General features: G+C 43.1%; 4 protein-coding genes, 1 long non-coding RNA gene and 1 pseudogene across 12 annotated transcripts; 4 read left to right on the top strand and 2 right to left on the bottom strand.

Annotated features, from left to right (window-relative positions):
* The first annotated feature begins 21,854 nt into the window (after nucleotides 1-21,854).
* On the top strand, nucleotides 21,855-37,665 carry mfsd2ab (MFSD2 lysolipid transporter A, lysophospholipid b). The gene is made up of 14 exons (XM_030741476.1): nucleotides 21,855-22,098; nucleotides 24,902-25,024; nucleotides 26,056-26,180; nucleotides 30,102-30,225; nucleotides 31,739-31,817; nucleotides 31,907-32,082; nucleotides 32,196-32,286; nucleotides 32,679-32,797; nucleotides 32,939-33,022; nucleotides 34,650-34,733; nucleotides 34,872-34,984; nucleotides 35,087-35,230; nucleotides 35,527-35,703; nucleotides 35,788-37,665. Exons 1-14 carry the CDS (start codon nucleotides 22,009-22,011, stop codon nucleotides 35,840-35,842), a joined length of 1,584 nt encoding a protein of 527 aa, XP_030597336.1. The 5' UTR covers nucleotides 21,855-22,008; the 3' UTR covers nucleotides 35,843-37,665.
* Nucleotides 37,666-56,443: 18,778 nt separating this feature from the next.
* LOC115788295 (SOSS complex subunit C pseudogene) lies at nucleotides 56,444-58,103 on the top strand (annotated as a pseudogene).
* Nucleotides 58,104-59,653: 1,550 nt separating this feature from the next.
* Nucleotides 59,654-64,514, top strand: LOC115788612 (leucine-rich repeat extensin-like protein 5). 2 transcript variants are annotated; one of them, XM_030741716.1, is made up of 3 exons: nucleotides 59,654-59,736; nucleotides 60,035-60,153; nucleotides 61,443-64,514. In XM_030741716.1, exon 3 carries the CDS (start codon nucleotides 62,475-62,477, stop codon nucleotides 63,849-63,851), a length of 1,377 nt encoding a protein of 458 aa, XP_030597576.1. In that variant the 5' UTR covers nucleotides 59,654-59,736; nucleotides 60,035-60,153; nucleotides 61,443-62,474; the 3' UTR covers nucleotides 63,852-64,514. The 2 variants fall into 2 exon arrangements, with proteins under 2 accessions (XP_030597576.1, XP_030597577.1); XM_030741717.1 differs by lacking the exons at nucleotides 59,654-59,736; nucleotides 60,035-60,153 and adding an exon at nucleotides 60,280-60,346.
* A 9,551-nt stretch (nucleotides 64,515-74,065) lies between these two features.
* LOC115788361 (uncharacterized) lies at nucleotides 74,066-83,713 on the bottom strand. The gene is made up of 3 exons (XR_004020581.1): nucleotides 83,468-83,713; nucleotides 80,643-81,380; nucleotides 74,066-74,595 (listed from the first exon to the last, which is right to left on the bottom strand). It is a non-coding gene; the product is annotated as an uncharacterized LOC115788361 (long non-coding RNA).
* Nucleotides 83,714-85,269: 1,556 nt separating this feature from the next.
* yars1 (tyrosyl-tRNA synthetase 1) lies at nucleotides 85,270-90,792 on the top strand. 2 transcript variants are annotated; one of them, XM_030740778.1, is made up of 14 exons: nucleotides 85,270-85,394; nucleotides 85,969-86,042; nucleotides 86,128-86,274; nucleotides 86,374-86,549; nucleotides 86,669-86,798; nucleotides 86,933-87,013; nucleotides 88,402-88,494; nucleotides 88,606-88,741; nucleotides 88,843-88,928; nucleotides 89,017-89,152; nucleotides 89,250-89,362; nucleotides 89,448-89,641; nucleotides 89,739-89,880; nucleotides 89,998-90,792. In XM_030740778.1, exons 2-14 carry the CDS (start codon nucleotides 85,986-85,988, stop codon nucleotides 90,106-90,108), a joined length of 1,602 nt encoding a protein of 533 aa, XP_030596638.1. In that variant the 5' UTR covers nucleotides 85,270-85,394; nucleotides 85,969-85,985; the 3' UTR covers nucleotides 90,109-90,792. The 2 variants fall into 2 exon arrangements, with proteins under 2 accessions (XP_030596638.1, XP_030596637.1); XM_030740777.1 differs by having other exon boundaries at nucleotides 89,247-89,362.
* Nucleotides 90,793-92,226: 1,434 nt separating this feature from the next.
* On the bottom strand, nucleotides 92,227-133,124 carry nhsl3 (NHS like 3). 6 transcript variants are annotated; one of them, XM_030740772.1, is made up of 10 exons: nucleotides 132,998-133,124; nucleotides 132,025-132,421; nucleotides 98,910-99,068; nucleotides 98,713-98,765; nucleotides 98,464-98,602; nucleotides 97,052-97,159; nucleotides 96,789-96,952; nucleotides 96,486-96,677; nucleotides 92,901-96,342; nucleotides 92,227-92,463 (listed from the first exon to the last, which is right to left on the bottom strand). In XM_030740772.1, exons 2-10 carry the CDS (start codon nucleotides 132,254-132,256, stop codon nucleotides 92,423-92,425), a joined length of 4,530 nt encoding a protein of 1,509 aa, XP_030596632.1. In that variant the 5' UTR covers nucleotides 132,257-132,421; nucleotides 132,998-133,124; the 3' UTR covers nucleotides 92,227-92,422. The 6 variants fall into 6 exon arrangements, with proteins under 6 accessions (XP_030596632.1, XP_030596630.1, XP_030596636.1 ...); XM_030740770.1 differs by having other exon boundaries at nucleotides 132,025-132,486; nucleotides 132,998-133,110; XM_030740776.1 differs by having other exon boundaries at nucleotides 96,486-96,674; nucleotides 132,025-132,486; nucleotides 132,998-133,110.
* Between the last annotated feature and the right edge of the window lie 10,523 nt (nucleotides 133,125-143,647).

The raw sequence follows: 143,647 nt of genomic DNA, 5'->3' as shown, positions 1-143,647 counted from the left end.
CATAAACTGAATAAAATATATCCAGACTATATATACCACTATCTGTTCACATGGATCTAATTTTTATAACAAAAATTATAAAGTATATATATATATATATATATATATATATATATATAGATAGATATATATATATATATTTTTTTTTTTTTTTTTTTAAGCCAATAAAATACATTTCTAGCCTTTGTGATCTAGTGGTTCCTCGATAGTTGTATCTATAGCAGTGTAGTATCGGCACATAAAAATGTGTGGGTGAGGTGTGCGCTCTGCTGAATGCTCTTCTAATTTTTAAATGACTTCAAATCTGAAAGAATTATTTGTTTAAACTAGATCATTTCTAATGGTAATTTATTCAGACTCTCTGTTTTATTTGGAGGTTGCGATTAAACCTTTTCATTTCTCATGTTTAGTCCGGACTGAACTGATTTACTCTTCTTCAAGCTCAGCATCACAGAGACTGTGATTCCACAAATACTCAGTAGGTGGGAGCAAAGTGACAAAAATGTAGCATGCGAGAAAAAACTTCACCCCGTCAGCCTATACTGTGTTTCTATGTACCGCGTTAAGCTGATTTGAAGCAGTACCTAACAACTTTAGGTGAGTGTAAGGAGCTTTTACATTCACATGCTCATAAAATCTGTAGTGTTGCTACAAAGGCGACAAGAGGGATTTTTGTCCGGATTTATTGAACCTCTCCGGGCTACCAGGAAGTTAGAAAAACAAATAAATGCTAATCCCATTTGAGTCATACAGTCTCCAATTCTGCTACCAGCCCTGGTGAATGTATCCATTGCTAGTTATTATAACATTTTATAGACATGCAATATCTTTTGCCATTTTAATCCAATAACTGTGCTCACTCCCACTCACTCTCTCTGCCTCTAACTGATGTCCCGTCCTTGGCAGACGCCTAAGAAACAGTTCTAGAGAAGATAATGTGGCCTTAGAGAGCAGCAAGTAATGGCTGAAATATCTCTGGAGTGATTAGAGAAATAATGGCTAATGAGTTTTATAATGCTTTACTACTGGAGATAAGAAATACAGCGGTGTGTTCAAGACCTTTTCGGACATTAACCTGTTTACATCCACCGGGTCATTGGTGACCCATGTAGGGTTTTGGGTCATGTAAACACACACCTCTTTTTTTTTCTTTTAATCATTTTTTCCATCCAAATAGAGATTTCAACAGAAAACCCAGTTATAGCAAAATATATGACACTTCATCTGAAAGGTAACATCTTCAGCTTTCTGACTATGAGCGTGCTGAGCATGTAGCTTAAACCCTAACCCTACTTGGGGCCCCCATAACTTGATAGATGTTAACAGGTGGCATGTGGCAAACCTACATAAATGAACTTGTAACTTATAATTTTTGTTTTTTGTGCTAATGCGCTTTAGCCACATAAATGAGAGAAGCAGCACAGAGGTCACAGGTCAAATTGCCTGGCAACGAACTTTGACTTTGACAGTTCCCTTTGACTGTCCTTGTCTATTTTTCCCCAGGGACAGTGAGCCAGAAGTGCCAGTGTAGCGGTGCACCACACACACGCTCGCTCCCGTCCAGAAAGAGAGACACGCACATGTCATAGTTTCCATTCTAAACATAAATAAACTCTGAGGTCCTGAGAGCACAGCTATACCCAGTAAGCTCTATGAAATCTATTATGAAACCCTAGCGGTTCTTGTTTGCTTAGTGTACAGACTCACATGACGATGAGAGTTTCTGAATATTTTTATGCTGTGCTTTTCCCTGGCTAACACTGCACATTATCTGATGGATCATCAGACATGTCCGAGCTTCTTATTCACCTCTAAATCAATGTGTCAGGTGACAGTGACCGATACCATACCGATGGCCACTCTCTGCCCCTGAATGAGTCTAGTATTTGAGTCAAAATGACCTTCTGCAACCTGAGGTTACCTCTGGATAAATCATTAAACATACCACTGTGACTGTCCACGTGGCACATGATCTAATATTTGTATGGGAAAGGCAAAAACAACCAATGACTTGGTGTGTGCTGTCATCAAACTAGTATTTATAGATGTAATTGCTTACTTCTATTCCCTCGGATGACTGTAACAAAAAAATCAAAATAATAATACAATGCCTGTAAACTTTTACTTTAGGAGGAATGCTTGAACATTAAATCTCACACCCATGCAGCTAGACTTTGGCCTAAAGCTTCTTGAGTGTATCTGTGTTTATGAGTACTTACTGTATAACCTTTGAGTGCACAAGAGCAGTGTTAGTTTCTCTGCACATGAATGAATGCAGTACTTACAGAAATCTTGAGCCAGCCCCCATTTCTTTATATTTTGTTTGGAAAATGGGAAATAGGTTCAGTGATTTAATGACATTTAATGATCCGTTGTGTATTTTTTCCATGTTAGTTATGCTTTTCTGCACTGGCAGTGTGTTTGGGATCAGTGTCATGCTGAAAAATGAAGCTGTTGTTGTTTTTGTGACAGGCTGCTAGCAACAAGATTCTAAAAATTATTTGGTTCTTTGCCATATTGTCTGTTATGTGTTAACACAACACTGGTTGATCCCTTGAGTAAGGTGCCTTTTTATTTGCAAATTTATAAGTCAGTCTTAAGTGGTTTAACAACAACACAAAGTCAGCAAGGACTGGACTGAAAATGAGTGAAAAAGCAGCCAATGTCCAAAGACAAACTCAAGTCTGACCCCTTTTGCACTGTACTGTAGCTACGTCACAAGACTAGCTGAAGGGTTCCTAGTCGATGGCGCACCGACTGAGTGACTGTGCTGTTATGGTTACAGCAGGAAACTGTAAATTTAGAAACTTTTTACTTTCCTGACAGTCCTCTCTGAATATCTTTGCCATATCATAGAAATACATTGGAAATGGTTTTATTACTGAGACATAAAAACCATATCTGCAAACAACTTTACAAACAATCTGATTTTAAGTTTGATCTGATTTGTAAATTGTGACATTTATTTATACTAAAAGTGTAATGAGCTCAGCTGATGAGCACAGTTACATAGCAATGCATCAGCAAAAAGGCAAAGTTAATAATTTGCCTACCAAATATCTACAGTTATTGTGGGTTTCCCTCCATGTTTGTGCTGCTGTTTCTGTTCTCGTTCTATTTTTATTACTGAGCCGGCTGCGGCACGTCTTTGTGCCGTGCAGGTGAGTTTGCTTCATCTGTTGACATTGTCTTCCTGGCTTTCTCACAGTTCTCCTCTTTGCTTTCTTCCCTCTTGGAGGTGCTTGGAAATCCCTGGAGCGTCTCTGATAACCAACATATTCATCAAGATACTCCGAGCAGACGCAGCACTGCTGACACTAAAAACACAACCTGTGTTACAGATATCTTCTGATGTGAGTTTTTATTATTACTTTTTTGTATTTTATAACATTTTGATCCAGTCTTCCTTCCTTGAGAATGATATGTGTCTTGCTGTGCGTAAAACATGAACTCCCCAGCTCGTGGATGACCTTGATCTTTATTCAAGCTTTGACTCAACTCTGAACTTTTCTCTGGCTCATTCAGTTTGTGCTGCATTATTTTGTGTGAGTACAGTATGTGAGAGTTCAACAGGGAAAGGTTTCTCCTTCCCAGCTTATATTCCCCCTTTTTTACGCCACTTAAATGGCTTTAAGAAGTACAAATTCAGCATGTTAGCATGGCATCATATGATCAGTGAGTGGATTATACTAGTAAAACATTATGTAGTTCTTAAGAACACACTCACTTCACTATAAAATTCCCAGATCAGAAACAAAAGCAACTTATAGCACTGAACTAGCCTGCTCCATGGTGGGCTAATCAGCAAGTTCCAATTTGCATTTCAAAGACTTCCCGGCAGATAATTTCCAAAGAAAGGTCCATTTAGTACGTTTTCAGAAACATAAATTCAGTTTTCTCACTATGTGGCTGATGATGAAAAGTCACTTATTTCTCTTTACAAAATCCATTTTCAGTGTAGCTAAAGACTGGTTACAAACTCGGGCACTTTCCCAGCCTCTCTGTGAATGAGGGCACTTTGACCAAAGTGTAACCCAGCTGGAGAAATGGGTAAAAATAAGAAATAATTTGTAAATAATTTGTCTAATTGTGTAATTGTTATTTTGTTTCCATTTTATTGTTATACACATATAGTAAGCAAAGAATTTGTTTTGGTTGTTCCTGCTGTGTTTAGCAGGAGTTTTTATTTTGAAGGTCTACAGGAAGTTCTACGTGTGTAAATTGCTTCATTTACAGCTACAAATAAAGCTGTTAAAGCTGTCTGTAAGTCAGGACTGTTGAAGAAGCTTATCAGTTACTGCCAGAATAGTGAGATGAATGTTAGACACAACTGCCAAAGTCAATGGGAGTCACAAGTTAATTAATGGTGTTCCATGGGTCTCGGTCAGGTCTTTTATTGAGCCATGAGCTCAGTGAAGATGGTCCAGTGATTCCACAAGTTGGCGAACTTCCCAGCGGGAACTCCAGGATCCAGATCTGCAGAACCAGTGAGAGAGCAAATGATTTATCTGTCACCCCAACAGTGAACAAAGTAAAGGAACGCACTCGAGACGCTCGTGAATTAAATGGATCATCTCCTCGTTCAGTCTGTTCTGACCTAACTGACCTTGACTCTGCTTAACTCAGAGGAAAAAAAGTTTGGAAAATAAGGTTTCAACCTGACCAAATACCTTTTAAAGGGACAATTCTGAAAATTAAGGAATATGGAAGGGTTTTTTTTTTTTATTGTTATTTTTTTTTTTGTAAAAGGCCCAGGTTGTAATTTCTGTTGTGTTGTTACCTCATGATATATTAACTAAATTGCAGTTAACTGAACTTGTGTGTTGTGATCATTTGCATTCATACTCTGCTCCTCCTGAACCTAGAACGAGGTGTCCTTACACAGGAGTGGGTTCCAAAAGCTGTTACACACCAAGGCCAAGGTCTCTGTCCCTCTGTAGCTCAACTTTGGTCATTGTTGGGTTGTCTGCATAGCTCTGCATCTCGTTGCCTGCAGGACCTTCTGGTATAGGGTCGGTTTGCTGTGAAGGTCTTGCGGAGGCAGCTGTATGCTGGGAAATGAGAACACTATACTGTGCCCTAAAGCAATACCTGACTGTTTCCTGAATATCAAGGCAAAGAGTCAAAGAGGTACTTTATTTAAATGCTTGACAGGCTGTGTGACTTTGAAAATAAATGTAAATTAGCTTACAGGTTGACAAGCTTTTATTAAATTTGTCGTGTCCCCGAGGCCTTCCCGGTGTTATAGTGGCAAAAAAACTGCACATTATGGCCCCGTGTATTTTTACAAAGGATAAACTCACAGGCGTGCAGCGGGAGAAGCTGCTGATACACTGTGAGGCAGAATAATAATAAGAAAGTGCACATCTGTGAATTCAGGGTCAAATATTTGTTTTGCTGTCAACTCCTGTTTGGATTTGAAATGATATAAGCATTGATCACAGATATTTTCTGTGTCAGTCATGCACAGAAAATATCTTTTGTCTTTTTTAGCACATGGTGATAAATAAAAAACAAACTCAAGACTGAGTGTAGCTGTAGACGCCCTGTGCAAAACCAAGGAGCACTGAATAACCCGAATTTCACAAATTAAATGTTCAGATCATTTTTAACTGGATTCACATTTGGCAGACAGCAATGCCTCTTGGTCATTCTGAACTATTTTAAATGAGTGTTTTTGCATGCAAGTGCGCCACATCATTATAGCCTCTCTGTGAGTAATTTGGTTGAAAGTTGCCTGATATCCAAAGCCTAAATAAAATAGCGTGATTTAAGAATTTTTCAACATCATTACTATCGCAGAGGTTTGGCACAAAACAAGATAATTCAAGGTTTACTGAATGTGCCTGAAATGTAACAGTGCCGTGCGCATTAACCAAAACTTGTTTCTCCGCTGGGGAGTTTAATGGGATCTGTTTGTGGACAGAAGCTATTCCTCTACGGTGTAGCTGATGACTCCTCCCTCCAAACCTGCAGCAGAAGTAGAGAAGGTCTGTTGGCCATACCCACAAACAAACAGGTCACAATTAAGATGCTTTTTGTCTAAGTGGACACTGGGCTTCAGAATACCTAGACAAGGCCAGTGATATCACCATGACCTGTGCAGTCTTGCAGTACATTGCCACCCTGAGAAACTGCCCAGAATGAGACCTTTACAACAATCCTTATTTTAGTTGCCACTTGCAGTTTCTATTTTGCTTCCCCTGGACTCCGTGAGCTTAAAAGTTCGCATAACCTCCGTTCTTCAAGGTACAATCAAAATATAGCTATTTTTTTTGTTTTTTCAGGACAATGTGGACTATCACATCTATCACACAAGAGGAAAAATGAAGCAAAGAACCTCACTGAAATCAACCACAAGAGTAACAAGATTTGTATCTCGAATCCCAAAGGCAGAGCATCAGGATAGGAGTGCAAATAGGAGCATGCACTGTGGATTTGTCCCCGAGGGTCACTCTGTTAATGCTGATGTAACCCATGTTAAAATGACATAAAAAGAATAAACAGTTGATTAAAAGTCTGCAGACAGAAAATAACGTCACTGCCCCTTTAAGGAACTAGCGTTACAGACGCAGCACCTGAGTGACGCTGCAGTACACAGACCGGAGGGAGAGAGCAGAGGAGGAGTCGGAGAGAAGAGCGGGGATTAATTAACAGGAAAAAGTTAATATTATGGTGAAAAAAACATAATCTACTTGGTCGGGAACTGACAGGGATTTTATGAGAACTAAGCTACATCGGGTTTTGGTCAGGTTTTTGCTTGGTTGGAAGCTCGGTCGGAGCGAGGATTGGTTTGCCGTGTGCGGCGTGCCACATTCACAGACGGGATTCAAGATGGCGAGCCAGACCCAGACCTTCAATTCATCTTCTCCATCGCATTAGGGAGGGATTCTCCTGCGTGTGGTAATTCGCTGCCGGAGCGGTAGGAATATCAGGAACTAGTTCGAAACTGAACTGGACCAGAACTTGAGAACTGATTGATTATTATCCTTTTTGGACTGAGGTCAAACTGAAGCTTTTCACTGAACTGAGTACCTGAATTTACATTTTGACTTGAACTTGAATTTAAAGTGCCATACTTTGATTTTCATATGTTTATGTGTCGAATGTGATTTGAATAGTTTGTGGTCCACTTTGATTTAATTGTGTTTGAAGGTATTTTCTTACCTCTAAAAGAAAGGAGATTGAGTTAACTCAGGAAGAAAAATAGGAATCTTAAAATAGATGCAACCTAGGAAAAAAAGACTGGTTTAACTAACTCAAATTAGTCTTATTGAAATAAGCTAGGTAAACTAAAGAGCAAAAAGAAAGAGTGACATACTCTTTATTTTTTTTTCCTTTTCAATTATATTTGCCTCCTTATTAAGAACCTGCAGGGTAATTTTTGTTTTATGTATTGTATCTTATGTGTGTGTTTTTGCATTCAGTAAATTGCCGGCCTGTTCCACTTAAAGCAGCGGTCTCTGGGGTGTTTTCTTGCTCCCCCTCCTTAGAGCCTAGAACTGGTCCAGTGGCGCAGTTAGCGGTGTGACACCGGTGCTACAAACGTGGCGAGCCAGCCAGGAGTGGCTTAAAGCATTTAAACTAGAAACCAGAGACCGTATAATATTGTTATCAGAAAAAAAAAAAGAAAAAAATGGATGTCGTTCAAACCAGTAGTGTAAAAATCCCTAACTCAGTCATAGTTAGCGGCATGACCGATACAGAAACTGATGACGAACTAAGTGACTTCTGAAAAATATGGTTCCGTTCAAAGAGTAATCCCAGTGGATCTCACTGAACCAGATTCAGCCAAACAGGTTATCGTAGAGTATGTGTGTGGTACAGCTGTGCAATCTCTCTTACTCATTGCCATACAGGCTTAACAGTAAGACTAAGACTGACGTCACCTACCACATCAGAGCCCTAGCTAATGTTTACACACCTGTAGCTAGCAAGACGGCTACACAGACTTACCTTTCAGAGTTAAAGGACATTGCAAAACAGACTGGTAAAGACTTTGCAGCTGTCCTCAGAGAGGAGCTCTCCCTCATCAGTGAGACTGTTGATCTAGATCACTCAGAGTCCCAAGATGAAGATGCAGAGCAGAACTCACCTGATACCCCAGAGCAACATGCTCCCGAAAATGCTGCGCAGGTAAGCTCCCTGCCCAGTATGCCCCACAGCAGCATGTTCAACATCATTGGTCCCCACCGTCGACATCATCTAAGGAAAAGACATGCCTGCTCTGAAACTTCTGACGTCAATCCACCTGACCTACAAAAAGTAGTTGTTGAGCACATAGTGAGAAATGAAGACTCTGCTGCAGGTGCACACTTCCTTGAGACTCAGACCCTTCTCTGGGCTGTCCCACGTCCCAACAGTGAAGTGGATTATGAGACATGGCGCTCCAATGTGGAACTTCTTCTTAAAGACACAACACAGTCTGATATTTACAAGTCACGAAAGCTTCTTGAAAGTCTTTATCACCCGCCATTGATATGTGAAGCACCTGACACCTGATTCTCCTCTTAGTGTGTACTTAGAGATCTTAGACTCTGCTTTCAGCACAGTCGAAGATGGAGACGACCTCTTTGCAAAGTATCTCAACACAATGCAGGATAATGGTGAGAAACCCTCAGCTTATCTACAACGGCTGCAGGTGATGCTGAGCACCACCCTCAGAAGGGGAGGTGTAACTGCAAGCGACCTTGACCGGCATCTTCTTAGGCAGTTTGTCAGGGGCTGCTGGGATAACATCTTGATAGCTGAACTCCAGCTAGAACAGAAGAAGCAGGATCCACCTACCTTTGCTGAACTTCTCCTGTTACTCCGCACAGCAGAAAATAAACGTTCTTCCAAAGCTTCACGCATGAAACAGCACTTCAATGTTTCAAAGCCAAGAGTGTTCTCATTATCAAGGTGTTTATGTGCAGGGTGAAGAAGACTGCAGCTCATCTCAGCCAGCTCCTGATCACAGGTCTGAAATCCAAGACTTAAAGAAACAAATAGCTGATCTACAGTCCCAGCTCACACGTATCACACAGAAAGACAGTAGAAAAGCTAAATCAGCTACCAGACCACTAGCTCCCCCAACAGCTAACACACATTCCCCACCTATCACTCACACATCTCAAAGGCTGCAGCCCCACAGCCGAGATGCAAACAACAGCACAAGCAATAGACCAAGGCCCTGGTATTGCTTTAGATGTGGAGAGGATGGGCACATTAAGCCTCAGTGTGAAAGTGAGCCAAACCCATCTCTTGTGGCTGAGAAGAGGAAGCTGCTAAAGAAAAGCAGTTAGCATGGGACAGTCAACATGGCACTTCAAAGCCTGATCCTTTAAACTAGACCCAGTTCCGGTTGTGGGACAAACGGGGACTGGAGCACAGGCAAAGTGTCCCAGAAAGGAGTTTTACAGAGCCCATGTGTACTCTCACACACAAAGACAGTCAGTGACTTTGCCAAAAGGTCTGATTGGAGCCAAGTGTATATTTTGTATACTGTATATTTTGTATACAAGTGTATATTTTGTATACTGTATACACTGTATATTTTGTAATTTGTAATTTTGTAATATTGTGCTATAGTTATAGCTCTAATATCTCTGTATATTGCAATTTGTATACTTGTATATGATAGTTTTTATACTTATTTGTTTTTTTTTCTGTAAGCACGAAGTACCGCAGCAATTTCCTAATGCTGTGAACCTGTTCACCCATATGGCAATAAAAACCTTCTGATTCTGATTCTGATTCTGATTTGAAGTGCACCGCACAAGTGACCATAGCTGACAAAGACTGTAGTTGCTTGTTGGATTCAGGATCCCAAGTAACAACGATCCCCAACTCTTTCTATCTAGAGAACCTGTCTCACTTGCCTCTCAATTCCTTGAACGACTTGCTTGAAGTGGAAGGAGCCAACGGTCAAAGCGTCCCTTACCTTGGCTATGTTGAGGCCACCATCAGATTCCCAAAGAGCTTGCTTGGAGTCGACATCGAGGTACCTACGCTGGTCTTGGTTGTACCTGACATGCGCTCCACATTGTCATCAGTGCTTATAGGCACAAATACTTTGGATGTTCTCTATGAAAAGTATGCAGAGATCGCACCTCAGAACTTTGAGTCTCTTCCTTATGGCTACAAAGTCATCTTAAAGACCCTTGAAATCCGGAAAAGACAGTCTGTTGATTCCAGCCTGGGAGTGGTGAGGCTTCATAGTAGGGACTCGAGACCATTTCAGCTGGACAGACTAAGGTCCTTCAAGGATCAGTGAGCTGCACAACATCTGGTGTTGGAAAGTGGGTGATGGTGGAGTCACCAAAGTCATCGTCCCTACCTGGTGGCATCCTGGTGACAGATAGCCTGGTAAGTCTACCACCAAAGCCCTCACGCTGCATACCAGTCATACTCAGAAATGAGTCACAGCATGACGTCACCCTGCCCCCAAAAGCTGTGATAGCAGAGATACACGCTGTCAAGAGTGTTCAACCTGTCAAGACTCCTGACTCAGACTCTCCTACAAAATCTGACAAAAAACCAAATCTCGACTTTGACTTTACTGATTCTCCTGTACCCAACGAGTGGAAGGAGAGGATAAAAGAGAAGTTGAATTCCATGCCAGAGGTGTTGCAATGCACGAGCTTGACTTTGGCCGCACTGACAAAACCAAACACCATATAACTCTCGGTGACGAGACACCATCAAACACAGGCCAAGACCTATACATCCGCAGGACATAGAAGCTGTGCGTACCCATCTCCAGCAACTCCTCGATGCAGAAGTCATCCGTGAATCAGAGTCACCTTTCTCCTCGCCGATCGTAGTCGTCAGGAAAAGGAATGGCGATGTTAGACTCTGCATAGATTACAGAAAATTGAATGCACAACGGTAAAGGATTCATATGCCTTACCTAATCTGGAAGAGTCCTTCTCAGCATTGACCGGGTCCAGGTGGTTCTCGGTGCTCGATCTCAAATCGGGCTTCTATCAAATAGAGATGGAGGAGGCAGACAAACACAAAACCGCATTCGTCTGCCCTCTAGGATTCTTCGAGTTCAACAGAATGCCTCAGGGGATAACCAACGCCCCTAGCACGTTCCAGAGACTCATGGAGCGTTGTATGGGAGAGTTGAACTTGAAGCAAGTCCTAGTTTTTCTGGATGACCTCATCTTCTCCTCTACATTGGAGGAGCACGAGGAGAGGTTGATGCACGTGCTCAACCGATTGAAAGAGTTTGGCTTGAAACTGTCACCAGGGAAATGCAAGTTCTACCAAACTTCTGTAAAGTACCTCGGGCACATTGGTCTCAAAAGGGCATTGAGACCGATCCTGACAAATTAGCAGCACTAAAAACCTGGCCAAAACCAAAACTTGAAGGAGCTAAGAATCTTCCTGGGTTTCTGCGGTTACTTACCGCCGGTTCATTAAAGACTATTCTAAGATCGTGAAGCCACTTAACGAGCTCACTGCTGGCTATCACCACTAAGAAAGCACGCTAAAACCACAGTGAACCCTGAGAAGTATTTCAATCCAAAGGACGTTCTTTGGTGACAGATGGACACCTGCTTGCCAAACAGCGTTCGACACTATAATCGAAAAGCTGACAACCGCACCCATTCTCGGGTTTGCTGACCCTAAGCTCTCCTACATTTTTACATACAGATGCAAGCACGTCGGGCCTCGGTGCTGCTCTCTACCAGAGCAACAGGGACAGAAGCGCGTCATTGCTTATGCGAGCCGAGGTCTGTCGAGGTGTGAGTCCAGGTATCCCGCTCACAAATTAGAATTTCTCGCCCTTAAATGGGCCAGTAACAGAGAAATTCCAGGATTACCTGTACGGAAACACATTCCTTGCTGTCACAGATAGCAATCCCATTAACATACATTCTTACCTCAGCTAAGCTCGACGCCACGAGCTACAGATGGTTGGCCGCTCTGTCAACGTTCGATTTCCAGCTACAGTACAGAGCCGGTAAGCAGAACCAGGACGCGGACGGACTGTCCAGACGTCCTCACGGCAGAGTACCTGATGACACATCATCACAAAAAGAGTTGGAGAGAATACAACAATTCACAAAAAGACACTTGTCAGAGGCTGATTATGCACACCTGAATGAAAGCACCATCAAAGCCATCTGTGAGAAGCATTTGGTCCATGAAGTAATCAACAATCACCCTGGGGAAACATCACCCAGCACCGCCTTGGTTGTGTCACTTGCCCACCACCCAAAGGCTCTCCCTCAAAGCTTTGAAGAGGAGGATCAGCTTGGTGGCTTACCTGTCATTCCACCATTAGCACCAGCTGAACTAAGAGACAAACAAATGCTGATCCCTGCATTGGTGAAGTCATCAGGCAAGTGGAGTCAGGAGAGAAACCTCCACCCTCCTTGAGGAAAGAACTTCCTGAGCTTGGTCTCTATTGAGGGAGTGGAACAAACTGGAGGTCTCAAATGGTGTTTTGTATCGCAGGCGACAAGAGGGTGCTCAGACTCACTACCAGCTTGTACTCCCTGAAGCCCTGAGATCCGTAGTCCTCGAGAGCCTCCACGACGACATGGGCCATATGGGCACAGAGCGCACGCTAGATCTTGTCCGGAAGCGATTCTATTGGCCCAAATGTCAACTGAGGTGGAAAATAAAGTCAGAACCTGCAACCGTTGCATACGACGTAAGACCATGCCCGAAAAAGCGGCACCACTCATCAACATCGTGGCTACAAGACCACTTGAACTCGTGTGCATGGATTTTCTCAGTGTGGAGCCGGACTCAAGTAACACAAAAGACATTTTGGTCATTACCGACTATTTTACGAAATATGCAGTGGCAGTCCCCACCCCAAATCAGAAAGCCAGGACAGTGGCCAAGACCCTGTGGGACCACTTTTTCGTTCATTATGGCATTCCTGAAAGACTCCACAGTGACCAAGGTCCTGACTTTGAGTCTCAAACAATAAAAGAACTGTGTGAGCTCATTGGCACTCAAAGATAAGAACCACGCCTTACCATCCGAGAGGGAACCCTGTAGAACGCTTCAACAGGACCCTGCTCAACATGTTGGGCACCCTTGAAAACCAGAAGAAGAGTCACTGGCGTGAGTATGTCAGGCCGTTAGTACACGCTTATAATTGTACTAAGAACGAGACAACCGGCTTTACCCCCTACGAGTTAATGTTCGGGCGTCAGCCGAGACTGCCAGTTGACCTAGCCTTTGGTCTACCAGTCAATCATCAGCCAGGCTCTCACTCGCAATATGTCCGCAACCTGAAATCTCAACTTGAAGACAGTTACAGAGTAGCAACTGAGAATGCTAAAAAGACAGCCAATCGCAACAAAGCAAGGTTTGACAAGCATGTTGTTGACTCCACCTTGAAAGAAGGCGACAGAGTCTTGGTTCGAAATGTCCGTCTCAGAGGCAAGCACAAGTTAGCTGACAGGTGGGAGTCCGATGTGTATGTTGTCCTGAGACAGTCCGGAGACATCCCAGTGTATGTTGTGAAACCTGAGACAAGAGATGGTCCACAAAGAACTCTTCATCGTGACCTCCTGCTGCCATGTGGTTTCCTTCCTGCGACCCCGGTCGAAAGCGAAACTAACCCACCAAAGCAGTAAGGCGACCAAGAACTCGACAACATTCTAAAAATGACACATCAAATGGAGCTGATGGGGATGAATCCCAATCTGATTCTGAGGGATATCACTATCACAGAAACCTAAGAGTGGAAACACTAGGTTTCAACCTGACTTCAGAATCTACGAAATACTTACCTGAAAGGAATGAACCGGAACCTGACCTTGACTGCTGTTGAGCAAGATCCTTCAGACGTAGCCAAAGCTTTCCCTGAAGATCCTCCAGTAGAAACTTATGATTTAGGCTTACCTGATACTGAAGAGAAAGACCTACCTGATCCTGAAGAGAGAAACTCAATCGCTGAACAGGAAATTGGAAGCCTACCTGAGAAAGACCTGGATAATGTCCATCCTTCTACTCAACCTGCTCAGGAGAGCAAGGAAAAACACAAGTGATCTGGGTCAAACGGACAACCAAAATGAAAGTAACTGTTCGGGAAGACCTGTCAGAGACAGAAAACCGACTAAAAGACTGACTTATCCTGAGCTAGGAAACCCGTTGGTTACAATAGTTCAGTCCTTATTTCAAACCTTGAGTGATGTGTTTACAGATTCTCTTGAAGAACCTAGCTTTCCAAAAACTCCTAGAGTTATGACAGTATAAATTCAAAATGCACAGGGACGTGCATTAGGTAAAGAGGGGAGGATGTAACCCATGTTAAAATCTGACATAAAAAGAATAAACAGTTGATTAAAAGTCTGCAGACAGAAAATAACGTCACTGCCCCTTTAAGGAACTAGCGTTACAGACGCAGCACCTGAGTGACGCTGCAGTACACAGACCGGAGGGAGAGAGCAGAGGAGGAGTCGGAGAGAAGAGCGGTGATTAATTAACAGGAAAAAGTTAATATTATGGTGAAAAAAACATAATCTACTTGGTCGGGAACTGACAGGGATTTTATGAGAACTAAGCTACATCGGGTTTGGTCAGGTTTTTGCTTGGTTGGAAGCTCGGTCGGAGCGAGGATTGGTTTGCCGTGTGCGGCGTGCACATTCACAGACGGGATTCAAGATGGCGAGCCAGACCCAGACCTTCAATTCATCTTCTCCATCGCATTAGGGAGGGATTCTCCTGCGTGTGGTAATTCGCTGCCGGAGCGGTAGGAATATCAGGAACTAGTTCGAACTGAACTGACCAGAACTGAGAACTGATTGAATTATTATCCTTTTTGGACTGAGTCAAACTGAAGCTTTTCACTGAACTGAGTACCTGAATTTACATTTTGACTTGAACTTGAATTTAAAGTGCCATACTTTGATTTTCATATGTTTATGTGTCTGAATGTGATTTGAATAGTTGTGGTCCACTTTGATTTAATTGTGTTTGAAGGTATTTTTCTTACCTCTAAAAGAAAGGAGATTGAGTTAACTCAGGAAGAAAAATAGGAATCTTAAAATAGATGCAACCTAGGAAAAAAAAGACTGGTTTAACTAACTCAAATTAGTCTTATGAAATAAGCTAGGTAAACTAAAGAGCAAAAAGAAAGAGTGACATACTCTTTATTTTTTTTTTCCTTTTCAATTATATTTGCCTCCTTATTAAGAACCTGCAGGGTAATTTTTGTTTTATGTATTGTATCTTATGTGTGTGTTTTTGCATTCAGTAAATTGCCGGCCTGTTCCACTTAAAGCAGCGGTCTCTGGTGGTGTTATTCTTGCTCCCCACTCCTTAGAGCCTAGAACTGGTCCAGTGGCGCAGTTAGCGGTGTGACACCGGTGCTACACTGAGTTCTGCTGTAACATCGTAGGCCATCTGAGGGAGACCATTCAGTGCTAATGTCATGTGCCATCGTGGCAACTATGCACCAACTTTTGCCAGCTCACAGCCGACTGAGAACAAGTTTGTTAACATAATAACATAATCGTCCTCCCTGCTGGACCTACATACCAGATTTATCTCATAACTACTTTGTTTCCTTCCCATCCATCTATCTCCATCTAGATCCAGAGCTGACCTTGAAGGGGACAGTGGCCAGATGTAGATCAGAATGCGTAACTGTTCTGGGCAACATTGTTCAAGCCAGGTTTGGATGAATGCGGGCAAGACTGGAGATGGGCAGGCAGATGTACTGCCAACATGAACACAGTGACATCACCAAACTGGGTTAAATGTCATGTTGTCATTAAGACCAGTCCGTCCTGATAACAGCGAGGGGAGTTCAATGTTCTGTTGCTGTGAGCCACACCATCAAGAAAAATGGACTTTGAAACAGTCACCTGTTTGTATACATGTGTTGTTGTGTCTGCATCAGAAATCGAGGCCACAGCAGAGGCTTTAACTCACTTGACTGTGAACTTAATTGTATGGATTGAATTTTGACAGATAAGAGAAAAGGAAGGTCATTAAGTGACAGTGAATTAGAATAGGGTGACCGGAACTGATAAGATTATTAGTGCAAATAACTTCATGTGTGCATCTATTTCAGTTAATATAGTAAATTAGTATCATCACCGTGTCAAACTAAAGGCCATCACCACCCCTCCTCCACCGCGCTCAACAGCTGGTAGGAGGTGTTTGTGCAGATATGCTCTGTTTTGGTTTTCTTCAAATGCGGTGCTGTGCATTCTGACCAAACAGCTCCATTTGGTCTCGTTCATCCAAAGGACATTGTTCCAAAAGTCTTGTTTGTTTGTTTGTTTTGTTTATTTTTGCAGTTTCTCTGAGCACTGCAGGGTCTGATCTTGGGGTAAATTTGCTGAAAGATTGGCAGCTTGAATATTTTCGACTTATGAATAATCTTTCTCACTGTAGAATGACTGACTTCAAATTGTTTGGAAATGGTTTTATGTCTCTTTTCAGACTGATGAGCAGCAACAATAACTTCTTTAAGGTCATTGTGTTAACACACACACCTGAATTCTTCAGACCTCTAAACTGACAAATCATCTGCTTTTATACAGCACATGATAGTCAGCTTTATCTATCCATGAAGTCAGATAACACACACCAATTAGTTAAACTGCAGGAGGCCAGATACCAAATACTTACTCTGGATGGCATTACCTTGGCCTCCAGTAACACTGTGAGGACTCTTGGGGTCATTTTTGACCAGGATATGAAAATATATGCTATTCCTTCTAATAATACTGCTTAAGGGAAGAATGTATACTGTAAATAGAACCCTGTGGAGCTCCTTGATTAACCTTAGTGTGGGAAGAAGACGTGAACAAATTGGAGTCTATTAGATAGATATGGTTCAAACTACTGCAGTGCAGTACCTTTAATACAGCATGCTCTGATATCAGTAATAAAACGTTCTGGTCAGCAGTATCAAAAGCTGCACTGAGGTCTAGCAGGACAAGCACAGCGATGAGTCCACTGTCAGAGGTCATAAGAAGATCTTTTGTAACCTTCACTAATGCTGTTTCTGTACTGTGATGAATTCTGAAACCTGACTGAAACTCTTCACATAATCCTCTGCAGATGATCAGTTAGCTGTTAGCTGTACAACTACTCTTTCAAGAATTTAGGAATTTTTGAGATAAAAGGAAAGTTGGAGATTAATGTGATTTGTGATTTTCTATAAAATGCCATTTACTAGTGGTTTTCATTTAGATTTTAACCTTTTTTCAAGCTGTTTTCTCTTTAAATGTTGCCTATAAAAATGGTAAAAATGTTCAAGTAAAATAAAAAGTAACAATAAACCCTAGCCCTAACCCTTCATGGAAATACAGAAAAACTGATCATTTTGAATTTAAAAAAGTTGTTTCGGAAGTTTCAAAAATAAATCTTTGCATCTTTTGAATTTATGTTTGTTGTTTTGTGTCCAAAAATAGTAAAAAAAAAAAAAAAGGAATAATGCACCTTTTCTATTTTATAATGAAAAAATAACACTTGCTTGTCAAAAACAAACATTGTGTTACTGTCATGATCCTGGGTGGTTGGCCCAGTGTGCCTTATGTTTCTTTGAGTTGTGTTTTGACTTATGAATTAGGATTTTAGGTAATCATGGTTTTCTGTTATCTGTGTGTTATATTTAAATTTCTGTTTTAGGTTTCCTCTGTGTCAGTCTGTGTATGATATGTTTGGTTAGTTCCTGTTTTATTGTGACAATCTTGTGTTCCCTGTACTTACTGTTTAGTTTTGCTTCCCCTTGTCTTGTCTCTGAAATTACGTTCAGCTGTGATCCCACCTGTTGTCACTCCCCTCATTACCAAGTGTGTGTACAGTATATATTGTCTGTGTTCTGGGTGTGTGTTTATGTCTTTGTTTCATGCTGCGTGCTTTATGTTTCATGCCAAGCCAAGTCATGTTAGGTTACGGTTTGTTTTGAGTTAAAGTTTGTGCTGCTCGCTCCTGTCCTTTGTTCACTTCAGTTAATAGAGCTTAAATTTGAAGTGATGCGTTTGCCTTTGGTGTCCTGCTTTGGGGGTCCTCCGCCTTGCCTGCCACAGCAGTATATGACAGTTACATTGTGTAACTAGCTAAGACAGCTGGGTCAAGTGATGCTTTTTAAGTAACGGTTTAATTACTGCCACCTTAAAGGCCTTTGGTAAGTAGCCAATTAATAAAGATTGATTGATCATGTTTAAGATTGAAGCATGAATTAAAGGTAGGACTTTTTGAGTAGTCTTGTTGGAAGGAAGGAGGAAGTAACTACTGAATTTAACCCAGAAAGATCAATTGCAGAGAGAGAGTTTAAATAAATATGAGCAGTATTGAAAGTAGCAGGCTACACATGTTCATTTTTCCAGTTCTCTGTAGTGTCCATTTCTATTATCCAAGTTCAGATATCTCAGTAATGATAGAACATGTCAATTGAACCTCCATGGAGTTTTGCATCAAAACAAATAAGGACAGTAAACACAGGAATGTTCTCAGGTACAGGAGGCAGCTTTTAATGCAAGTCCCTACAGGCAGAGCATGTAATCCACTTTCATAGGTAGGCATCCCCTTTTTGCCTTTAAGGATTGCTGATCACAATCACAAAAATATGCTTACTGAGAACTACCAATTGTAAGCTCACTTGGCCCAAAATATTGACAATGGATTAAAACTTATTTTGAAAGGGAACAACCTCTTCCCATTTAATCAGTATTTAACTCCCCTGCATGGGAGATATACCAAACTCCCGGACACACAGCACGTGACAGCTCCCCCTTCCCTGACTACTCCCCTCATTCACGTGCTCATCTCTCTCTGTGCGAGTAGACTCTCCTTCCTCCTAAGTTTCCATCACACCTGTAGCTACGCATGTCCTGCTGTTTGGTCGACGCACACAAAGTTCAGCCTCTGCATAGCGATGCAATTTGATTTTCATACACACTGTTTGGCAACAAACACGTGTAGCCATGTTCTCTCCTCACGCGCACATTGCACAACACACAATACATATGGCCTGATATTTACTACTCCAACTGAGCTTGGTGCTCCAAGCATTCATACAGCTGCCTTTAAGTACAGTACAAAGTGTACACTTTCCCTCACACACAACAGTACATTTGCGAACATGTGCCAACCTACTTTGGCCCGTGCCAATGTCTTGATCAAGCTTTTCCAGTGTAACTCTGTCTCTGCTTGCACTCACTGAACCAAGACTACAAACAAAGCACCCCAAGCAAAAACCAAGCATCTGTTTCTTTTACTCTCTTGACGTACATGTAACCACTCTGGATGCTTTTCAGCAGTTGTGCTAAAAGAAATGGGACAAGTAAGGTGAGCCATGTGAAAGTGCTTGTTGCATTACGGATAGGTCTCTTAGGATATGAAATGCAGAGCACACCCTTTGTCTCACTGCGCCAAAATACAATACAATGTACTTTGTTATCAGGTTGTCGTTTGCCTCAGCTCCACATTAAGAGGGGTGCATTTAAGTTTGTGCCAGGCTAAAATGCTGAAATAACTGGCATAAAAGTTACACATTGTGATTCAGATGATTGAAATATAATAAGTGTGTGAAAGAATGTTCAAAGCAAAGAGAAGATGCAGTTGCACAGGAAAAGAAGTCCATTATTTTCATTTGTAAGAGGAAATCACTATTTCCATTTTATGGAGCTGCCCAGTTACACAATGTTTTGCAATAAATTAGCAGCTCTTTGCAAAAGAGTCATTGCATCAGAGCTTGATATTGAAATGAAGTTAAGGGGAACAGTATTTTGATACCAAACAATTATTTTTCCATTTATACAGTACAAATGGAAAGGCTTGCTAAAGCACTGATGCATTTTCTCTTCTTTTCCGGAAGCACGACATATACATTTACCAACAAAACCTCCGCTGAGCCATAAAGTCTTATCTAATCTGCAGCATGTTGACACGTATTGATTTGCCCACACCATTACAAATTCTCATTTCGTGTCCAAACGGTCTAAACTTGACTGTACACATGGCAAGATCAGGGTTCGCCCACCAGAGGATCAATCACGCAGTGGGAGAGTCTCCTTTTAAAGGGTGTGTGTATGTGCATGTAAACAAATATTGCATAGTGCGGAGATAAAGCTGTATTGCTTGAGCTAGGGAAGAGGGCAGGGTGTGTGTGTGTGTGTGTGTGTGTGTGTGTGTGTGTGTGTGTGTGTGCGTGCAAAACCACATTCAGACATTGCAAATGTATATATACATCTTCAAAAATCCAGTGGTTCCTGCTAGATACATAGATGAGTATTCAAACTAGTGGCGGTGTGTGTGTGTGTGTGTGTAGCATATGTATATTGCAGGCTTCATGGAATGTATGCTCAGCTAAACTCGGAACATATACAGGAATGCAACCACAGCAGAAAACACTTTGCAAATACAGACCTGAGAATCTGAAACCATCTCAAGCAGTAAGCAAGCGATCTGCAGTTAACCACAAAATGAACCTTTTTGTGTCTGTGTGTGTGTGTTCTACCACACACGATGCATCTCGTGTATGCTTCTATTTAGCAGCGAGGAGATATGAGTTCCTATATTTAAAGATGTTCAACACGGTGGCTTTGAACCGTCTTCACTGATGGACAGCACAGAGGAAGGTGGGCACTTTGCGAGAGACGATGACCGACTTCCCAAAACTGATTTGCCCAAACACACAACGTCTGCAAAAGAAGTGAAGTGTCTGTAAATGAAGGAACGACACAGCTTCACTGTAAGTGCACTGTGTAGGCTAAATGTAGTGCACTACATACCACCTGCAAGTATTTTCAAAAGAAATGCTGATTTTTCTACAACTTAAGCCTTGAGTGCACATTCACTTTGCAAAAGTAGATACAACAAGACTATTAATAGCCCAGCACTTTCATTTTTTTTTATCCAAATACAAAGAAAAGGTGATTCTCATTTCAAACAAGTATAAATAAAGACCAGTGCATACAGAAATACTTACACTTCTCTTGGCTCTTCATGTCGTCCAAAACGGTGGATACTTCTGAATTCACATGATCGGCAAGGCAAATTTGTGTCATTTACATATGTAACAGATACCCATGTATTTATCAGCACATGAAATTAGGCCTATTGATCACTGGGGAACCCATTTAAGCCAGGGACATCCCAAGACTGCACAAATGAAATAATCATGATTAAAAAAAAACAGTATTAAAAGGAAAGTCACACTTATCTTACAGTAGCCTACTAATCAGAATGGCAGTGGCTCAATCCCCAGCTCTATGTCAAATAAGTGAACCCTAAAAATCGCTCTGTGTGCTCAGCTGGAGCAGAAAAGCACCATATAAGTGCGGGTCAGTGTACCGCTTGGAAACACACTATACATTCAAACTGATAAAGAGGTTTAAAATGCTGGGAAAAAAAAATATCCAGGCAATTTTATTATATGATGAGAAACTATTGGTGCAAATATACATAGCTGGAAAGGTAAACATACTTTTCAACATCACAAGATATTTAGTTTAAATTTTTATACATACTTAATTAGGTAACTGTTATTTTTTTTTCTGGATGCTAAATCTCTTGCATTTTTTTTGTCTCTTTTTCACAAATTGAAAATAAAATACCTTGAAGTAATCAAAAAAAAAAAAAAATTCCACCCGGTTTATTTTTTAGTTACTGAAGGTAATCCCCCCAAATTCCCTGAACAGAAACAGTGTGCGCGCACAGCAGCGATCATTCAGGGCTTGATTGTAAATGTAAACACGCTTTAATTAAAATAATAATTAAAAAAAAAAACATTTTCAGAGGAATATGCCCAGATTAAATCAGATGCGTTAAAGAAGTCAAGGAAACAACGTGACACGCCCAAGGGGCGGGCTGTAGTGTGGGGTGAATGGTGCGCGTTAGAGGGGCGGGTATATCTAAAAATTACATCCAGCGCCACCGCCACATCTCATCTGTTCTCATTCAGATTACGCACCACTGGACGGTATTTCTTTAAAGTAACCGGGGAGAGTCGTTTGCTTGTTTATTTAGTTATTATTATTATTTATTATTTTTTTCTGAGCCAAATTCAACCAAGGAAGAAATTATTCTGCCATGGCAAAGGGAGAGGGAGCTGAACAATACTCCAACGCCAGTTTGTTGAATAAACCAGGCAGCGCGGATGGCATCCAGCTCGCTAAGAAGGTGAGTCCTCGCCTTTTATTCAAAAATGCAGCTTCAGGGACGGTTTCGGTTTTTTCGGTTCGGAAATAGAAAGGGCCAGGCTTTGATGGGACTGCATCCTGACCTTTTGAATGAATGGACTAAACCGGCGACTTAACACATTAAGGGTGAGTCATGTTAGCCCACCAAGGTGCGCGCCATTCATTGCGAAATTAAATCAGTGGACCAACATTTGTCTCATGAACTCGAAAACTATATAAACGCCCAATTTAACCAAATATAATTATTGTCCTTCAGGGAGCCCTCTCACTGCCTTCTGAGGCCATATGAGGACGCATTCCTAACATACAGAATTAAACCATAAACCGGCTTTGGAGAGCCACACTTACATAAATGAGTTTAAGTTTGCGTGTGTGGACGGCAACATTTGAGATTTCGTCTGCTCTCATTTCGCCCACGTCATGTATCTAAATAGTTCATGGCTTATCAGTGACTCCAGTCCTGGTCTCGTTTGACTGATTTTTGACTGTGCTCCCTAAAGTAGCCATAAGCCTGTGCGCTCCCATATGTGTCTTTAATTAAAGCCATGAATTTCATTTTTACAGTCACACTGAGAATGTGGATCTCTCTCTTTTTCCCAAAACGTCGCACACTATCGTAAGCTATCACAGCATGATTTATCTTATCTTTCCTATTAGTTTATAGCCATTCAAGATACAGAAAGTGTGCTGTGCTGCCTTTGCTAGGCTCTGTTAAAGCCCCTCCGCATCCACCTCAGCAGAGTCACTTGTCCCGATTGTAAGGAAGAAAAGCTCAAACGGGGGGAAAACGGTCTTTCTGAGCCTGAAATAATACAACACAATGATTTGCATTGTAGTAGCAAAAATGAGGTAGCTTGTATCAGCTTGTAAATTAACTCTCACAGTATAGATGCTATATAATTTCTCACTGCTTTGGTTTTCATGTGGGCTTTATTCCCCAAAAGGCAAATCGGTTGCTAAAGAAATTTCCCATTATTTTCCCCGAGAACACTGAACGCAACAGGGATCACCCACCAAGGCGACGTGTCAGATACAGCTGCTGCAGGCAGAGGATCGCCTCCTAAAATCCACTAGAAAACGAGTTTTGTCTCATTTCTGTGTCTGCTTCCTTTAAACTGTTCACACGACAGGGAGTGACACGTGGACCAAGAACCAGGACATGCGTCCCACCTACGCACATCACGCATGTACAGTAGTAACATATCATTAGTGGGTACCCCCGATGACAAAAGGTGTGGCCCTGGAAGTATTAGTAGGGGGGGCTAGACACAGCTGGGCTCTTCTCTTTTTGCAGGAGACAGCGGTCTGTGTGTGGGCACTGACAGAGTTAAGATGCAGAGTGTCGACCTGTTTTTAAACACACTGCCTGAAACTCCTGCAGAGGTGTGTGACATGAGTGCACTGTCACGTTAACACATTCCCATGACAGTTACATGCCAGTGTTTGTCCAGTCACTGCGCTGCATGCAGGTACTGTAGAGTGGGTGCAGGGGAGTTATGTAAGGTGAGAGTTTGATGCTTGAGATTTTGCATTTGCTACCATGGACACCAGAGAGTCCAACTACTGTAACTGCAGCTGTTAAGTTTGTGCAGCTCCCGTGGTGCTGGCTTCTCTTATCACTGAGTGTTTTACCCAAACAAAAACAGAGTTGGGTGGTTTCTTTTCTTTGCTTGTAACCACAGCAATGCTTTGTTCCATGTCCATTTCTTCATCCATATGAGGAGTAGTGAAACATGCCTGAAGGTCATTTTAAGCAGATTACACCTTGAAATAGGTTTTCTGCATTACTTGAGGGTATCAGTAGGAGCCATTTCTCATTCAGCACCAGTGATTTTTCTTTCTTTTTTTTTTTTTAAATGAGGGCAGACCAGGCAGCAGCAAATGCAAGCTTTTGATTGGTCTGGGGAAGGGTGTGTTTTCCCTTCTGTTTGGGCAGCAGTGGTCAGAGCCATGGTCAAACTGGCAGCCATTCTTTAGGGTATTAAGCCACCTCAAACTGCCAAGGTGCTGTCGCCCTGGCTTTTGGGGTGAATGACACCACAGTGTTGTCATGTCCTGGCACCTATCGCTGGATTTGTGTTGCTATTAGAAGATCTGTTTGGAGTCTGTCTGTCGAGGAAATGATCACATCTTCAGTGGAGAATCTCATGTTGAATAAGCACTTGTTACAGAACCAATGGGTTTCTTGTTTCCCGGTGGCTGTCCCCGACTTCTGCCATACACGCTCCACCGTGGTTAGCTTTTTGCCAGCTGAACTCTCGAGTCCTTGAGACTCTGCCGATTAAGAATTTAGGCCACATTCCTCGTGGGGCTGTGAAAAATGTTTTATTGTCTTAATGGGGCTGGTGAGAAAGAATCAAGGCTGCAGATTAAAAGTCTTCAGACAGAAATTGAGAAAGTTGCCTATTTATAAGCTTTGGTGTGGGGGGTGGGGGGCCGTCTAATTGTATGTCGGTTTATTGCAGTCACTCTGTTAGGATTAAGCTGCTGTCGTCAACTCTGGGGAAGTGACCTCTTCCATAATTACAAGGACTTGGCCCTGCTGAAGTCCAAAAAGTTTTCAGTCAGCTGCAAATGCCTGAGGGCAGTTTATCCAAAACCTGGCTACTGTTGAGTGCAGTTATTGCCTTTAATTAGGCGTGGTCCTTACAAAAGACTAGCAAGTTTCCAGCCCGCTCTTAGGTGCGCCTTTAGTATAAAATAGCCTTATCTTTTATGATTAATGCATTTGAGCGTTCTGAAGCTAACAGCATTCTTCTTTTCTTTTTATTATCCACCTCCAGCATGAGCAGAACAAGTTATCAGTCTGCAGCAAGATATGTTATGCCATCGGCGGAGCTCCCTACCAGATCACAGGATGTGCCCTGGGCTTCTTTTTGCAGATCTATCTACTGGATGTAGCCCAGGTGAGTAGGTTGAAATTGCTTCCAAACTCCAGAGAGATAAATGTAGCCACCTGGCTTGCTGTCTTTACCCCTGCAAGGTATAAGTCACCATCAGTGATAAGTACCCTGACTCTATGCTATCAGAATATGTGAAATTTGATTATTAGAAAATCAATTAAAAAAAAAAAATCTGCTTTTAACACACACACCAAAAACTATTTAACTGTTTTCCAAAAAAGAAGCCTAACCCTTTATGTCGCCAAAACATTAAGGGTTAGGGTTAATGTTAACGTTCACGAGGTGCACAGTCTATACTCTGTGGTGTCCTACCCGACCACAGTACGTGTGAAAGCGGTATTCCTGAACCTTTAAGCACTGCTATTATAATACAGGACTCTGCATAGGCCAGAGCAGAGTTTTGGAAAAGGTTTCTGTTTAGTTTCCATTATTGACTCCATGATGTGGCTCCAGTGTATTAAGAGGCTTACAGGAGCATGTTCTGAAAATCTTTGGGAGGGGTACAGTGGTAGTACAATGAGGGGGGGGGCTCACATTAATGGGCTCTGACAGTAATCTGATGGTGAAGGCCATCATAGCGTGATAGTCACAGGCTTCCCAGGGTTCAGCTTTGTTCGCCTTCCAAGGCTCTTGATTAAGAGTCGATTGGGTGACAGTGTGGTGCAGATTATATATTTAGGAGTCAAACATTCACCATCCCAGTCAAAGTTGTCCCCTCTGTCAACATCCAAGTGACACCTAATTTGTGTTAAAGATTACCCACTCACTGCTGAATATGTCTGTAGGTTCTCAGTCATCTAGGTCACGCTAGTCTCTCACTGCTGACTTTAAAAAAAGCCAATATCGAAACTTTTTCCCACTGTAATATGTAATTTAATGATCATTTTTTTTACAGCTTCATTGCTACTGTTTATACGACCATAGGTTATACTTTAGATGTTTAACTTATAAAGTATATTAGTGTGCTTTCTGTCCTGTTACAGGTGTACAACAGCTGTATTGACATCTCTAATCGTTATCTTGTGCTTTCACAGCTGGATCCCTTCTATGCTTCCATTATCTTGTTTGTCGGCCGAGCTTGGGACGCTGTGACAGACCCCACTGTGGGCTTCCTGGTCTCTCGAAGCCCGTGGACGCGTTTTGGACGCATGCTGCCCTGGTAGGTCTCACTCCCACCTAAAGTCATGGTGCTACGTATTCTGTTTGATTTATTTTATGTGACAAATAGACTTTTCTTCCTTACTGGGGCCTCTGCCAAACTACTTCCTTTACGTTGCTGATAAAGCTGTGTTACGCAGTTCAAACACTTGCTGTATATTTGCTGTTGGAACATGTGATAGGGGGTCTCCCATCGGCTCCGTGGAAGTTTTCCAAATGTGTGTCGTCATTGTTTTGTTTTGTTTTTTTTTTTTTGGGGGGGGGGGGGGGGGGGGGGGTGTTTGTTCTCTACTTTTGAAAAGCCAGGGACATCCTTCACGAGGGGTTACTATGAGTCATGCTGAGGCAATTACTGCTGTACTACTTCCTCATTGCCCGCACATGTGGATGTGTCCATTCAAACTCCCTCCCCCACCTCTCAGTCACCTCCTCCTATGTAGATTAACATACTGAAAAATATATTTAGGTGAAATGGGCCAGGCTGACTACTGAAGCCAAACCACTAAAGATGCCACACCAGGTTTTTTTAATTTGTTTATTTTAACTAAACAAATATGAGGGCTTCCTGCCGGAGTTAGTCTTGGACATACCCCACATCCCAGCATTTGGCACAGCACTGACAAATATTACTCCTGTCTGTTACAGGAACACACAAACTGTCTTTCAAAAGCAAATCCTGCTCAGAGACTTCTGTCTCTGGTTATTTGACAAAATTCTTAAATGCATAGAAAAAAAAATCAGTACTTGCTTTTAGATTTAAAGTCAGCTTGCATTTGTGTGTGTGTGTGTGTGTGTGTAGGAGGCCTGTGAAGCTTTCCTGAAAAGACTTGCTGACCCCTTTTCTTTTTAGATTAGAAACCCCCCTCCCCCACATCGTTCTTTCTCTGGGGATCCTACACAGGGTTATCTCCCTGTTCTAAGTCTGATGACTTTTAAACTGTGGTCCCTGAACTGTCACAAACCTGCAAACCATCTCGGACCGTTTCAGAGGGGATGTAATTCACACCGCTGAGAGACTGACTAGGGTTTTAGCGGAGCTGCTAGTTATAGAACTGTCAGCACAGAAGATGTTTTAGAGCTACTGTCCCTTCAGTACATGCAGTACTTCATAGTGTGATGAGGTAGAAAAAAAGCCAGTGCAGGTAAAGGGTGACAGAGAGGGAGAACATGACGAGGGAAGATGTCTGAGAGCAAAGGCATCTATATAATGACCACCGCAGGGAGGTGCAAGGTTTGTGCTGCACCTGCACATTTACTCCCTTGCGTGCTTGATTAAATGTATGATTTCCCAAGCTGGCTACAAATGAGCATTGGGTAGGAAGCGGCACAAGTGTTAGAAGGTCACCTGACAGACCACTAGACAAGATTTGTCTAGAGGAGGTAAAAGTCAGGTAACCTTGTAGAAGGATCATTAAGAGTCTCCCACATGAAGGACCTGTCGGTTAGTTGTGGGCTTCCTCGTGTAGGTCTCCCACGGTGCTCAAGTCCGCTGCCACCTGGGCTTCTTGTTGCCCCCATGGGTCACCCTGTACCTCTTAATTAATTTTCTTTTTCAAATGAATTATATTTAAATTTCAATGAAATCCCCTGTAAAAAGGGGGTGGCTTGAAACCTCAAATAATAGTTGTGACTATGATTTTTAGCTGTAATGGTGCAACCCTACATGCGGGGGTGCATACCACAGATACACCTGTGTGATTAATACAGTGCCATACTGTTGGGAAATGAGTTCACAGAAATGAGAATGATGAATACTAGTGATGAATGTCTAGTGATGTAATTGTTAAAGGGATTCCTGTAAAGGAGTGGTTATCCGTAGATGATGTGTAAATGATGTTGGTGTGTTAATATTTATTTTGCCATAGATGTACAAAAAAAAAAAAAAAATCTGCCTTTCAGGCACACTTTTCTTTGCTTAAGAAGCAAATGTGCAAGAGGTTCTTTCTCATTACTGTAATTACTGCCAGGATGCTGATGTCTGAATCTCAAAAGTGGGTCACAGGATGTTGCCTGTGTTAGTGAAAGAAGGGGTGAAGGAAAACAAAAACACCAACCTCCACTTCTTGTCAGAAATGGGGCGTAGGCAGTTGGTTGTAGTAGGGCGGAGGAATGGTTGGTATGTTCAGTTATATTATGGCACAGCTGAGACACGAGGTGCAGGAAGCTGCAGAGGCAGTCTTAAATGCTGTGTTCAGCCAGTGGGGGGAGGGTGACTGGAACGACGCGAGCTTCTCATTGGTCAGCCCACAACACACCACTTGCCTCAGCCAATGACTGCTCAGCTTTCAGCTACTCCGGGCCTGTAGTACATTTGAAGTGCCCCTGAGGTATCCAGGAGGTTACTGGAGTTCAAGTTCCAGCAAAATGAGTTTTTTTAATTTAACTACAACTGCAAAAGTGAAAGTGACAGACTGAGGGTTTCCTCTTCTCTGATGTCACTGTCAACTTCTCCAGCAAGATATAATGTGAACTGCCACTGATTCAGTGACTTTTTCTTTTCTTTTTTTTTTTCAGACTTTCCCGTAAAGCGTGATTTTTTTTATTTAATCTATTTCTGACTTATTTCACCACAAACCACAAAGTCAAAGCTTCAGCAACAGACTGTCTAGCTTCTTCTTTTATCCCTGCCGAAAGACACAAAATGGGAAGATACTGTGTCACACTCACACACAGAAGCTCTTAAGATAGGTTTTCACTCTTACTACACTGTTAATAGACTTCGAGCTCTCACCTGCTGAGTTAATTTGCTGAGAAAGTAGATAAAGCTTTCTCTTGTCAGTGCAGCTTTGTCAGAAGACATTTAAATATGACTCCAGGATGGCTGCCAGGTCAGTACTTGTATGGCCCAGTGGGCCTCTGGAGTTCTGCAAGGATGGTGCAAATCTTTATTCGGGCCTGCAGACAGTGACAGTGAAAATAAAACCCCCACTCTGATTAGCATTTACAGTTGCTGTTAAGCTTGTTTCCTTACTGAAGCCACATTGACTTGTTTCACTATGTTTTTATGTCATCTCTAGCTAATTGCAACGGAAAAGCGCATTCCTGAGTGTACTGTCATCTGTGGATGATCATCTGTTCTAACTTGCCCACCCTACTGTACACTCCCACAGTGTACACTTAATCACATCACATGGGCGAGAGAACACACTGCACGCCGCTCCGCCTGACTTTTCTCCCTTTAAAACTCTCGCTGCGACGTATGATTATGAAGGGCTTGACTTGATCAGCGGCGAGTCCCAGCACCACGGAGAGAAGTCAAGCCTGCTTTTGTTGTTAGACCACTCTGACGCACGCGTGACTTCACATCCTGTCTGATAGGGCTTCAACTGTTCTTGTAGACAGTAAATGGACTGGCATGATGCCACCAACAGCGTCATATTCCATGAAGCACACTTTTGCTTCAGAGGCGTGACTGCAGGCGCAACCTCACATCCCACTGGGCAGTAGCTATCTGACCATAGGAAAGGGGTGATCAGAGGGGAAGGAAGGGGCTAAAGGAATTTCACTCATGCAGGATTTCTACATTTTGTTTCCTTCTTTGTTAAAGTGAGAGAATGTTGGACACAGTTGTGAAATCGATGAAAGACGACAGGTTTGATGTTGTTTAGCAACATTCCCAGTCGTTCATCCTCTAATAACCCTCAGATCAGGCGTTACCTGAAGCTCAACCTCTTTATTTACCTGTCACCTCCACAAACACGTGATATTTTTCAGGAGATCCTTAACTCAAGCACAGAACTGCTGAGGATCAGTTGGTACTCCTAAAAAGCCTCGAGCTATGACGCAATGAGAGAGCCCTACCTTTCCTAAGACCTGATAACTTTACAAAATGAGAGATGTTCCACAGTTGAATCTATCACGTTTTCATCCACTGACGTTGTTCCTGTTCCCTCTCCCCTCTCTCCCCTTATCTCATCTCCAGGATTGTACTGTCAACCCCTCTGGCTGTGCTTTCCTATTTCCTCATATGGTATGTTCCTCCCTTTGAGAATGGCAAAGTCGTCTGGTACCTTTTCTTCTACTGCCTCTTCCAGAGCCTTCAGACTGTGAGTATCACATGTGTACGCATGAAAATACCCACCATAGTAACCATTTACTGTCCTCAAAGTATGACCACTTTGGAAGGAAAGAATGTTCTCTGTATTTCCTTCTTCCATTTTATCTCATTATTATATTCAGAGTTTTCAACTCTTCTGTTGTCATCATATCTAACTTCATTAGAAGTTTGATATATTTTGATTTGTTTGAAAGAAAAGCAGACAGACTGGCTATGGTAACTTTTTGCACAGATTAAACTAGGGCTGCAGTTCTCGATTATTTTAGTGATCACGTAATCTATCAGTTATTACACTTATTAACTGAGCAATCGGATAAGAAATACTTTTGTCTTATTAATGAACAACAGTATATATTTGAGAGAGAAAAAAACGGGTCTTTTAAAATAAACTTCTCATTGGTTATTGTTTTAGAAATTGCAGCGTTTTAATAGTTTAACTGCATACAACATCTGCCAAAAGAACTAAACCCTTTCATTGTGTTTACATGCCGTATTAACATATTTTTTTTATACAGTAATGTCAAATAAAATAAGGTATACAAAGAACCTAATGCTTTTATTTTTAGATTGTAAAATATGAATACAATTTAATTAATAAAATGATGTATTTATATTCATCTAAATCTGCAAAGTAATATTACCAAAGCCTTTAGATAAATATGGTCTAATACACCCCAGGCCCCCCTTTATACTCACTCACCGCCATTTTAAACATCGTGTCAGACTAAGTTAACACTTAATATGCACATTTTTTTTGTAACTTCTGTAGCTTTACTATAGTTTTTTTTTTCTTTTTGTGTAACACAAACGGCTGTGGATGGGAGCAGCTGGAAAGTCAGCTTTTCTTCCTGTGGGAGCTTGTTGTTCAGGTGGTTTAATGAAGGGCTCCGCCCGCTCTTTCCTAGTAATGGTTTTAATTGTGATCACAGGAACAAGCGCTGCTGTTTTGGGTGACAGAGAAAAGAAAAAATTCTCAGTAACGGCTCCGCCTCCTTGCTCCTCGCCGCGTGCGTGTAGACAGACTGTCTCCATGTTAATCTGTGACATCATCATAGATGCTGTCGTTGTGTTATCAGTCTTTGTGCCACAATATTTTTTATTTGTGCATGCTCCTAGATAAGTTTCTTCTGCAGGTCTGTTTTTAGTTGCAAATGTGGGTGAAACGCTCGCACTTACATGGCGAACTCTGTGGAGTTAATCGAAGCAATAAATTTGCATCTATGAGTTTTTGTAATTGAGTTGTTTTGAGTTAGTCGATGAGTCGTTGCAGCTGCAGATTAAACACAGGAGGTATGAATGTGTTAAATAAAGTTAAGGTGAGTTGTGAGACTGACTGTTACCCATGGACAGAGTTTCCTGTCTTTGTGCCATGAGCGTGGGGTCTGTCTTCTGCATTTAAACATGTTTCCTAAAGTGTTGATCACGTTCTTTTATTGATTTGTCTTCAGGACTGGAAAGAAAAAAAAAAAACCTCACTTTTTTACTGTGATTTTTCCTTTCAGTGCTTCCATGTGCCATACTCGGCCCTCACCATGTTCATCAGCTCAGAGCAGAAAGAGAGAGACTCTGCGACTGCCTACAGTGAGTATCAGCATGTTAAGGTGCTCTCCTCTAAATCTCCTGGCATGTCGTGTTGATCTCTTTATGATTCCTCTGTGTCTTCTCATCAGGGATGACGGTGGAGGTTTTGGGAACTGTGCTCGGTACGGCTATCCAGGGGCAGATCGTCGGCATGGCGAATGCTCCCTGCGTACCAGGGCCCGTCGATATCCGGGAAGACCGGAGCAACATCTCGGTGTCTCTTGGACATAATGAGTCTGAACCCGTCATCTCCCTGAATGACACGGTAAACAGACGTATTTATTGGCTGGCAAACTAATGACTTCTAATCTAAGAGGTAATGATGGTGGATTGCAAAATCTTTGGAGTACTAATTGCATATTTGTTCCTTCTGTGCAGAGAGTGGCCTACATGATCGCATCGGGCGTGATCTGCTTGATTTACATCATCTGTGCCGTTGTTTTATTCTTTGGTGTGAGAGAACAAAAAGGTGAGTCTTTATCTGCCAACCATCCTTCTTATTATTAATTGACTTTTTTTTTTTTTCTTGAAAGGCAAAATTATTAAAAAGCCTGGGGAAAAAAATCTTAAACCCTCAGTTAGTAAAGTTCAGATTCCTGATTGGCTGCAGATGAACACATCTTTCATGTGACTGAGCTGTTATCCAGCTCGAGCTGTATGATTATGGTATAATTATGGGCTGACAGGCTGAGAAATGGAGCACACAGGCTTCGGTTAAAGTTGAAGCCTTTGTGACCAGCCGTGAATAAGATGTTCGTCCATTTCGGGGTAACAGGCAGCTGCTCGTTAAAACCCAGAAACGAGACATCAAAACGTTTGAGAATGTAATCCCGTGTCTTTGTTCATGTTTTCTTCTTTCAGAGTCTTCTCGTCCCAGGTCTGAGCCCATGTCCTTCTTTCAAGGGATTAAGCTGGTGATGGGGTATGGACCATATGCCAAACTGGTCATGGGCTTCCTCTTTACTTCACTAGGTTTCATGGTGCGTACAGACCCACACTCACTTCAGGCTGTTTAGTCTCTCACATGTTTGTGCTCCCAGCCAGAGTTTTCTTGGCCCCGAGGGTGTGTGTTTGTCTTTTTAGGCAGTACACTGAGTGACTCTCTGTGTTTCATCCTGCAGCTCCTGGAGGGAAACTTTGCCCTTTTCTGCAGCTACACACTGGGTTTCAGAAACGACTTCCAGAATATTCTGCTGGTCATCATGGTGAGTACAGACACACAAAAGGAGACAGAGAAAGGTGGTGTATTGTATCTGACACACACAGATAGAGGAAACCTTGAACAGTACATTTGTGTGGAATAAGTTAAGCCATTAGCGTCAAAGTGCGAACAAAAGCCTTCCCTCGTAAATAGTCCCCAACTACAAAATCCACTTTGTACTTGGTTAGAAAGCAAGGCTCCTGGTTGGCCATTTCCATGATGTGTGTCCACTCTGGTGGCTCGGCCTGAATGCCATCCCGTTCCCACAGACAGTGAAGGAGCCACAATTGCTTCCACTTTCAAGTCCCTTTTATATAAATCTGTAGAAGACGGGTGGGAGTTTTCATATCAAAGAATCACTCGGGCCTCAGATCCTGACAGGTATTAGAACCTAATTAATCCACAGGTGTGCCAAACTCATGCACAGCACAACTGTACAGGGTGAGAAAGTGCAGGTTAGTGAGGGTAAAGAGATTAGATGCGTTGAGCCTTTACTTCATGGAAAGGATTATGGCGCCAATAATCAGTATATGTATTCACTGAAATGATGCAGCGGTTTTCAGAATTTTATTTTGGGTTTTTTTTTTTTTTTTTAGAGAAACCACCCCTTAATCAACACTGAGGAACGATAAGCTGTGATGCTGTGTCAGGCTAATCTCATACCTTATTAGAATAATGATAAGATAAACGGGCATTGTAAAAGCACATGTGCCTCATACTGGTTGTCGGTTAGTGTAAAGGTCAAATGTAATGAAAAGCTCTGTGTTTGTGTGTGTGTGTGTGTGTGTGTGTGTGTGTGGCAGGAGGGGGAGTCCATTTAATAACAACAAAACAAAAAGAGCCTTGTGTGTGCGTCTTGTTAATGTGAGGCACCTTGTGCAAAGTATGCTGTGAAGTACATTGTTCCCTGTGCTTAGATGCACAGCAAATGCAGTCATTTTAAAGGATTTTATACGAGAATGTTGTGGTGCTCAGTTTCTTACAGCATGTATGAGGTCAGTGGTGCGAAACGTGCTTTAAAGTCAGTTTAGAAGATCGAAGCTGATCTGTGATATTGATATTTGATTTCTGAGGAAAGGGCTGGTGAGGCTCATCGGGCTAAAGGTGGTGAAGGTGGGAGTGAAGTGTTTGCAGCTGGTTCTATTTAAAGTACGCCTGTAAACAGAAGTGAAACCATATGAAAGAGCTTCGAAAGCCACGAGTGACTGTGCCGAGAGACCGAAGCGACCTATATTCGTAAGAAAAGGCGGGAAGATACTGTCGCGCGATGGCTGTGTGTTTTCTCCACCTTAGTCAAACAAGCACAGGTCGGCGGCTGCACTGATCTGAGAGCAGCCTCTGCTTTCCTGTAGAGTCGACTGTGTTGAGCTCAAGTTTGCTTTGGTAGAGCGTGGCTTTCGTTTATCTCTGTTTGGCAGATGTGAGAAGTCAAAGTGCTTCTTCGTCTGACACGTGCTCCTCATCTGTTATGTTACAGAGACACCACACACACACACACACACACACACACAGTAACTTTGAATAAAGGAGGCTTTTGTGGAATTTACAGTAATTTATTTGATTTATTCTGGTAAAAGCAGCTGATTAACCACACTTATTTGTTTTTTTTTGTTTTTTTTTCCCTCTTTCAGCTCTCTGCGACTCTGGCCATCCCCTTCTGGCAGTGGTTTCTGACTCGTTTTGGGAAGAAGACAGCGGTTTATGTTGGCACTTTGGTAAGTCCCTGAAGTCATCTCGAAATTCTACACAAACAATGACAGGAATGAGGTGTTTTTGCTTTCTTAGGAAAACTGCTGCAGTGTCATTAAGAGACTTGTTTTCGGATTTAAATCTCTCACTGCTGTTATTTCCAGGCCGTGATTCCTTTCATGATCCTGGTGGTGTGTCTGAAGAGTAACCTGATTGTCACCTACATCTGCTCCTTTGCTGCTGGCGTTGGAGTGGCTGCAGCCTTCCTGCTACCCTGGTATGATGCCAGCCAGCTGATTCATATTTTGCTTGCTTTTTAAAAATTATTTTTATTATCAATGCACATAAATGACCAAGCCTCACATTTTGTTTTTTTCAGGTCTATGCTGCCCGACGTCGTCGATGACTTCCAAGTGCAAAACCCTGACTTCACCGGCCACGAAGCTCTCTTCTATTCCTTCTACGTCTTCTTCACCAAGTTTGCTTCTGGCGTCTCTCTCGGCATCTCTACTCTTAGTTTAGAGTAAGGACTCACACAAAACTTACTACAGCGTACATATTTTAAAGCATTTGCAGCTCCTCTCTAGGGTTTTTTTTTTTTTTTAAACCGGTGCACTGGGTCAAAGCCAAATTTCTCAGCACCCAAAAATCCCACATCAAAGCAAAGAACTCCTTTTACTTTCATTAGATTAGAGTGAGGCTGTAGAGTTCCTGTAGGTGCATACATCACATGACTGACTACAGCAGAGTTTTGGTCAGTAATTTGTTACTTTTCCTATCTCTGTTGTACTAACAACTAATTATCTTTCGTTCTTTTAGCTTTGCAGGTTACATCAGTCGAGGCTGCTCTCAACCTCAGGAAGTGGACTTAACATTGAAGCTTTTGGTTTCAGCCGCGCCCATAGCTCTAATGCTAATCGGCATGTCCATAATGTACTCTTATCCGATCAACGAGAAGAAGAGACAAGCTAACCGCAAATTCCTACAAGACCTGAGGTGAGTGTGCTGACCCGAACACTTTGTCTTTTGTGTGTGTGCTGCGAGGCAAACCTCTAACCGAAGCCTCTTGTCTGCCCACAGGGACAACGAGGCGGATTCAGAAACGGACTCAGCAGAACTAGCCAACGTGGTCTAGCAGACCAGTCGGACGGACCAATCGGGTAACAACTGGCATTTTTGCACCAGACGGGACCAACGGATCCGGGCCTGTCGGATCACGTGGACACTGCCTTGTCCAGCCGTGCTGCTACCACCACCGCTGCTGCTGTTCCTGTTCCAAAAGTACTTGATTCACTGAAGTGTCATTGCTTCAGCCACCCTGAGGCCTTTTCTAAAGACAAATACCCTACCATCTGTTTTTGTGAAGGTTTCCTGACACCCTCTTCTTTTTGTTCCGTTAGATCTAAAAAAAAAAAAAAGCCTTACTTTTTTTTAAGTACTGTAGAAAGATCCTTTTTAAAATGTTTTTTAAAGGTTGGTCTTTCTCTGTTGAAATCACACAAAAACCATGAAATGTGTTAGGCGCATGTTTTTGTCAGCATTAATGGTGCTACCTGCTCTAGCTGAGCAGTTTCCATCCACGTACAGCCTCGAGCACTGCGCCGTAAACCGCTTCTGAGACGCGAGCGCTCGTCACGGGGGAACTTGAACAGCGACACTGCCTTAATTTGTTCCCCCCGTTTCGGGGTTTCAGAAAAAGGTTTTTAATGAATTGCCATTTTACATTTTCTCTTTATAGTTTTACATTTTCTCTTCATGGTTTTACACTTTCTCTTCATGGTTTACAGCCAGCCTTTCATCTTATTCCCATCCCACTGGCTTATTGTGTAAGAGGTATAAATGATGGGATGTTGGAACTTGTGGCCGAACAGCAACCGCGGTGCTCTAAAGGGCTTCTAATGGTTCTCCACCATAATACTGAAACACTACAAGCATTAGAGCAGTTAGCTTGCAAACTGTGACATCTGTTTATCCAGCACTTGCATTATTTAACTCTATTTATAGGACAGCTACTGAAGACAGGAAAAGCCTCTTTTCTCTCTGTGCTTTAATTTTAAGTGACTACAGGCACTTCTAATTTAGTGATATCATTATTTAAATATTTAATTAGTTTTCATCTTTACTTTTTTTTTTTTTTTTTTCCCCAAATTCCTGTTTTCTGGAAAGTTGTGCTTCTTGCATTATTTAACTCTATTTAAGTCCTGTAAAGATTTTGCCAACTGGTAGTTTGGGCAGAAGCCAAATTTTAATACAGTCACCATCTCTGCTGTCTTTGCTTTATATGCATTTATAAAAAGGGAAGCACATCGTTTTGGAGACGGAAAAAAAAAAAACGGATGATGGGAAGTGGATTTGTTGTCGATGGCTGTTTTTATATGTTTATTTGTATATATGTGTTTATTGAACGAGCTTTGTGATCAGTCCCCGTCATCATGAGGATTGTTTCATATCTGTTGATATGGAAATGTGTCATATGTTATACATAATGTTACATCTTTGATATTTGATTCTGACAACTGAGTTGCCAATGAAACAAAACTGTTTTTCATTCATAGTTTTTCTTTCTCTGCATCTCTTGTAGATAATAATGTACATCCTTAAACTAACCCTGTAGTAACTGTACATCCTGTAAATGTCATTTTAATTTGTCGGTGTAATTTCTTTTATGGACCCGTCAGTGATCTTCCTCGTGACTCTGAGGCTGTAGCCAAATGTGTGAGCTTTAATCCCCACAGGGACACATAGACGCCTTGTGTACACGCCTCCTGTGTATATGTATAAATTGTATGTAAATTTGTACATATCTTTGTTATATTTGTGGCTGTAAGTGGAATGAACTCCTGTACACTGTGCTGTAACTATTTAAGTTAATTACTGTGATCTTGGAAAAAGATGTTGATAAATACTAATTCATAAATGCACTGTGGAATAAAAGGTATAAACACTTATTTGCTTTAAGCCCAGTGTCAGAGCAGTATTTATGCCTCCTCATATCAGTCAGAAATAAACAACTTCTTGTCCACCCACACATCCTGTGCAAATGAGTGAGATTCAGAGATTCATTGCTGATAGGCCTGGAAGTCTTCCTCTCATGGAGCATGGGCATGCTCCTGATGAAGGCAACAGGGAGCTCCTGGGCAGTAATTAGAGCGGGGGTGTCCAAACTTGCGGGCCGCTTCCGGCCACGCCCACTTCCGGTCAGCGAATTGACGTCAAAACTAACATACAATTTGGCCCTTTCAGTTACCTTTTTGACATTTTGCTTGCGGAATGTTAAAAAGTCTGTTGAAATCATATGAGAGATGAGATGAGTTTTGTTTTAAAACAAAATTTTGAGCAATTCGAGGGCCGGAAGCGGCCCGCGGGCCGCAAGTTTGGACACCCCTGAATTAGAGATTTGGGACGTAACATCCCAGAGATTCTCAGTTGGGTTCAGGTGTGGAGAACATGAGGGCCAGTCAGTGGAATTAATGTCAATGGGTATATCAATCAGGAAATGCTTGAAAAAGTGCGAATAGTCAACAACAATCTACATTACTTAAACTAGAACACCTTTTTCTGTCTAAAAATCAGCTCAATGGCGTTCACATATACAAACACAATCCAGCAGCACCATCTAGTGGTTACACAGGTCAGTAGCAGGACCGACATGTAACATGTCACCTCCACAAAGCTACCAACTCTGCACACCACACAAACATAAATGCACGATTTTTTTTTTAAAGTTAATTTGAGACGTCATCACTATTGAGACACAAGCTAACTTGCTATTTTTGGGGAATTTGTTGACAATTAGAAAAGCTGCCATTTAATAATTGTCAATAAATTAAAAGCTAGAGTAACAACAATGTTCAAGAAATTTCTATTTTTGTTATGTAATTTTGAATATCCAAAATAAATGGCAACTTGTAAAGATATTATTTTGGATGCCTCCAGCTAGAGGATAATGCAGATATCTTTGGAACAACATTTTAGAGATTTCAAAATGCAATTTCTACAGTAATGTGATTGTGTGCATTTTTAATTACAATTCTGTGTAAGAGGTCTGCTCTTATAGATTTTTTGTTTTATGCGGTTGGACCATCTGCTCATTTTAGAGACTAATTTCACCACAGTTTAAATATCATTTTAGACCTATAAGCATTTACAAAGCCACTGCGCTCCAGTTACATGTGAATATTAAAAGGGGACGTGATGCTACACCAGAAGTACAAGTGGCATTAGTAGAATCATATTAGCACCAATAGTACAATGGTGTATCAATGCGTATGTAGAAGGGTACTATAAAGGAGAAATCCTGTGTGTTTAATGTAGCTTGCTACTGTAAATGTGGATGATTTATTTGTTTTATTCTCATTGTTCTTGTTCATATACCTGTAATTATTGTAGGGTCTTTACATTACAATTATAAAGTGCCTTGAGGCAACTGTTTGTTGGGATTTGGTGCTATGTAAATAAAACTGAATTGAATTGAAGACCTTTCACGTCAGCGCTGTAAGCACGGAGTTTGTAGTGTGTCTTTACTGTTATGTGGCGTCATCCTGTGGGGGTGGCTGTAGCTCAGTAGGTAGAGCAGGTCACCTACTGATCGGAAGGTCAGCGGTTCGATTCCTGGCTACTCCAGGCTACATGCCAATGTATCCTTGGGCAAGATACTTAACCCCAAGTTGCTCTCCGACCGTCCTGTCGGAGTATGAATGTGTGTGAATGCTAGTTAATTAAAAGCACTTAGCTTAGTATAAACATGGAAGTGCTTGTATGAATGTGAGTGCATGGGTAAATGTAAACATGTTGTGTAAGCGCTTTGAGTGCTCTGACTGAGTAGAAAAGCGCTATATAAGAGCTAGTCCATTTACCATCCTACCTGCTTGTTTGTCCCTCTGTTAGGAACAAGCAGCAGGTAGGTGGAGTTAACCAGAGTTAACCAGAGCATCCACAGGAAAGCATGCATCCAAAATGAAAGCATGCAATAGGAGCAGTCATATAGTCATTACCTGCTTGCTGCTCATTGATTTGTGTTATCTGGGTGATTCATGGTAAATGAAAGAACACACAGTATAAACTTTGGTTGTTGCATTGCAGTCTATTTGATTTTTTTAATGACAGTTAGAAGCTGGGTAAAATAGAATACATTGTGACAAAAGCACGCTTTGTAAATTTATTTTGGGGTGTTTTTCTGGAATCTGCAGTGATGAATTATAGAGTTGGCACAGAGAATCATTTGCAGCTAGTCTGCTGTAGAAAAAGCATAATGACTTTCTTAGCTGAGGGTGTAGGAGAAATAGAAAACTCCACCTTTTTCAAGATGGCAGGAATAACTATAACTTCCCTTCTGGATACTGTGACTACAGAACCCCAGCAGGTCATCAAAGAGCACATCTTTGTCATAAACCCTAAACTCCAGGCGGTCACCAGACACGGCTCTAGAATAGGACAGCTCTTCAGTCCACGATGGGTTTGGGTTGTTCTCGTTGACTCTAGTTTTCACATATGAAGAGCCACAGGACATCTCAACATATCCATCTGCGCTACTGTTCTGGTCAGGGCGAAGACCTCTGGCATACAGGTTTTTCACCCTCAGGCCACAATGGGCCACATTGAGACTGCACAAGACCAGCAGTAGGAGAGGAAGGATGGAGGCCATGATTTCACAGGACACTGTGGAAGAGGAAAAACAGCAAGCTTATGTCTCATGGCAGTGTTTGTAAGTTTGTTTTTTTTTAATTATGAAATAGTAGATGATGTGTCTACACACTAACAGACTGTGGTAGTGCAGAGATGGTTCTCAGTGATTTTGTCTGATAACACCTGTAGCCAGTTTAAGTGACAGCAAGAGGACCTATAGTAGTAGTTGTACCAGTAATAATGGAAGTACTACCACTACTAGTATCAGTATCAGTATTAGCAGCATGAGCTGTTATAGCAGTAGCAATTGTGCTGTAAAGAAGGCAGATTCAGAGCAGCAGTGATCTAAGAACAAGATCCATTTTGAAGAAATGAAAAATGTCCAAAACGAGATGTGAAGGCTTACCTGTGTTGAGACACTTTGCTTCTGCACTCCTTGTCTGATGCTCCTTGTTTTTATAGACCAGCAGAGCCCATATCAGTTTGACAAAATAAATAAATGCAATATTTGTTAATGCACAGCCTGCTGCAGTCTCAGCTTGAGGCAGCGGACAAACAAAGTTTGACCTTCAGCAACTGGAGTGAGCAAAAATGCTCATCTGCAGTGCTGGTTATTTTATACATGCTAGAATGAAGAAGGATCAGCCATGTAGTTATGATATACTGCTCATTAAATTACTCTGTCTACTTTCCTTTTCAGTCTGTATTTGTTGCTGAGTTCATGTTTGTATGTACTGTAGATGCAATTCATGGGCCCATCTGAAATGGGCATTGCAAATTAATGAATTTATAAATACTGTGGTGCATGGCATAGTTCACAGTGGATACTTTTGCCTCTTTTCCCTTTCAAAATAAACTTTTAACAATGAGCTTCATAGACCTCCAGCAATATGCTTAACATAAAAGATAAAAACATAAAGGTTATGTAGGTCTACAATACCTTAAGGCAGTAAAACCAACAAAACAAAGTTACAAAGAAAAAATACACACATTTGTCCTTCTGTCACTTCTTTCCTACCTGTAAGCTCTGGTATAGGCAAACTTTATAATACCTATACCAATAATAAAATAAAGAAAGAATCTGAAAATTGAAAAAAAAAAAAGATTAGCAAGAGGATCCTCTTGGCAAACTGTGGCTGGCTCAACACAGCATGCAGACTATAATTCTGTTTTCTTAAGCTTCTGGACAGGACAGGTTTTTAAAAAGAAGAAGAAGAAATAAATAAATAATATACAAGTTAAACACACGCACACATGTATACACTATATTGCTAAAAGTATTCATTCATCCTAAACTTGCATATGAACTCGACTGACATCCCACTCTTAATCCATAAGGTTTATACTCACTCATCCATGTCTTTATGGACCTTACTTTGTGCACCGGTGTGCAGTCATGTTGGAACAGGAAGGGACCATCCCCAAACTGTTCCCACAAAGTCAGGAGCATGAAATTGTCCAAAATGTCTTGGAATGCTGAAGCATTAAGATTTCCATAATCTCCCCTCCACCACTTGGCACAATGCAGTCAGACAAGTACTGTTCTCCTGACAATCACCAAACCCAGACTTTTCCATCAGATTGCCAGATGGAGAAGCCCTTGGGTCCAGTGGCGGTGTGCTTTACACCACTGCATCCAACACTTTGCATTGAACTTGGTCATGTAAGACTTGGATGCAGCTGCTGGGCCATGGAAACCCATTCCATGAAGCTCTCTACGCACTGTTTTTGAGCTCATCTGAAGGCCACATGAAGTTTGGAGGTCTGTAGCGACTGACTCTGCAGAAAGTTGGTGACCTTTGAATTAATTTAAGGAATTTAAAGGTAATTCTATGTTGGGCTCAAGGCAGTGAAATGACTTCAATACTGGGGTAATATGTTCAAATTTCCACATACCTGTAAGGACTGCTGTATTCAAGAATGACTTGAAATTGTCTTACTGGTAATTTGGTTAATCCTGCAAATAGATTGTCTAAAGTGTCTAACCTGGTTGATATGAATGCATGAGCCAATTTCTCAGTCCATTTGAGATAAAGATTTTCTATTTTTTGATGTATTTCTTTAAGTGACAGAAAGCAGTTTTGGTGACGTTGTTAACATGATTATAAACTGAGATCACTGTCCAAAATGATGCCAAGGTTTCTGACATGCTCACTGTGTTTCAGAGAAGGGTTGACATCAGCAGCAAATGCCATCAGTACAGCTCATTAGTATGTGAACAGGGCTTAGATCATCAGAGGAAAGCGATAAGTACAGCTGTGTATCATCTGCATAAGAATGGTAGGACATATGATTCTCTATGATCTTACCAAGCAGGAGCATGTAAAGGTTAAAGAGTAATGGACCAAAGACAGACACTTGATGAAGCCCTCATTGAATTTTTACTTCTACAGATCTAAAAATATTAAGTGAAACAGAAACTTTTGTCCTCTAGATTTGATGAGAACCGATCAAGAACCCGACCTGATGATCGACAGTGTTGAAGGCAGCAGTGAAATCGAGCTGAACTGAGGCTGAAACGCTGAGTCACTGTTGATCTTCAGGTCACTGTTGACTTTGATAAAAGTTGTTTCTGTTCTGTGATTGGTTCTGAAACCTGAGTGGTATCTATTTTGAACACGGTGAGTTTAAAGGTATTCATGGGGTTGTTTACAAACAAGTTGTTCAGATGTTGTGCTGAGCAAAGAAAGATTAGAAATAGATCTATAATATCATATAGGGAGGTGTATAGCATGCAGGTGCTGTAAAGTCTACAATATCTAGTGAGAAGATCTTTTTAATATGAAAACTTCTAACTTTTCCTGAATTGATCAGATAAGAGACATGCATTTCTTGAAGTCATGTCTAAAGTATAGACACTTAAACTGAGTTTAAAAAATAGGGAAAAAAACCAAACTTTTTTGAAGTAAAAATATAGGAAATTGAAATTAAAATGACTTTTAAGAAAGTTAGACTTCACAGGCTTAGTGGTCTGCAGAGAGCTGTTTATAATATTTAGTCAGTGATTTATAAAGCAATGAAATAAAGATTTGAACAGTTTGATAGGAATGAGATAGAGTAAAGAAAGACTTTAACTGATGAATAATTTCTTCCAGATTGGAAGAATTTACAAGTGAGAATGTAGGCATTGAGCTTGTGGAGGTAATTTGATCAGAATATGAGGCAGTGCTAGATAAATTAAGACATTAGAAATGATCGTCAGCATCATTTTATTTTTAGCAATGGAAAGAAATAAGTGTAACGTGAAGGATGCTGTGTCTACTGTGATGAACACACAAATTATTATCAGTCTGCTATTGATTCACTGCTCCCCACATGTAATGTATACCTTAAAAAGTTGCTCCAGTTGTATTTAGTGGTCCATATTTCTGATAAATATACAGTTAACAAGAGATCAGTAATACCGTCAAATAAACTTTTCCTCTAACTGCTGTGGAAATGTTCCACTGATCGACAGGTGAGACTCATGCAGATGATGTTTCTCACACACTCACTCCAAATGTCGCCCATCTCATGTTGCGATACCCTGATAATGGGTGAATATACTGATATCAGCTGATAGGACACACTGTACTGATAAAACAGGGTCAGGAGCATGGCAGAAAACGATTACAAAAAGCTGAAAAAAATGGGTCAAATCTGCAACAGGTTAAAGGAGGGCTTACCAAATTGTGTTCTTATGCTGATGAATGTAATTCAGCTGTTTTTCCAGCTTTTGTTCTGCCACCGTTCCTGTTGAGTTTTTTTTTTTACAGTACAAACTTTACACATCGTACATCTATGGTTACTTCACTTAATTATTACTAATTTATTTTAGTTGAAATTATTTCTATTGTGCTGCTAAAATCTCTGCAGAAGTGAAAAAAGTGCATTCATGGATAGAGTGATCCATACAGTGGACACAACCTCTCAAACAATAAAATAAATAACAAATACTGTAACAGTTTATTGTACCATAGTTACTGTTGGAGGCTAACCCATCACTGCACATTGGTTGGATTTCTTTTAGAAACATGAGACATATTCTTGAAAGCTTGAAAAGGATTACACAACCCAATGAGCTGGTTTACTGGTTGCATTGTATCGCGCAATAACCATATTTTTGTACCACTTTTTAAACTGCTGGGATATTGCTTCAGTTCACAGCTTCACTCTGCAGAAAAAGATGCAAAAATGTCTCAGTGTCATACCGATGCAGGGATGTTCTAAGTTTAATTCCCTTCTTAAATTGTATCACCCATCACTTAATATCACTTAATAATTTTAGAATACTTTTAGAAAGTAGATTGTTTATTGCTTTATGTGTGATGTGGCAGAAGTGATTTTAATGTTTTGTAGGTTTAATAAATATTTGTAAATATTTAATATTTTTTATAATAAATATTTGTATCGCATGCTTTTATTGTTTGGTTTTTACTTCCTGCCACATCCATCAGGGGAATGGCCAACACCTGCTGGGGCATTTTTATAAAGACTGGAGGAGCAAGCAGAGGAGAAAGCAGCAACACGGGGCTGCAGAGAGGACACACTGGGAAACAGAAAAAGAATGGACTCAAACCAAAGGAAAGAGGAGAACCGGCAGAGGTGACACCCCGATGGCCATGGGAGAAAGCAACAATGGACTTCCTAAGTGTGGCAAAGAAAATAAAAACAAACTGATTGTTGCAATTACCATAGGGAGGTGGAGACTGTACAAAGGGGATTTTCTGAGTTTGCCGTGTTTTTAATGTTTTAGTTTTTTAATAAATGGCATGCTTTTCACCTACTCATTGGTTGCCTTTTTTAAGCTGCTGTCTGCCTGATTTGCTTGAACCGTTCCCCCCCCCTGCACATAACACATACATAACTCATGCAGGATGAAAATCAACCAGATCAGTGAATATTTTTGATTTTAAGAATAGCAGGATAATGATGATAGTAAGCATTAAGTATTGCTCCAAACCTCTGCACAGTAATTCAAATATAGTAAGTAGTGTAGCTTTGCTTAGGTGTTTTTTGGAATCTTGTAAGGTGCTCATAATGAACACAGTACGAGATGTTTTTCTTTTTTTAACCTATCTATCCTACTGTATCTCTTTCTGTTTTCCTGCGAAAGGTAGCGCTGGTAAAACAGCTGCATGACCTCGGACACCTGTCTCCCCTGTTGTTCTGTTGTTTGTATTTATTGGATGGGTGTTCTGTTAACTGTAATTTCCCCAATGTGTGAAAAATTAAGATATTCATTCATTTAAAATCAATAAAATCCAGTAGTTCCTTTAGATTCCCCCATAACAAAAAAATCATCTGCATCTGCAAATAATTATATACATTTATATAAATAATAAATAGCTTGACCTAGTACAAAAGCCTGGGGGACGTCACATGCAATGCCCAAGAATGATGATTAATATTCTCCAGACTTCACAAATTGTTTTGTGTCAATTAAATAATTTTTCACCCAGTGCAATACCCCCACCCACCCCCACCCCGCCAATCCCATATCTTTCCAGTTTATACTATTATGTAATTTCCTGATTTGATTCAATTAATGCCAGTGATGTTGAGCTGTTTGATTTGAATGTATATAGACTGTTGCGGAGTAATTTATGCTTTATAGTCTTTATAGGATTTCAGAGAATTGTGGTGGTAGAGAAACAAACCTGTAATTTGTGAAGTGGTGTTTATCCCCAGTTTTATGCAGCGGCAAAATTTTAGCTATTTTCATTTAGTTTGGAACTTTACTGAGCTAAAATAAACTGCAGATATATGCAAGTGGTTCTGAGATCCCTTCCATGACTTTAACAATTTTCATGTGAATATTGTTCCAATCAGCTGATGTTGTGTATTTACATGTATTTATAATGTCGATTATTTCATTTACTCCACTCCACTGTACGGAACATTACGTCTGCAGATGGCATCGGCGTAGGAATATATTCTGCCAGATTTGGTCCAACGCTTACAAAATAATTATTAAAGTGATTGACCACTTCAGCATTACTGGTCTTTATGATATAATTATCAATAAAATATTGAGGATAACTATTTTTAATAATACTATTTATTATATCCCATATTCCCTTAATGTTGTTTTTGTTATTGTTTAATATTTTACTGTAGCACTCTTTTTTACATACCTGTATAATATTGGTAAACTTATTTTTGAATTTTTCATGTCCTGTCCCTTTTGTTTTATGAATTCCCTGTACAGTGTTTTTTTTTTACATGCATTTTGTAAAGCCTTTGTAATCCATGGCAAATCTGTATATTTTTGCTTTCTGTTATACTTTATTGCACAATTTTTTATCATACAATGCCATGAATATTCTTAAAAATGTGTCATATGCATTGCCAGTATCAATTTCTTTGTATATATTATCCCAGTTCTGAATTAATAGGTCATTCTTAAATGCATTCACGGTTTCCTCTGTCCTCACATGTCTCTATCTTAATTGTTACTCTGGCTGATTTCTCTTGTAGTTGATGTCATAAACTGCAAAAACTGGTAGGTGGTCAGTGATGTCATTGATTGTTAGTCAATTAACTGTGTTGTTTTCAATGTAATTAGTGCAAATGTTGTCAATTAAGGGGGCACAATGAGGTGTAGTTCTGCTTGGTCTGGTGATTTAAAAAAAAAAAAAAGATAAAAATAACTTCGATTTAATTTTAAGATCATTTCTTCTATCCAGCCATTAAATACTTGAATGCTGGAGCCTGGGGCTCTAAATAGACAGCTGATTATTACATTTTTCATTCTTTCTTTACAAATTTCAGTTGTTATACATTCTAATATGTTATCAACTACAATTTTCAAAATTTCCACCTACTTTCCATCTATTTACACAGTTAACTTTATATCCATCCAATTCAAAGTCCATTCCATTAACCTATGATTTGGATATGGCAGTAACTTTTAAACATTTTGGGTATGTTCTTTAAAAAGTAGTATCTTTCCTTGAGGCAACTGTTTGCTGGGATTTGGTGCTATGTAAATAAAACTGAATTGAACTGAAGACCTTTCACGTCAGCGCTGTAAGCACGGAGTTTGTAGTGTGTCTTTACTGTTATGTGGCGTCATCCTACCTGCTTGTTTGTCCCTGTGTTAGGAACAAGCAGCAGGTAGGTGGAGTTAACCAGAGTTAACCAGAGCATCCACAGGAGCAACTGGTCAGACTCCCAGGAGCATCTAAGAGAAGGCTGTCTCAGTTTTTTCTCACAACACGTTGTTTTAGGTTTGACACTGTATAAATTGATTCATACAGCTGCTGACACACTGACTAAAATTTCTCACAAAGTTAATTATGGCTTTTATTTCCTTAAAAAAAAAGTTGGGCAAAATGAAAGCATGCAATAGGAGCAGTCATATAGTCATTACCTGCTTGCTGCTCATTGATTTGTGTTATCTGGGTGATTCATGGTAAATGAAAGAACACACAGTATAAACTTTGGTTGTTGCATTGCAGTTTATTTGATTTTTTTAATGACAGTTAGAAGCTGGGTAAAATAGAATACATTGTGACAAAAGCACGCTTTGTAAATTTATTTTGGGGTGTTTTTCTGGAATCTGCAGTGATGAATTATAGAGTTGGCACAGAGAATCATTTGCAGCTAGTCTGCTGTAGAAAAAGCATAATGACTTTCTTAGCTGAGGGTGTAGGAGAAATAGAAAACTCCACCTTTTTCAAGATGGCAGGAATAACTATAACTTCCCTTCTGGATACTGTGACTACAGAACCCCAGCAGGTCATCAAAGAGCACATCTTTGTCATAAACCCTAAACTCCAGGCGGTCACCAGACACGGCTCTAGAATAGGACAGCTCTTCAGTCCACGATGGGTTTGGGTTGTTCTCGTTGACTCTAGTTTTCACATATGAAGAGCCACAGGACATCTCAACATATCCATCTGCGCTACTGTTCTGGTCAGGGCGAAGACCTCTGGCATACAGGTTTTTCACCCTCAGGCCACAATGGGCCACATTGAGACTGCACAAGACCAGCAGTAGGAGAGGAAGGATGGAGGCCATGATTTCACAGGACACTGTGGAAGAGGAAAAACAGCAAGCTTATGTCTCATGGCAGTGTTTGTAAGTTTGTTTTTTTTTTAATTATGAAATAGTAGATGATGTGTCTACACACTAACAGACTGTGGTAGTGCAGAGATGGTTCTCAGTGATTTTGTCTGATAACACCTGTAGCCAGTTTAAGTGACAGCAAGAGGACCTATAATAGTAGTTGTACCAGTAATAATGGAAGTACTACCACTACCACTACTAGTATCAGTATCAGTATTAGCAGCATGAGCTGTTATAGCAGTAGCAATTGTGCTGTAAAGAAGGCAGATTCAGAGCAGCAGTGATCTAAGAACAAGATCCATTTTGAAGAAATGAAAAATGTCCAAAACGAGATGTGAAGGCTTACCTGTGTTGAGACACTTTGCTTCTGCACTCCTTGTCTGATGCTCCTTGTTTTTATAGACCAGCAGAGCCCATATCAGTTTGACAAAATAAATAAATGCAATATTTGTTAATGCACAGCCTGCTGCAGTCTCAGCTTGAGGCAGCGGACAAACAAAGTTTGACCTTCAGCAACTGGAGTGAGCAAAAAATGCTCATCTGCAGTGCTGGTTATTTTATACATGCTAGAATGAAGAAGGATCAGCCATGTAGTTATGATATGCTGCTCATTAAATTACTCTGTCTACTTTCCTTTTCAGTCTGTATTTGTTGCTGAGTTCATGTTTGTATGTACTGTAGATGCAATTCATGGGCCCATCTGAAATGGGCATTGCAAATTAATGAATTTATAAATACTGTGGTGCATGGCATAGTTCACAGTGGATACTTTTGCCTCTTTTCCCTTTCAAAATAAACTTTTAACAATGAGCTTCATAGACCTCCAGCAATATGCTTAACATAAAAGATAAAAACATAAAGGTTATGTAGGTCTACAATACCTTAAGGCAGTAAAACCAACAAAACAAAGTTACAAAGAAAAAATACACACATTTGTCCTTCTGTCACTTCTTTCCTACCTGTAAGCTCTGGTATAGGCAAACTTTATAATACCTATACCAATAATAAAATAAAGAAAGAATCTGAAAATTGAAAAAAAAAAAGATTAGCAAGAGGATCCTCTTGGCAAACTGTGGCTGGCTCAACACAGCATGCAGACTATAATTCTGTTTTCTTAAGCTTCTGGACAGGACAGGTTTTTAAAAAGAAGAAGAAGAAATAAATAAATAATATACAAGTTAAACACACGCACACATGTATACACTATATTGCTAAAAGTATTCATTCATCCTAAACTTGCATATGAACTCGACTGACATCCCACTCTTAATCCATAAGGTTTATACTCACTCATCCATGTCTTTATGGACCTTACTTTGTGCACCGGTGTGCAGTCATGTTGGAACAGGAAGGGACCATCCCCAAACTGTTCCCACAAAGTCAGGAGCATGAAATTGTCCAAAATGTCTTGGAATGCTGAAGCATTAAGATTTCCATAATCTCCCCTCCACCACTTGGCACAATGCAGTCAGACAAGTACTGTTCTCCTGACAATCACCAAACCCAGACTTTTCCATCAGATTGCCAGATGGAGAAGCCCTTGGGTCCAGTGGCGGTGTGCTTTACACCACTGCATCCAACACTTTGCATTGAACTTGGTCATGTAAGACTTGGATGCAGCTGCTGGGCCATGGAAACCCATTCCATGAAGCTCTCTACGCACTGTTTTTGAGCTCATCTGAAGGCCACATGAAGTTTGGAGGTCTGTAGCGACTGACTCTGCAGAAAGTTGGTGACCTTTGAATTAATTTAAGGAATTTAAAGGTAATTCTATGTTGGGCTCAAGGCAGTGAAATGACTTCAATACTGGGGTAATATGTTCAAATTTCCACATACCTGTAAGGACTGCTGTATTCAAGAATGACTTGAAATTGTCTTACTGGTAATTTGGTTAATCCTGCAAATAGATTGTCTAAAGTGTCTAACCTGGTTGATATGAATGCATGAGCCAATTTCTCAGTCCATTTGAGATAAAGATTTTCTATTTTTTGATGTATTTCTTTAAGTGACAGAAAGCAGTTTTGGTGACGTTGTTAACATGATTATAAACTGAGATCACTGTCCAAAATGATGCCAAGGTTTCTGACATGCTCACTGTGTTTCAGAGAAGGGTTGACATCAGCAGCAAATGCCATCAGTACAGCTCATTAGTATGTGAACAGGGCTTAGATCATCAGAGGAAAGTGATAAGTACAGCTGTGTATCATCTGCATAAGAATGGTAGGACATATGATTCTCTATGATCTTACCAAGCAGGAGCATGTAAAGGTTAAAGAGTAATGGACCAAAGACAGACACTTGATGAAGCCCTCATTGAATTTTTACTTCTACAGATCTAAAAATATTAAGTGAAACAGAAACTTTTGTCCTCTAGATTTGATGAGAACCGATCAAGAACCCGACCTGATGATCGACAGTGTCGAAGGCAGCAGTGAAATCGAGCTGAACTGAGGCTGAAACGCTGAGTCACTGTTGATCTTCAGGTCACTGTTGACTTTAATAAAAGTTGTTTCTGTTCTGTGATTGGTTCTGAAACCTGAGTGGTATCTATTTTGAACACGGTGAGTTTAAAGGTATTCATGGGGTTGTTTACAAACAAGTTGTTCAGATGTTGTGCTGAGCAAAGAAAGATTAGAAATAGATCTATAATATCATATAGGGAGGTGTATAGCATGCAGGTGCTGTAAAGTCTACAATATCTAGTGAGAAGATCTTTTTAATATGAAAACTTCTAACTTTTCCTGAATTGATCAGATAAGAGACATGCATTTCTTGAAGTCATTTCTAAAGTATAGACACTTAAACTGAGTTTAAAAAATAGGCGGAAAAAAACAAACTTTTTTGAAGTAAAAATATAGGAAATTGAAATTAAAATGACTTTTAAGAAAGTTAGACTTCACAGGCTTAGTGGTCTGCAGAGAGCTGTTTATAATATTTAGTCAGTGATTTATAAAGCAATGAAATAAAGATTTGAACAGTTTGATAGGAATGAGATAGAGTAAAGAAAGACTTTAACTGATGAATAATTTCTTCCAGATTGGAAGAATTTACAAGTGAGAATGTAGGCATTGAGCTTGTGGAGGTAATTTGATCAGAATATGAGGCAGTGCTAGATAAATTAAGACATTAGAAATGATCTTCAGCATCATTTTATTTTTAGCAATGGAAAGAAATTAGTGTAACGTGAAGGATGCTGTGTCTACTGTGATGAACACACAAATTATTATCAGTCTGCTATTGATTCACTGCTCCCCACATGTAATGTATACCTTAAAAAGTTGCTCCAGTTGTATTTAGTGGTCCATATTTCTGATAAATATACAGTTAACAAGAGATCAGTAATACCGTCAAATAAACTTTTCCTCTAACTGCTGTGGAAATGTTCCACTGATCGACAGGTGAGACTCATGCAGATGATGTTTCTCACACACTCACTCCAAATGTCGCCCATCTCATGTTGCGATACCCTGATAATGGGTGAATATACTGATATCAGCTGATAGGACACACTGTACTGATAAAACAGGGTCAGGAGCATGGCAGAAAACAAAAAGCTGAAAAAAATGGGTCAAATCTGCAACAGGTTAAAGGAGGGCTTACCAAATTGTGTTCTTATGCTGATGAATGTAATTCAGCTGTTTTTCCAGCTTTTGTTCTGCCACCGTTCCTGTTGAGTTTTTTTTTTACAGTACAAACTTTACACATCGTACATCTATGGTTACTTCACTAATTTATTACTAATTTATTTTAGTTGAAATTATTTCTATTGTGCTGCTAAAATCTCTGCAGAAGTGAAAAAAGTGCATTCATGGATAGAGTGATCCATACAGTGGACACAACCTCTCAAACAATAAAATAAATAACAAATACTGTAACAGTTTATTGTACCATAGTTACTGTTGGAGGCTAACCCATCACTGCACATTGGTTGGATTTCTTTTAGAAACATGAGACATATTCTTGAAAGCTTGAAAAGGATTACACAACCCAATGAGCTGGTTTACTGGTTGCATTGTATCGCGCAATAACCATATTTTTGTACCACTTTTTAAACTGCTGGGATATTGCTTCAGTTCACAGCTTCACTCTGCAGAAAAAGATGCAAAAATGTCTCAGTGTCATACCGATGCAGGGATGTTCTAAGTTTAATTTCCTTCTTAAATTGTATCACCCATCACCTAATATCACTTAATAATTTTAGAATACTTTTAGAAAGTAGATTGTTTATTGCTTTATGTGTGATGTGGCAGAAGTGATTTTAATGTTTTGTAGGTTTAATAAATATTTGTAAATATTTAATATTTTTTATAATAAATATTTGTATTGCATGCTTTTATTGTTTGGTTTTTACTTCCTGCCACATCCATCAGGGGAATGGGCAACACCTGCTGGGGCATTTTTATAAAGACTGGAGGAGCAAGCAGAGGAGAAAGCAGCAACACGGGGCTGCAGAGAGGACACACTGGGAAACAGAAAAAGAATGGACTCAAACCAAAGGAAAGAGGAGAACCGGCAGAGGTGACACCCCGATGGCCATGGGAGAAAGCAACAATGGACTTCCTAAGTGTGGTGAAGAAAATAAAAACAAACTGATTGTTGCAATTACCATAGGGAGGTGGAGACTGTACAAAGGGGATTTTCTGAGTTTGCCGTGTTTTTAATGTTTTAGTTTTTTAATAAATGGCATGCTTTTCACCTACTCATTGGTTGCCTTTTTTAAGCTGCTGTCTGCCTGATTTGCTTGAACCGTTCCCCCCTGCACATAACACATACATAACTCATGCAGGATGAAAATCAACCAGATCAGTGAATTTTTTTGATTTTAAGAATAGCAGATTTGTATGATCTCTATATATCCAGTTTTATGGATTATCCTTATGGCCCTTTTTTGCAAAATGGATAATGATGATAGTAAGCATTGATTAGTATTGCTCCAAACCTCTGCACAGTAATTCAAATATAGTAAGTAGTGTAGATATATATATATATATATATATATATATATATATATATATATATATATATATATATATATATATATATATAATGGTAGAGAGGGAGGCTAGATAAATACGACCCCAATTCCTAAAAGTTGGTATGCTGTGTGCAATGCTTTGTAAATGTCATAATAAACCCGCATTTTATTTGCAACAGAATTTAGGAAACATATCAAATTCGGCAGTGGCAGTGGAGCAGTGGGTAGGCGCTTGCCTTGCAGCTGGAGGGTTGCCTGTTCGGGCCCCTGTCCGTGTGCTGCGTTGAGTCCTTGGGCATGACACTTAAACCACATTGCCTAACAGTAGCGCCGGTCTCTGGCTGCGTGACTGCAGATGCTCGTCTCTGGATGAGTGTTCTGGAACAATCATTTCATTGTGTGCACAATGACAATGAGTTAAATCTAACATTTTAAACTGAGAAAAAAATGTTATTTTGAATTTTAAGGCAGCAGCACATCTCAAATAAGCTGTGACAGGGCCTTGTTTACTGCTGTGTAGCATCCCTTTTTCTTTTAACAACAGTCTGTAAATATCTGGGAACTGAAGAGAGCAGCTGCTGGATTTTTGGGAGAGGAATACTGTCCTAAACCCTGCCCTGATGCTCCAATATAGGAAAGATTCTAGGTGATCAACAGTCATGAGTCATGTTTGCTGTATTTTTCATTTCATGATGCTTCAAATGTTTTTAGTTGTTGAAACCTCTGGACTGCAGGTAGGCCAGTTCTGCACTCAAACTCTGCTACTATGAAGCTATGTTGTAATAGATGCTATGTTGTAATAGATGCAGTATGCGGTTAAGCATCATCTGAAATATGTAAGATCTTCCCTGAAAAAGACGTCTGGTTAAGAGCATATGTTGCTCTAAAATCTGTATACACCTTCCACCGGGAGGCAGATCAGGAAGAAGGGACTTCTCTGGAAAATGCACTGGCAGCCAACAGTGGAGGTGGAGCTTGTCAAGAGGACATGGTGGGGGCCAATAATGAAGGAGGTGAGTAACCCTCAGGAGAAGATGAAGGAAGCAGAGTTTCTCTGGAGGCCTGGCTCGAGGTCAGCGATGGTAAGGCAGGACAGAAGCCTGGCAGTTGGTGGCAGAGCCCGAGGCTCTGTGAGCAGCTGGCCAAAGCAGGGCGCTTGGCCAGCAGTGGCAATGCAGCCCCTCTGGAGGCCAGGCAGGCGGCTCAGGAATGACAGTTACAGGCTTCTTGGGTTCTGGCTCTGGTTCAGACCCTCTAAAGGCTCTGGCTGTTGGGGCACCAGTGCCTGGGACTACACAGGTCTCACTGGACACTCAAGCTGGGGCTGTGCCGATCTTTTCTCAGTAGGACGTGATGCTGGTGGGAATTATGATGCACTATTTAGTTATTTTGCATTATATTTAACCATTAAATGCTCCACTCACCAATGTCTTGCTGTTTTTCTTTTCTCATCTTTTTTCTTCTTTCTACTCCCAGAAGGATAACGCCTCTTCATTTTTCATGGACTGGCATCAGTCATTAGGTTTGTTTAAACTGAATCATGAACACCATTTGCAATAGGAGTGAGTGGAATCAGGTGGCCCCTCTTAGGGAGGTCAGGTCTCTCTCTCATTGCCACTGCTGTGGTTTAAAATTTGTCTCCCATCGGCAGCCCACTACTGGTCTGGACCCCCACGCAGGCCAGTAGTGGGCTGCCGATGGGAGTGCCAAAATGAAATAAATAAATAAATCTTTAAATAAATGGCCCATAGTGCTCACCTCTGTGGCGATGAAATGTTTTAGAGACTCATCACCTCGTCACTGCCCACCACCCTCAACCCACTACAGTTTGCATACCAGCCAAACAGATCCACAGATGATGCCATAACCTTCCTCCTCCACAAGACCCTTTCCCATGTGGACACCGGTAAGGGGAACTATGTGAGAGTGCTGTTTGTAGATTACAGCTCAGCATTCAACACCATAGTTCCCTCCAGGCTGGTCTCTAAGCTGCTGGACCTGGGCCTGGGCCCATCCCTGTGCAGGTGGGTTCACAGCTTCCTGACCAGCAGACCACAGGTGGTACGAGTGGGTCACCTCACCTCATCCTCCCTCACCCTCAACACCAGATCCCCCCAGGGCTGTGTGCTCAGCCCTCTGCTGTACTTGCTGTACACCCACGACTGCGAGGCCACATCAGAGTCCAACGTCATCATAAAGTTTGCTGACGACACAGCTGTTGTGGGACTAATCTCCCACAATGAAGAGACAGCCTACAGGAGGGAGGTCTCCCGCTTGGAGTAGTGGTGCCGGGAGAACCAAATTCTGCTTAATGTCAGCAAAACAAAGGAACTGATCGTGGACTTCAGCAGGAAGCAGCATAGGGACTACCATCCACTTCCCATCAGGCGTGCTGAGGTGGAAAGAGTGGACACTTTCAAATAGCTGGGAGTGACAACCTCACGGGACCACCTGTCCTGGACTCATCACATTAAGGTCAATGTGAAGAAGGCCAGACAGCATCTCCTCAGGCTGGCGTTACCACTGCCTGAGGACTAAGACTGAAAGGTTGAAGAAGAGCTTTTATTCACAAGCCATCCTTCTGCTCAACTCTGAACCCTAAACTGGACAATTATGCACAATGTAAATTATTATATTATTCTATGTATAGTGTGTAGTGTGAATTACTTATTTGTATTCTTATTTATATATTTTTTTACTACTTAATTAAATGTTTAATGACGTATTTAGTTATTACATTTTGGCACACTGGATTTTCCAGTGTAACACTATTGAAACCCAGTTTGACAGCCTGGCCAGCGATTCATAGTGAACTGATCCCATCTAGTGTCCGATCTTTGATGGTACCACCTGTTTGATAGCGGTTATGTTGGTTTCATTTCACAAATTACAGCAAAATTATAGCCTTTTACTACAGTTATAAGTGGCGACTTGTAAAGTGGTTCACAATATTATATTTTTATTTTTATCAAATAATATTTTCTTCTTTGTACATTTCATACAAACAGTTGCTTATTTCCGTGTTGCGATGAAATGATAAAAAACTGGTTTAGGTTCCGTGAACTTTTATTTTGAAAGGGGAACTGTCAGCCGGACGTTTTTCAGGTCGTATTGCTGGCGGGAGCGTTTCATTCCTATTCCTAAGGTATAGCGGGGCATATTCAGTGTTTCTCCACAGTGAAGACGTTCAGATAATCACACACCATTAAGAAGCAATCCCGACAGTCAGCTTTATGCGCCTCGTGGACTTGTGAGACCCGTGTTTGCTAATTGCTAAGCTAACATGGCTGCTAACCCGCCAGGTTTTCAGAACAAGACCCGTGTGGCCATCCTGGCGGAGCTGGACAAGGAGAAGAGGCGGCTGCTGCAGAGCCAGTCCATGAACAGCCCCGGAACCAACATCCCGCTGTCGTCCAGGCCCAGCCTGAAGGAGGTGAGGGACAGCGCGGAGCAGCAGCACATCGCCGCCCAGCAGAAGGCTGCCCTGCAGCACGCTCACGTCCATTCCTCCGGCTTCTTCATCACTCAGGACTCCTCCTTTGGGAACCTCATCCTCCCGGTGCTCCCCCGGCTGGAGCCCGACTTCTGACTCTGAATACTGACCCAACCGCGGTCCAACTGGACAGTGACATTTAAGCTGCCATTTTCCTCCATTTTACCCGCTCTTATAGAGTAATTGATCCGATGATGATTAACCTGATACTAGAGACTAAAACATCTCACTGACTGAAATGATTCTACTTTATTTCTCTGATCATTATTATGTTTCACCGCACTGATGATGGCGACTTGAACCTGTTGTCTGATCAGTCCTGTGTGTCAGACATGCAAACAGGATTAAGCATCTGCCGCTAGAATAAGAGCTGATATGTGGAATCTGATTAAATGTGATGCTCACATCCACAAGAGGCAGAAAATAGCCAAGAAAAGGGGTGTGTAAAGCACATTTCGGGAATTGTATGTCTACAAGAGTGGAAAACCAGATAAATGTAGTTACCCAAAGCCCCAGAAGAGCCTGAAAACCCCCAGGGTTACTGCAATAAGTGCATCATCAGCTGATCTTGTTGCTGGTATTTTAAACCTATTTTATTTTAATTTGAGTCATTTTTTTCCTTGTGTTGAGTTTACACATTTCAGAGTAATATTAACAGCACATTTCAGCCCAGAGGTACTGAATAGTTTATGAATGTCTGGGCTAATAATTGAACTGTTTGATCTGTGTGCACAACAGTTGTTCACCCCGAAGCTCTCAACAGGTTACCTCTATGGAGGAATGTGAGATAAGTGTAAATAAATAATTATGACAGAATGTGTTTAATTCAAGTATTGAATTCTGCATTTCTATAGATCTTTAGATTGACCGTTTTATTGCTAACATTCAAACTGAAAAAAAAAAAAATGTAAACAGAAGAAAACAAAGTAAAAAGTATATAACTATGTACCACACCATTTACATGATGGAAAAGGAGCAAGATGATGGTTACACTTATTTAATTCTACCCTCTTAATACTATTTAATTATTTATGATGTCAGTGTTCATCGATCAGCCAAAATAGATGTATAACCATATACGAGTCCACACACACACACACACACAGACTACACACATAAAACTATATAAATGTCACAAACCAAAAAAACCAAGCTGTATTTTTACAATGAACTATACAGCCTGTAATTAACACCCCTCTACATCCTTGTACCATGACAATGATCTCTTTATATTTGTTTTTAAACAGTTATGTTTGGATATTATTGTAATTTCACACTTAAACTACTTTATGGATATAGAAAAATGTCTTCTAGTGTACTCCTTACATTGTAACTGCTGTCTGTCCCACTAAAAATTCATAGATTACTGGTAGTGAATTGTTTCTTACATTATACATTAGTAGTGTTTTGAGGTCCACATGATCAAAGAATTTACAATTTTTATAAGTAATAATTTTATATCATAACATTAAATAATTTGTGTTTTTTTTTAATTTGCCCCCCCCCCCCCCCCCCCCCCCCTTCAAAAAAAATGATTTCAAACTTTTGAATAGACAGAAGATGACAGAATCATGCATGCAGCAGACTCAGACTGTGACTGCTGATTCTGGACTCTGCATTTCTTGAAGCTTCAGCATTTTGACTGCAGCCACACTGATTTTGGTAGAACCAGACGTGACCACATTTGAACAAGATGGTAGGGCACTAAGTTATCAACTAGGTTTAGTTAAAGAAAAAAAATGCAGGGGTGCTTTTGTCATAATAACCATAGAAACCAACTCTAATATTTCTATAATAAAGAAAAAATGGAAAATGACAAGGCCAAAACAGGGGGGAATACGTTTTTTGGGAAATGGCTCACATAAAGAGCAGCATAATTCTTTATTATTCTAGTAAAAGATAAACAGTTGATCTGAAGGAGCCTGCACAGAGTGGCCAACATTTCTAAATAACATTTTTAAACCAGGGCAGCACGGTGGTGTGGTGGTTAGCACTGTTGATTCACAGCTACAGTGCTAAGCTTGGTTTGAATCCACTTTGGCCCGGGCCTTTCTGTGTGGAGTTTGTATGTTCTCATGTTCTTCTTGTGTGGGTTTTCTCCAGGTACTCCAGTTTCCTTCCACAGTCCAAAGACATGGGGTTAGGTTAACTGGCGATTCTAAATTGCCCAAAGGTGTGGATGTGAGTGTAACTGGTTGTCTGTCTCTCTGTATTAGCCCTGTGACAGACTGGTGATCTGTACAGGATATATGCTGCATTTCACTCTAAGACAGCTGGGATAGGCTCATTTATTGAGCAATAAAATATTCATTAAGCTATTAATAAGCACTGAAGTGTATTAAAATTTTCAAATTCTTTTTTTTTTTTTTTGCCACTGTTCTCTTCCATGAGCAGTGGTGGCTTGAGGGACCCCAGTAGCACTCCTGTTATTTCCTTTTATTTAAAAAAAAAAAAACATTTTTAATTACTGCAATACATGAACATAAACTTGTGAACAATATGTTTTCATAATTGCTGCTTTTCTTTTGAGTCCTCTTATGCATATCAGTAAAATGTCCAGGATGATGTGGAGATAAAATCATTTCATCAGTGCACTTCCAGGACCCTGAAAAGTGTGGCTAAATATTGATCCAAAGGTCTTACTAAAGATCAACTGATATGTGTGTGATAGAAAGTGGGTAAACTACTTAAAACAGCCACTGTGACCAATGCTGCAGTGCAGAAGAACCAACAGCTGCTGAGGGCTTCAAGGGCTTATTGTTAAATTGAATGAAATTTTGGAATTCTGCTCTGAGTGGCAGCTATTGTGACGTCACAGGAGAACTAAGGCATATCTGCAGGAAGACAGAATTCTGCTCTCAGTTGTGGATCCACCTTTGGAGAGGTAAGCCCACTCTGCTGACAGGATAACGCTGTTTTTACTTACCTTTTCTGTTTAATCTAACTAAATTGTGCTGGTCAAATACTAAAATTACTTTGCTAGCATTGTTTTTCCATGTAAAAAGGAAAATATCACCTTTTGCTGTAGTCAGATTAATGAAGTGCAAAGTTACATTTTGATTGAAAATTTGATGTTGATACTTTTCCACAATGTAAAAAAATCAGTAAAAATACAGGACAGTGTGCTGTATAAATATAAAGGCATTAGTTATTTACAGGAGTTTTTGGTATTTCTTCTACAGTGCATTGCAGGAGCAAGAAACACGAAAGGAGGGAAAGTTAGAGGGAGGGCAGCCGTTACATTGACAGGCTTCACTTGGAATGTGGACTCTGGAGCTGCAGAAACTGCTTCGCGATTCAGGTTTGATTTGACTTAAACGTTATAGTTTAGTGAATATTAAAATTATTCGTGGCTATAAAACCACTACTTTTGGCCTCTGGTGGCCGGACAAAGACCAGTATTCTCTTGGGGTTTACACACCTGTAACTACTAGCTAGCTAACAAGCTAAATACAGTGAAAACTAGGTAAAGAGAGCTTCATGTTCCTACTGAGGTAATGACAGGAATGAATAATTTGGGATTCTAATGTAAATTTTACAATAAACCTTATGTTTTGAATTACCTTTATTTTACACTTTTAATGGTTTCAGGCAGAATTAAACTCGCCCCGATTTTTGCCTCAGACATTCCTAACCGATGATGCTAACAAATGCTAATGTTGGGTCGTTAAAGTAAACTTAAAGTAGCTGACCAGCGTAGACTAGTTTGCTGGTTAACAGCCTACAATGATAAGTTAATTGAAATGAAATTTTGTACTCAGCACTATTATCATTATGCCCATGTTGTAGCCCATAAAAAGGTTTAGCTAATAACTGCAGACATACACCTTTAGCCTTTATGTAACTGCCAACTGTAAGCAGAGATATTTGTCTTCAATATTCAGATCATTAGAGATTATTTGAAAAATAACAGTTATTACCAAATGAAGCAATCTAAATCTGGCACTGGAATCACACACTTACCATAAAGACTGTGAGTTCATATATTGGCTGTTTAGTAATTTTATCATGAGACATTACATTAGTCTGTGGATGCTGTCATTTTTTAGTTTAGATTTTGAGTTGAAGAAAACAAAGGGGTGAAAGGAACTGCCTGTTAATGGTAATACACACAGAATTTTCCATTTTACTATTAATGGAAGTATCCGTTATTTGTACAGAACATATACTGTAAATAAATGGAATTTTCCATTTTATAATTGAAGTAAATGCCCATAAGTAGTATGGAGGGTATGCTGTAAAAATCTACAGATTTTTCCATTTTACCATTTATGCAAAGGTCAATGAAAATTACCAGGACATTTCCTGTTTTTCTACAGATTTTTTTTTTAAGTGGGCTTAAAAGAAGCCTTTTTTTCCACTCTGCATTTGTTAATGTCATGGTCATGTGTACAGTGAAAGTGTTACAGAGTCATAATATATGATATAAAACAGTCTGTTGTAGAGTGTGTTGTGCATGAACATTTTAAAATGCAAAATAAAATAATTTGTGGCAAATATATATCGTCAGGAAACCCTGTCTTTAACAACATTTGAATCTGTTTAAAGCATGTAAACTTTTCCTAAATTGTACTGCCTTTGTAATTCCAGGTAACATAAGAGAAGCAGGCAGAAACAACGAGGAGCTGGCTGGACCACATCAGAGAGCAGAACAGATAAAGTACCACCTTCTCTTTCCATCTTCTTTCCTTCTTTTTTCATCCCTTCCGCCATCTCTCTTCCATCCTTCCTTCCTTCCTCTTTGCATCTCTTTCTCTTTATGTTTCTCATTAGCTCTTTCTCCCTCCCTTCCAGTATTCTCCCCTTTCTCCCTCCTTCCCTCTTTTCCTCCCCTCCTAACTTCTTCCTTTTATCACCCTTTTACTCCCTATCTACTTTACTGTCTTCCTCCCTCCCTTTGTATTGCCCTGCCTATCTTCTTTGACCCTGTCCCTCTCTATCACCCTCTTGTTGTGACTCTCTTTATCTGCCACTGTCCCTCACTTAATCCCTCCCTCTCTCCCTGTATCCCTCACTCTGTGTCCCTCTTTATGTTCTTCTTCATCTCCCTCTCTTACTCCCTCTTTTTCTCCCACCCTCCCTATGTCCCACCCTCTCCCTATGTCCATTTTTTATCTCCCTCGCTCCCTCGCTCCCTCTTTCCCACCATGTCCCTCTTTATTTCCCTTCGTATGTCCCTCCCTGCTTCTATGTCCCTCTTTATCTCCCTCCCCATGTCCTTCCCTCTCTATCACCCTCCCAATATCCCTCCCTCTCCTTGTGACTCTCTTTATCTGCCACTGTCCCTCACTTAATCCCTCCCTCTCTCCCTATGTCCTTTCCTCTATGTCCCTCCCTATGTCCCACCCTCTCCCTATGTTCGTTTTTTATCTCCCTCGCTCCCTCTTTCCCTCCATGTCCTCTGTATTTCCATCTATAACCCTATCTATAACCATGTTTACCCCTCCCTATGTCCTTCTTCATTTCCTTCCCTCCCTCACTATTTCCCTCCCACAATATCCCCCCTCTCCTTGTGACTCTCTTTATCTTCCACTGTCTCTCACTTAATCCCTCCCTTTCTCCCTTTGTCCTTCCCTCTCCCTATGTTCATCTTTTTCTCCCTCTTTCCCTCCCTCTCCCCCTATGTCCCTTCCTCTCCCTGTGTCCCTCTTTTTCTCCCTCCTTCCCTCCCTCTGTTACTATGTCCTTTCCTCTCCCAGTGTCCTACTTTATCTCCCTCCTTCTCCCCATTTCCCCTTATATTTCCACCCCTCCCTCCCTCCCTCTCCATGTCCTTCCCTCTCTCCCTATGTCCGTCTTTCTCCCACATTCTCTCCCTCCCCATATCCCTTCCTCTCTTTATCTCCCTCTTTCCTTCCCTCTACCCCATGTCCCTCCCTCTCCTTTCCTCCCCATGTCTTCCTGTCTCTCCCTATGTCCTTCGCTCTATGTCCCTCTTTATCTGCCTGCCCATGTCCTTTCCTTTCTACCTATGTCCCTCTTTCCCCCTCCCTTTGTCCCTCTTTATTTCTCTCCCTCCTTATGGCCCTGCTTATATTCCTTTTTATCCCTCTCCCTGTCATTTTATATCTCCCCTCCCATGTCCCTCCCTGTGTCGCTCTATGTCTCCCTCCCTCCTCCTGTGTCCCCCTTTATGGCCCTCCTTCTTTTCCTATGTTCCCCGTAATCTCCCTCCCCATGTCCTCCTCTCTCTCCCTATCCCCCTCCCTCTCTTCCCATGTCCTTTGCTCTCTGCCTATCTCCCTCGCTCCCTACCTATGTCCCAACCTCCCTTCCTCCCTATCTCACCATGTCCCTGTCTATCTCTCTCCCTCTCTTCCCATGTCATTTGTTCTCTCCCTATGTGCCTCTTTATCTCCCTCCCTCCCCTATATCCCCTCCCTGTCCCCGTGCCCTTCTTTATCTCCCTCACTTCCTCTCCATGTCCCTCTTTATCGCCCTCCCTCTCTCCCTATGAGGGACGGACATAGTGAAGGACATCTCCCTCTCTCCCCATGTCCTTCCTTCTCTCCCTATTTTCCTCTTTATCTTCTTCCCTGTCTGTCCTTCACGTTTTCTTTTTCACTCGTTATATCCCTCCCTCCATCTCCTTACTTCTTTCCAAACCTTTTTATTTCTTCCTCTTTATGTTCCTCATTGGCTCCCTCCCTTCCCGTCTTCCACCTTTTATCCCTCCCTCCCTCCCTCCCTCCCTCTCTTGGTACTGAGCTTCCTCTTTTCCTCCAATTCCTCCCTGCCTGTCTTCCTCCTCCTCCCTTTCTTCCTCCCTATTTCCCTCCCTCTATGTCCCTGTTTATATATCACCCTGTCCCTCCCTTCTTCCCATTTCCCTCCCTCCCTGTGTCCCTCCTTATGTCCCTCTTTATCTTCCACTCTCCCTGTGTTCCTTTATATCTCCCCTCCCATGTCCCTCCCTCTCTCCCCATGTTCCTCTTTATCTCCCTCCGTCTTCCTGTGTCCCTCTCTGTCACCCTCCCAATATCCCCCCTCTCCTTGTGACTCTCTTTATCTTCCACTGTCCCTCACTTAATCCCTCCCTTTCTCCCTTTGTCCTTCCCTCTCCCTATGTTCATCTTTTTCTCCCTCTTTCCCTCCCTCTCCCCCTATGTCCCTTCCTCTCCCTGTGTCCCTCTTTTTCTCCCTCCTTCCCTCCCTCTGTTACTATGTCCTTTCCTCTCCCAGTGTCCTACTTTATCTCCCTCCTTCTCCCCATTTCCCCTCATATTTCCACCCCTCCCTCCCTCCCTCTCCATGTTCCTCGCCCTACCTATATTCCTTCCTCTCTCTCTGTGTCCCTCTTTATCTCCCTCCCTTCCTGTCTATGTCTGTCCCTCTCTATGTCCCTCTTTATCTCCCTCCCCATGTCCTTCCCTCTCTCCCTATGTCCATATTTCTCCCTCTTCTCCCTCCCCATGTCCCTTCCTCTCCTTATCTCCCTCTTTAGCTCCCTCTTTCCTTCCCTCTACCCCATGTCCCTCCCTTTCCTTCCCTTCCCATGTCCTTTCCTGTCTGCCTATCTCCCTCACTATGTCCCAACCTCCCTATCTCACCATGTCCTTGTCTATCTCCCTCCCTCTCTTCCCATGCCCTTTATTCTCTCCCTATGTCCCTCTTTATCTCCCCCCTCCCTATCTCCCTCCCACCCCATGTCCATCTTTCTCCCTCTTTCTCTCCCTCCCCATATCCCTTCCTCTCCTTGTCTCCCTCTTTAGCTCCCTATCTCCTTCCCTCAACCCCATGTCCCTCCCTCTCCTTCCCTCCCCATGTCTTCCTGTCTCTCCCTTTGTCCTTCCCTCTGTGTCCCTCTTTATCTCCCTGCCCATGTCCTTTCCTTTCTACCTCTCTCTCTGTCCTTTTTTATCTCCCTCCCTCCTTATATCCCACCATCTCCCAGTGTCCCATTTTATCTCCCTTCCTTCCTCTCTATGTCCCTTCTTTTCCCTATGTCCCTCTATATTGCCCTCCTTCTCTCCCTCTTTCCCTCCCTCCCTCCCTATTTCCCTCCCTCTCTACCCCCCCCTATATCCCTCTTTATCTCCCTCCTTCCCTCCCTGTATGTCTCTGTTCCCTTTCTTTTCTTCCTCCCTTCCCTCTCTTTCTTCATCTCCATCCCTCTTTGTTTTTCCTGCTTCCTTCTGATCCCCCTTGTTTTCTACTTCCTTGTCATCCGCTTTATCTCGTCATCTCCCTCCATCCCTCTTTTGACTTTTCTCTCTTCCTCCCTGCCTCCAATTTTTTTTCATTCTTTATCTTTATCTTTCTTCCAACTCCCCCTCCCTCTCTTCCTAATTATCTCACTCTTCCTCCTTTCCCATCTTCCTTCCTATCTCCCTCCTTGCCTCCCAAACTTCTTTTGTTATGGCTCCAATCTTTTCTTCCCTCCCTTCTTGTCTTCGTCCCTTCCTTCCTATCTTCAGCCTTATCTTTATCACCTTCCCTCCCTCCCTCTTCATGTTCCTTGCCCTGCCTATATTCCTTTTTATCCCTCTCCCATATCCCTCTTTATTTCCCTCCCTCTCCCTATGTCCATCTTTTTTTCCCTCTTTCCCTCCCTCTCCCCCTATGTCCCTTCCTCTCCTTATGTCCCTCTTTATCTTCCACTCTCCCTGTGTTCCTTTATATCTCCCCTCCCGTGTCCCTCCCTCTCTCCCCATGTTCCTCTTTATCTCCCTCCGTCTTCCTGTGTCCCTCTCTGTCACCCTCCCAATATCCCCCTCTCCTTGTGACTCTCTTTATCTTCCACTGTCCCTCACCTAATCCCTCCCTCTCTCCCTATGTCCCTCGCTCTCCCTATGTTCTTCTTTATCTCCCTCTCTCCCTCAATTTCTCCCTCTTTTCCTCCCTCTTTTTCTCCCACCCTCCCTATGTCCCACCCTCTCCCTATGCCTGTTTTTTATCTCTCCCGCTCCCTCTTTCCCTCTATGTCCCTCTTTATTTCCCTCCGTATGTCCCTCCCTGCTTCTATGTCCCTCTTTATCTCCCTCCCTTCCTCCCTATGTCCCTCTTTTCCTCCCTTTTCCCCCATGTCCAGCCCTCTCTTTATGTCCTTCCCTATCTCCCTCCCTCCCCATGTCCTTCCTTCTCTCCCCATGTCCATCTTTCTCCCTCCTTCTCTCCCTCCCCATGTCCCTTCCTCTCCTTATCTCCCTCTTTAGCTCCCTCTTTCCTTCCCTCTACCCCATGTCCCTCCCTTTCCTTCCCTCCCCATGTCCTTTCCTCTTTCCCATGTGTCGGTCTTTGTCTCCCTCCCTCTTCCTATTTCCCTCTTAATCTCCCTCCCCATGTCCTCCTCTCTCTGTCTATCCCCCTCCCTCTCTTCCCATGTCCTTTCTTCTCTCCCTATGTCCCTCTTTTCTCCCTCCCTTTGTCTCTCTTTATTTCTGTCCCTCCTTATGTCCCTCCCTTCCTCATTATTTCCCTCCCTTTTCCTATGTCCCTCTTTTTCTCCCTCCTTCCTTCCCTCTCTTCCTATGTCCTTCTTTATCTCCCTCCTTTCCTCCCTATATCCATCTTTTCCCCCATGTCCATCCCTCTCTCTCTATGTCCCTCTTTCTTTGTCCCAGCCTGTATCCCTGTATACCCCCCCTCCCTATGTCCTTCTTTATTTCCTTCCCTCCCTCCCTTGCTACTGAGCTTCCTCTTTTCATCCAATTCCTCCCTCTCTTTCTTCCTCCCTCCCTATTTCCCTCCCTCTGTGTCCCTGTTTATCTCCCATACTATATTCCTCTCTTTATCTATCACCCTTTGTCCCTCCCTCCTTCCCATTTCCCTTCCTCCCTTTCTCCCTATGTCTCCCACTGTATGTCCCTCTTTCTTTGTCCCTATCTATAACCATGTTTACCCCTCCCTATGTCCTTCTTCATTTCCTTCCCTCCCTCACTATTTCCCTCCCTCTCACTATTTCCCCTTATATTTCCTTTCCTCCCTCTGTCCATCTGCCTGTCCCTTCCACTCCTAATATCACTCTTTATCCCCCTCACCATGTCCTTCCCTCTCTCTCCCTATATCCCCTTTTTCTCCCTCCATCCCTCCCTCTCCCCTCCCTCCCCATGTCCTTCCCTCTCTCCCTATGTCCGTCTTTCTCCCTCATTCTCTCCCTCCCCATATCCCTTCCTCTCTTTATCTCCCTCTTTCCTTCCCTCTACCCCATGTCCCTCCCTCTCCTTTCCTCCCCATGTCTTCCTGTCTCTCCCTATGTCCTTCGCTCTTTGTCCCTCTTTATCTGCCTGCCCATGTCCTTTCCTTTCTACCTATGTCCCTCTTTCCCCCTCCCTTTGTCCCTCTTTATTTCTCTCCCTCCTTATGGCCCTACTTATATTCCTTTTTATCCCTCTCCCTGTCATTTTATATCTCCCCTCCCATGTCCCTCCCTCTCTCCCCATGTTCCTCTTTATCTCCCTCCTTCTTCCTGTGTCCCTTTCTATCACCCTCCCAATATCCCTCCCTCTCCTTGTGACTCTCTTTATCTGCCACTGTCCCTCACTTAATCCCTCCCTCTCTCCCTATGTCCTTTCCTCTATGTCCCTCCCTATGTCCCACCCTCTCCCTATGTCCGTTTTTTATCTCCCTCGCTCCCTCTTTCCCTCCATGTCCTCTGTATTTCCCTCCATATGTCCCTCCCTGCTTCTATGTCCCTCTTTATCTCCCTCCCTCCACATGTCCTTCCCTCTCTCCCTATGTCCCTCTTTCTCCCTCCTTCTCTCCCTCCCCATGTCCCTTCCTCTCCTTATCTCCCTCTTTAGGTCCCTCTTTCCTTCCCTCTACCCCATGTCCCTCCCTTTCCCTCTCTCCCTATGTCCTCCTGTCTCTCTCTATGTCCCTCCCTCCCTCCCCAGGTCCCTTCCTCTCTCCCTGTGTCGCTCTATGTCTCCCTCCCTCCTCCTGTGTCCCCCTTTATGGCCCTCCTTCTTTTCCTATGATCCTCGTAATCTCCCTCCCCATGTCCTCCTCTCTCTCCCTATCCCCCTCCCTCTCTTCCCATGTCCTTTGCTCTCTGCCTATCTCCCTCGCTCCCTACCTATGTCCCAACCTCCCTTCCTCCCTATCTCACCATGTCCCTGTCTATCTCTCTCCCTCTCTTCCCATGTCATTTGTTCTCTCCCTATGTGCCTCTTTATCTCCCTCCCTCCCTATATCCCCTCCCTGTCCCCGTGCCCTTCTTTATCTCCCTCACTTCCTCTCCATGTCCCTCTTTATCGCCCTCCCTCTCTCCCTATGAGGGACGGACATAGTGAAGGACATCTCCCTCTCTCCCCATGTCCTTCCTTCTCTCCCTATTTTCCTCTTTATCTTCTTCCCTGTCTGTCCTTCACGTTTTCTTTTTCACTCGTTATATCCCTCCCTCCATCTCCTTACTTCTTTCCAAACCTTTTTATTTCTTCCTCTTTATGTTCCTCATTGGCTCCCTCCCTTCCCGTCTTCCACCTTTTATCCCTCCCTCCCTCCCTCCCTCTCTTGGTACTGAGCTTCCTCTTTTCCTCCAATTCCTCCCTGCCTGTCTTCCTCCTCCTCCCTTTCTTCCTCCCTATTTCCCTCCCTCTATGTCCCTGTTTATATATCACCCTGTCCCTCCCTTCTTCCCATTTCCCTCCCTCCCTGTGTCCCTCCTTATGTCCCTCTTTATCTTCCACTCTCCCTGTGTTCCTTTATATCTCCCCTCCCATGTCCCTCCCTCTCTCCCCATGTTCCTCTTTATCTCCCTCCGTCTTCCTGTGTCCCTCTCTGTCACCCTCCCAATATCCCCCCTCTCCTTGTGACTCTCTTTATCTTCCACTGTCCCTCACTTAATCCCTCCCTTTCTCCCTTTGTCCTTCCCTCTCCCTATGTTCATCTTTTTCTCCCTCTTTCCCTCCCTCTCCCCCTATGTCCCTTCCTCTCCCTGTGTCCCTCTTTTTCTCCCTCCTTCCCTCCCTCTGTTACTATGTCCTTTCCTCTCCCAGTGTCCTACTTTATCTCCCTCCTTCTCCCCATTTCCCCTCATATTTCCACCCCTCCCTCCCTCCCTCTCCATGTTCCTCGCCCTACCTATATTCCTTCCTCTCTCTCTGTGTCCCTCTTTATCTCCCTCCCTTCCTGTCTATGTCTGTCCCTCTCTATGTCCCTCTTTATCTCCCTCCCCATGTCCTTCCCTCTCTCCCTATGTCCATATTTCTCCCTCCTCTCCCTCCCCATGTCCCTTCCTCTCCTTATCTCCCTCTTTAGCTCCCTCTTTCCTTCCCTCTATCCCATGTCCCTCCCTTTCCTTCCCTTCTCATGTCCTTTCCTCTCTCCCTATGTCGCTCTTTGTCTCCCTCCCTCTTCCTATGTCCCTCTTAATCTCCCTCCCCATGTCCTCTCTCTCCTCATCCCCTCCCTCTCTTCCCATGTCCTTTCCTGTCTTCCTATCTCCCTCACTCCCTACCTATGTCCCAACCTCCCTCCCTCCCTATCTCACCATGTCCCTGTCTATCTCCCTCCCTCTCTTCCCATGCCCTTTATTCTCTCCCTATGTCCCTCTTTATCTCCCCCCTCCCTATCTCCCTCCCACCCCATGTCCATCTTTCTCCCTCTTTCTCTCCCTCCCCATATCCCTTCCTCTCCTTGTCTCCCTCTTTAGCTCCCTATCTCCTTCCCTCTACCCCATGTCCCTCCCTTTCCTTCCCTCCCCATGTCCTTTCCTCTTTCCCATGTGTCGGTCTTTGTCTCCCTCCCTCTTCCTATTTCCCTCTTTTCTCCCTCCCTTTGTCTCTCTTTATTTCTGTCCCTCCTTATGTCCCTCCCTTCCTCATTATTTCCCTCCCTTTTCCTATGTCCCTCTTTTTCTCCCTCCTTCCTTCCCTCTCTTCCTATGTCCTTCTTTATCTCCCTCCTTTCCTCCCTATATCCATCTTTTCCCCCATGTCCATCCCTCTCTCTCTATGTCCCTCTTTGTCTACCGCCCTCTTCCTGTGTTCCTCTTTATCTCCCTCCCTATCTCCCTCCCTCCCCATGCATTTCCCTCCCTCCCTATGTCCCTCTTTCTCTCCCTTTTTCCCTGTGTCCCTCCCTCCCTGTGTTATTTTCTCTCTCCCTGTGTCCGTCTCTTTCTCCTGCCTTCCCTCCTTCCCCATGTCCCTTCTTCTCCTTATCTCCCTTTTTAGCTCCCTCTTTCCTTCCCTCTCCCCCATGTCCCTCCCTCTCCTTCCCTTCCCTTCCCTCCCCATGTCTTCCTGTCTCCTCCCTATGTCCTTCCTTCTATGTCCGTCTTTATCTCCCTGCCCATGTCCTTTCCTTTCTACCTATGCCCCCCTTTGTCCCTCTTTATTTCTCCCCCTCCTTATATCACTTCCTCTCCCTATGTTCCTTTATCTCCCTCCTTCACTCCCTCTCTTCCTATGTCCTTCCCTCTCCCAGTGTCCTACTTTATCTCCCTCCTTCTCCCCATTTCCTAGTTTGCAAACCGCAAACTAGCGAGGGTAGTGGTAGTGGTGTATAAGTGTGTGGGAAGGGTTTATAAAAACTTAAAATAGTGTATAATAGGGGTGCAGAAAAAATTGATTCGAGCTCGAATCGCGTTTCTAACATTGAACGATTCAGAATCGATTCTCATTTTTAAAAAAAACGATTTTTTTTTTTGCGGGTGCGGCGGTGCCTTCTCAGCCACCGTAGTGCTAGGCAAAACAAGGAAGCAGCGTGGGCTATGTACAGGCATGCAAGCCTAGTAGGCTACAGAGGGGTGTGTAGTGTCGTGTTACGGTGTTTGTTGTTGCGCCGTATGGAGGATGAAGAAAAAGAAATCCAACCGCCTCCGCGGTCTTTGAAAGCAACCATTTGGAAACACTTTGGATTTTACCGGCAACCCGGCCCGGGTAAGAAAGGGCATGACATAACTCATGCGATTTGCAGAGATTGCAACGGTAAAGTATTTCGGGAATACTTCAAATCCCCGTTTGAAAGACATCACCCAGAGTTGTTGGTAGAATTGGATAATCCAGAGAAGACAGCGCCAACACGACCAGCTGATCAGCCCACGCTTCACCACTTTTAATTAATGATAAAACCTTTACAATTATAAAATCTTTATAAATGTACTCTGCTTTCATGCCAGCAGACTGGAGTAGATCCTGAGATCCCGAGAATCGTTTTGAATCGAGAATCGTTTTTGAATCGGAAAATAATCGTTTCTGAATCAAATCGTTTGGATTTGAAAGAATCTGGAAAAAATCGAATCGTGACCCCAAGAATCGATTCTGAATCGAATTGTGGGATACCCAAAGATTCACAGCCCTAGTGTATAACTACTAAAATAATGTATAAATATTAAAATAAATACAGTGTCCCTACTTTGCGGATTTTCACTTATCGCGGGTGGTCCTGGAACCTAACACCTGCGATAAGTGAGGGATTACTGTATCCCTTTTTATCCCTCTCCCCATGTCCCTCTTTATTTCCCTCCCTCTCCCTATGTCCATCTTTTTCTCCCTCTCCCCCATGTCCCTCCCTCTCTCCCCATGTCCCTCTTTATCTCCCTCCCTCCCCATGTCCTTTCCTCTCTGCCTTTGTCCCCCTGTCCCTCTTTTCACCCTCCCTATATCCCTCTTTAGCTCCCTCCTTCCCTCCCTGTATGCCTTTGTTCCCTTTCTTTTCTTCCTCCCTTCCCTCTCTTTCTTCATATCCATCCCTCTTTGTTTTTCCTGCTTCCTTCTGATCCCCCCTTGTTTTCTACTTCCTTGTCATCCGCTTTTTCTCGTCATCTCCCTCCATCCCTCTTGACTTTTCTCTCTTTCTCCCTGCCTCCAATTTTTTTTCACTCTTTATCTTTCTCTCTCTCTCCATTCCTACTACTTTCTCTCTCTTCCTATGCTCCTACTCTTCTCCCTCCTCCGTTTTCTTCCCCTCCTATCTTCCCTTCCTTACTCTGTCTCCTTCCCTTCAGTCTTTATCCTACTTACTTCCTCCCTTCGTTTTCTTCCATCTCTCCCTCCCTCTCTTCCTAATTATCTCACTCTTCCTCCTTTCCCATCTTCCTTCCTATCTTCCTCCTTGCCTCCCAAACTTCTTTTGTTATGGCTCCAATCTTTTCTTTCCTCCCTTCTTGTCTTCCTCCCTTCCTTCCTATCTTCAGCCTTATCTTTATCACCTTTCTTCCCTCTCTTCCTCTTTCCCTATTTTTCTGTCTCTTTCCCCTTCTTCCTATTTATTGCTTTCTTTTGCTGTTTTCCTACTTATATCCCTCACTCCCTTTCCTCTTTCCTGTCTGTATGCTCTTCTTACTCTCTTCTCTGTGCCCTCACTCCCCAGCCAGTCGCGGCAGATGACTGCCCCTCCCTGAGCCTGGTTCTGCCGGAGGTTTCTTCCTGTTAAAAGGGAGTTTTTCCTCCCCACTGTTGCCAAGTGCTTGCTCATAGGGGGTCGTTTGATTGTTGGGGTTTTCTGTCTTATACTGTAGGGCCTTGACCTTGCAGTATACCTTGAGAACTGTTGTTTTGAATTGGTGCTATATGAATAAAACGTAATTTAATTGAAGTTAAATTGAATATGATCTCTAACTAAACATAAAGCCATCCAGTCCAACTTGGACATGTATTTTATTTAGTGATGTGATGAAAAAAAATAAATAAATAAATAATAAAAATAAATAATTCAAGCTTTTCATTATGTGACCATTATACAACTGGTGCAATGCATAAATTAGTACCATCTAAATAAGAGACTCAAAAAATCCTAGAAATATTCCTACTGAGTGTCAAACATATGCCTGACCATCTACATCAGTATTCCCTACAAGGATGAGAACCGCAGCTTCTTACTCCAGCTTGCTGAAGTGCAGGTGTGCACCAAGCCTGTTGTGTGTGACATCCTGCAGATGGAAAGCCTTGCTATGAAGGAGTCTCCTAAGAACTTGCAGGGTTTGTTGACTTTGCAGTTGTAATGGACTGATAGAAAAGAGCAGCCACATTTCCTGTGTGGAAAGATCAACTAACCTGAACATTCACTGAATCATTCACAGAACATGGTCCATGGTGCTGTAAAACACAGAGCAGTCATTTCCCATATTTACTCTTACAGTACACTGGGGGAAGAAAAAAAAATCAGTCATTAGAGCAGACTGTTTCCTCAGGTGTAAGATTTATTAATTCTCTCTTTAAACTGACAGCATTTATTTCAATATTTAAATAATGAAATAAATGGCAGAGCAGGCCAAATGGAAAGAAGGTTTAATTCTGGCATTTTAAACTGTTTGTGGTGTTGCATTTGATGAGGGTCTGACAAAGAAAACAAGACACTGGGAATACTTAACGTATTAATTTCATTAAAAAACACAAATGTTGTGGTCATAGTATTAAAACTGAACTTGATTTATTAAGTTCATAAATGTTACATTGACAGCAGTAATATAACAGACTTTAGATTATAGAGGACCAAGGTGGTTCCTGATTTCATTTTGTGGGAAAACTTAAATCACATATCAGACTGATCTGTAACATTCCACCAGATGGAGATAAACAAAAGTCAAAACATGCTGGTTTTACATCAAAGGTTTTCTTTATTCTACTTATGAGCTGCTGATTGTGTCCAGAAGTTTAGATGTGAAAATCATGGTGCTGAAAATTATGGAGCGGGCTGGAACCTGGTTAGGGAGCATACTGTAGCTCTGCCAGGAAAAGAAAAGAGTGTTAACTTTAAGGGGCAAAATGAACTGAGCATAATGTAGCGCCTAAGGCGAAAACTGTAACTCCTTACCTGCTAGAGAGTCGGGTGAGAGACTTGGATGAGTGTTGGTCGGTGTTAATAATCCTAGATGGTGTGGGGTGAGACTTATTTCTCCTTTTAAATTTAATTTAAAAAAGTTTCAATATTTTTAAATTCTGAATTCAATTTCATTCAAATGAAAAAAGATTTTTTTATTGTTTTTTTTTCTGTAAAGCCCATTTCCATTTGAACTATTTATTAATGGTTAATAGTTCAATTAGAAATATGTATAAATGCTCTTCTTATTGTCCATTAAATTGCCAAATAATGAATTACTGTCTAAATAATAAGAAGAAATTAAAAAGTAATTGGTAAATTCATTTACTAATGAATATTTAATTGCATAATTAATGATTAAATTACAACACGTTTTATTTTGATGCATGTGACTTTCCTGGTCCTCCATAGACGAGACTTCATGAAATCAATCTAAAGTTCTCATGGCAGTGTGTGATTGGTGGCTGAGCGGTGGAGGCAGAAATAACAGGATTTTCCACAGACAGTTCGGTCTCTATTCCTTTTTTATTCAAAGCAGTGGATTGTTATGCCACATTTACAGTGCAGATCAGTTAGCCAAACTGAAGAGAAAAATGAAAGTAAAGAATTTTTCTGGAAAACAAAAGAAAATTAACAAAGTAACTACAAATTAAAGACAGTCATCTAAAATTTAACTGAACTGCACACCGCTCACCATCATGGCCAGACACACAGAGCTGCAACTCCCGCCAATACCAATACCTAATTGGTTTACGACAGTGCTCAATCATTCATTCAAAGGCAATGGTAATAAGTTAAAAGTGAGACAATAAATAAAGATATATTTAGAGAATGTTACTTGCTGTTAAACTAATTAAAATCAACACATTCTTCAAACATCAGACAAAACTTCCCAGTCCTTCATACCCCATTCCCCCAGGATCTCGACCAGTAAAGTCCAAAAGGGCAGTTCCTGGGTCTAAACTAGATACAGGCCAAGTGCAGTCTGGAGAAGAGGTGAGAAACAAGCAAATTATTCCGATACAAATCTTAAAACCTGTCACGGCTGTGTGCGGGCAAGGCAGGGAGGACCCCAGTGCAGGACACGGCGAGAGCAGGTTCGGATGGAGGTTTATTTGATAACTCAAACAATTATAAAACAGAAAACTCAAAAGCAGACACTAGGAACTTGAAGACAAAACACACAGGCCAAAACTGACGAGGACCCGAACAAGGAACAGAGGGAAAACAAAGGGCTTAAATATACAGAAGGGGATTAGGGCAAGTGGAAACAGCAGGGGACGACAGGTGAACCAAATGAACCTAATGACAAGGGGAAGCAAAACTAAACACAAAGCACAGGAAACAGACCGTCAAAATAAAACAGGAACTGAGTACACATAACAGACGCAGACCTAACACTGAAAACTTAAGGAAACATACACAAAAACAAGGGAGACTAAACAGCATACTCAAAACAATATATAAGAAACACAACCTGAAAAATACAACAAAAGAAAGCTACACAAAAGAAAACTCAAAACGCTGGGCCACCGGCCCAGGATCATGACAGTACCCCCCCCCAAGGGCCGGCTCCAGACGGCCCAAAACCCGAAAACAAAAAGCCACACCAGGGCGGGCGGCGGGGGACCAGGACGGAGGGCTCGAGACAAAAACAAAACAAAATCCCCAGGAGCAACAATGTCCAAAAAACAAACCAGGAATGAAACAGAAGGCGGCAGCACACGGCTGGAAAAAAGTCCAAACAAAAGAAAACACAAGTCTGGAGGCCGACCGCGCTCCCAGCGGCGGCGACGAGGACGAAGACGAACAGGAGGCCGACCGCGCTCCCAGCGGCGGCGACGAGGACGAAGACGAGCAGGAGGCCGACCGCGCTCCCAGCGGCGGCGACGAGGACGAAGACGAGCAGGAGGCCGACCGCGCTCCCAGCGGCGGCGACGAGGACGAAGACGAGCAGGAGGCCGACCGCGCTCCCAGCGGCGGCGACGAGGACGAAGACGAGCAGGAGGCCGACCGCGCTCCCAGCGGCGGCGACGAGGACGAAGACGAGCAGGAGGCCGACCGCGCTCCCAGCGGCGGCGAGACAGGACAGGAGGCTCGGACAGAGCGTGACTTTCCAGCACGGGTTCTGGCTGAGCAGCACACACAGGCTCTGGTGCAGGACCCTCTGGCTCATGGCGCTCGGGCTGAGCGGAACCCTCCGGACGCTCGGACTGAGCGGGACGCACGGGCTCTGGCGCAGGACCCTCAGGACTCTCAGGATGCTCGGACTGAGCGGGACGCACGGGCTCTGGCGCAGGACCCTCAGGACTCTCAGGACGCTCGGACTGAGCGGGACGCACGGGCTCTGACGCAGGACCCTCAGGACTCTCAGGACGCTCGAACTGAGCGGGACGCACGGGCTCTGGCGCAGGACCCTCAGGACTCTCAGGACGCTCGGACTGAGCGGGATCCCCTGGCGGCTCGGACTGAGCGGGATCCCCTGGCGGCTCGGACTGAGCGGAACACTCCGAAGACTCCGGAGGCTCGGACTGAGCGGGACCCCCTGGCAGCTCGGACTGAGCGGAACACTCTGAGGACTCTGGCGGCTCGGACTGAGCAGGACTCTCCGGATGCTCGAACACTGGATGCGCAGGCTGGGGCTGCTTTGCAAGGCATAGTGCGGGTGAGTCTGATGGTGAGGATGATGGCGACATGGGAGTTAACTGGGACTCTGACTCAGAGACCAGAGACTCAACAGCAGTCGACGGGAGAGACCGGGGCTGAGACAAAGAAGCTGAGTGCGTGGGAGCTGACCCTGGGGAAGCTGAGTGCGTGGGAGCTGACCCTGGGGAAGCTGAGTGCGTGGGAGCTGACCCTGGGGAAGCTGAGTGCGTGGGAGCTGACCCTGGGGAAGCTGAGTGCGTGGAAGCAGGCCGGGAGACGACTGGCTGCGTGGAAGCAGGCCGGGAGACGACTGGCTGCGTGGAAGCAGGCCGGGAGACGACTGGCTGCGTGGAAGCAGGCCGGGAGACGACTGGCTGCGTGGAAGCAGGCCGGGAGACGACTGGCTGCGTGGAAGCAGGCCGGGAGACGACTGGCTGCGTGGAAGCAGGCCGGGAGACGACTGGCTGCGTGGAAGCAGGCCGGGAGACGACTGGCTGCGTGGAAGCAGGCCGGGAGACGGAAAGAGCAGACTGTGAGCTAGAGAGGGCAGACTGCGTGGGAGCAGGCTGCGAGCTAGAGAGGGCAGGAGCTGAGGGAACTGACTGAGAGGGCACTGAAACTGCTGACACTGGGGACCAAGGAAGAGCGACTGGAGCTAGAGCTGACTGAGGGCGAGGGAGAGCGACTGGAGCTAGAGCTGACTGAGGGCGAGGGAGAGCGACTGGAGCTAGAGCTGACTGAGGGCGAGGGAGAGCTACAGGGGTTGACTGAGAGCTGGGGAGAGCGGAGGCTGGAGCTACAGCTGACTGGGATAGAGCGGAGGCTGGAGCTACAGCTGACTGGGATAGAGCAGAGGCTGGAGCTACAGCTGACTGGGATAGAGCAGAGGCTGGAGCTACAGCTGACTGGGATAGAGCGGAGGCTGGAGCTACAGCTGACTGGGATAGAGCGAGGCTGGAGCTACAGCTAACTGGGATAGAGCGAGGCTGGAGCTACAGCTAACTGGGATAGAGGGAGAGCCACAGAGGCTGACTGAGTCCCTGCTGCTGCAGCTAACGCTGAAAACTGATACAAAGGCTTGGACCTAACTGCCCCCACCCGAGGAACAGGAACGGGTGCAGAGGCCAGCCCGTCCGTGGCTGCCCCCACCCGCGGAACAGGAACGGGTGCAGAGGTCAGCCCGTCCGTGGCTGCCCCCACCCGCGGAACAGGAACGGGTGCAGAGGTCAGCCCGTCCGTGGCTGCCCCCACCCGCGGAACAGGTACGGGTGCAGAGGTCAGCCCGTCCGTGGCTGCCCCCACCCGCGGAACAGGTACGGGTGCAGAGGTCAGCCCGTCCGTGGCTGCCCCCACCCGCGGAACTGGTACGGGTGCAGAGGTCAGCCCGTCCTTGGCTGCCCCCACCCGCGGAACAGGAACGGGTGCAGAGGTCAGCTCGTCCGTGGCTGCCCCCACCCGCGGAACAGGAACGGGTGCAGAGGTCAGCTCGTCCGTGGCTGCCCCCACCCGCGGAACAGGAACGGGTGCAGAGGCCAGCCCGTCCGTGGCTGCCCCCCACCCGCGGAACAGGAACGGGTGCAGAGGCCAGCCCGTCCGTGGCTGCCCCCACCCGCGGAACAGGAACGGGTGCAGAGGTCAGCCCGTCCGTGGCTGCCCCCACCCGCGGAACAGGTACGGGTGCAGGGGAAGCTGGAGCTAAGGGAGCAGGGCGAGCAGAGGGAGCTGGAGCTAAGGGAGCAGGGCGAGCAGAGGGAGCTGGAGCTAAGGGAGCAGGGCGAGCAGAGGGAGCTGGAGCTAGGGGAGCAGGGCGAGCAGAGGGAGCTGGAGGCTCTGAGGCGGCTGATGCAGGAGCTGAAGGCTCTGATGCAAGGTGAGTGGAGGGAGCTGGAGCTAAGGGAGCTGGGGCTAAGGGAGCTGAGTGAGCGGAGGGAGCTAAGGGAGCTGAGTGAGCAGAGGGAGCTAAGGGAGCTGAGTGAGCAGAGGGAGCTAGGTCAGAAGGAGCTGTCAAGGCTGGTGTGGGCATAAAGGAGCGTGGTCGTGGCTTGGGGGCTGCTGCAGCTAACAGCTGTGACGGCTGAAGAGGAGGCTCTGAAGCTGGTGGCTGTGACTGCTGAACCAAAACTGCCCCCACCCGAGGAACATGAACGGGTGCAGAAGCGGGCCTGTCCTTGGCAGCTTCCACCCGCGGAAACAAAACGGGTGCGGGTACAGAATATCTCTCAGGGAGACTGCTCACAGTCTTGTCACTGGCCAGTTCATTAAGAACATTGTCAGCCACAGTCTTCATGCCTCGAGTCTTACCATGAAACGTTGGTGCATCTGTAACAGTTAATATTGTATTGGATTCCACTTGTGATTATTTTTCATTTTGGGTTTATGCATAGCGGGTGAAACGGCGCCATCTCTTGGTGGTTAGCTGCGATAAGGGTAGTGGACACAGGAACCTCGTTGCCAGTGTATGGGAGAAGAGCACGAGGTGGGTTCGCTGATATTAGCACTGTGGAAAATGTTGTGTATTATTGCTGTATGTTCATATATGATCACTGGCTAACTGTAATATGTACTTATAGCAACCAGGACACTAATGAGTTGCATATTGTACCTTTGATGAGATTAATAACATTATAACACACAGTTAGAAAAGTTCGCTAGCCTGATGTTAATGGAAAATGCTATTCCTTGTAAGGTGCTGTACCCGATGATGAGCCCATGATTCTGACCAGTACATGTTCCGTTTCATGCAGGTATTTATTTCATGATATTGTATTTTATTTCAATATAAATGTATTAGACCTCGTTGCCAGTGTATGGGAGAAGAGCACGAGGTGCTGTACCCGATGATGAGCCCATGATTCTGACCAGTACATGTTCCGTTTCATGCAGGCAGATAAAGTCAGCATTCATCTCATCCTGTCTCCTGATTGTCATTGAACACAACGCAGACACAAACTATACGACGAATGGAAACACAGAACTGGGTTATGATTATTTGGACCGAGCTGAATTAATACACGGCCAAGTTCAGCACGGTTACACATCCACCGACTGCACAATGTCCATAACAAAGTCCTTAACCATGGCAGGCAATGAGTCCAAAAGCCACGGAAAACTCGATACCAAGCCATGTAAACTGTGTGAAATGGCTCTCTTATTCCCTTCCTTAGGCAGTCTTTGCCATTCTTCACATAGTTCATACATATAGTCCAAAATGTCCTGCAACATCTCATTGTCCGAATTATCAGTCTTAGAATATGAAATGTCTTTATCTCTAGCTGGCACTGAAGCTGAAGTGGAGAGACCAGTGTTTACTGCCTGTTTGGAAAACTCATTTTCCTTAGTGGCCACTTTATTAGGAACAGCGACAGTAAACTCAGTCTTTGAATAAGGCAAAACAGCAGAGTTACTCACAAAGAGCCCGGTGCTGCCACACACGGGCGAGTGAGCAGAATCGTCCTGATGCTGCACAGACCGCACAGTGACGCCGAGCTGGTGCTGTGCAGTGCTTACGGGTGCGGCAGGCAAAGGCTGCTGATTCCCTCGTCGAGAGCCATGCTTCTTTCTCCCAGAAGCGAGCGGAGGCTGCAACGAGGTGATGGGCGGCATTCTCTGCGGTGGCGGCGAAGAGAGGTAGCCACCCACTGTGATCGCCGTCGGAAAGAGCGGAGGGGTTGCAGCTGGCGGAGCGAACAGCTGCCGTGGCGAGGCTTGGGCTTGAGGCTGAGGTGGAGCGCGACGTTGCTGGGACCTTTGCCAGCTTGCTGGCCCGCCCAGGGCCAGGCGAGTGCCATAAAACTCAGACCTGCACCCCAGGGCAAGCCAGGGCTTCCACCTAATCTTCTCATCCCGGTAAGACTCCATTACTGCTTGACGCTCCTGTAGATCGCTGTCCGCGAGGTCCATTTCTGGGTTCGGGTCCTACTGTCACGGCTGTGTGCGGGCAAGGCAGGGAGGACCCCAGTGCAGGACACGGCGAGAGCAGGTTCGGATGGAGGTTTATTTGATAACTCAAACAATTATAAAACAGAAAACTCAAAAGCAGACACTAGGAACTTGAAGACAAAACACACAGGCCAAAACTGACGAGGACCCGAACAAGGAACAGAGGGAAAACAAAGGGCTTAAATATACAGAAGGGGATTAGGGCAAGTGGAAACAGCAGGGGACGACAGGTGAACCAAATGAACCTAATGACAAGGGGAAGCAAAACTAAACACAAAGCACAGGAAACAGACCGTCAAAATAAAACAGGAACTGAGTACACATAACAGACGCAGACCTAACACTGAAAACTTAAGGGAACATACACAAAAACAAGGGAGACTAAACAGCATACTCAAAACAATATATAAGAAACACAACCTGAAAAATACAACAAAAGAAAGCTACACAAAAGAAAACTCAAAACGCTGGGCCACCGGCCCAGGATCATGACAAAACCAACATTTTCAATCAGATTCTCTTCAGCAGTACACACACATGTACGTTAAAAGCACTGTATAGTATGTTTAGATGTCACCGGCCTCCCTGTGACCGGGGGTACTGATATTTAATATTCTACATTATAACTCGAAAGACAGAGATTGGTCATTTTATGTGAGCAGTTTAATAGTAAGATTTCTTCTGCAAAATTAGAGTTTTTTTTCTTTGCACTAACTGCCTCATTTTGAAAAGATCTTTCTAATATGGCAGATGAGGGTATGTTCAGCCCTGTAAGCCCAGCTGATGGCCAATGTGGTGGACGGAGAGAAGACGGTAATGTTCCAGTGAGGGAGGGTTTTTTTTTTGTGGCAGCCTATCCATGATTGGCAGCACCACCAAGGACTCACCACTATTACATTAAAAAAAAAGTACCATTTTGTATAATAAAAGCATTTGCTTTCTTTTCACATCATTCTTGTGTCATTTTATACTTTGGTTATAGTTATTCCCTATATCCCTGTCGTGTTTTATCATAGAAATAGTTGGAAAGACCCCTGTACAGACAATAAACAATTTATAAATAAACAATATATTTAGCAGTTGTTTTAAATCAAGTCAACAGAACAGTCTCGCTCTTTCAGCTGGCTGCCTCCTCTTTCTCCTCTTCCTCACACATTGCTGAATTTGGCCGGGTGCATCATCAGGGCGTGGAACGTCTCTGTCGCCTAAACCGGTCTCTCCTGACCCTGGACACTCCTGTTACAAAGGAAATCAACCATGGCAGTTAACAACAATAGCAGCAAATGTTTAACTTGCTAACTTGCATGGTTTAAAACATGACTTTAACTTAATCTCACATGTATGTACTTTTTTTTTTTTTTTTTAATCATAGCAAAATAAAAGAAAGGGAAACCGGACAAACATACAATCCTGTTGGCAGGCTAAACACTACAAAAATGGCACAGACAGATGAATATTTACTCAGTATTAATATTAGCCATTCTATTTAAAGCGAGTGCTAACAGAGTAATAGTGGAACTTTCTGCTAAATTCTCTGAAAAATATGTTCAAATACATTCATTTCCTTGGTACCGCTGTACAGAGCCAGCTCAGGTAGCAAAATATCCAAACTGACATTAGCCGTGTAACGATCCTGAAGTTTGAACAGGACTTTAAAAGTGAAAACCAAGCAGCATTCACAACCTGTTTGTTCTATTTATATGAATAAAAATTAAAAGATGACATCATGAATGGAATTTTGGGAACTCTGCTCTGAGTGGCAGCTATTGTGACGTGACGTCACAGTAGAACAACTGCATATCTGCAGGAGGACAGAATTCTGCACTCAGAACCCTTTTTCCAAAACTGTTGATATTCTGTAGAAAATGTAAATAAAAACAATTTTCAAATCTCATAAACCCGTATTTTATTCACAATAGAACACAGAAAATATGTTTAAACTGAGAAAATGCACCATTAAAAAAAAAAGAAGGTAATTTTGAATTTGATGGGAGCACATCTGAAAAAAGTTGGAACAGGGTCGTGTTTACCACTCTGCTGCATCCCCTCTTTTTTTTAATGTCAGTCTTTAAACGTCTGGGAACTGAGGACAGCAGCTGCTGGACTTCTGGGAGAGGAATGTTGTCCCATTATTTTCTGATATGGGGGAAATTCTAGCTGCTCAGCATCCTGGGTGTTTACCATGTTTATCATTTCATGATGCTCCAAATGTTTTCAGTTGCTGAAAGGTCTGGACTGCAGGCAGTGGTGGTGCCTTTTCAGATGTTCAAGCTGTCAGTTCCAAAGGCACTGATGCACCTCCATACCATAAGATGCAGGCTTTTGAACTGAGCACTGATAACATACTGGATGGACATTCGCCTCTTTAGTCCGGAACACGCAGCTTCCATGTTTTCCAAAAAAGAATTTAAATTTTGATTTGTCTGACCACTGAACAGTTTTCCGCTTTGCCTCGGTCCACTTCAAATGAGTTCTGGCCCTGAGAAGATGGTGGTGTTTCAGGATTATGTTCACATATGACTTCTTTGCATGATAGAGCTTTGACCTGCATTTGTGGATGGCACGGTGAACTGTGATCACTGACAGTGATTCCTGGAAGTGTTCATGAGCCTGTGCAGTGATTTCCATGACAGAACCAGCCTGTTTTTAATGCAGTGCTGCCTGAAGATCACAGACATCCAGTAATAATTTTTAGCCTTGTCCCTTCACACAGAGATTTCTCCAGATTCTCAGGGTGTTTGATGATATATATTTACATACTGTGGATGATGAGATATTCACAGTCTTTGTAATTTTGCTCTTTTTATACCCAATCATGTTCCTCTGCTTGTGAGATGTGTCACTTCCATCAGAATCTAAATTACTTTATTTTTTCTCAGAATAATAAATTTTCTTATTTTAAATATTTAAAATATTCCCATGTTGTATTGTGAATAAAATGTGGGTTTATTAGATTTGCAAAGCACTGTATTCTGTTTTTATTTACATTTTTAAAGCGCTTCCTATGTTGTTGTTGTTTTTGGGTTTTTTTTAGTTTGTTTGGAATTGTAACTATTCAGCAACAGGTGTCATACATCTGTGAACAGCACGCGGGTAAACATCTGCTCTACTGTCTAAAGATCCCGAAGACTGAAAGTGAAAGTTATTTTGTGTTGATGTTGTTGTTTGCGCTATGAAGAGTAAATAATGTAAATAATCACTAACAGAGTGATAAATGAAAATGTAAAAAAAAAAAAAAGTAATAACTTTCATAAAACTTATTCGCTTTTTTTCAAAGTGACGCAGGGCTACAGGTAAGTGACTGAATGAAACCCAGTACTTACATTTAAAAGTGTATTGCTCGGCTCCTTCCTTTCTTCTGTGCCTCATGCGGGGGGAAAGTATCCAACAGCAAACTGCGCGTAATGAATCTTGGAATGCGGTCGGCCGCGAAGGATACAGCCAATGTATGTTTCGAAGCCGGGAAAAGAGGGGAGGATTTATGAGCCGCATTCCGAAATGGGACAGCGTCCCCCTTCACTGATGCCTCCGAAGGATGCAGCCGCTAAGTTGTGACACAGACGTGAGCTGATGAGCGCAGGAAGCTGCAGAGAGCCAGAGTTTCAACTTAAAAGACTTGTGTCTGGCTAGTAACACACAGTGACGAGATAAGAGAAATTCTCATTGGAAGAGGCAACCTAAACTAACGCCCGCCTCGTCCAATGAGGAAGGACCTGCAGTACTTCAGGAGGTTACTGAAGTTGAACTTCCAATCGTTCACTGTATTCACATCCTGACTGATAAAGCAGTGAAAAATTTGGAGTCTGTGGTGATTTGGGGAAGAGTACTTCATGCTTCCATCTGCTAACAAGTTTATTTTCTTTTCCTTTATGACTTAGCACCATGTCCACAGTGCCACAACTATGACACTACTAACAATGTTATGAGCTTGATTCACCAGCCAACTCAGCGAGCAGAGAATCTGTGGAGCATTTTTAAGATGAAAACGGGAAAGACCCAACCCACAAATACAGACGAGCTGAAGGCTTCAGTGACACCACAGCAGCGCCACAAGCTGGTTGCCTCCATGCCATGCTGCTTTGATGCAATAATTCCTGGTAAAAGGAGTCCCAACCAAGCACTTAGTGTATAAATGATCTTTTCAGAATTGGATATTTTTGTTTATTTTAAATCCTTTTTTTGATTAATTTTAGGAAATATTCTAATCATTTGAAATACTGGATTTCTGATTTTCAGATATGTAATAATCATCAACATTAAAATAATTTTTAAAAAAAGGTTGAAATATTTAATTTTATGTTTAATGAACATAGAACATATTAAATGTTTGCTTTTTGAATTACACTAGGGGGGGGGAAATAAAATTTTCTGATATCTGATATTTTCCTGATATTGTAATGTTTTGAGATGGACTAGCAGGAAGTCGTGACCTGTTCCATGAAAACAGAGGTGTGGCTGCAGGCACAACCTCACATCTAATTGGGAAGGAACTAGCTGCCCTTAGAAGAAGGTAAATAAAAGGCAAAGAATCAATAAAATGAAAGAACTATGTCATTTAGCAACATTCCCTCTAATAACCCTCAGATTCAGGGTGACTGGAGATAAACGTTGGTCAGACCCACTACACTCCAAGTGGCTTGGCCAGTGAGAGGAGGGCCTGCCCTACTTTTGAAGCGTATGTCATGTGAGGCTGTGTGGCAGGCATTTTTAATCCTGGTGAGACCTCATCAAGAACCATATAAAATTATCCTGGGGTTATTTATATTTAATATTCTATATATATATGGGATTATAAATCATTTCCCAGTATGACATGAATTGTTTGTGGAAGACACCAACAATTTAGATAATCCAAAAAAATCACACGTCAGGAAAAAACAAACAAAACAACCGCCAGTTTATCAAAGACAAGTGAAGTCATTCTTTAGGAGGATTACTGGAGGATTACTTTTAACACTCCAGTCATTGTATGAAAATGTTTTGCTTTTTTTCCGTATTTTTTTCAACAAAGCTCCTTTACTAGTGCAATGATATTGGCGGTAAAAAACAAAAACAAAAACAAAAACAAAAAACCTAAATAAATTAAAATAAAGAAGACATTTTCCCTGATCTTCCGGCTCTGCACTCTGAGCTCGATTACTTCCCCCTGGAGTCGATAGCAGAGCAGAGGTTGTCGCTGATGCAACACACTGACAGGTCCATTCAGCCGGTATCTCTCACACCGCTCTTTGAAAGAAGACTGATTTTGAGGTAAGTCGGCGGGCTGTGCAGGATGATTTTAAGGTAGAGCAGTATTGTTGTGAGATACGTAACAAATTTTAGCCACTAGATAAAGCAGCTAAATCGATCGAAACCGCAGGGACCAGGCAAAGTTAGCTGCACATGGTTTTCTTGCTATTCGCCTGGTTCGTCCATCCGCGGAAGCCGCCCGGTGAGATAGCCAGCATTTCCCCTTGAAGTTGGCTAAACTGTAGGCTATATGCTGAAAATTTAGCCAACTAACTGGAGAAGAAAATGTTCCTGCTTCTGCTAATTGCGACAGCCTAATCCAAAAACCCGGCGCCTTGTTTGTTGGCTAGCTTGCGTCGCTTAAAGAGCATTCCTGTGAAATTTAAGGTTTCAGCTGAATTGAGCTTATAGACAGTAAGCAAGCTGCAGTTTTGTTATGAACTAATTAAACGTGTCAGAATAATTCGCATTACTGTTTTGTTTCAGTGGTTAAAAACGGCCTCTGTAACCAAGATCAACAATAAACCGAAAGCGATTTACTGTGAGCTACCTTAGAAAAACAGCAGGAGAATGGCAGCTATTTTTTGTCTTACAGTCGGAGCACCCTGCGCCATGGCAGATCAGCTGAGTCCAGATGAGAAATTCCACCTCATCACCAGGAATCTCCAGGTGGGACACGCAGACAGTTGCCCACGCTGACTGAAGCGTACTTATAGGTCAGTCTCACAAGTCTCTGATTGTGTGTGTGTTGCAGGAGGTCCTTGGAGAAGAGAAAGTGAAGCAGGTTCTTCAAGAGAGGGAGCTGAGGGTGTACTGGGGTACAGCGACAACTGGCAAACCCCATGTAGCTTACTTTGTCCCCATGTCTAAGATAGCGGACTTCCTCAAGGCTGGATGTGAGGTGGGTGGCGCTAAGCTCACTGAGGTTTTATTTTAAGTCATTACTAATTAAAAGCTCTTATTTACCAGCTGCTTTTTTTTTCCTTCTACCTTTCCTTAGGTCACTATTCTGTTTGCAGATTTGCATGCCTACTTAGACAACATGAAAGCTCCTTGGGAGCTGCTGGAGCTCAGGGTCAAATACTACGAACAGGTCATCAAGGCCATGCTGGAGAGCATTGGTGTGCCTCTGGATAAACTCAAGTTTGTTAAAGGAACTGACTTTCAACTCAGCAGGTCAGTTTGCCGAATCAGAGGCTGATCTGATATTCACTTTTTTTCAGCTTTACGTTCTCTGAAAATAACTTTGCAGCTCCAGCTCGTACTGAAGGTGTAGGTCCTGCTATGTTTTCCAGGGAGTACACTCTGGATGTGTACCGCCTGTCCTCTATGGTGACAGAGCACGATGCTAAGAAGGCTGGAGCTGAGGTCGTCAAACAGGTGGAGCATCCTCTCCTGAGTGGTCTGCTGTACCCTGGACTCCAGGTGATAACACTGTTCCTAACAGAGTAATAACTGCTGGCATCATCACACTGTGACACGGCAGTAGATCAGGTTTCTCAGATGCATTTAGAATTAATCACAGCAACTGTATTATGTGTATGTCCTCATGCCCTCAGGCTCTGGATGAAGAGTACCTGAAAGTGGATGCTCAGTTTGGTGGTGTTGACCAGAGGAAGATTTTCACTCTGGCAGAGAAGGTATCCTTCACCTTTGAACATTTACAGGGGTTTTCCTTTAGTTTTAGCTGCACCTAACTAATAGCTCACATGAAGTTGAAGGAGAAAATACGAGGAACTGATTATGTGCAACCCAAAAGTAAACCAATGATTCAAGCCAGCGTTGCTGGAGCTCTCATTAGTTTCACTTTATATGACATGAAGAGTAAGTGGTGGATGGAATTTGCTGATGCGGTTACATATTGTTTGGCTAAGGACATGATGTCAATCCAGGTGGTTAAAAAGGAGCGCTTTAAGCAACTGATTACACATCACAGGTAGAAAATCCTTTTCAGACATTTTTCCTTGTGATGTACAAAGCGTGGCACAATAAACTAGTAGCTACAGTACTGTTGGTCATAAACACTCAAGTGTTGAGCAGTCATGTTAAACTGTAACTTAAAATTTCCAGGGAAAACATCGATACAGCACAGTATCGCGATATTTTGCTTGGCAATATTGTATCAATACAGGGACACTAAATATCAATAATTTATTACATAAATTAAAATACTGAGTGAACTTCATCTTATTGTATAAAACAGATACTGACAAAGGTGAACTCTGAGGGAATAATTTGCTGTTGAAAAAAGGTGATAAATTAGAATAAATGTTATTACAATATTCAGCATATTATAAAATTTTAAAATCACAATAACATCGTATTGTGTGGGGTCTGATTCCCACCAGAAAACAGTGCTTAGGCTACTTTTGTGCTGGTGTTTGACTTATGGTGTGTAACTACTATTGCACTATAATGCTGCTGCTGGCACCTTGTCCATTAGTCTGTCATCAGTGACAGGAGCTCAATGGAAAAGAAGGATGGAAAATGCTCATTTTTATTTGCGCTAATAAATGCTGCTGCCTGCAAGCTGCAGTCACCAAGAAAAACGTTCAGTATTGTTTTTTTTCTGTTATCATAAATATTATTGCTAATTTGCTTGAAATATTTTGATCTAATTTTGAGGCTATGTTGATAATTTTATGGAGGCTCAGGCAGAGCAGTAGGGCTCCTTCACATCCAGAGAGGAATGAGAGAGAGAGGCAGTGACTCTGTAGGCCACCGGGTGTGTAATATGCTGTAATCTCCTGTAGCTGCTGCTTCACATTGAACGGTTTGAACTGGCAGGATGCTTTTTATTGTGAGGAAGACGTGATACATTTATCCTGGTGTTAGCAGAGCTTCTTATTCAGGTTTTTACCTTTTTGACACTTTTAAGATTGCCTCTTATGTGAGCTGCTTTATTTGGTTAGGGATGAAAGTGTGATAACAGAACAGTAAAGAATTGATAACATTCATCATTGGTTTGTTCAAAGTTATGCAGCTATTTTCAGATAAACTCTAGTGTTTTACCTGTTATTTTCTGCAGTACCTGCCCTCTCTTGGCTATGCTAAGCGCGCCCACCTGATGAACCCGATGGTACCGGGGCTGACCGGAACTAAGATGAGCTCTTCAGAAGAGGTAAGGCCATATAAACTTAGTTTGTTATGGAAGTAAATGATTAGAGATTTCTGCAGAGAATTTTCTTATTAGTCCATCCATCTTTACTGTATTATCTGTTTTTGCCTCCAGGAATCAAAGATTGATCTCCTTGACTCCAAAGAGGATGTAAAGAAGAAGCTGAAGAAGGCTTTCTGTGAGCCAGGCAACATCCAGAACAATGGAGTTCTCTCTTTTGTCAAATATGTCCTCTTCCCTCTACGAGGAGGTAGAAACTCCCTCTTTAATCTCTTTCTCCAGCCTGGCTTCAGGCTTTTTTTTCAAATGTGAAAATCAAATGAGTTGATAATTTGTAATGTTGTGTTTCAGAGTTCTGCATCAAAAGGGACCCAAAATGGGGTGGAGACAAAGTTTATACTGTGTTTGAAGAAGTGGAAAAGGACTTTGCTGAGGAGGTGAGGTGCACTCTAACTGGTTTATCTGAACAATAAAATCTCCTCCTAACATGCTCTGATTTAACCCGTGGTTACTTGACGTTTATAGATGGTCCACCCTGGAGATCTGAAGGCCTCAGTGGAAGTTGCACTAAATGAGCTGCTGGAGCCAATTAGAAAGAAATTTGGGAGTCCTGAGCTCCGCAAACTCACCAGCAATGCCTATCCTGATTCCTCAAAGACGAGTCAGTGTCAAACTGCATGACTGCTATGGCTTAAAGTGGGAAATACTGTACCTTCATGCTCAGACTTAATGCTGTCTTGGATGTGTGTTATTAGAAGCAGGAGGAAAAGGTGTTAAGGCTGGAGGAGGAGGAGGTGGTGGAGGAGAGGATGATGATCTGGCCCCCTCCAGACTGGACATCAGGGTGGGCAAGGTCATCAGTGTGGAGAAGGTAAGTGATTGGCATTTGATTATAATTAGAACTTTATATTGGATCATCCATGTAGAGCTGAAGATGAGTCCTCTCCCTCGGGCAGCATCCAGACGCTGATTCACTGTACCTGGAAAAGATTGACGTGGGAGAGCCGGAACCGAGGACGGTTGTCAGCGGGCTGGTGGCCTACATTTCACAGGAGGAGCTGCAGGACAGACTGGTGTTGGTGCTGTGCAATCTGAAACCCCAGAAGATGCGTGGGATTGAGTCTCAAGCCATGCTGCTGTGTGCCTCTATGTGAGTTTAATTTTTGGGTTTATTTTTGTAAAAAGTGAAATGCAGCTCATCCCTCAGCTTTAATTCCCAACTCCTCCTATTTCTGTTTGTTTTCCAGTGAGGGGGAGCCCAGAAGGGTGGAGCCCCTAGACCCTCCGGAAGGTTCGTCACCAGGGGAAAAGGTCTTTGTGGAGGGATATGAGTCAGGCAAGCCAGATGATAGACTTAACCCAAAGAAGAAGGTGTGGGAGAAACTACAGGTATGTTCCTTTATCGGGAATGTCTATAATGGTAAACCACTGTAACTTCCCCTCTATTAAAAATCAGAGCTTTTAAAGTATGAACAATAAAATCATGTGGATTATCTGTTATCTTAGGTCGACCTGAAGATATCAGACGAATGTGCCGCTCAGTGGAAAGACAAGCAGCTGATGACCAAACTGGGACAGATCACATGTAAGACGCTCAAAGGAGGCAACATCAGTTAAATACGCAAACACGCAACTACATTCACCACTGAAGCTGCTCCCACCAGGCCACAACAAGAGTACCTTCATCAACAGATTGCCATGGCAGCAGCATCAAACTTCATCTGGATGTTTCTTGAAGAGTGAGCGCACATTGATTCCATGTGTCTTACATGTTTTACCTTGTTAGACAAATTCTGTTTCCATGCTTTTAATGGAAAAGCATATAAAATCCCAAAAGTAACAAGATAAAAATGATGTAATTAACAACTTTCGAGTCATTATTTTTCCTCTGTTTTTGGAGTTGTATAATGTTACTAATACGGATACAGAAAATGTTCAGCAACATGAAAAAAAAATGGGCCTTTTCAGTTGAAGGACTGTAGTTTTGATAGCTCATTCCTGGATGTAACCAATGAAGAATATCTCAGGTTTCTTAAAAGGGACTTTCAGTAGGTACCTGTTTTACTGTTTGCCTTCATGGTAAATGTAACCGTCAGGGCGGTGGCCAATCTGCCAAATCTAGTTAATAAGAATAGTTTTATGGGTTCCCCACATTCTATGTATATAAAAATCAATAAGCCTTGTACTATATGACGGTTGTATTTAGGCTAATGTTGCACAGAAATCTGTATCTGAACATTAGGTGTTATAAACAAACAATGCATCATCTCTAATGTGAAATAAACGCTGGCTGAAGTCTGAGCTCTGCAGAAGTGTGAATATTATTTGTATTCAATGAGACACATTTTTAAAGTATGAATGCAGGGAACTGTTTAATACACTTAAATTTTTATTTATAGAAGTAGTAACTGTACATATTTCTTTATAATCAGCAAAACATAGATTTTTGACCCTTTATGAGGGGTCAGTGTGATTCACTCATCGATTCTGCTGGGGGAAAGTGTTTTGTGCAAATATGTTGAGCTGGATTCATTTTTTTTTTCTTCCACCATAAAAAGGCTTAAGCAAAGTTTGATATACAGAGCTTTTTTTTTTTAAAGTGGACCCATTATGCTCAGTTCCAGCTGCATGTCTTTATCCTTGGACTCTAATAAAGTAATTTGCATGATTCACAGTTCAAAATACTCCTTAATTTTTTTTTTATATCTGTGTTAGTTCATCAGCCACCTGAAAGAAGCTGTTTTTGTCTCTTCCTCAGTTTAAGCCAATTTTCTCCTGATCGGCTGCCCTTTAACAGGCTTCTGTGCTCATAGTGCCAGACGCCCACCCTCACTGACATCCAAAAGTAGAAAATACTGCCTGAACCTGAGAGCCTGATGTCTCAGTTTTTGGCCTACAGGGAATACTTGTACACAGACTGGGTTCTGTTTGAAACTTTGGCCATATTTAATATGAGCATCCACCACTATAACATGAAAATACAGAAAAACATAATAGGTCCACTTTTTAAAACACTGACATCCTGCTCCAGTGTAACGATCCTCCAGGGCCAGTCACCACAGTCGTAGCCCTAAAAGTGGTTTTCAGATGAAATAAATTCTTAAATATTTCATATTTGGTAGGAAAAGGTGACTGACAGTGCTACTAGTGAAAACAATCACACATAAATAAATAGGATACTGTTGGGCTGGCTTTACCGATACCCAAGAATTGTATAAAAAGCATCTAATTGACATTTGAGCAACTCCTGTGTTTAGATGCTTTTATTCCATCAAGTCTTAACTATTTATCATATGTTGTTTACAAAAGTGCATTTCTCTCAGGAAAAAGAAAAACACTAAATTCTGGAGTATGCAGCATCCCTTATTCTTAAATGCTTTTCCACAACTGAAAAGCAGGAATGAAGCTAAGCTTGGTTATTTCTTCACTCAGTCTACGTAAGGAATGGATAACCTGGCCTACAATGGATGCCTTTGTCAGACAATATTGCAATATATTACAACAGTGGGGAAAAGAGACAATCTATGTACAGAATTTTGTTTTTCCGAGACAAATAATTTTCTGAGTTGCAATTAACACTACCTAACGGAACCTCTGGGAGGCGATCTCACACAAGCCAAAGATTTGCAATCCAGCTAATGTACAGCACTTCACCCTGAGGGACCTCAGTAGGACATAAACTACACTTTAGAAAAATACTCCGGAATAAAGCTATCTTAAGAAATCGGGAGTGGCATTTTTTTTTTTTTTTTGCATAAATATTAAGGAAGGCCATAACAGGCTAAGGCTTTTTGGAAGAAACACACGCCAACACTTAGATAGTTGAGCTTAATGTCTCTTAGTATCAGTCAGTCTTTGCTGGGAGTTGTCCTTTTTTCCTGCTTGTTCCCCGCCATCAGTATGGTTCTTGGTTAATCACTGAAGAGGTCTTTCAGAACAGTGTTTCAATTGTGTCTGCTGTCACTCTGGTTGCTGTAGGGGGAAGACAAGAGATGGTCAGACATTACAGCATCACCATAACACAGTTACAGGAACATGCTTAATGAATATTCCTTCCTAATCTAATTGAATCCCCGAGACATGACCACGAGCTTCAGGTTATGGCTAATAAAGCACATGCTTACACATTTAACTGGAAAAAATCAGTAGGAAAACCAGCAGGATCTGCATTGTGCTTGTGCAGGACATGGCTCTGCATTTTTTTTTTAATGGAGAGTACAGAACATGTTTCTAAAACAGTAAACTGCTTTGCTGTTATAAATCATGCAAGAATTTACATTCTGCAGAGTTATGAGAGTTATTGATTTATGCTGGTACTAAACCAGCCTTGATGGCTTTGTTAACTCAGCACCAAAACCACTAATGAAGGCACAAATATAATGATAGAAGGTCATGGTTACTGTACTTACTTGTTTCAGATGTGTTTATTCCACTAATATGTTCTCCTCCTATTGCTCCATTTCCTTTGACATTGAGCTCCATCTTCGCCAAAGAATTTGGAAGACTTGGTGAAGGGTCGACGCTGCTCTGCATTGGCTTCTTGGCTACAGGTGGAGGAACTTTATCGCACTTTACTCCATCAAATGAGAAAGCAGCAGCTTTTGATTGGTCAGACACCTGCATGAGCTCAGCTGCCAAGCTTTGCTTCAGACTTGCCTGAACCTCTGGGGATGAGGTAGTCTCTATGACAACCTTTTTTGTGCTCCTAGAGAAGATAAAGCTGGCAGTAGAGGCTGGAGACTTGTGCATGTCATATGCTTCGTGTGATTTCTGTGGCGTAGCTCCTGGTTCGCTGACACAGCCAGAAGTCGGTGATTTCACACACAGTCTGGAAGGTAGACCGTCTCTTGAAGACATTGCTGCAGTTTTCATCCTTATGGCTTCCTGCAAGCGCATTGAAGGACTGGTCATTGTCACAGAGGATGTTTTAATAGCCTGAGGGGGAGATTTCAGTGACAAAGACTTGCGGATGGGCTTTTGAGGGATGTTTTGAGATCCTTGGATTGAACCTGGGCAATTCTCCTTAACTGGTGCTCCCTCATTTGTGGGCTTGTCCTCTGATGGACATTTCACCTGATCCTCAGTCATGTTGACTGATCTGAGTCGAACCATTTGAAGCAGGGAAGGGGTGACAAGAGGAATGTTAGCATCCTCTTTAGGAATGGGAGCACTTTTGTGGCGGGAGAGGAGCTCCTTGGACCTGGCATCTCGATTTGCTAGGCTGGGGTGTCTTCTGAAATTAACACCATGGGTTAAATTATCTGCCGGTAGAGGAGGTGCTACTGGCACAGTCAGAGCTGAAGACTGAGTACTGATGGACACAGAGGAATCTTCAATTTGCAGCGAAGCTCGCTTCTGAAAACTGCTTAGAGGATCTACAGCTGTGTTTGATACTGGACTTTCTGCTTTTCTCATTGTTGGTATAAGAGGCGATTCCACTGGTGGAGGTGAGACAGTCTCTGAAACAGATGAAATATTCTGCACTACTTGGCAAGAAATCTCACAAGGTTTAGGTTTTGACATTTGCATGTCAATCACAGGTTTTGTGTCATTTATAACTGGTTGTTGAATAGCTGGGTCTAAATTTGAACTTTGTACAGTCTGCACTTTAGGGTCGCCCAACTCTGTGATGCAACCATCCAGCACATCTGGTACACTGTCAGTTATGAAGGATGGAGGAGGAGGTGGAGGAAAGTCAGCCTCATCCACTCCATCAAATACGGAGTCCCCTTCCAAAGGAGGTGGTGGAGGTGGCCAAGAGGACTCTAAAATGTGGATCTCCTCCTGTACCCTTTGTAACTCGTTTGGAGGTGTAGATACTGATGAGGGAGGTGTTTTCCTTGATGGAGGAGGTGTTGGGTGGTATGCAGGGGGAGGGGTAGGTGGTGGAGAAACCTTAGTGATTTTAGGGACCTCTATTGAAAGTCTTTGCATGGATCGGACCTCATTTCTGTCCATCTCGATCTCGCTATTATCAACTAATGCTGTTACACCATTCTGTAAACATGTGTTCTCAACATTTATAGTAACCTCTGTTATGGTACGCATTTCATTGTTCTCTTTCTCCAGTGACTTCCCTGCCAAGACCATTTCCCCTCTCTGCAGTACTGTCATGGGTTTCTTCATGACAGGAGGGGGCTCTTTCTTTGGAGTTGTCCCTTGAATCTGTGGCTTCTTCACGACAAAGCTACTACTCTGTTCTTGTTGCTGAACATCTACACTTGCTTTTCCTTTTTCCTGGGCTAACGGTTCTCCTTGTTCTGGATATTCCCTACCCCCCTGCCCCGTGTGGACACTGTCAGGATGCACTGATGACAGTTCCTCAGGCTTATCTTTGTTTTCTGACAATTCTATGACAGGTTTGTCTGTAGGTGTCTGTATTTCATCCAAAACCTGGATCTCTTTCCTAGTTTCAGTCTGGGTACCTACCGCGCTACTTGTGCTTTCCTGTATTTGTGCTGCTTTTTCTTTGACATTAGGGCATGCCCCACACAGGAGCTCAAAGGTGCGTCTGTTGTGAACCCATGTCTCTGGAGGAGGAGGACATGGTGCTTTGACTTTAGGAGGTGGTGGGATGTTCAATAGCTCTTTGACTTCCTCACTAAAAGTTGAGGAATCATTCTTCAGTGCAAGTTCTTTTGTAGCAACAGTTAATGAAGATCCCTGTGGCGGCTGATTTGGGCTACACACGGATACATCCGTAGTGGCAAGCTCAGATGTACCAGATGATAAAGATGTAACTGAGGATGAAGGAGAAGCTGCTGAGGATGAGGCTCGCGACACTGATCTTTCTGGCTTGACTGGCTTCTTCTTCTGCTTGTCCGGGGAGGCTGGGGAGATCCCCTTTGGGGAAAGCGTTGGAGTGCCACTCTGACTAGAGTAACCACTAGATGGAGAAATGGTCCGTTCGAATTTCCCCTCTTCTGGGGAAATTTTTTGTGGGGAGGAGCTAGATTCTGGAGATACCTCTGTTTCACCAGCTTCCTTAGGAGAGGCCTGTGTGGAAGTTAGAAGAGTGGAGGAAGAATCTGGTGAGCTGGACCCAGGGAAGTTTGATATAGGTTCAGGCATCTTAGTGTGATTTGTAACCAACTTTGTCTGATCCTTTGTTACCATCTTTTCTGTAGTCACTGTCACCTCCCCAGAAGCAGAGTCATTGAGACCTTTGCTGTCCACAAGAACCCTGGAGTTACCTCTAATCTTGTTACCGTGCAGAGAGTTTGTTCTCCGTGGTGGTGCTGGGGGTTGCTTGGTCTTCATAACTGAAAGGCTACGTTTCTTTTTATTCTTTGCTTGCTCTCCAGCAGCCACAGCCCCCGATGCACTAGATTCCAACCCTGGTCCTGTAACAAGGTTTTCACTTTTATTGCTAGGGTCGCCAATCACACTAACTGAGTTACGGAAACTGACAAGGTCCTGATCCCCACCAGTTTGCTTGGTTTTGCTCTCCTGCCCATTTAGACACACTCTCTGCGAGGAGTTACTGCTTTGTATGCTGCTCTTGGAGGACAATGGAGATGGGTTTGAAATAATGGTCTCAGAAGACTTAGACTCACTCCAGCTTGACCCTGAAGCTGATGTGGCCATCAGCGTGGAGTCATTGTGATAATTATTTGTCTGGGAACTGTCACCATCTGATCTTCTGGACAACAAAGGGCTGACTGACGAATCCCCAGATGTCAGGCTGCTTTTGCTTACAGTGCGAACACTACTGCCATGGTTGACACTGCTGCCACGAGTCCGGCTGTTACTGCGGTCAATCTCAATGACTTCAACTGATGCTGGCAGGACAGCATTAGGAATGATTGTAGATAAGTAAGTGGCCTGTGGAGAGACAGACATCACTGGGCCCTGGACAAAAACAAAAATAGGTGTTTCATACGTAAATGTCACGAATACCCAATTAAAAAAAAAAAAATCAGGAATTAAAGGCAAAAATCATGCAACTAATTTTAAGGCCATTTTCATATCCAGCAGTGTTATATCATTCCTACCTGGGGTTCCTGGAGATAATTAAACACCGAAGGAGAGAATGAGGTGGAAGTTGTCATGCTAGGTACTGCAAGGGATTTGGGTCTCAGGTTGGAGGTGGGGCAGAGATGGGACCCAAAGTCCTGGTGGTTGAAGGATTGCTCATCTACTGCCTGGAGGTGCTTCCTCACCAGTTCTTCGTCTCTGAATGTCTGCTTAGGAATAAAGAGTGGAGCATTCTTGAAATATAAAAACACATTAAACTTATAACATACTGTACATCAAGTCTATTTAGAATGAATAATTCTTTCTGGAGAACTCTTTACCTCCAGCTCTGAAAGGTGTACCCTTGCTCCCAATGTATTTGCCACTGGAGTCCCATCAACTGTTGAAATAATAACCACACCTGATGAATGGCTGTCACTGATTTGCCTGTTGTTAGAGACTTCGGTAGAAACAAGTGGCTGAAAGGTGGAGCTTCTGTTTAGAGCTGTGAAGAAGGTGGATCACTGTGAGCAACATTTTGGTATCAAAGATGCATGATGTGGTGCTATTTCCCAGCCAACAAAGACAAATGCTTTGAACGTACCAAGTTCTTTCTGGACCTGGTTGGGAATACCCATGATGGTGGTTCTCCTGGTCCTCTTCCTGCTCTTATCCAGTCTTTTGACTGGATTCAGGGGCTTGAATGTAGAACCTGAAAAGAAAAGAAACAAGACTAAGGCAACATTCACACGTACGTGTTTCAGGCTTCAATGTTCTTGTCTTACTGACTTTGATGCCACACACTAACAAACTGAATTGTGGATCCTTTTGTTTTGCTGCTTGTGCTGTAGAATTGAGAAAAGTTCAACTTTTCAAGCCCCATGGAATAAATGTGATTTGATAGGCTGGAACATGTTCCAGCCTATCAAATCACATTTATTCCAGCGTTCCTGTCACTCGCCAGTCAACTCGTGTCATAAAAAGACAGAGTGGGGACAGCTGATGCATCCTGTTGCTTCAATATGAAAAGGAATGGGAAGTTTGTTGTTGATCTAATCACATAATTTGTTCATTTCTGTTCTTGCTAAGTGATTAGTCGTGGTCATTATGATGGACCAGCAAATGTCAAGTACTCCCATCACAAGAGGTTTAAAACAATGCGCTTGTGCTAATTTGTCCTAAGAGTTTATATTCATGTTTGCAGTTCTGTGAGGCTCTACTCAAGCTAAATGCTCCTATCAGCACACTAGCATGCCTATAATGATAATGCTGGCATGGTAATTGGCTGCAAGTATAACAATATTCAACTTTTTTGGTTTAGCCCTTTAGGATGAAAACTTTTGACAATTAGTACCAAACAGTACGATTAAATGTATGAGATATCTTTAGTTTTGCAAGTAATACATGCCTTAACCATGTTCACATGCCTAAATGCACTGAGTTGCTGCCATGTGATTAGTTGATCAGATATTTGCATTAACAAGCAGTTGAACAGGTGCACCTAAAAAAGTGACCAGATACAACATAATGCTGAAGTACTGGGAGCACTGTATTACCAAACTGTCTTTTCTTGGTAGTTTTCAAAAGTTTTCTTTTAAATGTATGATCAGAATATCAACTAGACTCACTGCATGCACACACATAGAATGGCATGCTTTGCCTTTCAGCTGTGATGTGCAGAGCTGCTGTGCTGTCTTCAGATGCTTAGAACTCCGAGTTACAGAAGAAAAAAAAAATTCAACTGAGCATAAGAGTGTGTGAGTATGAGTGTGTGTCTGTGTATCAAGTTCCTCTTCCTTTGATTTCACACCATAACTGCAGAGGCACCAAGCAGCTGGAATGAGACGTGCATGCTAAATAAGTACCCACCTATGATTCATCTTAAAGCAGTAAATTCAGGAACAAAGCTCAAACTGCTCTCACGGGTACTATGATTAGCTCCTATTTCTCTAAGATGAAGACGATACATATCCTTTCTTTCCAGGTTCTACACACACAAACAGATCTGTTGCTTACCTTGGTGGGTAAGCACAGGCCTAGTCATCGCAGCAAAGGTTACTGTGCTATCGGTATTCCCAGAGGTGGGTCTTGACTCTGAAGACACATCTCTGTCTTTGGAGCTGATATCCTTCTCCGGACGGAGAGTGTCTGTGGACTGTAGGGATACACGCACAGACACACACAGAGTTATTTAGTCAGGTGACAATCTTTGCTTTGAGGAAGAGGGTGGGGGGGGATAATCCACAGAGCTTTGAGGACACTTACAGCAATGCTTTCATCGTCAGGAAAGTTCACTCCATTCTTGTGTTCTGAGAGAGCTAAACAGACAAGGTTAAGATGCAGATTTTGACAAACCTGAAACTCCATCTCCAGTTATTCATATATGTATATATATATATAGAAGATCACCAAGCAAATGTAATGTTCATATGTATGCCAAGAACCAAATTACTGTGTCTTACCTTCCTGCTGTTGTATCTTGAGTCCCTCCTGAGCTTCAGTGTGCAGGTCCTCCAGGTACTGAGGCCTGCTGCCCTCAATGAAAACATTCTCCTGGTAGTACTGTGAGGGCGTATAGTGGACTGTCAGCCTCTTCTGGTCTTCATTCACCTTGGGGCCAGCTGTTGGTATAATGAGGAAGAAAATAGTAAAAGTCAGATATCATTGCTATCTTGTAACTTGAAATGCCTGAAATCCAAAAAGAAGAATGTTAGTAGTTTTGCAGTACTATGCACTGAAACATCCAGGTGTATTCTGCAAACTGCTTTTGAATTCTAACCATATCTTGCACTGTGATGTCTACCCATTAGTGCCTTGCTCATGGGCACAGCCAAATGGGTGGCCAGGAGTGGCCATGGCCAGAACAAGATAAGGTCTGGCCTTCACTCTGGACAATCCACATGACCAGTAGTGAAACCTGTTGGGGTGGGGGCTGCACACATACTCATAGAACTGGAGTTTCATCCAGTAACCACAATTTTTTTTTAGCAGAACATTTTAGCAGAATGTGTTCTTCCCACATATTATAACATCAGACTTACCAATTTAAATTGTAACACAATTTGAGCTTTATCAATAATTAAATAAGAATAACTTCAGTAGTTGTTCCAATTTTAAATCAACTGGAGGCTACATAAAACCTTATTTATATATGTCTCCTCACGGTGCACTTTACATGGTAGTCATGCCTGCAAAAGCAAATGAGCCACCAAAAAAAATTAAAATAAAATCATCATTTAGCTTCCAGCAATTATGCAGAATCATTCAGAATAAAAGATTAGTGAGACATCACTTTTTGTGGCAGCCCAGTGTAAGTAATGGCGTTAGCTTGGCTACACCTGTCCTTGTAGGATAAACACAAATATCAATGTGTAGTTGTCCACTGCTCAAAACATCTATCAACTTTATTGAGAATTTGCTGCACTTCCACCTGATGTGAGTGTGCGTTTATCGGCGCACCTTTGATGCAGCACGCTCATTAAATCTCCTCATCCAGGTTTGGTGGGCAGACATCCCAGTCTGTCCAGGCCCTCAGTGGTAAACTACGGCCTGGCTAATCTTCTGCAGTATCTTACTTCCTTGTAAGTCCCTCAGGGATTACTGTCGATAATCTGCCTGCATGTAAAGATGCTACAAGAAACCCTTCTGGCAGACCTCCTGTGTGGGAACTGGACCGAGCTCTCTCTGCAGGACTGCTTTGCTCAGTATCAAAGGACAGCTAAGGAGCTGATCCCAGCTGACACTGGGTAAGAGTCACCCCAGACAGGTTGCCAGTCCATCCCAGGGCAACCAAAAAGGCACAATAATTTAGTGTCAAATACACACTTCTGACTAACTTAGAACCTCCATTTAACCAAACATGCATGTCTTTGGATTTTGGGATGAAACAGAACCTTCTTGTTTTAAGGCACAGTGATCACAGTGCTACCCCTAGAATAAAACTATTTTGAACCACAAATTCATGAAAATCTGTGCAACTGTGCATGAGCTGGGAAGACATTTCCATACACGTATGGCCCATGGGAAATCAATCGTGCAAATTGGGCTAAAAGCTTAGCTAAGCCTGGGTCACTGTGATGTGTTCTTTCCTTCCTTTATCGTACTAAACACAGTTAAATGGAACTGCACATGTGCAGACGTGCATGGGCACTCTGAGCGTGTGTGTGTTTGTGTGTGTGTGAGTTAACAGGTACCCCCCACACTGCCCTGTCCTGCTGCATTAACCCTGTAAAGCCAAAAAATTAAAAACATTTTGAAAATGGACTGCTTATCGAATCTTCTGACAAAATAAAAACAAATCAAATATCAATTTGCACATATGAGTTTTCATTTGTATCATATTTGCTGTAGTACATCCAGCATTTCTGTGCAATTTATTGCTTAAAAATGTATTATGCAAATCACACTAATGATGTATAAGTCTCAAAAACTAAAAACACAACCTAAATACACTAACCCTGTGCTACAGGGGCACACAGGTTGTGTGTGGTTCTGGGAAATCTCTGTTTGTTATAACACTAGCCACAAAATGAGGGGAAATCTACAAATCTGTGAGCATCTCATGACATAACTCACATATGTAATGCGCTGTAACCACTAGGTACAATTAATTGAAGAAGCAGCCCTCCCTGATACTCTGCCAGACCCCTCCAAGAGGTTTAGGGATTTTGGCTGATTAATACGATTCCCCAAAAAAGTCAGTAAAGAGCTTTATCTCATTAGACAGGACCTCAAAAGTACCTTCAGCACTAATTCTTACATGTCAGTGTGTCTGTGTTTGTGAAACCGTGAGACAGACTCGTGTCTAATGCAAGAATTATCTTTATATCTTTACACTACAGCAAACCAGGCCACTAATGGATTGCCACATGCAGTATTTGCTTTATGGGTATATTAAGTTTTAAAAAAAAGCCAAGTTAAACTCTAGCAATCAATCAAAGCAAAGTTAAACAGTTTTACTGCAGCCTGAAGTCAAGGCTGCAGCCTCCACGTGAGTCAGCACTCACCCTTCTTCTTGAAGACAGACAGCAGAGAGCGGATGCTCTTCTTCAAGTAGACAACCATGCCTACACAAACACCATAGCAAAATTCAATCTCAAAATATCAGAGTAACGCAAAACAGAGTCCAGCAAGATGTCCTTCTGTCAGTTTGATCTCCAAATAAGATCCACATGCCTCGACTGACGATACAAAGCTTGACAGCAGTTTGTCTGTAAGTGATCGCAGATGCTTCTGCAGAGTGTTGGAGTGACTTGGGAAGGACAAGTGCACAATAGGATCTGCTTTCTGCCCAGCTGCCTTATCCCTGAGTCTGATACCCTCCTCCCTCCTCCCTCCACCCTCTGCTCTCCCTCTCTTGTCTATTTTGCTCACATTGGCTCTCTCCATTGTCAAATGATGACACCCCCCCCCCCCCCCCCCCCCCCCCGCCAGCAAAACGGCTGTCAAAGTTTGGCTTTCAGGAGGCAACCAGCCCCCACTTCACTCAGTATAGACAGACATGTGTGAGGCTATGTGCGCATACACTACCAGTATGAACCCAGCTAAATCATCCTTATACTGGCCAAAGCTATCCAATAAAAAAATGCACCAATATAAGAAAGTACATTTCTACAGGTTCTACTATGGATTCTACAGGTTGTACTATAAATTTCCATTTTGACTATCACAAAAGCTAAAACTACCCCTGGTCACTGATATAATCTAAGGTTGTAAAGTTCTATTCACCATTGTACATCCCTAATGAAAGCCTTCAGCAGTATGCCTGTGTCTGACATTGTGTCTCATTATCTAAGGGCTACGGGGGCTGCATTTGACAGTAAAGGTTGCGTCCTTATGCTGAAAAGCTATGCCGTTTCAGTGTTCTGTATGTTTTATTCTCTTCTGTCTCGCTGCATCACTTTTTCCGGTGCCCTCATTCCCCTGCCTGTCTCTGCCAATCTCTCCTCCTTTACATCTTGACATGTTTCTGCTTTCCTCTTTCTGCCTGCCCCTTTAGCCTTATATCTAACAAAGGTCTAATTTGAGTTATAAATAGCTGACACTGCCTCAGTTCATCATCTGTCTGCAGATAAGTTCCAGCTAATGTTTCGTGACAAACTGTAGAGGGTATGAAATATAACACGGCGTTAAGACAACTCTATGAATGCGGGTTCTGCGCCAAACAAACTGGGATTATTTTCCTGCCGGTGAAGACACAGCACTTTTTTCACTTGTCCTCTGAATGGATGTTTATTCCCAATAACACGGTCGCAGCAGGGGGGGCTACAGCTGGCCTGGACCAGCTGGAGGGTAGTAATGCAGTTACCTTCAATCATTCACCTGCTCTCCCTCCACACACAGGACCCCTGGCAATGGTAAATAAAAATGGAGCTTGTCCAGTAAAGAAATCTGCACCCCAGTGCCCCGGGTCAGACTGCCCAGCCTGGGGTGCTGGCTGTGGTTCAGCCTTAAGGGTGAGTTGAGGGCAGGAAAACACAGAGGTGTTTAGCAGCTTTAGATCTGGAAACCAAGCCAGAGGATTAACTCTGCCACCAGCTTAACCTGTCCATCTCTTCGCTTTGTGCTCCCTCACACCTGACCTTTGTCATCTCCATGTCTTACCCGTTTTTGCCATGTAACACTCTGTACCATGTCTTTGCTTCACATCTAATCTTAAAGTGTCTGGATGACATCACCCAGGCAACTAATTCATTCTCATCACTGTCTAATCCATATTAATATCTTACTAATGTGGGACATGATGGAGCTTATGGGCATGAGAGAGGAGCTTTGTTTCACAGTGTCGTTGTCCTTTAAGTTCCAAACACTCCTTTTCTTCAAATATAAATCCCTTCTACGCCCGGTCCCCTTACTATAGACCTTTACTATTTGCCAGTTTTGGGGGTCTCTGGCCAAGCTTATGCACCCCCCTGTAGTTAACTCAGACCCCTCATATCAATATTCATTAGAAGGCCTAAAGAGCCACCATCTGGTCCTGGTGGAGAGGGAAGAGGGGAGAGAGGGGCTTTGATTCAATGCGCACAGCAAACCATTCCACTGCATAAGCTGAATAACACAGCACACTGCAAAAGATGAAATAACGCACACTAACGTCTTTCTAATGCAGGTTCCCAAAACAGTTCTTTTGTAGAAAGATGGAAAGAAAACCAAATATTTACCTGCAGAGTTTTTAGCCTACTTCCTTAAGCAGTTTTAAATCAACTGGTGTGCCTTTTAGGGGACAATCAGAGGCTGTTTTACAGCCTTCTCTTTGTAAGTCTAAAGATAATATCATAAATTACCAGACTGTTGGGCTTGTTAGCAGGTCAAATAGTCTGTGAAAGAGTAATCAGAGTTCAGACAGAAAATGAAGCCTGCTTTTTAAAAGGTCACATACAAGAAAATAAATAAATAATATATAGCCTGTGCTTCATTAGTAACAGCCACATTTAAAATACTGATAATGACTTGAGATGCCATTTTCCTTTAGCCTCCCGATTTGCATCTCATATCTGAGTTCCAGCCAGATGTGCAATCTGCTGAGAAGGTGAACTTTAAAACTGTGTACTGTTTTAGTTAACCATTAAATGATTTACAAAAACATACATTTGTGAAACATTTTCTGGTTTTCCCATTCTTTTACCAAAGTAAACCTTCCTATAAGTTTTTTTATTGGTAGATTTTGGTTGTTGGTCAAATGAAACCCCACATTTATAGATTAAATATAACAACGTGAAGCCTTTTTCTTGCATTTAACAGTATTTTTGATACTAGTGTGTGAATGGTTTGTAATGTAAATTTAAATGTGTCTCATGGCTGTAACAGCCTCTGAAGGTTGAGGAAGTCCAAAAGCTTCCTCTCTTCTGCGCCTCTTTTCTGTTACACCTGGGCCCTAACAGTGAGCAACACTAGCTAATGTTAGCTTAGAAACAGAGTCCTTTTTTCTTTCTTATTTTGGAAAGCAAATGCTGAGTAAAGGTTCAGTTTTACTCCTCATCACAACTGAGTCAAATTCATATCTATTATAAGTGTAGCACATTTTAAATCCAAACCCCGATCCTTACCCAAAATGACCCACTATACTATAAGTGTGAATAAATCTTGGACATGATATTATGTGATACATTAAAAAAAAAAAAAAAAAAAGTCACTTGAAATAAAAACAAACCACCTACTTGACAAATGGCAAGTATATCAATGTTACCCTACACAGCTACCTTATCTCTCAGAGCTCCTCACACAGGCCTGCTGTGGTTTCTGGTAAACATGTAACACACCCATATAACGTCTTGCTCCACTAGAGAGTGCTATATCAGCTCTGATTCTGCTTGGACTGCAAGTATGAGGCTGCAAAAACAGCAGGTCATTCAACGAGGATGTGTACAGCAGATACACATGGCCACCTTGTATAAATACTGGCAAAAAAGCAGATGAATGTAAAATATGACTTCCAGTGGGCTGACCAAGCCCAATGCTGGATTCTAACACGCACACACACAAACACCCTCGATGGAAAATGTAATACTTTTATAGTGAGTAGTAGTTCATGACATGTCCTCGGCTCACCCTCTCATTTGCTGCACACAGCAAATGAATGAGGTGAAGAGAACAACACAGAGAGGGAGAGAATAGAAAACCATACCTGTATTGCCTTTGTCAAAGCCTCAACATCCGTATCAGGTGAGCACACGAGCCACTGGACCAAAACTAGGTACAGGATTTCCACTTCATGCCTAGCTGGGCTTCAAAACGGCTTCTGTTTATTACTGGGTGTATGGTTCAGTACATCAAGAGTGGGTTCATTTAGAGGAAAGACAGGGGACACGAGGTGACAGAGGCATGGCCATAGGTAAAGGAAATACTAATCACTTTGATTGCGATGTAGGAGCAGTGTTTTCCACCAGGTCTCGGGCACATCTGCAGAGCCGGGGTGGCTTCACACGCAGCTGTGGAGTACATGAGGACAGCGGGCGCTATTCCAGAAAAAAAGATCGGGACTACATCCTCCTTTACTTTCTCATTCTTGAAAGCATATTTACTACATTGATTCTTATCCCCTGAAACTGAGTGATGCAAGAACATATTTAATGAAAACAAAAGAGTTTTCTTTAGAGTTTTCTTTTTCTTTTTAACAAATTTATGACAAATGTTTTGGTGTGTCTCTCAATGCTTTCCATCTGGTATACCCAGCCTACGGTCCTAGACAAAACCTTTAGAGGGGACATATTTACTGCTTTTACTGTATTTATTGTTTCAATGAAAGATTCTTGTATTAAACATGGCTGCAGTTTCAAACAGTGAGGTTAATATATGTGCAAACAGCCAAACACTCAGGTTTGAGTCTCTAGATGCTCTCTTTCAGACAGTTTTTTTGTACTCCTGTATGATGTCAGTGAGAGTGGCTAGCCCTAATATGGTCATCTCGGTCACACAACTCTAGCTGTAAGCACAGCAGCCCCACCCACCCATTCAAACCTTCGGTTAACAAGAAGTAACCAATCAGAAGAAAGCTGGCATAAAGGAGACAGTGGATGACCTAAGGGGCTGCTCCGAGATCCCGTAGAGGATAAACAAGGATGATTCTGCGCTGTGAATGAGTCAAAGCTACTCTAGTAAAGAACACAAGGCTGGAAATGAGCATAATAGGTCCCCTTTGATTTGCAATATAAGCATTCATTTTTCAGCAGCAGTCAGTCTATTTTCAGTCAGATTAATACACAGTTGTTGAAGTAGTAAATATTTACAGCAGCAGAGTGGTGTGTGCTGGATTGACTCAAACTACATGAAGCACAGCATTCGAGCCTGTGTAAACATGTGGGTCGCTAATATAGTTTTTCAATAAATAGTTTGTGGACATAAACTGAGCTCTATGCCACAGAGGAACATAAGCAGGATTTTAGCTGTCACCAGTCTTATGGTTCAATGCTTAGTGATAGCAGCAGATAGGAAGTGGAAGGTTTAAGTCTTCCGAGAGTTTTCCAAGGTTGCTCTTTCCATCCCCGTCGACAGGGAAAATGAAGCTGCCACAGTACAGGAAGAGAGGGTTAAAGTGTGACCAGCAATAAACCTCCAATCACCCTAACACAGGAGCGCGCGCGCATACACACACACACACACACACACACACACGTCATTATTCAGGCCGGTTGCTACACTCCTGATTTGTATTCAGTGGTTGCTGTGGTGGACTTGAGTTATGAGCTCCCCCACACTTAGTTGTGCAGTGTTTACCAGCCGACAGTCCTCACACTCATAGGTAGCAGAATATTTCATGTATGTTGTATATTGTGATAATGTGTTCCAGTGGCTCATTCTGGAAAGTGCGTTGTTAGATTGAACTCATTTATCACTGCATTTATCTGATTACAGTTGATAGTCATTGAGGAAGTAAAACATGGGGATGACAGGAGGATGACAGTAGAACGGGGGCGGGGGGGGTAAAGGAAGGTGAAGAGGAAATGGGCGGAGGGCAGAAGGGCATGGAGAGAACATAAATCACCATGTACAGTAACCGTTGCTACCCATGAGCCGCCTGCATTTCTGATTTCCTCTGGGTGGGACGCAGAGGTAATGAGCTGAAGAGGGGAACATGTAGAGAAGACAGGGGGTTGAATAGGTATGGTGAGGAGGATGACGAGGGTAAAGGAAGCACTGAAACTAATGAGGATCTGAAGACTTGTCAGCCAAATTGTTTATCACTGAAACTGTGCAACATTTTCTAAATTTCTTAACTGAAGATGATTTTGTGGGCACGTACCAGTACAGAGGCCAGTTTTTAATCCCAGGCAGGCAAATACTCCTAATTTGTCATTTTGTTGGTGTCTCAGAGATATGCCCAATGCAGATCCATTAATTTGAGCCACTGACCTGGAACCCTTCATTATGTTTTTGATGTCGGTACCTGTGTGTTCTAAAGGAATTATCTGACAATGGCTTGTTGTCTAGTACCATCTGCCCAAGAAGTTTGTGCTTTAATTTTGTTGGGTGAAATTCTGATAATTTATTAGTCTGCAAATTAGCACCAATTATTCTTTTCATTGCTCTTATGGCAGTTTATGGCTGCAGTTTGTTAACCAGGCTTGATGGCATTAGCTAATAACTTAACACTTCACCTGCCAAATATGGATACTTCTTGGTTCAGAAAACCAACATGGTGGCAGCAGCCACTGGTCATTAGACACTAACGTTGGGTATTCAAAACCAGTCTAATAATATCTGAACAGCTACATCTAGCTTTTATATATGGTATGCATGTAAAGGGGTTTTTAACCCAAATAATGATCTTTTCTTAAACCTACCCAAGTTATTTTAGCTTAGTGGGGTTCTGTTCACATAAGGCCTCAATCACAAAGGGCTACAGACCGATTGGTGATCCCCTGGCTGCCACAAGTCACTGAGTAAAATTGTGTATTCCCCAAATGGTTGGCAAGTTGTTGCTGGAGGTTGCTTAGTCAAACTGGTCACAAAGAGGGTGCTTTACCACTGTGAAGACAAACAATCTCCATTTCTGGTTTGCATCACAGGATTCACAGTTTTGCTACTGCTTGGTGAGCAGTTTGCAAGGGTTTGCAGACAGCTCAGTATGTGCCATGCAAACTACAGGCAACCACAGCAACCCGACAGTCACCAAAGCAACCACAAAGAGGTTTTATATGTGATTAAATTCACCCAGTGACTGTCAGCAACCTCCAGCAACCACTTGCCAACAAGTTGGGGAATAGACATTTTCCCCTAGCAACCAATGGTTGCCAGGGGGTCGCTGACTGTTATTTAGGGCTGTGTGTAAATGCAAGTGAATGTAGATGTGCAAAACAAAACGCTTTCATATGAAACAGGAGCTGCGCTCTTCTGAATAACACTTTTGTTTTCATGCAAGTGAAAGCGCTTTGGTGCAAATGTGACATTTCCTGCAAAGCTTTAACCTTGATAAACTGGTTGTTCAGCCAGTTCACTCCAACTTTTACTTGGTAAATAGGTCCTAAGTACAAATCAAAGTTTCACTCACGGTAGAAATATTCTAATGAAGCTTTAGTGAGTGCCAGTAAATGAATATTTTCAGGTGTTTGCCCGATACTGTTTACTTAAACAATTAGTACTCAGCTACCAACAATACACAAAAGATATGTAAGAAAGGTGAAATGTCAAACAGATACTAATGCAGATTCAGAAATTCAAATTAAATGTTTATTCAGAACCTCTCGGCATTTAGCTTAAGCAGAATTAAATCAACCTGTGTGATGCCTTGTTGGTTCATGTGTCTTCTTAACCTACTGGTGCCTATTTAATGGAGATCATTTTCGTATTTGCTGCACTTCTTAATCCTGACCTAAAGCAGGTTTTAAACCTGAGCTAAGGTGATAGTACCCAGGACCCTCTGCAGGGCACGCAAACACAGAGCCAAACTTAGCTGCTGCAGCACCCACTGTGCTTATAAATAGAAAGTGTCACTCTTTTTGTAATTATCCCTCTTTTCCCCCCCTCTCTCTTCTCTTTCTCTCTCAACCTGATAAGGGGATTGTGCATATATTTCTTGAAGGCGTGTGAGCTGTTTTTGCTGCTTGTCGCTTCAACTTAAAAGCTTTTTGTGAGTCAAACTGAAAGCTCTGTAAATACTCATACAGATACAGATGCCGCACAGCAGAGTCACAGTTGACCCACTGTTTGCTACATTCATCTACAGACTCCAAACAAGATAATAAATCTATCTCTTTCCAACTGGTGTGTGGGAGTGAGTGCAGGAGTCCCCCGGCTGACCCTGGAAAATTAGAGGCTAAGGAGCGACGCAAAGACCTCCAGAGAAAGCCACCCTGGGAGAAGACAAATGAGTACAAGTGTAAAGCATACTGCAAATAATTATGCCCTGTGTGTAGTCACTGACAAAACCACAACAGCACAGATGCTAAAACCTTGGAAAATTCCACCATTACACTCACTTGCAGAAGTCAGTGAAGTGGCATCCTGCTTTTTGTATACTTCAACAGGCAAATGAAGTTAAATGTTTTACTTCTGATGTACTTGAAAGACACAAAAGGTCGCCCAGGACACGGCTGGACATAACAAAAAGGAAACAGGTGCTGCAGCTTATTTGAGGCCTTACATCTCTAACGGTAAAGAGTCGCTTTTAGTGTGATTGACCAGTTAATTACGGACCTGCAGCTTTCAAGAAGATTCATCTCAGAGCAGGACAGGACAGGACTGATGGTTAAACGGCACTAAGAATCTGATGAAAATGATTAGGTGTGGGTTTTGACTCCAATACCAGCTTGTGTAGGCTGAAGCTTGGTGCAGAGATTATAGGTGGATGGATCAATCCAAATAGAAATAATATCAATAGCAGATCTCCAAGATTTACTTGGTATTGGATTGATACCAAAGTTTACGGTATCAAACACCATTAGCACAGATAAGAATGTAGCATTACCCTTTTCAGCTAACTCAACAAGAAAGAAGCCACTCTTTCTAAACCCAGAGGTACCTGGGAATACCTCAAGGTATTCCCAGGTTTTTTTTTTTTTTTTTTACCAGATTGAGAAACTCATTTCAGTCTAGTTTGGTCAACAACTGGTAGGAACATTGATTGATTGGGATTGCATGCTGACATTGAGTGAGATGGGGATGTCAATCTCAACCCATTATTTTTCAGTGTGCAGGGTTACTGTTGTGAATGAGTGCATTTTAAGCCAAACCATGACCTTTTTTCTACCACTAACCAACTGTGCCTAAACCTACCCAAAAGCTAAAGTGAAATGTGACTGAAATCAAAGCAGATCAGCAAAGGTCCAAACAAACCACAGCCTCCAGATAAACCTCCAACCTATACAGACTTTTGCAGACATTCAAGGGGTAGCCTTACCCCCACGGTCCACCTGTAGGGGGCTGTCCATTGTCTTCCAGCACCAACGGCATGGCCACCGATTTGCAGATGCTGAGTTTGTCAGCTTTCATACAATTCCTTATCTATTCTAATCTGTTTTTCCTTGGAATGATCCTTCAATTCGCTTGCTAAAGGACAACCCACAAGATAAAGTGACCACTGTCTCAGATATGATTCCAGCCTGAATTTTCACAACAGAACTTCAACTGAGATAAAGGTGGCGGGTTCACACGGAGCAAACTGCTTGACGTTTAGCAGCTGTTCAAACCCCCAACTTCCTCGACCTTTTCTCAATTACAGCAATGCCACAAAATATAAATGTCAAGGTCTGGTTTGACTCATCAGTGAAACAAAATCTCTGCCTGCATTTCTTTTTCCTTTATAACCAAAATGACATTTATATCATTTTAGGCACTTATTTGCCTCTAGAAGTTAAATGGGTTCTTTTTTTCTTCAAAACAATATCCCCTTGTTTCTTTTTCTCTCTACATAGATCATCAATCTGTTATGATGCATAAATTGCATGAGATTTAGCCAGTAACTGCTGTGACAGAGAGGAATGGATGTAGAAACGGTTTAACAATGGAAAATATCATAGCTGTGCCTGAAATCATTGAGGAATATGCAAAGGCAACACGGTGCACTTTGGATAAACTTATCGTCAGTATTGTCACTATCAAGTGTGCTGCTGAGATGTGAAAAGCAGAGTTTACAGGGAGCAAAGAAAGATCTGCTGATATCCTGCATAGTGGGCTGCGAGGTGCCATTGAGGAGACCGACATGTTCATTTAACCGTGCGTCATCCGAATCACACCGGTCGTATTAGGCTCGAACAGATGCAGCTTGTTTTCAGTGTACACTACGACACACATGCAATAAACAAACCGATAAATGTACCAGCAGTGAAAGCTGAGCAATGTAAGAGTGTGTGTGTGTGTGTGAGAAAGATATGCAGAGAATGAGTATTGCATGTGTCTGCGAACTTGTGTGAGTGACTTCTAGCCACTGAGAACAACAGCTCATTCTGCTAGCTGTGAGCCTTCATTAAAGTCGTAGAAACACTCTCTATTGCTCGTCACTCTTCCTCGGTGAAATCCCATTATGCACGGCCGATGAGCTAAGCCTCTCTTTCGTAAACAAGTCAAAACCACTCTGACTGAATCGGTCTGAAAACACTTTTAAAAGTGTGTGAAAAGGCGGCAGCATGTTTGAGTAAACCCGCTGCCAAATGTTGAAGTAGAAAAAGAAGCAGAGGCTGGCACTGACTTGGCACCTTCTGCTTGGCATCAGTGGCTTCCTAGTATACTGCACGAATGCAGTATACTTTTTTTTGTAATGGGTGGGGACCAGATAGGGACAGAAAAGGGAAATCAGAAAATTTGATCAAAAAAATGAAGACTGAATTAGTTGTAAATTAAAAAAATGCAACTGTTAGCATCCATCCTGCCTTCATAAATATGGATGAGGAGATGTTGCTCCCACAAGAACCACAAGATTCAAATATGAAGTAATAATGCTAACAAAACCACAAATCATTCTTATTAATTTTACTCAGTGATGGAAGTAAAGAACAAAATCTCACACATCTGTTGTTTTAACTTCACCTTTGCAAAGTTGAAGGAGTTCAGGAATGGTGCCCAAAAATCCATGCGCATTATCAAAATGTGTGACATGAAATTGTTATATTTACAATAATGCACTGAGCAGAACAACCCCTTTTTTCCCCCAGAAAAGATGGGTCAGTAAAAACAACAAGAAAAGAGCTGATGCTCATTACAAACCTTCAGACAAAAAAGAAGTTCAGAGTTAAATAAAAGAGATTCAGGAGAAGTTAAAGTAAGTAAGATTTTAAAGAAACAACAAGCTGGGTTAAAAAAACAAAACAAAAACAAAACAAGTTTGTTAATAAAGTGTAAAAAAAAGTTGAAATTTTGAATTTTAAAACAAAGCTGAGTGACAGTGAAGTTTTACAAAGGAAAAGAGATCTCTTTGAATATGTGATTATGTATGATGTATGAAACTCAAAATTCCTACACTGTGTGTGGCACTCAAACACAAAAAATGCTCCATAGTTGAATGTTTGACCCTGTTGTTTTAAAGTACCATAAACTGTTTGTCCTAAAATTCCTGTATATGTGATGCAGCATGGGAAAAGCCGACCAAAGACGCAGACCTAGAATCACAGCAGGCCACAAAAACAGCTAAGCAATGACACATTAAAAAACAACCGGACTTTCCAAAATTCCCCATGTTTTTATGTCAAATTCACTGTCTGCAAATATCGCTCACAACTGTGTCTGAAAAATGTCGTTTATTGAACAATTTCTGATGCATAAAATAAACAAACAGCACACTTTTGCCCCAAATCCTCATCTAGCAAACAGCAAATCCCGCTCAGTGCAGCCTCACACACCTGGCCAATCAGCCAGAGAAATTTGCCCCTTTCAGTGATGCTGGTGACTTTTCCATCTTTGGCCTGCGATGATAAAGCTGTGTGATAACAGGTTCTTGTAAATGTAGTTTTATCATAAGTTCAATCATTTTTTCCTTTTTGCTACAAATGAGTATTTATCACATGAAACAAGAAGTTTTGAAATTTTAGGAAACAAAAAGTAAAAAATGAAAAATTTGGACCTGGCTTTCACGTGCTTTCTCGTATGTGTGCAACATATGGCAGCATTTTCATTATCAGGTTTTTTTTTCATCCTGAATTGGGTGAAGCAGAAGGAATCAAACTAGAATAACTGGAAATTTTTACTGTGGTTCTGCTGAAATTTTGCTAAATCTTTCCTGATGCTTTCGCAGGTTTCTGTGTTAGTCCTCTGACCCTGGACAGAACATATATCTGCAGTAATTCTAGCAGCTTACAAACTAGATTTATTTATCTGCACAAGAAAAATCTACGTGAAAGAGCCCCTTTCACAGATGATTAACTTGATTTAAAGCCAATTTAGTGACATTTAAAATTCATCTAGCAGCTTGGAAGGACCTGCTTTGATGAAACTGTCACAAGCTTTAAATTAAAGATTGGATGCAGTGATGTTGGAAAATGAAGCTTAATGAAAACCATAAAGATGAGTTTGTTCTTATTTCCAAATGGTGAGTTAAACCAGCCAGTTTAAAATCACATCTGAAGCAGAAGCACGGACCTCTGAATTGCAATGTCTCTCACACAAACACACAGATCTGCATTTGTTTGTGTGCATGCAGACGCTTCAAGTGGATTTATGTTTCAGTGCATGAACTCTTTCAACACTGGAGACAGAGTGATCACTCAGTTGCATTGAAGCTACACGAGATTTTAGCAAAAAGGTGACAACCAGTGTTACCTGATGGATTTTTACCCAGAACTGACAAAAATCCAGTGATGCAACTTGTCAGCGTTGCTTTTCCTCACACCTCCTCTGCGTAATTGAAAGCATTGCCCTTTCTCCAAATTAAAGCAGCGTCAGTTAATACATTTTGTTTTTTTCACCATTTGTTGTTGCAACAATTGCCGTTTTACACATTCAGCATTCACAAAGTGCAGCATAAGCATTTGTTTGATGTTGTGTGTTGGGCCATGTGAAACACGACACCGATGCTGAACACGTTTTTTTTTTAAAAAACAAAACAAAACAAAAACGAAACAACAACAAGCAAACAGCTAGATGCTGCCTCAGGAAGCTGTATTACTTGAAGTCAATTCTGCAGGTTAGACAATTATGAAAAAGCTAAAAGGGACCCTAAGAAGAGAAGAACTGCAGTGTCGAGTGAAAACTCTCTGTGGGTTTGTTGCCACAGGGACTCCTTAGACAACACAGGCCATTTTAGCTATTATTTATGCAGGACTGCAGACTATTGCAGCTTTAATTATGGAAAGGGTTGCAAAAGAACATGAATGTAATTAAGTGACACAACGGATCCAAAACAGCTGCCAGAAATTGTTCAAAAAGCAGAATTTGAGTGGAAATTTTGTCTCCTGTCCCCTTTTGGCAGTGATGGGTTTTGCATTGTTGATATTCCTTCTTTCAAATAACACAAGCATTATGAATCGTATAACTGTAATCAGAATTTCTTAAACATCAAGTGATTTTCTCTGCTACAAGCTCCACCGCATGCCTCGTTGCTCCAGCCTGTTGGTTTTGGCCACTACAGTTGCCCCCCTTTTCACTGCTGGTTGACATAAAATGACTCGCTGCTTGAGAACCAGTGCAAGAATGTCGCCACAAGACCAGATTTATAGCTGGTGATATATTTCAGATTTATGCTGGTGATGATAGCGTCATCAGCATCAGGAAGAGCATCACTTAGTTGGCAATGCCTTAAATGTGCCTCAACTTCATGTAAGACTTCGGGATGATCCTCCTCCTTAAAGCAGTGGTACTGGTCATTTGTGTAAGCTATTATTATAACCTATAGCTATGTTTTACAGAGAGCTAGCAGCTCTGAGAATAAGTTGGGGTTTTTTTTTTGCATGTAAGGCATTTGCTAACTGGCTGTAAATCAGTTAGCATGCCTGACTAAAAGTATTCTGGAAATGGCATTCAATGGCTAAAAAAATCCTTTGCAGCATCTATGGCCAGAAAAGGCAGACTAACCACAATTGTATGTTACAGAAACTGTCCCTTCCTCCAGGACAAGAAAGCAAAAGTTCCTACTGTTAAAGGGCATGAGAGGACAGGCTGAAGGAAGAAGGTAATGATCAGCTTTCATCACTTTGGTGACACTTTGGTACAACAAGTTAAAACGCAATGTTACAGGTGAAACGCTGAACTACTAAATCGGGCAGACACTAAAAGGCAGTAATACCCGTGAGAAAATCCTCAGTCCTCATAAGAAGGAGGAGAATAGTGGTGAAAAACAGGGCTTTTCAGTCTCTTCTATGGCCTAAACTGTACTGAAGTACAGACAAAAAGTTGTAGGTGGAGAAGAAAGAATGACAATATTGTTCTATTTCTCCCTGTCGTTTTGCTTCGTAAGGTGGGAAACACAGCTTCTAAGAGAGCAGGAAAGAAACTGACAGAAAGGGAATAAATGTGAACTATAAATATAACTCGATATGTTTCTGTGTGCACAACTTGGCTGCATGTAAAACAGAGGAGAGCACTGGGATACACACACACACACACACACACACACACACACACACACACACACACACACACACACACACACACACACACACACAGAAACATCAGCACAATGTAACAGATCAGTGCTGAAGATAAGATGGGGGATAGAGGAGGGATAGATAGCGGAGATGAAGAGTCATCTTGTCTTTATCCAACTGTGTGCTGCTAAGCTCCTCTGCAGGGAGTCCATGACTTTGACAGTGGTGCACAGTAAATGGGATCTTCAAAGGAGAACCAAGAAGAAAGCGTCTTAGCCCTGCTTACAGAAATCAAAAGGCTTAGGCAAGCCTTACCCGGCAGGATAATGGAATATGGAATATCACAAGACAGTTGTAATAAGAATGGGAGGGAAATGTACTGGCAGCTTTAGTCTCGAATTTATACAACGTGTTCTTCTCTTCTTCTGTCCCAATTATATGCCCTACCAGAGTAACCTTCTTTCAGTTCTCCCTCCCTAATTCTGTCATCTATGTTCCTTCACCTCTCTGTCCTTTCACATCCACAACGCCACATTCTTCTTCCCCTTTTCATAGTCAAGGGTAAATATCTGTCCTTTAGAATAGTAAGATAAATAGCTTGCCAACAATCCAAGGTTAAGAAGATAACCATGCAGAGCAGAGGAAGCAGAGAGGTGTAGAGGAACTAAAATTCAGAGGAGTGGTGTGGTTCAAGGATGTGCACTGATATTTCAAGTTTACAGTAATACTTTTTCCATGTGTCATGTGACACCTTATTCTAGTGAAGATGAACTCAGACTTCCCCATGATAAAAGCCAGCTGTGAGGTTCTCCCAGCACAGCGACCGTTATTAGAAAGTAATATGAAACATCTGCAAGCCGGTCAGCAGTCACTGTGTGTGTGTGTGTGTGTGTGTGTGTTCATGGTGACCTAACCTAATCCACTGTAGCCACTGCCCTAGAGCTGACATCAGTGGATGTGCCATAAATCTGCTAAAATGCAGTAAATGCATTTTTGACTGGCACTGTCTATCTATCTATGTGTAAATATGAGTGTGAATGTCGTCTGTCTGTGTTAGCCCTGCGACATGTACAGGGTGTACCCTGCCTCTCGCCCCATGACAGCTGGTATAGGGTCCAGCCGTCCCTGCAACCCTGAACAGGATAAGCGGAAGATATATATTCTTTAGCTCCTTGTACTTCTCTATTTTCTTGTGCTCCTTCTTTCTCTGATGCTGCTGTCCATTGGGATTGTTAAGTCTATCAGAACTGCAGTTAGCCACTTGGTTGTGCCTCTCTTTGTATGCTGTCCCAACATACATCTTATATCCTGCTACTATGTGCTGGACTATCTGAACTAACCTTTGCATACCCTCCATTTTGGGTCCTTTCTTACCTTCTGAAGTATTTGGGTCTGGTTGACCTTCTTGCATTTTATTATGGTTCCCACTGGCCTGTGGGATACCCAGGTACTTGTAGGTGTCCTGTCAGCTATTCTGCCTTCTGGCAACTCCACCCCATCAATCCAGATCACCTTCCCTTTCTTTGCAACCATTCGGCCACACTTATCCAGTCTGAATGACATCGCGATGTCCTCACTGTAGATCCTGGTGAGGTTCATCAGTGAGTCGATGTCTCACTCACTACTGGCATACAGCTTGATGTCACCCATGTACAGGCTGATGGTCACTCCACTCCTGAATCTATATCTCGTCTTAGTGATGAGCTGGCTTAGGGGGTTGCTTTTTTGCATATTGTCACATTTACATGTTTCAGATGATCAAACAAATTTAAAGATGAACAAAGATAACCCAAGTAAATACAAAATGCAGTTTGTAAACCTTTCCAGACTGACATGTCAGTGACTTTGTTTCTCGGGTGTAGATTGCAGCATGATGTGGTTCTTTTTGAGATCTTTTAGCCTGTTTCACTTTGTCAGGTAGGTTCTGTTTAAGCAATTTCTTGATTCAACAAGTCTGCCAGTAATCAGGCCATGGGTGTGGCTAGTGAAATTGAACTCAGCTTGGGCAGTTACTTTTTCATATAGGGCAAAGTAGGTTTGGATAGCTTTTCCCCTTGATAAATGGAATAATTTAATCATTAAAAACCACATTTTGTATTTATTTGGGTTGATGTTGTCTAACACTAAACTTTGTTTGATGATCTGAAACATTTAAGTATGACAAATATGCAAAGAGCTGAGAAATCAGGAAGGGGAAAAATACTTTTTCACCACACTGTAATATATACCTGGATTGATTATATCGTGTGGTCAGAAATGTTTAACAAAGTTTGACCAGCCTTTGGAAAGCATCCCACATTCCAGTGAATGACCTTGATCAAAAATACAGAGCAAATCAGGCAGCCTAGGTGTGACATCCAGTCGTTCCTCAGTCTGTCAGGTGCTAAAGGCCCAGATATAAACCTCTCAGGTGTTAGATGAATGCAAGGCAGGACTCTGGTTTGGAATGTACTCAGAACCACAGAGCTGAAACACAGTTGATTGAGTTCATTTTCCATGTGTTTCCCTTCAACACCTACAACACAGAGCCTAACAATACGTGATACAATACTCTCCTTCCCCTTCTTTCTTGCTAAACTGGGTTTTTGTTGCCTCTTTGTGTTGCAAAGGGTAGCTGCAATCACCTCAGAAGTCTCAGTTTGACTTGAAAATTGCGGGTTTGTGTGTCGGATGAGTGGCCATGCATAAGGAAATCGGCTGGAATGTAGGAATGCATTCACAATGTTTCTGAATAAACCCTTCATGAATGAGGCGGCAAACACAGGAGAACAGAAGACGATAGCCAAACACACACACGCCCACAAAGACACTGGCCACCCTGAGAGAAGATATGTATGCAGGCACACACAGTAAACCACACGGTTTGTTCAAATTTCTCAACACAACAAGCATGAAGACACTTTGTTGCATGTGTTTGTTGAGATTGAGACGTCTACAAGACTGTGAGCCGACTGCCTTCGTAAAGTGTTTTGTTTCTGAACTTCCAAGGTCTTGTCACTGACGATTTAATCTCTCCATAATAAAAAAATAAAACCAAAACTTACTCGGAAACTACAGTGTGATAACATTAAGAACTGGACTAAAACAAGCAAACCCTGTCTGGAAACAAACAGGAACAAAACAAAAATAAATATAAAAACCAATGAAAAATACAAAAACTGCAATAATTACATTTTTTTGAGTTCTTGTTTGCTCAGCTGATGCATAACAGACATACAGGTCTGTTATACATGTCACAGACCAGTTTCAGCCATACTGGTGAAATATAAAACATGCTGATATGAATTTATTTGTTTTTTCATTCATCATTTAGCTAAATACAGGATTCGATATACTGTTTAATTTTCTTCAAAGGAAAAATCTGTTGTTACTGCTGGTTGCTGAGTGTTGGTCAAATTTCATGTCTACAGCAAGCGGCAACCTCAGAGACGGGAAAAATGAAGCCACTGCTGAAGTGCAGTTCCTCACTGGCCACTGGAGGCGGGCTCCAGGAGCGGCTCAGTCCCCATAGACTCCCATGATTAAAACACAAAACACTAAAAATACCAAAAAGAAACATTTTTACAGACTGAAAAAATAAATAAACATGTTGGTGACCAAAATGCTTCAAAATGTCGAGTCCAGACACTAATGCGTGATGTCACAGGGACTATGTCCACTTTTCTGTGCAGTCTATGAATGAGACCCAGGCTGTAAACTGATTTGAGTGTATATTTGTAATCTAACAACCCTGGCTCTAAGATGTTCTCAGCTCAAATAAAGAGACCGAGAAGCAGACAGGCTAAAATGATCAGATTTTATCAGTCACCATTACAAAAAGTGGAATAAAGATAGCACAGTTTCAGGGAAAAAAAAAAAAAAAGCATGAAACAAAAAACAGCTCCTGAGAAAAAAGATTATGTCATGGCACCCTTGTGGAAAAACAAATCTCAGTGGCAGAGCACTATCTGTCTATCTGCTTGTGTCAGGGCTGAACCTGTTTGTCGGGTGTTTTTTGTTTCCTCTTTCTTTTTGTTGCTTCAGGGACAGTTAATAGAGACAACGATCAGTGTGGGACAGGCTAAGCTCTATTTTCCACTGCAGGTATAGTGGTCAGATGGAGTCATAAAATAATCCCCACTCTTAGCCACAGACCCACACAAACAACCACACACTGAGGGTTTAAGATGGATGGAAGGGTGGGGTAAAAGAGCAGAAAAAAGGTGAAGTCAGTGTTAAAATAAAACACCCTGTTAACTTAATCATCTGTCAGCAGGAAAAGGAAATGACCAGAACAAAAATACACAACTTTACCAAAACACACAACCCTCCTGTGCACACTTGTGCAATAAAAAGGAACCCTTGAAGCTTACTAAGGTAAAGTCAGCATGGGAATATTCACCCTGCACATAAAAAGCTTACTGTAGGCACACAACCTCACAGGGGGTATACACAACTACAAGCCAGCTTCAGCTCTTCTCAAACTCCTCCAGTTCTACAAACAACAATAATCGCATAACAACAAATCTTACCTGTTGTAGTTTTGTCTGGATGTCCAAACAGTGAGAAGCCTTTAGGTTTTTCCCTATTGGGACTCAGGTACAAGGATGGAGAGGAAGGTGAGTTTTTTTCTATCTGGACCTTCTTCTTCTTCTTCTGGATGCTGTTCCCCATTTTTGGGGGGCAGTCCTCTGGCCCCTAGAGTGGGTCTACCATGTTTTCCTCCTGTGACATTACATCTGTACCCTTATTCTTAAATCCCTTGCTCTCCAGCACGAGCACACTCTCTGAGTCAAAATCAATAAAGCTCTCCTGAATCACTGTGGTCAAATCATTCCTGCTGATTCAGTCCTGCTGACACATGCACATATACACCCAGAGACACACACCTCAGTGTAGAGTATCTCTGCTAAAGACCCACTGACACCATTCCTGTACGACAAACAAGCTCCATAAATCATAAATGTCCACTTGCATCAGTCCCGTTCTCCACTGCTAGTCAAGCACATCCAGCTACTGAAGGCACATTCAGCACTGACAAGCTCCAGTTTGTGGGTGTGTACGTGAAATCGTGTGTGCGTAAGTGCCCCTCCCACTCTGCCTCTGTGATCGCTGTGCTCCCAAGCAGAGGATTCACACAGCACCACGTAGACTTATTTCCAACATTTCGAACCTCACACACAAACAGAAACCAAAAGCTGCTGACAAGAAGGGTGGTCTGTGGTTTTTATGCTTGGGAATGAGTAACAAAAATATGTAATAAACACTGCGATAAAGGAAAGAGCGCAGACTTAGAACAGCATATGGATACTTAATAATTCAGCTGATCTTGACAGGTGCAGATATTCTGTCTGGCACCCTTTGAAATTCCCCTTTATCCCACACACACAAAAGCAAAACGAATATAAAAACTATAGACCGGTCAGACAGATCAAAGCTTGCTTTGAGATGAGAGCACTCCAGCTATGCTTAGAGGAAATACAGATGCTGAGCCCGATGGATGAGTTACAGAAATAGAGTTGATGGGGAATTCTGGGGAAACTAAATCACTTGCGTTAAGTCCAATCTTTTCCTGCAACATCCTCTTCCTCATTCCCTGTGCTCTCTTTCCATCTGGCTCCTCCCATCTCCCTCTAACCCTAGAAATGAACACTGAATACAGTGATGATTTGGCAGGATATATGGTTCACAGTGATGATGTCATGACCTCTGTTGTCTCGGAATAGGGAGGACACCATTCCCAGAGCCTGTGGATCGATTTCAGTTGTTCGGAAGGAGGTCAAAGAGGGAGACATGTGGAAGGAAAGAGATGGTGATGACACCATCACCTTATAGTGTGATGCTCCTATCAGGTGAAAGTGAGATTCCTCAGAGGAATAAAATGGAGGAAGAGGAGGAAAGGAGACTGGTGGTGAAGACAAAATGAAACTACACGCTGCAAGAGAAAAAGCCCCCAATAAAAGAAAAAAGCAGATTTACTGCTTTATCAGGGGAGGGTAGCGTGGAAGGGGAGAGCTGCTGGGCAAAGAATTTACAATCCCTCGTTATTCTTCAAGAGGAGCAGGAAGACTTACTGGGAATTTCCAAATATGAAATATGAATGCTTACGCTATATGTGTGTTAGAATGTATCTGCAGACAGAGGAAGAGAAAGGAGAGGTGTGTGCACATGATATCACCAAGCTTCCTGTTGCACAGTGTAAAATGATCTTCACTAAAACACTCAGAAAGATGTGCTGCCTCCTAATGCATCCCGAACACAACCACACCCAGTGCATTTGCGCTGGTGGAGTACTCGGAGCTCCCTGTCTCATCCGTCATAAAAACTATGAGACTGCACTTAGGGTGTGCGTCTCTGTGTGTGCTGGATGCTCTGTAATATGCCTTCGCCTATGAGCTGCAAAACATAGTGGCAAACATGCCCTAGATACATTTCAATACGAGAGCGATGAAAGTATGTGTCAGAGTCGAGAGACAGTTGAGGATCTGACAGATGCAGGGAACTAAAAAACATGCAAAGGGGAGTCAAAATGCATTCATGTGTGCACGGGTGCATGTGTACATGTGTGTAATGACATCTGTGTAGAGGAATGCAGTTGTCCGGGAGACCATCACCAGTGTCTCAAGAAAGGACTCTTTCTCTAAATGTTTCTGTTTGTGTTTCTATTAGTGTGTGTGTGCATGATCTGACATGAATGGCACCACCAACAGAGCCCCTGTCAGTCAACATCTGTTTTAAAAAAAAGTTGCAAATTAAGAGTCGTGATATATTGTTCTGCTGTTATGACCTTCATGCTATCTCTTCACCTTGGTGCGAGTGTTTAGAGTGAAATCCTCACATTCAATAAATTTGCAAACATCAGCCCAGCACTTCCATCTTGTGGCAAGGATCTGCTATCACTATTTTAAACCCTGAGGACAAACAAAACCGGTGTTGCAAAGCATCTAGAGCCACACTCTGTCGTTAACATTCAGCTGTAGAGCTGCAGAACAGCAAAAGCAACAGCTTCAGGTATGAACCTGAAGTTCCCGTCTAAACTGGGCCATCTAGAAGGAAAGAAAACAGATGAGCGGTGCAGATGAGTCGGCGCCGAGGTTTTTCATATGATATCCTTTGCACATTGCTCAAGAGTTGTCCGACATAGTGGATGTGGTGCAATCACCAGTTGCTGGGGGGGAAAATGTGGTTTCCCCAACTGGTTGGCGGTGGTTTCTGCAGGTCTCTTGCTGTTGCTGGGAGAAATTGATTGCAAAAAACGTGCTGCACCAAAAGCCTCCTAGTGATTGCTTTGGTTGCCATGGTTGCCTGTAATTGTTCACGCTTGTCTGCAAACACTCGCTAACTTCTGGCCAAACAGTAGTAAAACTTTTAAAAGTGCGACACAAACCAGAAATGGAGACATAGACGTGCCTCAGAGCTGCACTTCATAAGGTGCAAGTTTTACTTTGAAAGCGACCCGTCTCCATTTCGGGTTTCACAACAGTTTGGAGAGTAGCTCAAATGATGACTGCAATAATATGCTAGCAAACAAAGCAATCACAAGAGATTTTTGCCAACTGGTTGAGAAATAACTCCCCAGGTCTATAGTCTTGTCCAAATATGGTCATGTCTAACGTCATGGTGGCCATTTAGAGCTCAGGGTGTCAGTTTATGTTTGAGATTTAACCTGCAAAAGGCAAAGAGTTTGGTTGAATGAAGAAAGAGTAGGTTCAATGAGAAAGAGCTGTATTCACTTCTCTGCCTACATTCCTGGGCATTTGGGCTGCTAATCTATTCTTTACATCACTTTTGTTTTCCCTACGCCATCAAAAATCAACTCTGTCATCATCACTCCGGTCCAATCATTTTCCTGCCTGCCTTCTGTGAGCCAATCAGCCTCCATTCTGTGCGCTTGAAATCTCAGGTCTCTTCTGTCATTCTGCCTTTTAGACTCACCAGCACTTCCTTCCTGTCTCCACCTCATCCTGGTCACCCAGTTTCCACCTGTTTCATCTCCACCCCCGCTAGTGTCTAGATTCCATTGTCACTCTGTTGTTGGGATTCTGCCGCTATGCAGCTTCATTGCCAACGACTGAATTCTAAATTAAAATTATTTTAAGCTCAGCTGTTTCAAAAAAAAAAGACGACGTATTGTCACAGCCTTGACGTCGGTGGTATCAGCAAGACACAAGAGTTTTAGGAGATTCATCTATGGTGTGAATTTGAACACCCTAGGCCACATCGTTCTCGAGTTATGGCCAACGTTAACATTTTTGTGGAACAGACGCTGTCGACGTCAAGGCCACGACAATAACTTTTTCTTCAAAACAGCTGAGCTAAAAATCTGAAATGAGTGTCAGTCTCAGTGACCTTGACCTCAAGGTAAAGGTCAGAGGTCAAGTTTTCTGAAAATCTTGTGAATGCGATAACTCAAGGATGATCTCACCTAAGATGTTCAAATTCACACCATAGATGCGTATTGTTAAAGTCAGACCCATCAAACTTCACACACTTGTTCACTAACTTTACTATAACAGCACTTTGACTTTGACCTCCGCCCCGCCCCCGTCACACCGTTATGAACCCAAAACAGCCGAGTGCTAGCCCCCGCTCAGCAGTGCTCTTGTTATTAACTAGTTGGTGAAGCAACAGTTCCAGACAATTAAAACTTGGTTATTTGGTCTAATTCTTTCGGTCACTACCCAAAGCTCGTGACCATAGGTGAGGGTAGGAACGTAGATCGACCGGTAAATCGAGAGCTTCGCTTTTACGCTAAGCTCCCTCTTCACCACGACGGACTGGTGCAGCGTCTGCATCACTGCAGAAGCAGCCCCAATCCGCCTGTCGATCTCCCGTTCCCTTCTCCCATCACTCGTGAACAAGACCCCGAGATACTTAAACTCCTCCACTTGAGGCAAGAACTCGTTCCTGAGCCGGAGATGGCACTCCACCCTTTTCCGGCTGAGGACCATGGCCTCAGACTTAGAGGTGCTGATTCTCATGCCAGCCGCTTCACACTCGTTTGCGAGCTTTGGGTAGTGACCGAAAGAATAAGATCGCGAATACAAGCGGCAGAAATGAGTTTCCTTCGAAGGGTGGCTGGCCTCTCCCTTAGAGATAAGGTGAGGAGTGTGGCCATCCGGGAGGGGCTCAGAGTAGAGCCGCTGCTCCTCCACATCGAAAGGAGCCAGTTGAGGTGGCTCGGGCATCTGATTAGGATGCCTCCTGGCCGCCTCCTGGGTGAGGTGTTCCGGGCATGTCCCACCGGGAAGAGGCCCCGTGGTAGACCCAGGACACGCTGGAGAGATTATGTATCTCGGCTGGCCTGGGAACGCCTTGGGATCCCTCCGGATGAGCTGGAGGAGGTGGCTGGGGAGAGGGAAGCCTGGGCTTCTCTGCTTAGGCTTCTGCCCCCGCGACCCGGCCCCGGATAAGCGGAAGAAAATGGATGGATGGATATTTGGTCTAATTATCAAATACCACAAGAGGTTAATATTCAGCCTTTTAAGGCCAGCTGGGTGCTATTTCACATCCACTAGAGGTATGAGTGGAGTGATTATACTGGCAGTTGGCACACGTTTGCTTCAAATCATCTTTAATGAAAGGAAAAGAAATGAAATTCACCAATTTTGATAATTAATTCAAACTGAAATTTTAACTTTTAACAGCTTTTGCATATTTGCTTAAGTTAAAACTTACCCCCACCTCCCCACCCCTCACAACCCTGAATTGAAAAAGCAGAAGAAAATGGATGCGTGGATCCCTTATTGCGTACTTTGGTGGGAGATATTAAGTGCACATCAGGCTGACACAGAAACATCTTGGAAGCAGGCCTTTGTAAATTGTTTGAGAAAGGGCTGGCAGTTTCAAAAGAAATACTTAACAGGTGGTTTCATAAACTGTATATAAAGCTCTACCACAGGCTAACTCCAACCGATCAGATCAACAAAGCAGAGTGTTCAGTTTGGCAAAAACAATTCACACTATGAAAGTCAACAGGCAGCCAGTGTAGTGAGCTATGTAGCATGTCTGTAGCCAATTCTTGCCCATTTTGCAAGGAAAAAGTCACTATCAAAAAGAATTGACAGGGGAGTGGATAAACCATGATTTACATGGCCATATCTGTGACCATATGCAGGTAACTCCCCACAGGAAAAGTCCAAACCAACTGTCATCAAGTACAAGTGCTGATGTGGGATGACATAATCTGACACCCCTCCCAAAGGTCCTAAGAAAAATCTGCAGCCTGTTAAATATCTAAACTTGAGCTGTAAGAGGCAGGCCAGATGGTCAGTCGTGCTCTGGCACAGCAGCTCAGACTGGAAACAAACAAAGTGACATTGGTTATTTTATTCCAAGGAGTTTTATCAAGTGCAAGTTACCAGAACTTTATGGTCCCTGCTTTACTGAATTTTTGAGTTGCTCTGTCATCGTCTTCTTCTCTTCAGAGAAATAAAACTGGGCAAAGATAGCATGCAGCTGGATCCTGTAAACAGCTTTCAACAGGTGTATCTATTACAACACATTACATAACAAGAACCACACACACACATATTTCTGTGAGTGAATCAGTCGTATTTCCCTGCATATACAGACTCCCACTCCCTTAGTCCCACAATGATGTCTTCCAGCTGCTTCCCCACCACATCAAACACACTCCATGTCTTATAAAACAACCATTACCTTTTATTCCATAAACATAACCACTGCCAAAATATCAGGTAATGATCACAAGCAATTATAGGAACCTCTTCCTACATACACACAAGCATATTGATGTGACTGGCATGGGATTTCACAATACATATTCATGCTCATGCATGAATCTCTAAAGAAATATGGAATATGCTTTACTATTCTTTCTAGGTCATTTTCCACTCTGCTGCATGTGACTCTATCACATGTCGTCACATTAAATGTGACCTGTGTTGACCGTGCACAGTGTTGCTCCCCACAATGTGGCTGCCTAGGAGACGTTTACCTCGGCGACGTTGCTTTAGGTCTGTGGTGATGGATGAGCTTCAGAGGTATCTGCTTACCCAGGTAAAATTTCCACGCTCATCAAAGTGTGTGTGTATTGGTGATGAATGATGTTTGCAGGGGACACAGTGGGGATGCATTAAACTTTCACACCGCTCCCTCACTTTGCCCAACACACACTGCCTTCATCCTGTCAAACTGCATTAAACTAGCCCTGAGTTGTGGCCTGTAATAAAGCTGAGGCTGTATACAATGTTTTCAATGTAATGAGACGTTTGCTCTTCTATTACCCTGCTAGGTCTGTAATCTATATTACAGTTTGTGAATCTACACACCCTGACTGTGTTCTGTGATGTGGCAGCCGAACACACACAGACAAACCCGTGCAGATAGGGTTAGTATAGAATGGATCCATTACAAACACGTTTACAAGGCCGCATGGAAAAAAAAAAAAGAAAAAAAACTCACACAGGGCTGAACACATGCAGAAAACAATGATCACACACACACACACACACACACACACACACACACACACACATACACACACACACACACACACACACACACACACACACATACACATGTGGAATCCCAGGGACTGTGCAAAATGACCTCACTGCACAAACAGCCAGCAGCCAAAGATGGGCTGTGCTGGACAAAGCAGGTAGTTGCAGGGGCTCTGCTCGCCCACAAGTGTGTGTGTGCATTTCTTTGTGGAGGTGATGTAATGAATGTTGGCGCCGCCCTAAGCCCAGCAATATGCCTCTGACACACAAACATAGAGATATCCTCTGATACAGGGCAGCACTCGGTCACACGCCCTCACACGCAGCTCTGCAGACGTTCGACTATAAACACATGCTGATCGCACAGTAACGAGCATTCAAGGCCAACACACCCACAGCTGTGCTGAAAAGGGTGTTAAGCAATCTGAGAAGCAATTCAAAGACAGAAATATGCTTTAATGAGTATGAAAAGAGACTGAAAAACCTGAGAGAAAGAGCGATGTGTGTGTCTGCGGGCGTGTGTGTCTGCGGGTGTGTGTGCGTGCGCTGAGATGTTCTTCTAATTAAAAAAGCATTGAGAGAGTGTTCACTAAGAGTCCTCTCAAGGCTGAATGGGTCATTGTGATTCGTTGTAATCTCTCCTCTACATCACATAACTCCGGGCCCAATCTGGCATCCAGGCTGCAACACACATGCTCACATGCACGCTAACAAACCCCGACACACACACACACACACACACACACACACACACACACACACACACACACACACACACACACACACACACACACACACACAATCCGCAGTGATACAAGACTCCCAGGAATTCAGCACATCAAAGAGTGTATTTTTTTTAAAGAAGAAGACGAAGAATGTCTGTAAAATATAGCCAGCAGTCGGTGCTCGACTGCATGATCTAAACCAGCCAGGCAAGGATGACGCAGCTAATGTAAACCAACAGAGATGTAAGCGTACCACACGTAACAAAGGTGTGCACAGATGATGCAAGGAAACATTCAGTTGCAGCAGATCAGGAAAGAAAAATGGAAACACTGTAATTTACAAGAACTCCAAATGTGTTAAGGGATTATGGGATTTTAACCAAATGTTTGTATGCAGTGGAGAGGCAATATGAGACTGGGTCCTTCAGTTCCTCCAGCGGCCACACAAGGCTGACTTCAAAAGAGTTATTTCCCATCAGCTCCCATGCTAACACATCCAATTTTACAGCACAAAAAAATATGTTTACAGCCTGGTACAAAAAACTGTTTTGATCTGTATACTTAATTTACCCCTTTGTGAAAACTGTGCTGTATTTTTTAATAAGTTGAGAGTTTAGATTTTATTAAGACTTGCCATAGTCACTCTGAGTGACAGGCAGCTGGATGGTCTGCTTATAGTAGTATGCTTCAAAATGGCGACCGACAAACCAACAGGGGACTCACAGTCCCTACATTCATGTTTTTTATACTGTCAGACTGCCCGATCTTGTATTTTTCAAGGCACTTTACACCGTTATAAAAATAATAATAATCATGTAACACATTACTGTACTAAATTCAGCAAATGCATTACAGTTACAATTATGTTGTTACTTGCATTACAAAGGTTCTTCAATTATCTGCAGGTTGGCCAGATAGAAAAAAAGCATCAATTCTTCCTGTGCACTTGCACTGATTTCAGTTCATTTGCACAGAGGAGACGAAGGATGGAATCTACAACTTTTTGAGGAGAGGAGATATGAAGACTAGTTTTATTTTTAGTGAACTAAAGGACAAAAACACGATGGTAAAGTGCAAACTACATCCAGGACAGAAACAACTGTATTACACTGTATGCACTTCATGCATTTATTACTTCTAAGCTGGAATATTGTAATTCATTATCATCAGGCTGTCCTAAAAGCTCCCTGAAAAGCCTTCAGCTGATCCAAAATGCTGCAGCTAGACTACTGACAGGGACTAGAAAGAGAGAGCAGATTTCTCCCATATTGGCTTCTCTTCATTGTCTCCCTGTTAAATCTAGAATAGAATTTAAAATTCTTCTTCTCACATACAAGGTCTTGAATAATCAGGCCCCATCTTATCTTAAAGACCTCACAGTAACATATCACCCCAATAGAGCACTTCACTCTCAGACTGCTGGCTTACCTGTGGTTCCTCAGATACTTAAGAGTAGAATGGGAGGCAGAGCCTTCAGCTTTCAGGCCGCTCTTCTGTGGAACCAGCTCACAGTTTGGATTTGGGAGACAGACACCCTCTCTATTTTTAAGATTAAGCTTAAAACTTTCCTTTTTGATAAAGCTTGTAGTTAGGGCTGGATCAGGTGACCCTGAACCCTCCCGTAGTTATGCTACAATAGGCATAGGCTGCTGGGGGGTTCCCATGATGCAGTCAGTGTTTCTTTTCATTCACCTCTTTTTCCTCTGTTTCCTTTTTTCTTTCCCACTGTCACCAAGTGCTGCTCATAGGAGGTCGTGTTGACTGTTGGGTTTTCTCTGTAATTATTGTAGGGTCTTTACCTTAAAATATAAAGAGCCTTGAGGCGACTGTTTGTTGTGATTTGGAGCTATATAAATAAAACTGAATTGAACTGAACACTGCTAACGCAGCATCTGCTCAGACAGCATGTTAAAACAAAGCTAGAGAAGAACCCAGAGTTGATGTTACAGTTGAGTGTATGTGGACCCCAGCCCAGCAGCCAGAGTCTGATCATCAGTGGGTAACAAAGGTAGTAAAGAGCAGTCAGGCTTGTAGCCTCCATTTCTACATGCAGCTGTTTCTACAGTGGAATCACAGTGACGATTACTGATTTTCAACTTTGCTTTGTGTTCAGACTTAAACACCCAAAGAAAGGCTGTATGCTTGTTCTCATTAGGATAGGGACGGCATTAATGTAAGCCAATGCGAGTAGACAAGGGCGGTATGAAAACGTATATGTGTGTACCCGCGTGTTTGTGTGCACTTTTCTTAGTAAAACCGATTCTTTGTTTCCTCAGGTTGAAAAAGTCGCCCAGCTGGTTCTGAAAGAATGAACTGCAGTGAAAGAAAAGTGAAGGTGTAATGCGCCAATTACTTACTGTTGGGAGACAAACTGCCAAGGAAAACAAAGCAGCTCAAGCTTAACAATGTGTTCATACACACACACACAAAATCACAGGTGAGACAGAAAGCACTAGCAGCTCATGCTTGTGAAACAGTGTGACTGTTTTTTTCTTAGAATGAGAAGGAAGTCCAGAGGCCTCAGGCCCTCTGTGCATGGTGAATGCATGTTAACGACAGTGTTTTGAGGATTAACAGAAAACAGGGAACTGTGTCCTGTCAGTGCTCCAATTTCTGCTTTTCGGATATCACAGATTTCTTTAAAATGAAACTCTCAGCTGATAGTAAACATGTCTGCAGCTGCATTAAGATCCCACTCTAGTCCATCTTAAGCAGCTCAAGTCAAAGAGAACACAGCTAGTGAACACAAAGCTACATGAATATGTGTGTCCATTTTCTGTTTGCAATCTGTTTCTTCTCATATTCACATCACTCCCTTTTTAGCCTTTATAATGGAAAAATCACGATGCCAAATACAGGGTTCCCACACATTCTTAGCATCAGCCTTTGACCACATCCTCTGCTCTGGAATTGTTAACACTACTACTAGTAAATCTTTGGTTTCAGATGGATTCACTGTCTCTTACCCATTCAGTATTCACAGTTCTCCATGGACCTGAGAAAATTACAGTGTAAGGAATCACAGAAGCCCCTTTTAGGCAGAATGGGCACAAAACCCACAAAGGAGGTGACCAAAAAAAGTTTCAAAGACTCTGAATGTGGGTTTCCAAGTGTTGCTACAGTAACACACACAAGTGCAATGACAGAAGAGAAAGGGATGGGTTTAGAGGTGGAACAAAAACAGGAAATGGGGACTGTGGATAATCTCCGTGCTGTTGAGCAAGCAAACAGGCAGTAAACAGAAGAGGGGATTAGACCCCGCAGTCAGACTTTGCTTGCGTCGGTTTTGCCAACTTCTAAATCTGCAGACTGATGTCCTGGTGATAACAAAATCTCTCTTAACTTTCCATCTTAATCTGAAAGTCAACATTCCTCAGAAACACATCACGACCGCAAAGTCTGTGATCATAACAGACAAAACAAGACAAAATTATACAGCGAAGTCACCAGACAAACCAAAAGTGGCATAAAGATGCTGATCCCTGTTTTTTTCCCCCTCAAGTCAGATAAATTCACAACAACAGTTATCTCTGCACAATTGAGATCATAAGGTAAAGAACTTACAGGGTATAGAGAGAACTGAGGGAAGGACATTTTCCATCATGTTTAACAATTTAAAAAGGTTTATTTAACACAGTTTTTTACATACACTAACCAAGTACTAACCAAGGGGTTTTCTATCTCAAACCAGCCAAAGACATTCAGAAAAAAAAAAAAAAAAAAAGCCCAATACTTCTAACATTTGTTCTAACACTCGCCTGGTTGAATGTTGGTCCTCTGTCTCCAAACATGAACTTCATCAGTCCTTGTAAGCTAAATCAGTCCAAGAAGCCTTTTTAGGAACAATAACATGGGTTGGTTCAAGCAGCCGATGTTACTAGCTTGTCAGTGTCAATGTGACAAGCTAGTAGCTGTCTCAGTTTTTGCTGGATTATTTGGACACAGTGAGGTTTTTGTTTTTGTATGTCTGGCTGTACGCAGCATGCTGCTATGACCCTAATGGCAAGCTGTAAAAGCTGCAGTCCCTGAAACCAAAACAACGAGCTGAAAGACGACAAAATGCTTCTGCAGAGTCTTCGTAGGTTTGTCACAACAAGCAACATCTTACAGTCTTTCGAGAGAAATATAAGCCGATCCATTGCTAATTCAAAACTGTTAGTTTGTGAATGCTAAATAATGAAAGCTAGAGTTTATTTTTAGATTATAAATACTTTTGACATTCAAGCTATTGATCCTCATGTAATGAACAATATATTTTTTAACTTGATTATTAATTAGATCTTATTAATGTCATTTTAAAATTATTTCAAGTCTTTACCCCCCCCCCCCCCCCCCCCCCCCCCCCCAAAAAAAGTAATTACCCATGACTTTGTGATTACTCTCTTGTCTTGCTGTGTCATTCTGCCTTGGCAACACCTAATCTAAAAAAGGCCAAGTTCAAAACGACTACCCACTCACCTTTTGGAGGGTCATGGTTCTGAAGTCCCACTTTGGCATCTATCACAGCGCTCCCGTTACGGTTCATTCCATTGCCAGTGTTCTTCCTCCGCCGGCTCCCCTTTAACCAGCTGAAAGCTCCTCCAAGGGAGCTTCCTGGCTTCCTCTGCCCACGCTGAGCCCTTGCCTCACGAGCCAAGATCTCAGTGATGTCCCTGGGCACCAGGTCACCTGTAGACCTCCTCCGGGACATCCTGGAGGTTGGTCCTGGAGGCTAAGACCCTGTATCTCCACCTGGATCAAGGTGCCTACTGTTTGTCACAGGATCTGGGAGCTCCCTGGTGTGTTGGGTTTGATGAACCCTTTTGTCCCTGTTAGGCCTCTCTTATGGTCCGTTTTTTTTTCTGCCTGTCACCACCTGGGACAACAATGAGATCAGCAGGATGAGAGAAAGAGGGCAAGAGAGAAAGATGTAAAAATAGGCTGGAAGTGAAAGTTAGAGGAGGAGGACAGAGTGGCATGAGAAATCAAGAACAGAGGAACAAAGGACAATATCTAGATTAAGTTGAAGAAGCCAGAGTCAGTCAGAATTGCAATGAAAATAAAACAGAAAAGAAGACAAAACAAGAACATCGGTGTACTAAGACCATTTGCACACTGTTCTCCTAAAATTTTCCTGTTACTCATACGCCCCCACTCTCCCTTTTCTGTTCTCTCATTTTTTTTGTGTATGTCACGGCCCTATGGGAGCTCCAGACCTCTGCAGCGTCTCAGTATGTGTGTGCATGCATGTGAGCCATGTGGTTCACATCAGCAGAGACGTGGGTCTGGGTGAGTTAGAGAAGAGAAAGAAGCTCAATACAATAAAACTAGCAATGAAAGATAAACCTTGAAAGTTAACTTCTTACCTCACAAAGACACACACGCGAAGAGCACACACAGATAAACACACACGTTGTCACATTAACAAACAATCTAGCGTTTGTAAACTTACACGGTGAGCGTGGTGTCCTCTCCTCTGCTCCACTCTTTTCTCTCAGCCTGAGAACAGCTTTACAGAGCGTGTTGTGTGTGTGTGTGTGTGTGTGTGTGTGTGTGTGTGTGTGTGTGTGTGTGTGTGTTTAGCAGAGTGAATGAAGCTCCATGCTCTGAACACTCAGTCCCTCCCTCTGTATCAGAGCCAGCCTCTCCTCCACCTCTTACAGTGCTGGTAGGAGTGAGCTATTCCAGCGCTGCTTGTTTCTCTTCATGTTCGTAGCTGGGGCTAAAATTTTGACACTAGTGGTGAGTCTTTTACTTAAGCTACACAGGCCAGTAGCAGCTGGGTTTCCTTTTGTCTTTTCCCCTAACCTACTTTCAGGGGATCAGGTGCAGTCATCTCCCTCAGGAGAGGAACCCTGGTGCGATGATCCATCATGGAAGCTAGGAAACAAAAATACACCCCTTAGATCTGTAACCATAAATAGAGCTTTCTATAAAAAAAATGTGAAAAAAAAAAAATACCACAACTCTATTCCTAGGCAATTTTCTCCTTTTTTTTTGGAGGAAAAGACAGCTCCATGGAAAACTACTGACTAGCCACCTGTCAAAGGTCAAGTTATTCAGCTGTTTCCGGAAAGAGAGGGTTGCTCTTTTCTGTCTCTGTCCAGCCAGGTAGAAACCTGATACCCTTTGTTAAATGTGACTCACAAACACACACACACACACACACACACAGACACACACACACACACACACACACACACACACACACACACACACACACACACACACACACACACACACATAATTAGGTAGATGAAGCGAGTCACAAGGGGCCATCTTGAAGCTGTATTCAGCTGCACTCACCTCAGAAATCTGATCTGAGTTTCAAAATTCAGTGTGGTGGGGAACGAGAAGAACTGACGTCAGTGTGTCTAGTTGTGTTGTGGGACTGGCTCATCTGGTTTGAATGTGGAGGAGACCCAGTACGGTAAGGAAGAGGAAGCAGAAGGTGGTGTAGGAGGTGGTGTCGCAGCCTTTGGGAAACAGACTGAGGCAAGCCTGTGACTACAGTCTAGTCTACATCTGAATAATAAACAATAACTATGGAACAGCGCAGTGTTTTGTTATGATTGCAATATCTCTACCCAAAGAATGTCAACACACCTCCTAACTCTTGTATTTTCTAGCCTGTAACTGACACAAATGCTCATCATCACGAGAGTAAACATGTTTTTTAAAGCAGGAATATAATTGAACACATCCCATGCAAAACGCAGCTATAATTGTGATGTGACTCTTACAGAGCACCTGATTATTCACGGACTAAAGTCCTCATGCACATGCGCACGTGTGATCAACCTGACATCACATGATTAAACTCTTTCTTATTCACATGGTCTCTCTCATCAGTGAGTTGTGGGTCACTGTCTTGATTTAGTTCCTGAGATGAGGCAGCTAAATTACCTGTCTGTTGGGATTCCTGGGCTATTTCTGGCACACGATCTAAAGATATCACTGTCAGTCAGCTTTTTTTCCCGCTTTCAGCACATGGTTCTCATATTCTACAACTTTAATGGCTGTCATCCCTCAAGCTGATCATGTACTGTCAGCACTAGGCTGAAGCCTTTCTGTGTTTCACGGGCAAACATCACAGAAAAGAGTGAGCCAAAAGTGCATTAACACATGTGGAGTGAATTTGTTTTCATGCACTGTGTCACTTTTGTTGCAGTTAGATTGGGTGGCAGTTAATTAGCTGTTCCCAAAAATCTGACCTGTAGGCCGGTTATGAATGTGAGATGATTCATGATGAGGTTTTGTCTGGTGTGTGTATGTGAATGAGAGCAGTGGGGGTGGGGGGATCTGTGCTGTATGTGTGCACTGGTGTGCTGGGAGGGGTTAAAATGAGTCATAGTTTAGTTCACTCAAGCCTAACAGATTGAAATGTTTTAATGTTTCTATGGCAATTCAAGAGAAAACAGACACCCTCAATATGACTGCAAGAAGGCTGCAGAGCGCCTGTGCAAAATGTGCGTGTGCAGTAAAAATCATTAACTAACAAGATGAGTATAATCCTGCTGGGGAATGTGTCACCTATCCTTCTTATTCTGTTTCCTTTTGTAGCTGTCTATCTAACTGCAGCGACATAAACTCCTGCATCCTCTAACACGTGACAATACAGAGAGACAAATGAAGCAATGATGGTGTTACTCAAGGTGACAATAACTCATTGTGTTACTGTAAGGCCAATAAAAGTGTCATGTCCTGGGCCGTTGGCCCAGCGTTTTGTGTTAATAAGTTTATTTCCTGAGTTTGTCCTCCCTGTATGTTTGTCATGTTCCCAGTGTTGTGACTTGTCTGCGTGTTCCTTGGTTTATCACTTCCTGTTTTATTTTGCCAATGTGATTTCCTTGTGCTTTGTGTTTAGCTTTGCTTCCCCTGTGTAATTAGTTTCATTTGCCTCACCTGTTGTTCCCTGCTGTTTCCTCTTGCCCTGATTACCCAGTGTGTATTTAAGCCCTCAGTTTTCATTTTTTCTCTGTCGCGTCGTTGATGTTTTGTGCCCGCATGTTCCTGTGTTCCCTGTGCCTGCCCTTCGTCTCCCCGTGCCTCCCTTCCAAGGTTTTTGTATTTGTGTCTCCCCGTTGAAATAAATCCCTTTTTTTAGTTATGTTTGCTTCTGGAGTCCTTCATGTGAGTCCTTCCTCGTCCGTTTCCTCCCCGGCCATGACAGAACGACGCGACCATTACAAAACCCCCTCCGGCTCCAATTTTTTCGACGGCACTCGTCTAGCGCTGGGGGGCCCGGCGTCTTTGAACAGTCCCCGTCATCGTCACTCACCTGCCTCCCCTTTCGCTGATCCCTCCCTTCCTCGGCAGCCGCGGAGGAGAGGGAGTTCCCGGCAGCAACGGCGGAAGGCACCCCGAGACCCGAGCGGTATAACGCCGCGGACCGCTTCACCACTTCACACCCAATCCTCCGTTTCCGTGAGTAACACTGGCTTCAACGCTACTATGCCTGCGGACAATTATTCCCGTCACCCCCCTGCCTTTCCCCTCCCTGAGGTGGCAAAGCAGACCATTATCTGTTGGGTGGATTCACTGGTTATGGACCTTCTGGCTGACCCATGTGAGCAGGAACAGCAACAGCTCACGGCCCAGCTGCAAGGGCTAGTCGATGATTACCCTTGGTTATTTGGCTCTCTGCATGGGTTAGTGCAGGATTTCTTAACCTCCACCCTTCACCTACAGCAGTCCCCAGTGTCAGCTCATTCTCAGTCCCCAGTGTCAGCGCATTCTCAGTGCCCGGTGTCAGCTGTGTCTCAGTCTCCCCAGTCAGCTGTGCCTCAGGCTGCTTCCACGCAGTCAGCTCCTCTCCCTAGCTCGCAGTCAGTCTCCTCGCAGTCAGTCTCCTCGCAGTCAGCTCTAACGCCCTTAGCTCCTGCTCTCTCTAGCTCGCAGTCTGCTCTTTCTGTCTCCCGGCCTGCTTCCACGCGGCCAGTTTTGACGTACTCAGGCCCCTCTAGCCTTCAGTCGGTTTCCCTAATGTCTGTTCACCCTAGCACTCTGTCAGTTCCTCCAGTGTCAGTTCCTCCAGTGTCAGCTCCTCCTCAGTCGCAGTGTTCCCAGTCAGCTGTAGCTCCAGCTCCTCCTCAGTCGCAGTGTTCCCAGTCAGCTGTAGCTCCAGCTCCTCCTCAGTCGCAGTGTTCCCAGTCAGCTGTAGCTCCAGCTCCTCCTCAGTCGCAGTGTTCCCAGTCAGCTGTAGCTCCAGCTCCTCCTCAGTCGCAGTGTTCCCAGTCAGCTGTAGCTCCAGCTCCTCCTCAGTCGCAGTGTTCCCAGTCAGCTGTAGCTCCAGCTCCTCCTCAGTCGCAGTCTCAGACCCCTCAGTTAGCTCCAGCTCCTCCTCAGTCGCAGTCTCAGACCCCTCAGTTAGCTCCAGCTCCTCCTCAGTCGCAGTCTCAGACCCCTCAGTTAGCTCCAGCTCCCTCTGCTCACCCTGCTCCCGCTCCCTTGGCTCCAGCTCCCCCTGCACCCGTACCTGTTCCGCGGGTGGGGGCAGCCACGGACGGGCTGACCTCTGCACCCGTACCTGTTCCGCGGGTGGGGGCAGCCACGGACGGGCTGACCTCTGCACCCGTACCTGTTCCGCGGGTGGGGGCAGCCACGGACGGGCTGACCTCTGCACCCGTACCTGTTCCGCGGGTGGGGGCAGCCACGGACGGGCTGACCTCTGCACCCGTACCTGTTCCGCGGGTGGGGGCAGCCACGGACGGGCTGACCTCTGCACCCGTACCTGTTCCGCGGGTGGGGGCAGCCACGGACGGGCTGACCTCTGCACCCGTTCCTGTTCCGCGGGTGGGGGCAGCCACGGACGGGCTGACCTCTGCACCCGTTCCTGTTCCGCGGGTGGGGGCAACCAGGTCCAAGCCTTCGCATCGGTTTTCTGTGTTAGCTGCAGCAGCAGGGTCTCAGTCAGCTCTAGCTCCAGTCGCTCTCCCTCGCCTTCAGTCAGCTCCAGTAACTCTTCCTCGGTCCCCAGTGTCAGCTGTTTCAGTGCCCTCTCAGTCAGTTCCCTCAGCCCCTGTCTTAGTTCCTTCGGTTTTGGTCCCAGTTCCCTCAGCTCCTGCTCCTTCTGTAGCTCCAGTAGTGTCAGCTCCCTCTCAGGCCCCAGTGTCAGCGAGCTCTCGGTCTGTCTCCACGCAGCCAGATCTCCCTAGCTCTCGGTCTGTCTCCACGCAGCCAGATCTCCCTAGCTCTCGGTCTGTTTCCACGCAGCCAGATCTCCCTAGCTCTCGGTCTGTTTCCACGCAGCCAGATCTCCCTAGCTCTCGGTCTGTTTCCACGCAGCCAGATCTCCCTAGCTCTCGGTCTGTTTCCACGCAGCCAGATCTCCCTAGCTCTCGGTCTGTTTCCACGCAGCCAGATCTCCCTAGCTCTCGGTCTGTTTCCACGCAGCCAGAACTCTCTCGCTCGCGGTCTGTTTCCCCGCAGCCAGATCTCCCTAGCTCACAGCCCGCTCTCTCTGGCTCCCGGCCTGCTTCCACGCAGCCAGTCGTCTCCCGGCCTGCTTCCACGCAGCCAGTCGTCTCCCGGCCTGCTTCCACGCAGCCAGTCGTCTCCCGGCCTGCTTCCACGCAGCCAGCCGTCTCCCGGCCTGCTTCCACGCATCCAGTCGTCTCCCGGCCTGCTTCCACGCAGCCAGTCGTCTCCCGGCCTGCTTCCACGCAGCCAGTCGTCTCCCGGCCTGCTTCCACGCAGCCAGTCGTCTCCCGGCCTGCTTCCACGCAGCCAGTCGTCTCCCGGCCTGCTTCCACGCAGCCAGTCGTCTCCCGGCCTGCTTCCACGCAGCCAGTCGTCTCCCGGCCTGCTTCCACGCAGCCAGTCGTCCCGGCTTCCACGCAGCCAGTCGTCACCCGGCCTGCTTCCACGCAGCCCCCTGCACCTCGGCTATTCCTCGAGCCGCCCCTGCTGCTCAATAAAGCAGCAGTGTGCCCTGTTCCGCGGTCCCAGCCTACGCATCCGGTGCCTCACTATGTAGGCCCCGTTCAGCCCATGGGCTCAGCTCACTCCAAGCCGATGGGGGTCTCCGCTCAGTCCGAGCCGATGGGGGTCTCCGCTCAGTCCGAGCCAGGGGGTCCCGCTCAGTCCGAGCCGATGGGGGTCTCCGCTCAGTCCGAGCGCTCCGCGCCAGAGGGTCCCGCTCAGTCCGAGCGCTCCGCGCCAGAGGGTCCCGCTCAGTCCGAGCCGATGGGGGTCTCCGCTCAGTCCGAGCGCTCCGCGCCAGAGGGTCCCGCTCAGTCCGAGCCGATGGGGGTCTCCGCTCAGTCCGAGCGCTCCGCGCCAGAGGGTCCCGCTCAGTCCGAGCCGATGGGGGTCTCCGCTCAGTCCGAGCCAGGGGGTCCCGCTCAGTCCGAGCACTCCGCGCCAGAGGGTCCCGCTCAGTCCGAGCCGATGGGGGTCTCCGCTCAGTCCGAGCGCTCCGCGCACGAGGGTCCCGCTCAGTCCGAGCCGATGGGGGTCTCCGCTCAGTCCGAGCGCTCCGAGCCAGGGGGTCCCGCTCAGTCCGAGCCGGTGGGGGTCTCTGCTCAGTCCGAGCGCTCCACGTCACCCGAGGGTTCCCCACCAGAGCCCGGGGTCGCCCTTCTCCGCCGCCGCATGCCCCGCGGTCGGCCTCCAGTGTCTGCTCCCCGTCGCCGCCGCCGCACGCCCCGCGGTCGGCCTCCAGTGACTTCTCCTCGTCGTCGTCGCCGCCGCCGCTGGGAGCGCGGTCGGCCTCCAGTGACTCCTCGTCGTCGTCGCCGCCGCCGCTGGGAGCGCGGTCGGCCTCCAGTGACTCCTCCTCGTCGTCGCCGCCGCCGCTGGGAGCGCGGTCGGCCTCCAGTGACTCCTCCTCGTCGTCGCCGCCGCCGCTGGGAGCGCGGTCGGCCTCCAGTGATTCCTTCTCGTCCTCGTCGCCGCCGCCGCTGGGAGCGCGGTCGGCCTCCCGTGATTCCTTCTCGTCCTCGTCGCCGCCGCCGCTGGGAGCGCGGTCGGCCTCCAGTGATTCCTTCTCGTCCTCGTCGCCGCCGCCGCTGGGAGCGCGGTCGGCCTCCCTCGTTGGGATTTTGCTTTGTGGCCCCTTGGCCTCTGCGGCCTCCTGAACTGTGTGTTTTTTGTTTTTGGATTTCCCACTGACTCCCCTGAACTGTGGACTGTTTTTTCCCCTGCTGTTTTTTGTTTTGTCATAGCTCCTGGACTGTTCCTTGTTTCGACCCCCTGTTTTGGACATTTGGAGCTCTCCGGCCTTGTGCCGTCGCTTTTTGTTTCATCCGGTTGTTTTTTTTTTTTTTTTTGTTTTCTCATCCCCGTGTTTTTGCTCTGGGTTTTGGACTGTATTCAGCTTGTGCCATTGCTTTTCTTTGTTCTGTTCCTTTTGCTTATTGTTTTTTGCCCCTGTGCTCTACCCTTGCTCCAGTGCTTTCTTGTGTTTTTGGGTTTGTTCCTGACTTTGTTTGCTCCCTGTCTGTTTTTGTTTCGGGCCCTCCTTCCTGGTCCCCCGCCTCCCGCCCTTGTCTGGTTTTGTTTCTGGTTTTGGCCGTCGGGAGCCGGCCTTTGAGGGGGGGGTACTGTCATGTCCTGGGCCGTTGGCCCAGCGTTTTGTGTTAATAAGTTTATTTCCTGAGTTTGTCCTCCCTGTATGTTTGTCATGTTCCCAGTGTTGTGACTTGTCTGCGTGTTCCTTGGTTTATCACTTCCTGTTTTATTTTGCCAATGTGATTTCCTTGTGCTTTGTGTTTAGCTTTGCTTCCCCTGTGTAATTAGTTTCATTTGCCTCACCTGTTGTTCCCTGCTGTTTCCTCTTGCCCTGATTACCCAGTGTGTATTTAAGCCCTCAGTTTTCATTTTTTCTCTGTCGCGTCGTTGATGTTTTGTGCCCGCATGTTCCTGTGTTCCCTGTGCCTGCCCTTCGTCTCCCCGTGCCTCCCTTCCAAGGTTTTTGTATTTGTGTCTCCCCGTTGAAATAAATCCCTTTTTTTAGTTATGTTTGCTTCTGGAGTCCTTCATGTGAGTCCTTCCTCGTCCGTTTCCTCCCCGGCCATGACAAAAAGCTTATCAAGTTGGAATAATTTGTTCAAATGCAATGCTTTTTTTTAATAATTCAGTCTTACGTTTTAGCTGCTTGTACTTGAACCTTGTCCAATGAGCTCCAAGCACTGTACTGACCTTCTCTCAGTAGGAATTGAGCAGTGATATTCCTTTTCCCATTTAGCAAAACATACAATGCAGTGTATCTTCCTCTATAATGTCATTTTAAAAATTACAGTTGCATAAAAATAACACAAAATCATATGCATTCGAAATGTATCACCAACAAAATCCAGAAGTACCAAAGTACATTTATATAATGTTCTCATCACAGTACGTTAACAACCAAGCATGCAGCCACAGACAGTCCCACATTTCTATATTAAACCTAATCATAGTGTTTCTGTAAAATGCAAGTTTTAGATAATGTACCCCAACAACTGACCCTTGATGTGCATTTTGACTGGGGGGGCAGCAGCGGCTGGAGCTTATCCTAGCTGCCACAGGGCAAGAGGCGGGATACACACTGGACAGGTCTAATATTCATCATATTCTATAAAGTCATGTTTATAGTGCTTGTCTTGTTAGGGTCACATATCTCTGGGGGAAAACTGCTTTTCATGAGCTTAAAAATAGGCCTACACCATGACTTCATGCTATATTAAAGTATATTAAATATATTTGCAAAATAAAAAAAAATCATAATAAATTAAAAGGTTTGAGCAGTGTGTGACATGGTTAACCATCAATGTCGCCAGGAGGATTAAAAATATTAATGAAAAAGGTGTTTTATTACTAAAGCAGCTGGTTAAACTTCATGAATTTGGCCAACCAAGTTATTTCTCATAGTGGCAAATCTGAAAATGTACCTGCACCTCTTTATTTTGATTGTTTTATTAAACTGGACATGACTGAGGAAGCAGAAGTTCCCTTCCCCATCATCAAGGCTTTCCTTGCTTATGTGCTAAAAAAAAAAATATTACACTCCAGCTCCTCTACATAAACCATATTGTCCAAGGTGGTTAATGGGGTGGCTAATAAGAAAGGTTTTCTGTTAAGATGATAAAAAAAAAAAAAACTAAACTAAAAAAACTTGCAGATGGTAACTGATCTCAGCGCAGTGAAAGCAGAGCCAGTGGCAGCATGTCTAGTATGATGGTCTCCCATCAGTCTACTGTCAAAGACCAGAGATATGTCCACAATGTCATGATCCTGGGCCATTAGCCCAGTGTGCATTATGTTCTTTGAGTTTTGTTGTGATGCATTAGGATTTTGGTTTGTCATTTGTTTAGTTATTTGTGTTTGATTCCAGTTTCCCTCTTGTTTTCCACGACCTGTGTTCAAGTGTTTTTTCTTCGGTGTCAAGTCTGGTTTGCCTCCCATGTCCTCCTTTACTGTCATTGTTCCTATGTATGTTTTGTTCTCATGTCTTAGTCCCTTGTCTCATGTCTTGTGTTTAGTTTTATGTCCCAGTGTTCCCTGTGTGTTGTATTTAGATTTCTGTTATGGTCTGGTTTGGTTCCCTCTGTGTTAAGTTTGGGTGTGTGTTATGTTTAGTCACTTCCTGTTTTATTTTGACAGTCTTGTGTTCCTTGTTCTTTGTGTTTAGTTTTGCTTCCCTTTGTCTCGTCAGTGTATTGTGTTCAGCTGTGCTCCTCACATGTTTCCACTCCTCTCATTATCCCTCTGTGTATTTATTGTCTGCAGTTCTCCTTGGTACTTGTTGTGTCGTCACTGGTTTTTCCCTGCTGTGTGGTTTATGCCTCGTTCATGTTTATGCAGCCAAGTATTTTGGATTAAAGCTTCAAGTTATCGTTAACCTCCTCGTCTGAGTCCTGCATTGGGGTCCTCTGCCTGGCTTGCCACAGCCCAAACCTGACACACAATGTGCAAACAACCAGAATAAGCTGCTGGCCTCTCAGCCTAACAAGCTCAAGCTGTTGTTAACAGGACCCAGGACACGTGCATCAAACAGATTTCAATGGGCTTGTAGTGAAGCAGCGTTAATGAAAAGAGAGAGATCACTTTCACTCTGTCACATTGTAATTGATGTCTACTCTGAGATTTCACTGGGCAAGTACTGCTTGCCTTGCTTGCCCTCACATAACCCTACTGATATAGAGTGGCATCCTGCCCATTTTATGGCATGAATAGATTATTTTCAGAGAAAAAAATCATATAATTCAATATATAATTTCAGTGGACATAATTTTGTTGATTTGTTAGTTAGAAAGGGAATGCCAAGAAGGGAAGTTTAATAAACACTGTAATATATAGACTATACACAGGCAGAAAACAGAGCAAGTTTTGGAAACAACTTTCTAATTTTAATTGCACAGACCCTTATACTATATATCATCCACAACAAAAACTTTTGCCAGTGACCTGTGTGTATGTGTGTGAGTTAGATGTGACTGAAAGGAGGCTGAAGGCAGGAAATCCATACTGCCGGTTGGGATAAGCCCAGCTCTCTCGACCCGGCATTATCATTCTCGACCTGCTTTTGTCCTGGGACAGACGCATTCTTTCTGCACCAACTGTTTCTCTGTTTCTAGCCATTTCTCAACCAACATTCAAACACCAAAAAAAATATAAAAGGTTTCAACTACTCTAATCTGGCATGTATACGCATTGCTGTCCTCTAGAAAGGCATTTCTAAGCCTTAATTAGAAGTGAAAAGCAGCAAAAAAGTCAAAATACATTCCACAGTCCTGTTATTTATAACATCAACCAGCTAAGAGGATGGGAGGGGTGGAAAGGGAGGTAAAAGAGAAAAAAGACATGAGGACAGAGAGAGAACTGTGGCGAGTAATAAAAGTTTTAGAGAATGGGGAGAGATTCCAGGTTGATACTCAGCTGTGAAGGGAGCAGAAGGGATTCCTCTGTACAGAGAAAGCTTTGTCTAACCAGCCTATGACTAGAATAGAAGTCAGAGACTCTGTTTGCAGCCAGTTCTGCTTAAAAAAGGGGTTTTGGAAATAGAAAAAAACTCAAGTATAAGCTGAGAGGGGGGAAGTGGAAAGAAAAAGAAGGACGCCATAAAAATGCTCTCTAGTTTTCTCTGTCCGGGCATGTCACTTTTCTTCCTAGACATAGC

The sequence above is a fragment of the Archocentrus centrarchus genome, chromosome 11, assembly GCF_007364275.1.
Source record: "Archocentrus centrarchus isolate MPI-CPG fArcCen1 chromosome 11, fArcCen1, whole genome shotgun sequence".
NCBI classification, from domain to species: Eukaryota; Metazoa; Chordata; class Actinopteri; order Cichliformes; family Cichlidae; genus Archocentrus; species Archocentrus centrarchus.
Note: the sequence above shows the minus strand (reverse complement) of the source record. Positions and strands in the feature narration are given on the sequence as shown.

Coding starts and splice junctions, on each gene's coding strand:
- yars1 (XM_030740777.1), top strand. CDS start 85,986: ATGGCAGATCAGCTGAGTCCAGATGAGAAATTCCACCTCATCACCAGG. Junction 86,275..86,373: donor TCCTCAAGGCTGGATGTGAG/GTGGGTGGCGCT, acceptor ACCTTTCCTTAG/GTCACTATTCTGTTTGCAGA. Junction 88,495..88,605: donor AGATGAGCTCTTCAGAAGAG/GTAAGGCCATAT, acceptor TTTTGCCTCCAG/GAATCAAAGATTGATCTCCT.
- nhsl3 (XM_030740772.1), bottom strand. CDS start 132,256: ATGTCCCGGAGGAGGTCTACAGGTGACCTGGTGCCCAGGGACATCACT. Junction 96,953..97,051: donor CCAGGTCCAGAAAGAACTTG/GTACGTTCAAAG, acceptor CCTTCTTCACAG/CTCTAAACAGAAGCTCCACC. Junction 96,678..96,788: donor TACACCTTTCAGAGCTGGAG/GTAAAGAGTTCT, acceptor TTTATTCCTAAG/CAGACATTCAGAGACGAAGA.
- mfsd2ab (XM_030741476.1), top strand. CDS start 22,009: ATGGCAAAGGGAGAGGGAGCTGAACAATACTCCAACGCCAGTTTGTTG. Junction 22,099..24,901: donor GCATCCAGCTCGCTAAGAAG/GTGAGTCCTCGC, acceptor ATCCACCTCCAG/CATGAGCAGAACAAGTTATC. Junction 26,181..30,101: donor TTTGGACGCATGCTGCCCTG/GTAGGTCTCACT, acceptor TCTCATCTCCAG/GATTGTACTGTCAACCCCTC.
- LOC115788612 (XM_030741716.1), top strand. CDS start 62,475: ATGTCCCTTCCTCTCCCTGTGTCCCTCTTTTTCTCCCTCCTTCCCTCC.